Below are 118143 nucleotides of genomic sequence, written 5' to 3'. Positions count from 1 at the left end.
CTGCGTCTTCCTAGCCTCAATTTCCCCTCTGCACTGTGGGTCCCGCCCTCTGCTCTGCTCCCCTGGTGGCTCACTGTGCAGGGGATGACATAAAAGGGCTTGGTCAGCTATAATAAAGAGCCAGCAGCCTGGAGAAATGAGCACAGTGGTTCCCGATGGTTAAAGCTCTTCGAATAGGGCAGCTTCGTAGCCACAGGCTTCTCAGTGCCCCCAGACCCGCGGGAATCCGTGGGACGTCCGGCCCCAGGCCGCAAAGCCCAATGCAAGGGTAAACTGAGGAAGGACTGCCTGCAGCCCACCCACCCGGGGAGCCTGGGCCACAGCTCCACCCTGAGGGCTGTTCTCCTGGGGGAAGGTGTGGCAGAGAAGAGGGGTGACTCCCAGCTGCCGGCTGTAGGTCACAGGTCGAAGGCGCGCCTGAAGCCTCTGGTGTCTGCAGCGACACCCACTCCTCCACTGTCTTCATCCCGGGAAGAATTATCTTAATATTCTTTTTCCAGGAAAAGAAGCCCAGAACCCCCATCTCTCCGCAGACCAAGCCCGTCCGGGGTCCAACCCCTGCATTTGCTTCCCCTTCCCCCTTCTGTCCCCACCCGCTTGCCACCCTTTCGGAGCCCCCCTCCCGGACCCGCCCCGCGACACCGCCCTCTGGGCCCCAGCGGTCCGCTCCACTGCGGGCTCCCGGGACCACCTCCTCCCGCGCCCGGACCTCGCCCTCCGCGGGCCCCGGGGCGCGGGGAGGGGCGGCCGGCAGCGCCGCTCCCGCCCCGCGGCCGCTCCCTCCCCGGCTCCTTCCCTCCCGGCCGGCCCCGGCGCCCCGCCCGCCGCCCGGCCGGCCCCTCCCGGCTGCTCCAGCAGCGCTCGCTCTGTCTCCGCCGCCCAAACTTTTCTCCGGGCGTCTCGCGCGGCGGCCGCCCCGGGCGCATGGGCGCCGCGCCGCAGGCGGCCTGAGCCCCGCGCCGGGTCCGCCCGCCGCGCCATGGCGGCCCGCGCGCCCCCTGCCGCACCTGCGGCCGAGGAGCCAGGGGGCCCGGGAGGCCCCCCGCGCAAGAAGAAGTCCCGCTCCGGCGGGTCCGGCCTCCGCCGCGCCTTCAGCTGGTTGCGGGGCAAGCGGCGCAAGAAGAAGGCGACGGGGGCCGAGGGAGCCGAGTCGACCACCCCCCGGGCCAAGAAGGCGGACGACAAGGCCAAGAGGGCCAAGGGCAAAGGCCGAGGTAAGGCGGCCGGGCACCTACCTGGGCTGGGCGCCTGGCGGCGCCGAGGGTGCGGCCGCGGTGGCTCCGCGGGAGTCTGAGATGTGTTGGAGGGTGGGGGCGGCCCCTGGGTCTGGGGGCCGTGAAGAGCTCCGGGCTCACCAAGCACCCCCATCCTGCGCTGTCCCTCCGCCCTCCCAGCGCTTTCCACACCCAGTCCCGCCTCGCTCCGAGGGGAGGAGACCCCCTGGCCAGCCTGGGGCCGGGATCCCCTGGCTTAAGCAGGAAGTGCTGGCGGTGAGGCCGGTCTCCCTCCCCCAGGCTCCCCCAGGTTCTGCCCTCTGCTGAGTCAGGGGCTCAGAGACTTGACTCTGGCCTGAGGCCCATGGGGCGAGGCAGGTGGCCTTGGGTGTCCATGTCCGGGTGTGGGGGGGTGTCCCTCTGCATCTAAAAGCTCTGTCCCCAGCCCCGCAAAGGAGCCAGCTTGGGGCACCTTAGCTTCTTGACAGTGTTAGTTTTTGCCACCTTGCCTGTCCCCCTGGAGCAAACCACAAACCTGCAGCTCCTGGTGGTGAGCTGACCGTGGATGACCCCACGCCCCCTCCCCAGCACTCATCTCCGAGCCTGGGGTAGAAACATGCCAGTGTTGGAAGTGTGCTCACGGCTGGGGGAGGCGGAGACCCACCCTCGATGGTGAGGCAGTGTCTCAGCGACAGCTCATTCCGCCTTTGGGAGTTGGAGCCCCGGAGCCCTTCTTGAGGGGAGGGGAAGGTGGCCCATGCCAACCCAGCTGGGGCACTTTACTTTGGGGCCACTTGCTTGGTTCGTTGCTCATTTTCCTGCCTCTGTGGTGTTTGCCTGAGTCTCGCAGGAGGGTGGGGGTCCCTTGGGGCTTGGCATCCTGGTCCTGGGACATCTACCTGGCCTGTCCCTCCACGCCAGGGTGAAGGTGAGGAAATGACGGCGCGCGGCCGCCCAGCCCATCCGGCCTGTGTTTACCCTGCCCGTGTCCTTTAACCACCTCCTTGGGAGAATTAGAAGGAACACTTTCAGGGTCAGGAAGAGGGTGGAAAGCTTCTTGTTTGATTGCATCCGGCCTGATCTTCCCTTTGGATAAGGGCCCTGCTCTCCTGCGGCCCAGCCACAACTAGGAGTCGGGGTGCTGGGGCTGGACCGGCAGGGTGAGGGGTATTTCAGGGGGTTCTGCAGCCCTGACAGGACACAGAGCCTGGCCCGGGGCTGCTCCACAGGGATTCAGGCTGAAGTCATCCATGTCTCACTTAAGAAGGCATGGGGCAGAACTGCAGCAGGACGGATGGTGGTCAGACTGGCAGGACTGGCAGGGAGAAGACTGGTGGGCCCTCTGCAGACCCTGAGAGGCCAGCCTGGAGCCGCGTGCCGGGAAACTCCAGCCCTGCAGGTCCCTGCTCTGGCAGCCTGGGCTTGGGGTCCCCCTGTCTTGTGTTGGGTATCAGGTGGCTCCGGGCTTCCTGGGCAGCAGGTCGGCCGCTGTGAGCCCACGTGCATGGGCGATACCTCCCTGCCCCCGGCTGTTGTTTCCCGAGGCCCGCCTGGAGGAAGTCCTGTTCCTTCTGCTCCAGCCTCCTATTATTCCAATTGTTTCCTTGTCACCCGCCTGGCCCAACTTCTTTTCTGTTTATTAAGAGAAATAAATCCGATCTCTAATCTCCACTGGCACGGCTGGCCAGGAAGGGGCAACCCAAAGGAAGCTTAACTCTTTGAGGGAGAATGTTCAGAATGAAGATTTGGGAGCTGGGGGCAGACAGAAAGTTCCTCAGAGGTCGGGGGCCTTTGCAGGGGGAGGTCATTGTGGCCTCCATTCCGGTCCCTGAACCAAAGACCCAGGAGATGCAGGTTAGACTCCTTTCGAATCTTCCAGGATTTCCCCTGCCCTCGCAGCCCCGTGTGGACCTACGGGAGAGGAGATCTGATGTGTATGGACTGTGTCAGTAGCCTTCTAGCCCTAATCTTGTTGGATCCCCTTTGCACGTGACAAAACTCAGGCTCAGGGACAGTGCGTGCTCTATTTGACCACACTGAGATGTAAATGCCAATCACCTCCCTCCAACCCTGGCGCTGCATCGCTGGCTCTCCCAAGGACCCAGAGCAGGGGTCGGGGTGAGGTTCTCATCCAGCCCACCCTCCTGGGGTCTGGCACGTGGCAGCCTTCCAGGTACTTCTGGGGAGGGGGAGTATCAGAGTTGGGCAAGTAAGGGTTTAAAGATTTATGTATTTATTTGAAAGGTAGGGAGAAAGAGAGAGAGAGAGAGAGAGAGAGAGAGAGAATTATCTCTTCCATCCACTGGTTTACTCCCCAAATGGCCAGAACAGCTGAGGCTGGAGCCAGGAGCTCCATCCTGGTCTCCTGCATGGACTCAAGTACTTGGGCCATTATCTGCTGCTTCCCAGGCAGCAGGGAGCTGGGATTGAACTTGTGTTCCCACATGGGACGTAGGAGGTTCCTCTGCACCACAACAGCCACCCCAAGGGGTTAAATACTGGCCCGGTTATTAGCAAGACCCATGATAGCGGACCAGCACCTTCTGTGGGCTCACTGCTCCCAGGACTGCCTCATGGGGAAGGGGAGAGTCTCCGAGGGATGGCCTTTCCATCACTCTGAGGATCTCATGAGAGCAGTTACAAAAGTTCATCCCCTGAACATTAAGGACTGGATCAGGAAGGAACGGGCTCCTCCCCTCTGCAAGCCTCAGTTTTCTCATCTGTGAAGTAGGGACAATTCCTGGGAGGGTCACATTAGCTAACAGCCGTCTCAGCGCTCTGTGAGCTGTGGAGTGCGGGCCAGATGGTGGCAGGCGCGCTGTTGCAATGCGGGGGTCCTGGGCATTATCAGCTCAGTCACCCTGATCTGTGTTTGGGAAACAGCTCACCCGGTTACCCCTCAGATACCCCAGAGGATGAGACTCACAGAAGCTTGGAGTCCTACCTCTCACCCATGGGAGGAGTCAGACCTGAGAGAGTTTGAAAAGCAAAAACAAACAAGAATCCATATTTTCCAGAAATATCACCTGGACTGCCATCAAAGTGTGTGGGGAGGAAATGTATCTGGGACAGATGCCAGGACCGGAGCCTGGTAGATAATCGGGGAGGGCTCCTGGAGGAGGTGAGCAGAGTACGGGAGGAGGCAGGGTCCTGGCTAATTGGAAGAGGAAGAGAAGTACCTGGAGGGCTGCCGTGCGCCAGACCCCGGCTGGGCATTTTCTCCAAAGTCTTGTGCTGCCTGCACACAATCCGGGAGGTGGGCAGTGGTCTGTGGGCTGAAAGTAAGTGGCTCAAGGTCACTCACTCAGCTTCCTTCATCTGAAAAAGCCTCGTGCTTTACCGCGCAGCTGCAGGCATCGTTCAAGGTGTGGGGTCCTGGAAGGTAACACAGGCAAGGTCCCTGCCCCTGTGGGAGTGACGTCACAGGATACCAATGACAGAGCCCCTCCGTGTGCTTCCGAAGGCCACGCTCTGCAACCAAAATAATACGACACTGGATGTGTTTCTGACTCTGGAGGGGAGTAGCCATTGTAGAGTCCCAGATGGGATCAGCCTTCGGGAGATGGATGTGTGGCCCTACCCTGCCAGGCCCCGTGGACTTAACCCCATGAACTCACTGGGGCCTTTCCAAGTCCCCTCTGGCCGCTTGCTCTGGAAGTGCTGTCCTTGGCCTGGAGTTTGGAGAGAACCAGAGTGTGAGCTATGCTGTGCTGTATGATGGTGGGCAGAGCCTGCCCCACTCCAGGCCCTGCAGACCCTGTCTTGACAGAGCTGGGGTTCAAGGGCCTCGGAGACCCTGGCTGGTTCTAGGATTCTCAGAGCTTGAGAATAGGCTGGCAGGGGTGAGGGTGGCATGGGGGTGGGAGTGGATGGGAACCCAGGCAAGGAGGGCCAGGCTTTGGCCAGGCCCAGCAGACATTGCGTCCAGTGGCCTGGACGTCCCGGGAAGATGGGGAGAGGGAGTCCACCAGGGAAGTGACTTTGTGGCGTTCACAGCTGAGTGAGCACCCAGGGGCTTTCTGGGTAATGGGCATTTTCCTAAGGTCAGAATGGCTTCTGTTTGCCCTTCAGTGAACCCTCCAGGTGTTGTCCCCTCTTGTCATTGCCTGTGCTGTCCCTCCTTCTTTCTCAGGGCCTGGCTTAGTGTCATTCCCTCTGGGGTATTCCCAGGAGGAATGAGTCGTTCCCTCCCCCCCCAGCAGGCTGCTGAGAGAATGGGATGCTGTGCTGACCTCCTTCTTGCATCTTCAGCCTGGGTGGGGCCTGGACCCATGGAATGGGGGCCAGGGTCCCTTTCTATGGGATGCATCCTTTCCATAAAGGAGTCTGGGGTTCCTCAATACGAACGTGACAGGGTGGTTGCTTTGTTTACCTCTTCCAGGCCCCTATGAAATGACAGGCGTTGGGCTCCGATGGCTGAGGGAGCCTCTCTCATATATTTCACAATAAGTACCTGCCATGGCTGGGCACTGTCGTGGGGGTGAACGGGGTCCATCCAGGGTCCTGGGCCTCATGCACCTTATAATTTGTGTATGTGGGGGAGGGTGACAAACACTGAGCAAGTCATTAAGGGTCAGAGTGTGACCAGGGCCCGACGTTGTGCCCTCCGCGATGCCAGCATCCCACGTCAGAGTGTCTGTTCTAGTCCCAGTGGCTCCGCTTCAGATCCAGCTCCCTGCTACTGACCCGGGGAAGCAGTGGAAGATGGCCCAAGTACTTGGGTTTCTGCCACCCACGTGGGAGACCCAGATAGCGCTCTGGGCTCCTGATTTCAGTGTTGCCCAGTGCTGGCCATTGTGGCCATTTGGGAAATGAACCAGCAGATGGAAGACCTCTCTCTCTGTCTCACTGTTACTCTCTCCTTCAAATAAAAATAAATTTTTAAGTAAAAAGAAGTGTGACCAAAGAGGAAGTTGTGGGGCATCTCAGGGACAGCTCACAGCTTCCCCAGGGAGGTGGTCATGGACAAGGCACCTGTGGCCCTGAAATCAGCAAGGTCCCTGCTAGGGGCTGGGAACAGCTGGCTCTCTGGGGTTCCGTGTAGCTCACTGCTCTCAATCCTGAGGGTAGGGGCCAGGTTGACCAACTCTCCCCTCTCCCTGGCCAAGGCCTGGTGCCAAGGGGTTCCAGGCAGAGGGTAGGGGGCTCACTATGGACCCCTGGAGCCTGGGCATGTTGGGATCCCAGACGCAGAGGTGGTGGCCGGAGATGCACTGGGAGCCCTCCTGGCATGTCCAGCTGGGCAGCTGAGGCCCGGAGGAGGAAGTGACTTGCTCAGGGTCACATGCTTTCCAGTGGCAGAGGCGGAGCAGGAGCCCACACCTACCGGCACAACTTCAGCTGCGCCACTCCTTTGTTCAGACTTCAAACGGAAAAGAAAAACCTGGCCTGGCGCAGAGAGGTGCCTCTGCCAGGGGCGAAAGAGCTGGTTGGGGGGGGGGGGGGAGCCAGGCCCCACGGGCCTCCCGTCCCCTCTCCCACTCCCAGACCTCCCCTGGGAGTGTACCTCAGGCCTGGGAGGGGCTCCCAGTCACTGGCCCCCCCAAGGCCCCCAGGCAGGGCTGACAGCTGAACTGGGCAGCCAGAAAGGTCCACTCTGTTTTGTCAGCAGAAGGCCTGGCAGGAGCCTCCCCCTCCACCTGCCCCTCGGAAATCCCCTCTCCCCAAGCCCTCCAAGCCGGCCCAGGCTCGCGCTGTCACATGCCGAAGCAGGCTCGTGAGTGGAGCCATTGTAGATTGTTTCCGCCACAGCAAGCGTGGGGGGGCGCGGTACATACGCCTCCCACGTGCAGACCCCAAGGCCACCTCCAGCCCCCTGGCTGACTTGGGGAAGGATGGAGGTGATGGCAGCGTCCTTGGCTGGTATGTGTGTGTGTGTGTGTGTGTGTGTGAAATCTCTGTCCACCTCCTCCTCTTTTAACACTTCCGCTGCTTCACCGTCCTTGGGGGCAGCTCCGTGCTTCGCATGGTGTGTGTGTGGGAGCACTGGGGAGCAGCTCAGCCAGCCAAGGGATTAAATGCTGACTTTTGCGGCCACGTGCCTGGCTCCTAGGAGGCTCTCAGAGGGGAGCGGACACACTCCTCCAAGTGTGCCCATTACCCTCCAAGTGTGCCCATTACCCAGAAAGCCAGGTGAGGCCTTTACTGCTATTCTCCCAGTGCATCAGCCAGCCTCAAGCCACTCTCGTGGCTCCTGGAATTCTGGGCCATATCATATCTTTCCTTTCCTCCTCCTCCTCTTCTTCTTCTTCTTCTTCTTCTTTTTTTTTTTTTTTTTTTTGACAGGCAGAGTGGACAGTGAGAGAGAGAGAGACAGAGAGAAAAGTCTTCCTTTGCCGTTGGTTCATCCTCCAATGGCCACCGCGGCCGGTGTGCTGCAGCCGGCGCACCGCGCTGATCCGAAAGCAGGAGCTAGGTACTTATCCTCCACTGCACTCCCTGGCCACACCAGAGAGCTGGCCTGGAAGAGGGGCAACCGGGACAGAATCCGGCGCCCCGACCGGGACTAGAACCCGGTGTGCCAGCGCCGCAAGGCGGAGGATTAGCCTAGTGAGCCGCGGCGCCTGCTTCTTCTTCTTCTTTTTAAAAAATGATTCATTTATTCGAAAGAGGGGGGGGGGTGTCTTTCATTTGCTGGTTATTTCCCCGGATGCAACAGTCAGGGCGGGGCCAAGCCAACGCCAGGAGCCCAGAACTCCATCTGGTCTCCCACCTGGGTGGCAGGAACTCAAGTACCTGGGCCATCATCTGCTGCTTTCCCAAGAGCATTAGTAGGAAACCGGATCGGAAGTGGGGCCTCTCAGGGACAGCTCACAGCTTCCCCAGGGAGGTGGTCATGGACAAGGCACCTGTGGCCCTGAAATCAGCAAGGTCCCTGCCAGGGGCTGGGAACAGCTGGCTCTGGGGTTCCGTGTAGCTCACTGCTCTCAATCCTGAGGGTAGGGGCCAGGTTGACCAACTCTTCCCCTCTCCCTGGCCAAGGCCTGGTGCCAAGGGGTTCCAGGCAGAGGGTAGGGGGCTCACTATGGACCCCTGGAGCCTGGGCATGTTGGGATCCTAGACGCAGAGGTGGTGGCCGGAAATGCCACTGGGAGCTCCAACCAGCACGCTGATGGGGTGCCTAACCACTGTACCACAACACCCACCCCTCTGGACATACATTTTCATGCCAGCTAACTCTTCCCAGCAGTCCCAGCCCAGCCTCTGCCATGCTCCTGGCTGTGGTAGTTCTCCTCCTCCAGAATCCTGGAGCGCACAGTGCCTTCGCAGTGAGAGTACCGTGTGCCATCGCCACCACCTCTGGTCGTATGCAGACGCCACCACTGCCGCCACCACCAGTACCCGGGTGCCACTATTGCCACTGCATCTAGCATGGAAGCCCTGCCGTCTCCACTCCAGCGGCTGCTGGATGGCACACCCACTGTGTGTGGGACAGTCACTGCCCTGCAGGAAGCTTTTCTGGTTGGAAAGGCAGACAAGCAAACAAACAGATGTGTGAGGCAGGTATGGGGCTGGTGTGACATGGGGTGCCGGGGAGCCCTAGCGTGTGGTCAGATCTGGGTCCGAGGGTATCACTGACAGGGCCGTGGGTGCACGGAGAGCCGAGCCAGGGAGGAGCCGACTGTTGAGCAGAGCCTTGAGGGTGAAAAGGCGTCTTCTAGACAAAAGCAGGGGAGAGGAGACAACAGGTGTGAAAGCCTGGATGTGGGTACTAGAGTGTGGAGAGCTGTTTTGTGTGGCTGGAGCTCTGACAATGAGGAGGGTGTGGCCAGCGGTGGGGCTGAGGCCTAGGCACCTGCCAGTCCTCACCCAATTCATGCCAAGGGATTTGCATTTTACCCTTACGTATTCTCTCTGCTACCCCACACCCTGTCCCCTTTCTGGGCCTCAAGTTTCTCATCTATAAAATAAAGGCATTGGGCTAGCAAATCTTTGGGGTCTCTTCCAGCTTTATTTGTTTGAAATGCAGAACGAGAGAGAGTGAGCGAGAGAGAGAGGGAGAGAGAGAGAGAGATGCTGTCCATCCACTGGTTCACTCCCTAAATGGCCGCAACAGAGCAGGCACTCTGATATGGGATGCCAGCGTTGCAGGTGGCTGCATAACTCACTGTGCCACAAAGCTGGCTCCAGCCTCCAGCTTTGACACTGGAACCTTCTATGCCAAGTTGCTCACTATTTTCTATGGATCAATAGAATAGAAGCCACCCCTTCAGGGTCTGTACTGTTGTTAACCTCATGCTTTTTGCAAGAGGTGGGCTTCAGGGAGAGATGGGTTGAGCTTTAACTCCATTTCACAAGGAGGGAGGAGGTATCCGGGAGTTACTGGGCATAAGTGGTGGCCCGAGGGGCAGGCATTTGGTGCAGTGGTAAAGTTGCTGCTTGGGACACCGCCTCCCACATGGCAGTGCCTGGGTTTGAGTCCCAGCTCTGGTTCCAGCTCCAGCTTCCTGCTACTGCATACCCTGGGAGGCAGGTAGTGGCTCATGTGTGTGGAGGGAGACCCAGGTGAGTTCCATGCTCTGGGCTTCAACCCGGTCCAGCCCTGGCTGTTGTAGCCATTTGGGGAATAAAGCAGTGGATAGATCTTTTTCACTGCCTGTCTTCTCTCTCTCTCTCTCTCTCTCTCTCTCTCTCTCTCTTTCTCAAATAAAATGAAAATAAATTTTAAAAAGTTCTAGCTTAGTGTAGTGGTAGGGCTTGCCCAGGAGGTAGCAAAGATGAGTTAACAGGAACTACAATTCAGTGTCTGGACTTCCAGCCCAGTGCTCTCTGCGATACCATGCTGCCGCAAGGGGGAGAGGCAGGCAGAGTGATGGTAAAAGAATCAGTGCCCAGGCTGTGTGGCCCTGGGCAGGTCCTTGGGTCCAAGGGCACCTGTGAAGATGCGGGGATCCTCCAGCACCATAAGAGGTTTTTAGAAGAGGCAAGGCTTGGCCTGGCCTTTGAAAAGCAAAGACTTGGGGGCTGTGCTTTTGGACTGATGGTTAAGGAACCCTTATTGGAGTACCTGCTTCCTAGCAATGCTGACCCTGAGGGCTCAAGTGGTGAGTCCCTGCCGTTCATGTGGGAGATCTGGGTCGAGTCCCCAGCTTCCACTTTCAGCCTGGCCCACACCAGGCCACTGCAGGCATGAACCAGCAGGTGGGAGCTCATTACCTTTCAAATATATAAAAGGAAAAATAAAGGCTTGTATAAGGAGAAATGAGTGAGGGGCACACAGCTCCACAGATGCATACAGACATCAGCGGTTTACCCACATCCTCCAGTACTTACACAGAAACCCACTCACTGTAGATGCAGGCAAACACTCAACAAACACAAGTGTGTGGTCATACCAACGCACAAAAGCACAAACATATTTACGTGTACGTGCACACAGGCAGACGGTTACACATTCAAATAGACAAAGCTTAGGGATATTCAAGACACCTGAGACAGTCACAGTGAAATAAGGAAACACAAAGGATGCATCTGGACATAAAACCAAACTCAGCCACATGGCTGCAGCTACACGCAGGTGATTGTGCCGAGAGGAACTCACATGCTCAGGGACACAGGTACATTGGAGCACACAGATACACACACATGTCCAATTACGGGGACTTCAAGGTCATGCACAAAGACAAGCTGGAAGAGGGGCTGGCATGGAGCAGTGGGTATTGGAGTCTGTCTGTGTTTGAGCCCAGCCTCTGTAGCTTAATTTAGTCAGTCGACTTAAAGGAACCTCAATTTCCCCATCTGTAAAATGGATGATAAAAAATATCTACCTTGCAGGATTGTTTTGTGGATGAGATGAAGTGATTCATGAAAGTCGTCCACAGTGCCTGGCTCACAGTGGTGCTAAATAAAAGCGTGCTAATATCATTTTTGAATACCTTAACTACAGAAATACAGTCATTTCGATACATTTGTATACACAGGCATAGAGATAGGAGATACACGGACACGTGACACTCACGGGGTGGTGGCTGGTGGGCCTTAGCGACAGCAGGACGCTGAACCTCGCCTGTCTGATCTCCGCTTCTAGATCTTCTAGCTCCATTGCAGTCCTCAGAGAGGCAACCCCTAGGGTGGGAGAGCGGGCGCCTCGCTTGCCCTACCTGGACTTCCCGGAGTGCTCTGGGTGGGGCGGCTCAGCAGGTCTCCCAGGTCCCGGGAGGGGCGGAGCCGTCCGGACGCGCGAGGCCCCGCCCCTGCTCGGGCCCGCCCTCGGCCCGGCCATTGGCCACGGAGCTCGGGGGCGTGGCCGGGCTGGGGCTGGGGGCGCCCGCGGTGGCCGCCCGCGAGTCTCGCTGCCTCCCTCCCGGGGCTGCGGGCCCGGCGGCCGGGCTGGCTGGGCCAGGCTCCGTTTCCCTCGCCGGCTCCCGCGCCCGCCATGGGCAACTCACACCACAAGAGGAAGGCCCCCAGCGGCCCCCGGACCCGCAGCTTCTGGCGATTCGGGCGGTCGGCGAAGCGGTCGGCAGGTAGGGGGTGGGGGGGCGGGGGCGGAGCAGGAGGGGAGGAGGGTCTTTTGCTGCAGCCATCGTTACCGCTGCTGCCCCCTCCCGGGGCCTGGAGGGCGTGAGCGGGGGTCGGCCGAGGATCCCCTCGCAGACCCCACCCCTCGCGGGCGCACACGGACACACGTACCCACCGATGCCCGCGGGTGGGCACACACGTCCATGGTCGCAGTTTCCACGGTAGCACACACGACACCCACCCAGACGTACGGACTTGCAGACGCAAAACCACAAACACAGTCGCACCCACACTGCCGCGCCACCATGGTGGGACACAGGTACATGCACCTTGGCGTGCGGCTCGCAGAGCCAGTTCAGACGCACAGGCACACGCATCGGTCGTGTAGGTACAGCTGCCCAGCGTTTTAGACACACGGAGGTGCGGGTTCACAACTGCCCAGGCAGGCTCACAGGCAGACCGCAAGGCGCTCACACTTGTTCCCCAGGCCCTAGCCCCCGATCGGCTGAAAGTTTGCTGGAGGGAGGGGAGACAAAGGTGGAGGAGAAGCAGGAAACAGGGGCTGGAGGCTCGGGACCGCCTCCGTCTGGCGCGATCGGGAGTCAGACTGGTTCTCTCGGTTCCTTCCCTACCCCCACCCCCGCCACCGCGGCCTCTCCCCGGTCCCCCGCCCCTCCCCCTCAGTCCCCGAGGTCGCCGCCGCATCTCCCCCTTTTCAATGCAGCCACCGAGCTGGAACGCAGCCCTCGCCAGCGTGCTGCGGGATCCCTCCGCGGGTCACATTCCAGCCTCCGAGGGTGGGGATAGGGATGGGGAAGGCCCTAGCGCCGGGAGATGGGATTCCTGGTTTCCCCTAGCGAATGCGGCAGTTCAGGGTTTTCCCAGGAGTCCCAAGGGATGTGGAGGAGGGGCGGCTGGAGATGCCTGGTTTTCTCACCTGGTGAATTCAGAGATGGGGGAGGGGCAGGGTAATGGGTCTGACCCCGCTACTCCCCCCAGATGGGGGCATTTCAGCAGAGGCGGGTTGCCTGGGAGTACCCGCGGGTGGGGGGGGGGTGCGGGGAGGGAATCCTGCGTGGTGGGAGAATCCACCCGCGTGTCCCTTGGATGGCCCGCATTCCTCGAGGTTCAGCACAGGAGTTGATGATCTCATCCCTCCTCGCAGGGGGCTAAGGAAAGAGCCTGGGCTGGGAAGGAGGGAGCCGGTTCCTCTGTGGTTCTGGTACGGGAGCTGGTGACCTTGGGCGCATTTTTTTTTTTTCCACTTTGGACTTCCGGGCTCCTGTAGAGGAGAGGGCCTGTCTGTGAAATTAGGGGGTCCTGGCTTAGATGACTTCCTGAGATCCTTATGTTTCTGGCTAGCCATTTTCCAGATGAAGGGACTGAGGTCTAGGGAATGGGGGCTTTTCCAAGGTCATTGCCTGGGGCAGTTCAGGAGCACTGCCCATAACGGAACCAGCAGTAGCGAAGGGGCTAATTAAGTTCAAGTGCGGGCTCTGAGGATTCCTCAGAGGGCAGGTGTCGGTGAGAGACTCCAGGAGCTTCCGGTACCCTCCCTGCCACCTTGGCGGTCCGTCCTCAAATCGAGGCTGTGCCAACCCGGCTCTCCTAGAATCCGAACTGGGCGGGCAGGACTGGGGCTCCTCATCCGCCCTCCGATGACAGCTCTGATCTGATGGTTTCCTGAGAGCAGCTGTGGGCCCGGGCTTGTGGCTGCGATGGAGCGGAGCATGAGAAGGCTGTGCTCACAACCTCCTGCCAGCTGGCCTTGGAGGAAGGGGCCTGGGGCTTCCAGCCCCTGCTGCAACCCAGGGCCAAGCAGGCCGTCAGGTGTTCCTGCAAGACCACTGTTGAGCAACACAGAAGCAAGTGTAGGGGTGATTCCAGGCCGTATCTTTAGACAGTTGAGGAGATGGCCTCAATTTGGTTTTGGAAGTGACTGCTGGATTGGGATTAGAGAGGACATGGTTTGGGGTTCATTTCAGCTGTGGGGCATGCGTGTGAGCGAAGGCAGAAGTTGAGACCAAACAGGTAGGTTGGGGAGCAAAGCCGTTGGAGGCTCCTTTGTGCCCAGGAGGAGGAGTGGTTCCCCTGTGAGTGTAGGACTCCTTTGCTGGAGTCTGAAGCTTCCCTAGCCCCAGCCTGTGCTGGAGCCCGAGTAACTTACCCACTTGGTGAGTGTGTGAGGGGCAGGGTGGCGAGAGTGCAGGGTTGCCAGAGAGGCTGCAGTCTGCAGGCCATGGGAGCCAGGGAGGGGTGTGCGAGGAAGACAGTGGTGGCTTCAGGGCCGGGGCAGGTGCAGGCAGGACAGGTTGAGGGGTGGGGTGGTGAGAGTGGAAGCCTGGGAGCTTCCTTGTAGTAATTCAGGGGAGAGGTGACGAGGTGAGGCCCTGGAGGGCTGTGGGCTGTGGGAGTGGAGAGGAGTGGCAGCTGCGGACACCTCGGGGGAGGTGGCAGGACTGATAGGACGTGACATTCATCAGAGGCAAGCAGTGAGGGCCAGGGAGGTGTGAAGGCTGCTTGGCTGGGGCTGGTAGCCCCAGTAAGAACACAGAGCGAAGAGGAAGGCCCTGTGCTAACCCCTTTTTAGTGAATTGGTTTGTCTTCCAATAGGCTGACAAGTGAGAAGCTGTTCTCCCCATTTTACCCCTGGAGGAGCTCGAGGTCAGAGAAGTGCAGTCATTTGCCGAACAGCAGGGAGAGAGCTGCACCTCCGTTCCAGCTCTAGCCTGCAGATGACAGGGGCCGTGCTCCTAGTCACCTCCAGGATACATGGGTCTCATGGCCGAGGGGCCTGCAGGTCCTCTGGACAAAGAAGGCCTGAGCCCTGGGGTAGTGGAGCCCTGTAGGGAGCCCACTGCTTGAGAGGGGCGAGGACCACGCTCTGACTCCCCATAGAGATGGAGCGGGTGGAAAGTGGGAAGCGAAACCGAGATCTGAGCAAGGGTGACCCACTGAGTCAAATGCCCTTGGAGGGTGCACAGGGCTGCAGGCGGGTGAGGCCACCCTGTGCTGCAAAGACACTAGAATCCAGCACAGCTCTCCCCTCGTCAGCCTGGGCAGGCTGGGGGATGAGGGAGGGTATGAATGGCGAGGAGAAGAGCCCCACTCCATGCACCTCCTCCCGTGGGCGGTCATGTCAGGTGCACATACGTGGCTCTCCCTCCAGCTAGATTTGTTCGCGTGTTGTGGGTGGAGTGAGGTCAGACCATCTGGATTTCTTTTTTGCCTTCCTCAAAGGGCCGGTGCCTTTGCTGGGTTCCATAGCTGGGAGAATGCCCTGTCCCCTGGCTCTCCTGTGTCTCCTCCCCTTTCCTAGGGGTGGGGAGGGAGGCCTGTGACCAACTGCTGGTGTGACCCTGGCCTTCAAGATAAGGGGCTGGCTCAGCCTTCTCTGATCTGAGGGATCTGAGATAAGCTGAGCCCCCTTGCTGCCCTAGGCCCAGGCCCAGGCCCAGGCCCAGACGGAACCGACCACTGCCCTCCTAGGGGCAGTTACACAAGCTGAGGGCTCTGCAGAGATGTCTCTCCAAACCTCTTGCAGCAAAGGTGGAGACACTGAGGCACAACACAGGGCAGTGCCCAGCTCATGTCATTCGCAAACCTAGACCTGGAATTCCCAGCCCTTGGAACAGCAGGGGCTGAGGACTGTCACTGTAGAGAGATAGGGAGCTGCTGTTAAGTGTCCTTTATCAGACCTTATCTTAATGGCCCTTAACTCCACTTGTGATTTGAGGAGAGCTTCCGAAGTGGGTGGCTGGGAAGAACTGGGTTTTGCATCTAGGTAGAGCCCGGCTGCTCTCTGGACTCTGGCATTTCTAGCCCAGTGACCTTGGACAAGTCATTGACCCTTGGGAAGAGCCTGTGTCTGTCCCATGAGAGGGGTTTAGTGATACTGTGTGTGTCTCATCTGATAAGGGCTGGGCTGTTAGTGCCCTAAGTGGAAAGGCAGCCAGGCCTGGGGCTTGCTCTGCCCCCTCTCCCAGGAGAGGCAGACACTCCCTCTTGGTTGCATGGCTTGTGTTAACTTTCCAGGTGCTCTGTGAGGTGGGTGTTAGTCCCACTTTACAGATGAGGGGACTGAGGCCCAGAGAGGCAGATACTGATCCAAGGTGTGGAATGCAAACCTCCTGATTCCCAGGCCTCTCCTCTCCTGACTTTATGGTGGCTGCTTCTCCGGCATCCATAAAATGGGGCTAATCACGCCTTGAAGGACTAAAGGAAAGTGCCCTGGAAAGTCGGAGCTGGGCCTGGATCGAAAGGGATTAAGATGTCATTGTCAGGGGCAAACACTGGCCTGGAAACACATTATGACATTTATTAGTATTATCGTAGCTAATTCCTCCCTGTACCAGTGCCCATTCCCCCAGGGCACCCTGTGGGATGGGATCCTCCAGCTCTGCTCCCCAGTATTTACCTTAGAACCGGCCTGTCTGCCCTGCCTCCACTGGGGTAGGGCTGGACACTGAGAGTGGAAGGGAGGGGAGTCCCCTGCTGCAGAGGTGGGGTCCACAGCTCCCTTTTCTCTGGGAGGGACTGAGGCTGTGGCCCCCATTTACCTATTAACTCAGACTCTGCACCACTCGGGCATTTGCGGGAGAGACCCAGGTTCCAGTCTGGGATCTGCCTCTTGGTGGTTAGGTGACCTTGAGCTAGGCAGTTTCCCTTGAGCCTCCTTGAGGCGTGGCTGCTGTCAGGCTGTTTGTTAGGTGTTCTGGAGACCAGAGAGAAAGTGTTTTGTGGACTGTGCCGGGGCTCCACCTGTTAGTTTGTTCTGCCCGTTTCCCTTTGTCTTATCCCTGTGGGAATAAAATCCACCCACGCTGTAGGTTCTGCTCCTGCCTGTAGAATGTGTGACCTGGGGAAGGCTGCCCCTTGGAGCCTTCATTTGTCCAGCTGTACAGGGAAGGGTGGAGGCCTCTGAGCACCATGAATGCCGGCTCAGGGGCTGGCCGGGGGCAGTTAAAACAGGACGGAGAGTGGGGGCCAGGCCATCTGGAGGGTTCCAGCTCCTGAGCAAGGCCACCTGGACAGCAGTGCCCTGCCCCCCTCATTCCTGTCCCCTGAGTCAGGCCTGCCAGGCTCTGGGCGCTGCCGCCCCCACCCCTTGCTGTGGAATGGGGCAGGTTGAGGCCTCACCCCATGGAGGATGTTGCCAAGACCGCAGACCGACGCATGCGCACATGGATGTGCGTGGCCGTAGGGGGCGGGGCTCCTTTCCCATTCCTCCCTGTCCCCAGGCTCAGGAAAGCCCCTGAACTGGTGGATGTGTGCACCTGCCTTCCTGTACGCGCAGCCGCTTGGCAGGCCCAGTGTGAGACTGTGCAGTCACGATCCTGGGTGAGGTGGGCAGGGACCACGGTGGCCTACCTGTGCTTTGTGGGCGTGGTCCTGAGAGTGTCCAGGTGGCCTCACAGAGGCATTCTGGAGGTCTGGGCCCCAGTGGACTGTATCAGCTCAGGTGCTTGCCTGGGTGCTTCCTGGGGTACCCTGTGTGTGTGTGGGGGGGGTGGCTGGGACCTGGGGAGGGGGTCTTCACATCCCCAAAGCCTCGGTCACTCAGGCAGATGGGAGAGGTGGAGGCTTCCCTCAGGGGCCCAGGCTGCACTCTGGGCTGTGCCCAAGCAAAAAGCCCGGGACAGGCACGCTAAGTGTGGTGGTCCACAAGGTCCTTCCACTCTCTGGACTTCAGTGTCTTTGTGAGGTGCCTGCTGCCTCTCCTGAGACGCAGGTTGCTGAACCCCTCCCCAAGCAAGCCCACCCCCACCCCCACCCCCCCACTCCGTGTAGACCTGGTTCTGGAGTGGCTCAGAGAGGCCCCAGATTCTGGCTAGGCTGGGGAGGGGGAGGGGTGTTGCTGGGGCAACCAGATGTTATCAAGTGTGAGAGCCTTGGTTCCTCTGGGGAATCTGCAGCTGTGGCCTTGCCTGCCAGCTGTGGGGCCTGGGACCTCCATGAGCTAATGTTTCTCTGCCCCCTCCTCCCACCCTTCCCCTACCCCTCCTGCCCCCTCTTAGCGGGAGCTTAGCTCTTAGCGTCCCTGGTTAGCGGGAAGCTGAGGGTGACTGCTCGACTTGCTGATGCTTGCTTTTGGAGCAGAAGGGCCTGGGAAGTCACCCAGCTGTCTGGCCTTACAACTCTGTGGTCAGCTGTAGGAGAGGACCCTCCGGCCCCTCCCTCGAAGGCTGCTGTAAGATCTATGAGTGCTGTGGGTTAAGCCGCCACCTGCAGTGCCAGCATCCTATATGGCTGCTCCACTTCCAATCCAGTTCCCTGCTAGTGCACCTGGGAAAGCAGCGAACATGGCCCAAGTCCTTCGGCACCTGCACCCATGTGGAAGACCTGGAAGAAGCTCTGGGCCCCTGGCTTCCGCCTGGCCCAGCTCTGGCTGTTTAGGCTATTTGGGGAGTGAACCAGGCAGTAGAAGATCTCTCTCTCTGTGTCTCACCCTCTCTCTGTACCTCTTTCAAGTAAATAAATAAATCTTTAAAGGAAAAAAGATCCATGAGAGCAGAGTCTGGGCTCTGCCTTCCCCCAGCACCTGTGCCAGGCAGGAGTTAATCTCCCTGCCTGTGTCTGCTGCTCCTGTCTGTGTGGGGGGGGCTGATAAGAGGAGTAGGAGGGGAATGGTGCATGATTACAAGAAACCGCGGATTTGTAGGGCAGAGGGGGTTCCTTGACGGGTGTTCCTCGGAAATCTGAAGTTTGTTGCTGGGACAGCAAACTGAACGTGGCGTCTGGATTCTGGTTGTTCTGAGTCAGAAGGCTGCTCTGGTCTCTGAGACCAGAGAGGCAGCTGGGTAGAATGCTTGCTTTCTCTGGCCTCCATTTCCTCATCTGTAAAATGGGGTTCCAAGTGCCTACTCGTTAAAGACTGTTGTCCAGATTTTGATGATTTGTTGAGGTATACTTCCAAGCCCACAGTTTCCAGGATGAGGAATCAGCCATGTGCTTGAGAGGCCTCAGAAAGGTCAGGGTTGGGTGGGCAGCAAATGCGGACGGTGCTGCAGAGGGGTCTTGTAGGTTGGGAGCCACTGTGCATTCTTTTTTTATTTTTTCATCTGAGAGGAGGAGGCAGATGGGCAGAGATAGATAGAGTTCCCACTCACTGGTTCACTCCCCAACAGCCCAGAACCACCTGGGAGGTGGGGACTCAACCCAGGTCTGCCACCTTGGTGGTGGGCACCCAGTTACTACGCCATCACTGCTGCTTCCCATTAGCAGGAAGCTGGGGTCAGAAGCTTTGATCTCAGGCATTCTGATGTGAGACGCCAGTGTCTTGTTTTTTTTTTTGTTTTTTTTTTTTTTTTTTTAAGATTTATATTATTTATTTGAGAGGTAGAGTTACAGATAGAAGGAAAGACAGAAAAAAAAGTCTTCCATCCACTGGTTCACTCCCCAAATGTCTGCAACGGTCGGAGCTGGGCTGATCCAAAGCCAGGAGCTTCTTCCGGGTATCCTATGCGGGTACTGGTACCCAAGCACTTGAGCCATCTTCTACTGCTTTCCCAGGCAGAGAGCTGGATGGGAAGTGGAGTAGCCGGGTCTCTAACTGGCGCCCATATGGGGTGCTGGTGCTGTGGGTGGAGGCTTAGCCCACTACACCACGCTGCTGGCCTAGATTCTGGTGTCTTAACCAGCATCTTTTAATTGCTAGGCTAAATGCCTGCCCCACTGTGAACTCTTTTTTTTTAAGACTTAGTCACCCATTTGAAAGGCAGAGTTACTGAGTGGGAACTCTTCCATTTGCTAGTTACCTCCCCAAATAGCCACAGTGGCCAGGGTTGGACTAGGCTGGAGCCAGGAGCTCCATCTGGATCTCTTACATGGGCAAGGGGGGGTCCAAGCACTTGGGTCATTTTCCGCTGCCTTCCCAGGCACATTAGCAGGGAGCTGGATTGGAAGTGGAGCAGCTGGGACTTCAACCAGTGGCGCTCATGTGGAATGCTGGCATTACAGGTATAGCTTAACCTGCTGCACCATAATGCCAGCTCCCAAATTTTGGGTCCTTAGGGGTTCAGAGAGAAAGGTGTAGTGAGGGAGGGGTGTCCATAGGCAAGTTTGGGGTTCAGAGGTTACAGTTCATAGACCCTCTCTTTTATTAGAGTCTCAGCTACTCTTTTTAGGATTGTTAGCGGGGATTTTTTTATTTTTAACTTTATTTTTTTTCAAAAAGATTTATTTATTTATTTGAAAGGCAGAGTTACAGAGAGAGGTAGAGAGGTAGAGGTAGAGAGAGAGAGAGAGAGAGAGGTCTTCCATCCGCTAGTTCACTCTCCAAATGGCTGCAATGGCTGGAGCTGAGCTGATCCAAAGCCAGGATCCAGAAGATTCTTCTGGGCCTCTCACATGGGTACAGGGGCCCAACCACTTGGGCCATCCTCTGCTGCTTTCCCACGTACATTAGCAGGGAGCTGGATCGGAAGTGGAGCAGCCAGGACTCAAACTGGTACCCATATAGGATGCTGGCGCCCCGGGGCGGGGTGTGTGTGTGTGTCTTTCTTTTTTTTTTAAATGGAGCCAATTCCCAGCTGAAACCATCAGTGATGACCTCATGGGCTCCCTGATTATAAAGCAGACTGCCAAGGCTCACTCAGTCTCCTGTCTCTCTCTCTTTTTAAAAAAGATTTATTTATTTATTTAAAAGTCAGAGTTACACAGAGAGAGGAGAGGCAGAGAGAGAGAGAGAGAGAGAGAGAGAGAGAAAGAGAGGTCCTCCATCCAGTGGTTCACTCCCCAGTTGGCTGCAACGGCCAGAGCTGTGCCGATCTGAAGCCAGGAGCCAGGAGCTTCTTCCAGGTCTCCCATGCAGGTGCAGGGGCTCAAGGATTTGGGTCATCTTCCACTGCTTTCCCAGGCCATAGCAGAGAGCTGGATTAGAAGTGGAGCAGCTGGGTCTCAAATTGGCGCCCATATGGGATGCCAGTGCTTCAGGCCAGGGCGTTAACCCACTGTACCACAGCACTGGCACCCCTCTCTATTTTTAATTCAAGAGACAACAGGGACAAAGAAATTGAATGAACTCCCATCTGCTGGTTCACTCCCCAAATTGCTACAGCTGCTGGGGCTGGGCTGGGCTGAGCAAAGCTGGAAACCCAGTCTATGCCTCTTGCATGGGTGGCAGACCAACTGACCCACACTGGGTCCACACTGGCAGGAAGCTGGCACTGGCAGTTGGGAGCCAGGGGTTGAATCCAGGCACTGCAGTATGGCACACCCGTGTCTTAACTAGCCTCTTAGTCACTAGACTAAACATCCAACCTGCCCCGTCCATTTTTTTTTTAAGATGTATTTTATTTATTTGAAAGGCAGTTACAGAGAGAAAGGGAAAGGGAGAAAGAGATCTTTCATCTGCTGGTTCACTCCTCAAATTGCCACAGTGGCTGGGGCTGGACCAGCCCATAGCCAGGAGCCTGGCTCTCCATCCGAGTCTCCCACATGGGTGGCAGGGGCCCAGATACTTGCCCCATCTTCTGCTGCCTTCTGCATTATCAGGAAGCTGGGATTGGAAGCAGAGCAGCTGGGACTTGAACTGGTGCTCTGATATGGGATGCTGATGTCGCAGGTGGTGGCTTAGCCAGCCGTGCCACAATACTGGCCTTACCCCTCTTTTAAAATTAGACTTTTTTTTTTTTTTTAATTGACAGGCTGAGAGACAGTGACAGTAGAGTGACAGAGAACTGATTCACTCCCTGAATGTCTGCAGTGGCCATCTGGGGCTGGGATGGAGTTGGAAGTTAGGAACTCAAGCCACATCTCCGGTGTAGAACCCAATTACTGAGCTGTTACTGCTCCCTCCTGGGGTCTGGTTGGAAGTTGGAGTGAGGAGTCCCAGCTGGTTGTTGAACCCAGGTGCTCCAGTGTGGGCAGGCTGAACCCCTGCTCTCTCTCTCTCTGACTTTCTGGCTCATTCTGCTCCTTGCCTGGGGACCCAGCACAGATCCCGGAGTCACAGAGAGGGGTCAGAGGAAAGAAGCCTGGTGGAAGGTGTTGGAGGTCAGTGTGCTGTGTGACTTCCCCGGCCTCTGATGTCGCATTGTCAAAGTGGGAAGAAAGCCCTGTGGAAAGTGTGGGGCTGGACACACGCTAGAGAGGTTGTTGGCAGCAGCCACTGTGATTCTGCCCTGGGCCTGTCCCTGACTTCCCGGGTAGGTCCTGGGTCCTGGGCCAGCCCCCTGCCCCTCCAGGGGCCTCTCCACCCCCACAGGGCTGTCCTGGGCTTCTGCCTGACTGCCTCATTGGCTGAGCTCTGTCCCCAGGGCATTACCCTCACCAGCCAGGAGGGCTTAGGGGCGGGCACCTTGCCAAGTCTAGTCTGGCGGCCCGTCCGCCTCCCATCTGGCAGCCGGGACCCCTGCCCCAGCTCTGGCTCCGGAATATTTAGACCAGGACACAGTGGCAGGGTTAGGGGACCCCGCTGCAGCTGAGTGACCAGAGCGGGGAACGCACAGACTCCATGCCTCAGTTTCCCTCGTGCGCCCTGCATCCTTCTTGAGGGGCGGGGTCGGCCGGTGGGCGGGATCAGTGGCGAAGGTGGGAGGAGGACCTGGAGCGGCCCCTCCCCCTCCGGCTGGAGGCATTGCTGCTGCGGGGCGGGGACGCGAGCGCTCGGGCGTTTTCCTCCGTGCTGGGTCATGGTGAAGGCGCCGCGCGGCGCTCGGGAGAGGCCGGGAGAGGGGACGGTCAGGAGCGGCGCCCGCAGTCATGGTGGTGTTCCTGGGCCGCCACCTCCCCACGCTTCCTGGGCTCTTTAAGAAGAAGGGTGAGTGGGTGTGGCAGCGGGGTGAGAGCCGGGATCCTCTATAAGTCCCTTTGCCGGACCCTGTTGTAGAAAAAGGGGTCAAGGCCGGGAAGGAGTAATGGAGGTGGGGGCTGGTAGCGAGGCCAGAATCTCCCGTGCTGCTTTGTCCGGCCGCTTTGCTGCTGCCTTTGTCTGGGCCCTGCTTGTGCTTGGGAGGATGGAGCCAGGTGTCTCTGACCTTGAAGCCGGCTTGAGCTTTGAAGCGCTTCGCTGAGCATAGCCCGGGGCCGGTTCAGAGAGCTGGCAGCCCCCTCCCCAGTGAGAGGGGCTATGGGATGCGAGCAGAGGTGGGGAAAGTAGTTCCACAGGAAGTTGGGGGACTTAAAGGCCTGGGTAGGGGGAACCTGTGCCCACTCCTCCTCCAAAGACCTGGGCTTCCATGCCAGGATTAAGACGGGGCGGCCAGGGATTCCAGGTGTGTGTGACCCTGGAGCGCCCTGTGGCAGCCCAGAGTGTCCTCCTGGCTCTGACTCCCGTTTGCTGGGTGACCTTAGGCAGGGCCTTTCCCCCTTGAGCCTGTTTTCCCCAACTTGTCAAATCAGGAGGAGTAGATGAACAGTTCCCATCAGGTCCCCTGGGGGACCCCAGCTCTGCCCTGGTGGGACTCCCGTGGATGCCCGGGTGGAGAGGCAGGTGTCGGGGGCGCGGCCCTGTGATGGGTTTGTTTTGTTTCTGCTCCTGCACAAAGTGCCATCCAGGTCACATGACCCTCCTAGCGCTTTTGCTTATGTTGTGGGTTTCATTTAGAGGGGGGCCAAGGCTGCAAAGTGCTGACGCAGCCCCCCCACATCCAGGATTAGATGACCAACCCCTCCGTGGGCGGGGCTTGTAACTGGAGCCTTTGTAATGGATCCTGGCTCCTCTGCACCAAGGGCCAGGGCCTCCAGGAGGGAGGGGAGTGGGGGGGCAGCTGGGACTGTTCCCTGAGCAGAGCCCGGAGCTTCCTTGGCTGCGGGTGGAGGGTCCCAGTCCTCCTTCTCTCTGCCCTTACTTCTAAGGGCCAGCCACATGGGTGAGTAGGGGACCCACAAGGTTTTATATACCCCCATGGGTGCCTTCCCCAGGCTTTGCTGGGACTCTGGGTAGGTCCCCTGCCAGCTCCCACTCTTTCCTGGTCTCCCTTCTTTCTGGATGTAGGCTGAGAGGTTTCACTATAAGTATGCTTTCCTGTAAAGGGGACTTGGGGGCTGCAGATGGGGAATGTGTGTGCTGTGGACTGCACGTGTCCCCAGGCAGTCTTGTGTGCGGCTCTGAATTACAGACACAGTTTGTGTGTGTGCACAATGGGAGCTGTATATATTGGGTGCACATCCCAGAACGATGGGTTGTGTGTCCAGGTTGGGGGAAGTAGGTATCACCGTGTGCGCAGGGGCTGTGCACAGGCTGGAGACTGTGGGTACCCTTGTGGCTGTGCCTTGTGGCATGTCCGGGACCCCGATGTCTTCCAGCTTCAACTTCCCTCCCTCCTCCATCCCACTAGGCTCTGCCAAAGCTGAGAGTGACAAACATCAAAGCGTGGGGCCCGGCCAGGGGCCAGGGTCTGCAGTGGATGAACACCAGGACAATGTCTTCTTCCCCAGTGGGCGGCCACCCCACCTGGAGGAGCTGCACACGCAAGCGCAGGAGGGGCTCCGCTCACTGCAGCACCAAGGTAACACTCCCCTCCCGCCAGCGCACTCTCTTAGCTCCCAAGGTTGGAGGCCCAGCCCAACACACCCTCTGGTATCTTCCAGAAAAACAGAAACTGAACAAAAGTGGCTGGGACCATGGAGACACCCAGAGTATCCAGGTGAGCCCCCCGCCCAGTCCCGCTGGACTCCTACCTCCCTGCCCGACCTCTGCACGCACCTCTCTGGAACTGTTTCCTTCCTGTGTCCTGAGGGACCAGGCCAAGGTTGCTGCAGCTGCTGCTGGGTTATACTGGGGGTGGGGCCGATCCACGAGCCAGAGTTCCAGTGGGGAGAGTTGGAGGCAGCCCCGCCCAGGCCAGGGCCTGATCGCCTTCTTCCCCCGATAGTCCTCCCGTGCGGGGCCGGATGAAGACAGCATCTCCTTCTGCAGCCAGACCACGTCCTACACGGCTGAGAGCTCCACGGCAGAGGACGCTCTTTCTATCCGCTCTGAGATGATCCAGCGCAAAGGTGTCTGCGCAGCAGCTGGGATTTGTGGGCAGGGGAGGGGACGGTGGGCACCGTCAGCTTGCCCGTTTCCTCCTAACCCAGGGGCTCGCTAGGCTCTGTGACTCAGTGAATTCAGGAAACACAGTCTCCTGTGTCCTCCTGGAGATTCACAGCACGTGGGCTGTACAGCAGGACAGTTCATTCAGAGTGGGGAAGCCTGGGTGTGAGGCCTGGCATTGCCATGTACTAGCTGTGTGACCTTGGGCAGACCCTTAACCTCTCTGAGCCTCTGTTTAATGTTCTATAAAAAGGAGAGTAATAAGAGTACTTACCTTGTTGGAATGAATGCCAAGTGTTTCACCTGCTGGCTGACACATAGTCCTGTGTTTACTGAGTGGAAATTATCATTGTTGACTTAGCAGCATCCTAGAAGTCTTACAGAAAAGCAGCTTCCCATTTGGTTTAACCCGGCTTCGCCCACACACCTATTTGTGCAAATTGTTTTTTTTCCCAGAACTCTTCTTATTCCACAAAAGTGGTGCTCTGCAGAGTGTGCTGAGTCCTGCTGCTCTAACGGTTTTTTTTTTTTTCTCCACCCCTGCTCATCTCCCCCGGACTGGCCCCCAGGCTCCACCTTCCGACCTCATGACTCATTTCCAAAGTCATCCGGGAAGTCAGGGCGGCGGCGGCGGCCACGGCGGAGCACGGTGCTAGGTCTACCGCAACACGTGCAGAAGGAACTCGGTGAGCCCTGGACTGGGAGGGCGGCGGCGGTGGCCTCGGGGAGCGCTGGCCAGCCCCTCTCTGCTGACCCCCCACCTCTCCCGTTCCTCCCAGGCCTGCGAAATGAGCGGGAGGCACCAGGCACTCCTCGGCCCCCTGGTCCGCGGGACGCTGTACGCATCCCCACTGTGGATGGCCGCCCAGCGGGGCTGGCCTTGGGGACAGGGGCCCGGGTGTCCCTGCAGGCGCTGGAGGCAGAGGCGGAGGCGGGCGCCGAGACAGAGGCCGCGCTGCAGCGCCACATCGACCGTGTCTACCGGGACGATACCCTGGTTGGCCGGTCCACAGGGGCCCGGCCCCCGCCGTTGAACCGGCCCATGTCCTTAGCAGTGCCTGGAATGACCGGAGGAGCAGGGCCTCCGGAGCCCCTCAGCCCAGCCATGTCCATCTCGCCCCAGGCCACTTACTTGTCAAAGCTGATCCCACACGCTGTGTTGCCACCCACCGTGGACGTGGTGGCCTTGGGCCGCCGCAGCCTGCGCACGCTGAGCCGCTGCAGCCTGCTCTCGGCCAGCCCGGCCTCCGTCCGCTCGCTGGGCCGCTTCTCCTCAGCCTCGAGCCCACGGCCCCTCAGCCGCCACCCCTCCTCCTCCAGCGACACCTGGAGCCACTCTCAATCCTCCGAGACCATCGTATCCGACGGGTCCACCCTCTCTTCGAAGGGTGGCTCCGAGGGCCGGCCAGAAGGCTCAGTGGCCAGCAGCAGCGTGGCACCCCCTCCCCAGGGCGGCAGTGGCCGGGGCTCCCCCAGCGGGGGCAGCACTGCAGAGGCCTCGGACACGGTCAGCATCCGGAGTAGCGGGCAGCTGTCGGGCCGCAGTGTGTCCCTCCGGAAGCTGAAGCGGCCCCCACCCCCTCCCCGCCGGACCTACTCCCTGCACCAGCGGGGCTCCGCAGCACCTGACGGCCCCTCCGGCTTGCCTCCCAAGCCTGAGCGCAAGCAGCCGCAGCAGCCGCCGCCGCAGCCCCGGCCGCCCACCACCGGGGGATCAGAAGGGCTGGGGGCGGCACCCTGTCCCCGCACCTCAGCAGGCGGCTGGGCGCCTGGCTTGTCTCCGAGTGGCTCCCGGCGCCCCCCGCGCTCCCCAGAACGGACGCTTTCACCCTCTAGTGGGTACTCGAGCCAGAGTGGGACCCCCACCCTCCCTCCCAAGGGTTTGGCAGGTGCCCCTGCTTCCCCAGGCAAGGCTCAGCCCCCTAAACCCGAGCGTGTCACTTCCCTTCAATCTCCTGGGGCCTCTGTCTCCTCCTCCCTCACTTCTCTGTGCTCCTCCTCCTCTGACCCTGCCCCCTCGGACCGCTCTGGTCCGCAGATGTCAACCCCCCTGGGTGACAGGTTTGTGATACCTCCTCACCCCAAGGTGCCTGCGCCCTTCTCCCCACCTCCCTCCAAGCCCAAGAGCCCTAACCAGGCTGCCCCTGCTCTGGCCACCCCTGTTCTGGCTTCTGGGCCTGTCTCTCCCCCTGAGGCCAGTCCTGCACCCCCTGCCACCCCCCAGACATCCCTGACCCCTCTCCTGGAGGCTCCCATCATCTCCAAAGACCCTTCACCCCCGCCATCCCCACCCCCATCTTATCATCCCCCGCCACCCCCCACTAAGAAGCTGGAGGTGGTTGAGGAGGCTCCGGCTGCCCCAGAGACTACTGAGCAGCCCCTCCAAGATCCCAGCTGGCCCCCGCCCCCGCCGCCTGCAGCCGAGGAGCAGGACCTGTCCATGGCTGACTTCCCCCCACCCGAGGAGGCCTTTTTCTCTGTGGCTGGCCCAGAGCCTGCAGACCCCTCTGGTGCCCCGGAGCCTGGCAGTTCGCCAGCTGCTGTCTCTTTGCAGAGCCAGCTCCAAGGTACTCCAGAGCCCCCTCCAGCCCCGCCAGCCCCTCCGGCCCCGCCAGCCCCGCCATCTCCAGCTAGTTCTGCCCCAGGGCTTGTGACCAAGCTCCCTCGGAAGGAACCAGTGGGCTGCAGCAGCAAGAGCAGCGGGCCGCCCAGGGAGGACGCCGGTGCGCCTCTGGTCACGCCTTCGCTGCTGCAGATGGTACGGCTGCGCTCCGTGGGCGCGCCCACTGGGGCTCCCACCCCAGCGTCAGGGCCATTGGCCCCCCAGAAGCCCCTGCGAAGGGCCCTGTCTGGACGGGCCAGCCCTGTGCCAGCCCCGTGCTCAGGGCTGCACGCTGCTGTGCGACTCAAGGCATCCAGCCTGGCTGCCGCCGACGGCCCGCTGAGTGCCCAGCCCAGCGGAGCGCCCGAGGCAGAGCCGCGGCCTCCCCAGTCTCCCGCCTCCACCGCCAGCTTCATCTTCTCCAAGGGCACCAAGAAGCTGCAGCTCGAGCGGCCCGCGTCTCCTGAGGCCCAGGCTGACCTCCAGCGGAAAATGGTGGCTGAACTTCGGAGCATCTCGGAGCAACGAGATGCCCAGGCCCCAAAGAAGCCGCCGAAGGCTCCCCCACCTGTGGCCCGCAAGCCGTCTGTGGGAGTCCCGCCGCCTGCCTCCCCCAGCTTCCCTCGGGCTGAGTCCCTCACTGCTCCTCCCACCAATGGCCTCAGTCATGCCGAGGACAGGACTAAGGGGGAGCTGGCCGCGAACGGAGGTGTGGTGCAGCTGGCGTGCCCAGAGGAGAAGATGGGCTCCCCAGGCTCAGGTATGGTGGGCAGTGGTGGGAAGTGGTCATGCCGAGTACCCTCGGAAGGGTTCGCGCTTCGTCTTGGGATGCCTGGGAAGCTACTGGGAAGGAGCTACTGGGGTGAGGCTGGGGGGCCTTGGCATCACGCCAGCTGAGTTTGAATCCCAGCTTCGCCATTTTTCCTGCCCGTCCTAGGCCCCTGTGACGCTACAGTGGCAGGGGTCACGTTTGTCGTGGCCAGCCGGTGCTGCTGGCGTGGGCTGGAAGGGGTGGGAAAAGGCAGGGTGAGGATGTGCCTTGGGCTCTCAGTGCCAGAACCAGGCTGGGGAGCCCTCCACCAAGTGTCCTTTCTTTTCCTCACAGACCCAAAGAAGGAGCTGGTCTGACCACCAGGCACCTCAGTGGCACTGCTGACCCATCCCAGGTACACAATCTCTCAGGGACCTGAGCAGCTCCAAGGACAAGAGGAACCGGCAGACACAACCTGAGAGGATGCCCGCAGCCTTAACCTCCACGGCCTTCGATATTTATGCAAGTCTGGCGTTGCCCGCCCTCCCGTGTGTGCCCGACTGGATCACCTCTGGCAGCTGCCAGCTGCCAGCTGCGGCGTCCGTCTTGGCCTTAGCCTCATCTCCTAGGAGGTAGCTGGAGGGAGTGGGTAGCTGCGCCCCCTGCTGGCCCCGAGGCCACATAGGTGGGTGCAGAGCGCCTCACGAGTTTATTTCGTTCCATTTTTTTGTGTCCAAATCATGCATATATACTGTAGTCCAGAATCAAAGCACTTTTGAAAAAGTGGCTGCACGTCCATTCTGCGGGGCCCGTGAAACCACACTCCAGGGCCTGTTTACACGGCAGCAGCGTGGGTCTCTGGTAGCCAGCCCAGAGCTCCACCCACCTGCCCCTCCTCCCTCCATCCAGTTTGCTCCTTTTCTTAGTTCGTGGAGGTGGGCGAGTTGTTGCATCCGCATAGGCTTCCGCTGGCGGGCCGGGCACAGGAGCGGGGCTGTGGCACTCCAAAGCACAAAAGGTGCAGTGGGGCTGGCCTTCCTGTGCCTCCACTTAGCACCAACCACCCTCCTGCCTTCCAGTTCTGCCAGGTGCTCCATGCAGGGGACAGGGAGGAGACTGCCAGGGCCCAGATGGGTGGGCGGAGGAAGACAAAGCGGAGGTCCACGGGCTGGCTCTGTCCCCGGTGGCAGGACAGAGGAGTGACATCTCGGTGGGCACCTGGCATGCCGGGCGTCTGCTCCTTACTCTCCTCCAGTGGGTCTCTGCAGCTCTTCAGAGGCTGTGTCCCTAAACCTGTCCCCTTGGCAGGAACTACTGAGGCGGCGGATGGGGAGGAGGTCTGGTGGGGGCTGGCTTATTTGGCAGTGGCCCAGACCTGGCCCCACAGCCTTCCTTCCGACCGTTCCCTCTGCTGTTTCGCGGGTGCATCCTCCTGGCTGCAGCTTCCAGCACAGGTGGCGGAGGCGATGCGAATGGCAGGGCTGGGAAACCAAAGACAGCTTTTACTGGAGACTCCTCCCCAGTAAACAAGGGGCTACCCAGGGCTCCGCAGCAGCCGGCTGGGTAGGTGTCCCCTGGATGTCAGCCTCTGCTGTTCATCTCTCCTCTGGGGATTTTAATGGACCTTCCCTTCCTGTTTGCAGCCTGTGCCACCTACGTAGGTAATGGCTGTCCCTGCAGGAGTGTGGCTGCCACCCGTGGCTGCCCCTTCTTGGTCTTCTTTCCTCAACAGTGAGTTGGGCTTGAGCCTGGCAAGGAATCTCCTTTTTAGTTTCTCTACCACCAAGGAATGAGATTAGCCCTCCCTCCCCAGACCAGAGCTAGGAATGCAGGGAGTGTGGTGTGAGAGACCAGGCTCTTGTGGCCCTCGCTAGGGCATCTTCAGTCTGTCCCTACTGTCTTCTTCCTGTGGCTCCAAGCCCAGGCTGTCCCCTGGCTCTCCCTGTGGGTAACGGAGCTGCTGCTGGGTCTGTGTGGCCCCTGCCCGGCGAGTTGGGGGAGGAGGACAGTCAGTAAGCACTGCTCTTCTCAGAGCTCCCGACCCTCTCCACCCCCAGGACACAGGCAGGGCTGGGTCCAAGCTCCTTGGAAACTGGGCCCTGGTGCAGCCCTGGGAGAGCCTGACTTCCACCTTCCCCTTCCCTCACCTGCAATGTTACGGGAGCTCTCTATCCTCAGATAGGATCTTCTGAGCTTGCTTCCCCTGGGTGGGACAGAGTGCAAAGCAGGGGGATGATCTAGAAGAGGCGACCCTTCTTTGTCCTCTAGGGTAAGTGAGCTTGACCTAGTGCAAATGGAGAGACCAAAAGCCTCTGATTTTTAATTTCCATAAAAATGTCAGAGAGAAGTATATATATATATTTCTTTAAATTTTTGAGTCTTTGATATATCTATACAGACAATTCATTCCCTCTGCCCCGAAGCCTGCGTGAGACACATGGAAAAGCTGTGTTTCATTTGAAGGTGTTAATTAAATGATTGAAACTTGGCTGTGACTGCTGCTGCTTTGTCCCCTCCATGACAGACGGGTGCCAGCTCCAGTTGGGGTCTGAGGGAGGCCCAGTCATGCCCGCGGCCCCTTGAAGGGAGGGGCGGGTGGGGGTCTGGGGCTGTATTCGAAGGGGGTGTGTTCTGCCTGCTGCCAGCACTGGACCTAGGACTGGGCCTCTTCTGCCCCGCCCCCCGTCACAGGCCCGCCCAGCTGGGTGAGGGGTGCAGCAGCTGTTCCACACCCATGCTCTCTGCTGCGATGGCCCAGCCCACACACAGGCACCACTCAGGCTCCATTGTTCAGACACTTTATTTGAATTTCTGATACTGATGGTGATTTGATTGAGATGTCTTATGGAGAAGTACCCGACCCTCTGTGAAGGAACCCACACTGCTCCATCCCATTCCACTCCTGATGCTAACACAGCTGGATGAAGGGACCCTGCGGGAGCCCTGTGGCCATCCCTGTGCCCCAGGGCCAAGCCTCAGGAGGCAGGCACTGGGAAAGCGGCCAGCTACTCGGTAGACCACTAGCTTCTCTGTTTTCTCTTCTCTTTCCTTTTCAAATCCCACAATTTCCTGTTGGGGAGAAGCTGTAATTAGCCCAGTCCAGGCACTAGATCCCGACTAGAGGCACAGCTGCTGGGATAATTCCAAGAAAACCTGGAAACCAGTATTTTTCCAATTACGAGGACTGTGGCATGAGAGTGACATTGGAACCAGATTTCTCAGGTTGGCTGCCAAGGGAAGAGGGCAGAGCTGACTTCCTGCCGCCCTGCTCTCAGCACTCCCCGCCAGGGTCAGTCTCACTGTAGCCAGACAGCAGGAGCCCAGACTCTGCGCCGGGGAGCCGCAGGCCCACGGATCTGCTGCTTCAGTGTCCTGAGGTGGGCTATGGATGACGGACGAGCAAACTGAGGAGGCAGCGGAGGGCGCAGGATGATGGGGGAAGGGAGGAGCCGCCAGGCCGCTAGCTGATGTTCCCGCCTTTCAGTGATTTGCAGGAGACGCAGCCCAGCTTGGTCATGAAGTTGGTGTGCTTCCACTGTGCGACGCACTCCTCGGAAATTTTAAAGTCGGCCTGCACAAGACAGCAAGAGGTGGAGACAGTGGTGGGAGTGAGTGCAGGCCCTCTTTTTTTTTTTTTTGACAGGCAGAATTTAGACAGTGAGAGAGAGAGAGACAGAGAGAAAGGTCTTCCTTCCGTTGGTTCACCCCCCAAATGGCTATTACAGCCAGCACGCAGCGCCGACCTGAAGCCAGGAGCCAGGTGTTTCCTCCTGGTCCCCCATGCAGGTGTAGGACCCAAGCACTTGGGCCATCTTCCACTGCCTTCCTGGGCCACAGCAGAGAGCTGGACTGGAAGAGGAGCAACTGGGACTAGAACCCGGGGTGCCGGTGCCGCAGGCGGAGGATTAGCTTAGTGAGCCACGGCTATTTGTGGAATGAATGATCCTCTGGGATCTCTGGGGAAGGCCATGTGTGGGTTGGCGTGCAGACAGGAGAGAATGAGAGCTCCAAGGTCAGAGTGGGCAGGGGGCACCCTGACAGGGTTTTGATCCTGGCTCCATCACTTCTGGCAACCCCATGTGGCCGCTGGAAACTATTCTGTCGGTAAGATGGGGATGATCCTCCAGGGCCTGAGGATCGAGTGAGGAAATGTCTGAGTCCCTCCCACAGTGCCTCAGTACCTGCAAGGCCTGGACCACCATGCTGCTCAGAAAGGTCTGGAATGAAGATGGGGCTCAGAAGTCCCCACTGGGGGAGGATAGCGTGCTGTGGTACAGCAGGTGAAGGCGCAGCCTGCGACTCCGCATATTCTTTGAGCACAGGTTTGAGCAGTGAGAGCAGTGGCTGCTCCAATTCCAATCCGGTTCCCTGCTAATGTGCCTGGGAAAGCACTGCAGGATGGCCCAAGTCCTTGGGCTCCTGCCACCCACGTGGGAGACTTCTATGAAGCTCCTGGCTGTGGCCTGGCAAAGCCAAGGCCTCTGTGGCCATTTTGGGGAGTGAAGCAACAAATGGAAGATCTGTTGGTCTCTTCCCCTCCTCTGTCTCTGTAACTCTGCCTTTCAAATAAATAAATAAATCTTTAGGAGGCCAGTGTCATGGTGCTGACATCGGGCACTGGTTTGAGTCCCAGCTGCATCACTTCCAACTCAACTCTTTGCTAATGCCCCTGGGAAGATGGCCCAGGTCCTTGGGCCCCTGCACCCATGTGGGAGACCAGGATGGAGTTCCTGGCTTTGGCCTGGCCCAGCCCTGGCTGTTGTGGCCATATGGGGAGTGAACCACCAGATGGGAGATCTCTCTTTGTTTCTCCCTCTCCATCACTCTTTCAAATAAATAAATCTTAAACAGCCCAAGAAGTCCCAACTGGGAAGGAGTCGGCTGTGGATTCAGTAACAGAGCAAGCAGTTTGGGCACACAGTCCAGGCGCCCAGCCCAACGGGAACACCTGCAGCTCCTTACCTGCAGCTTCTCAAAGACTTTCTTCTTGGGCTTGAGCTCCTCGTCTGGCTGGCCCTTCTCGTAGCCCTTCACAAACACTCGCTCACCAGGGGCAGAGCCTGCAGGAGGGTCCAGAGGTTCAACCTGGCGGTTTACCCCTTCTCTGGGAAGACACACGGGACAAGGGAAGGGTGAGGCGATGGATGCCTTCCAGAAGCCGGGGTGGCCAAAGCAACTAGGCCCTTCCGTAGGGACCCACATGGGATTTAGGGTCTCCTCGATGCCAGAGCCCAGGAGGTCCTCGCTTAGCTGGCCTGGTTATCACCAGCGTTAGGTTACAAGGAAATCTGATGCCACAGTCTGGGTCTCAGGGGAAGCAGTATGAAACAACCCAGCAAGGACTTTCCAGCCCCTCAGAACTGGATCTGAATCCTGGCTCCACCTCTCAGAAACTCCTTTGAAAACTCAATTTCTGTTTTAACAAAAATCAACTGAGCAAAGTGCTTCAGTCGTGTACTTGTGCAACAAATTCTAGTGTTATCTTCTGGCATCAGTGTGGAGGAGACACGTGTTCTCAGGGCTTCCGCAGGCCTAGGGAAGGGCAGCACGTGGGCCAGCTCCCTTGTCCTCCTGCCCTCCCCCGCAGCGCCTCACTCACGTGGACGCGCACAGAAGCATGCCCTGGGACTCGACTCCCCTCATCTTCTGGGGTTTCAGGTTGCACAGCACCACCACCAGCCGGTCCTGCAGTTCCTCCTTGGGCACGAACTGTACCAGGCCGCTCACCACAGTCCGGGGCTCAGCTTCCCCGACCTCGATCTTCTCCACGTACAGGCTGTCTGCATCTGGGTGCTGCCAGCAAGACATGTCAGGTAGCAGAAGAGCAGAGTGGGGAGGGCCGAGGGCTCGGGGAACTCTGACTCCAGGAAGGGGCATCTGCTCCTGGTAGAGGCCCCTGGAGGGACCTCTGGAGCTCACCCTTTCCAGCCCCAGATGGCAGGCAGGAGAAATGGGCATTCCAGGTATGGTCTGCTCTGGGCCAAGAGGCCAGCTTTGAGGGAAATGAACCCATATGCTTGTGTAAGAGGTCAAGGAACCGCTGGCAGAGACCGATGGCCTGGACTGTCTGGGTAGCCACCACTATGGTCCGTGTGCCGTGCTAGATGGGTCCCAGGTGACTGGGAGATGGGGGACAGCTGGACAACTGTTGGCCTCAGCATCTGAAGCACCAGTGGCTGTCAAGGGGGTTCTGGTGACTAGGTCTTTACAGGGAAAGGTCACTCCATGCTAGGTGTGAAAAGCCCAGAGCAACAGTCCTGACACTGGCCACACGACCGGTCTCGGGAAAAGGAAGTCCTCCTCTCTCCACCACTGTCTGAAAGGGGAGACAAAGTGGCTGAGCCGAGATAGGGCCGGCAGCTTGTCCATGCAAGTGAAGAGAAAGCAGGTGAGTCCGTCAGACCGGATTTCACAGATAAACAAGTTCCCTCTGACTAACACCCGCCCCCCAACTCTGAGTGCCTGGACGTGTTTGGTTGCATAAGGTCCGGAGGCCACGCAAAGCCCGACACCTGGAATCAGACGCCTGCACTCTGCCTGCAGTGTGACCCCGGGGATGTTGCTTCCCGTCTCCAGGCCAGGGGCCTGACCCCATCTGCTTCTCTGGGATGTGGTAAGAACGAGTACCTTCTCCACACTGATGATTTTCCCCACACGGATGTCCAGCCGGGAGGGGATGACTTCCTCTGGTTCTGAATTCTTGGCAGGGCCTTTGGCAACTGGCTCTGGGAATGAAAAAACCTCATGGGATCAAGACTCTCCTCCTTCCCCATGGCAAGTAAGCTGCTGATCCCACCAAAATGAGGACTTGGAGCTCAGGCAAGATTTGGTGTAGAGCTCCCAGAATCAACCAACCTTTTAAAGAAGGGTTAACCTTCTTTAAAGAAGGGAAGACAGGGGCCGGTGCCAGGGCGTAGCAGGTAAAACCACTGCCTTTGATGCTGGCATCCCATATGGGCACCGCTTCACGTCCTGGCTGCTCCACTTCCAATCTAGCTCCCAGCTAATGGCTTGGGAAAAGCACTGGAAGATGGCCCAAGTACTTGGGCCCCTGCCACCCATGTAGAAGACCCGGAAGAACCTCCTGGCTTTGACCTGGCCCAGCCCCTGCCATTGCAGCCATTTGGGGAGTGAACCAGCAGATGGAAGATCTCTGTCTCTCTGACTTTTAAATAAATACATGATCTTAAAAAAATAAATAAAGCAAGGTTGAAAACCTTTCAGAAGTGACGGGCTAGATTTTCATCTACTCTGTCCCTCTGTTGTCAGGGTGGAGGGGAAGGAGGGGACATTGGTAGCTTTGCCACCTTTAGGCGTTCCCATTCATGATTTCACATACTGAGTCCTTCCTGGGAGGGTCACATGAAGCTACCAATGCCAGTGGCTCGGCATCATGGACAAGGTGTGGATGGCCGACTGAGAGCCAGGTGGAAGCACTGGGAGGGCAGCCGCGTCACAGACAACCACCCCACGGCCAGCTGCCCACAGGTGGTCTAACCCAGTCCCTCTCCTAGTGAAGAGGCGGGCTTAGTGACCCAGCAGTGTTGGCCCACCAGGATGTAATGACCCCACGGCACTGACCACAGTGACTCTAGATCTCTCAGCACTCAGCGGGATATGTGAATCCTGCCCTTCAGACCCCCAGGTTCTTGGGCCCACTGACCAGGGGCTCTACAGACCCCATCACCTCCTCCCTGGCCTCCCCCCTCCCCAGCTGGCTTACTCTGCTTTGAGGGATCTGGATAGGCAGCACTGGCCAGCTTTTTCAGGGCAGGGGAATTAAACTTCTCCCTGATGGGATCCAGCAGCTTGTTCAGGGCGACTTCAACAGAATTCTTGAGGTCTCCAGGGTGTACAACCTGCAGAAGCCAATGCGACCAGGTGAGAAGAAGCCTAACAGGGCGCAGGACACTCAATCGACTGAGAACGTACACAGATGCAGGGACTTGGTTCCCCACATGCAGTCTTATTTGATCCTCGTGACCTTCTTGTGAGGAAGATAAAGAAAAGGGGGAACACATTTCAGAAAGGCTAACTCATCTAAAACACAGAATTTTCTTAAAAAAAATTTATAGATTTATTTATTGGGGCCAGCATTGTGGTACAGGGGGTTAAGCCTCCATCTGCGATGCTGGAATTCCATATGGGTGCCAGTTTGATCCTGGCTGCTCCACTTCTGATCCAGTTCCCTGCTAATGTGCCTGGGAAAGCTGTGGAACACAGCCCAAATGCTGGGGCACTTGCCACCCATGTGGGAGATATGGATGGAGTTCCAGGCCTCTGGCTTTGGCCTGGCCCAGCTCTGGCCATTATGACCACTTAGGGAGTGAATCAGCAGATGGAAGATCTCTGTAACTCTTTCAAGTAAAAATAAATATTTTTAAAGGCAGAGCAACAGAGATAGGTAAATAGACTACTGATTTACTCCCCAAACAAGAGCTGGGTCTGGGCCAGGCTGAAGCCAGGAGCCAGGAGCTCTATCTTGCTCTTCCAAGTGGGCAGGGGCCCAAGTACTTGGGCTCCCTCCGCTGCCTTAACAGACACATTACCAGGAAACTACATCACAAGTAGAATAGCCGGGACTCAAATTGGTACTCTGATATAGGATGCCAGTGTCAAGTGGCGGCTTAACCTGCTGCACCACAGAGACAGCCTCCAGCTGTGAATTCCACATGTACTTGAGAGTGTTTGAGGCTGGATGTATTTATTGGTCTAATTCTTCCAGTCCCTCCATTTATGCTTAGAGTGGTGGCATAAACGGAGTGTTGTACAGAGAAACACACAGGTAACCAAGGGTGACAGACAACCTGCAGGAGTGCGCTGAGTTAGAGAAGAAAGAACAAGGGCTATGTATGGAGTCAGACAGACCTGGGTTTGATTCCCAGCTATTTGTGTAACCCCAAACTCAACCCCTCTAGGTTTTGGCTCCTTTTCTTATAACATGAAGATAACAACAGCTGTGTTCCAGAGTCAGAAGGAGGACCACATCACATCATGGAAGTGGGAAAAGAGTGCTGGTCCAAGGGTTCAGGTTGAGCATCCCTAATCCAAAAAGCTCCAAATTTGGAAATTTTTGAGCACTAAAAATTCCACATCTGATCTCACGTCACAGTTGAAATGTGGGCACACTAAAAATACTGTGTAAGATTACCTTCTGGCTATGTGCATCATGAAATCCATGTTTGGATCTGGGTCCCACTCCCATGTCATGATGTACATGCAGATATTCCAAAATTTGACAAAATCTGAACTCTGAAACGCTTCAGATTCCAAGCATTCTGGATAAGGGATATTCAGCCTGTAGTTTAATAATTTATTTTTTCAGTGGCTGGCACCCCATATGGGCGTGCAGGTTGAAGTCTCAGTTGCTCCACTTCCCATCCAGTTCCCTGCTAATGTGCCTGGAAAGGCAGTGGGAGATGGCCCAGACTTGGGCTCCTATTTACATGTGGGAGACACAGAAGAAGCTCCTGGTTCTTGGTTTCAGCCTGGCACAGCCCTGGACATTGCAGCCATTTGGGAGTGAACCAGCGGATGGAAGACCTCTCTCTCTCTCTCTCTCTCTCTCTCTCTCTCTTTTCCTTTCTCTAACTTGGCCTTTCAAATAAATAAAATAAATCCTAAAAAAAAAAAAATTCATTTGTTTGTATGTCCTGTGACTATTCTTCTATATCCAAATCTGGCCTGAAAGCGTCTTCGAGATATTCTGAGAGGACATTCTTTAAGCCTGCGTATCTATAATACTATAATGCCTGCATTTTTGTTTCTGGTGCTACTTCTTCATTTCCCTGTGAGTATTTAATTTTTAAAAATACAAAACCTTTAGGCTTGCTGCTGACCTATCCGGTAGCCACTAACCTTGTGCGGGTATTAAAGGTATTAACATTCAATTTCTCAGGTGCACCAGCCCCACGCAGCTTCTGCAGGCAGCACCCAGGAAAAGTGCTCTCGGATGGGGCGGCTGCAGACCTGTGTCAGAGGCCCATCGTCAGTTCCCTCTCATTACTCCCTCCAAACACTGTTTACGGGTTTGAGGGGCAGAGTGCAGCTTCTGTGGCCTTCCTCGGTCGGCGGAGAGAAGGGCTACAGAGCCATGGCTGTGAAATATCCATTAAAGGGCCTTGCAGGCCTTCAGACTTCAGAGGTCACCGAGCCTTTCCCTGCATCTGATGCTCAAAGCTGCATACAACACTGCCTCTGAGTGGTTCTCCAGCCTCTGCCTGAGCACCTCCAGTGAGGGGAACTCGAGGTCACGGTGAGGCAGCTCTGTCCAGCATCAAACCGCTGAGGTCAGAGAAAGTTCTTCCCGAGGCTGAAGACAAACGGGCCGCCCTGGGGCCCTGGAGCCCTCTTCTATAGTCTTGCTTTGATCCCCTCCACCCCGAGTCCAGCTGGAATCTGAGGGTGACTGAACACATACCTGCTTTCCAGATGCACACCCCCAAGTTCTCTGAACTGTGCGTTTTGTGACATGGTTGATTCTGATCCATCACACCATTGCTCCTTCCCTACCCAACACGTCTGAGTTGTTAAATAAACCACTCAGGGGCCAGAGCTTAGGAGGTAAAGCCGCCACTTGCATTGTAGACATCCCATATGGGCGCTGGTTCGAGTCCCAGCTGCTCTACTTCTGATCCAACTCGCTGCTATGGCCTGGGGAAGCAGAAGATGGGCCAAGTGCTTGGGCCCCTGCACCCATGTGAGAGACCTGGATGGAAGAAGCTCCAAGCTCCTGGCTTTGGACCAGCCCAGCTCTGGCCCTTGTGGCCATCTGAGGAGTGAACCAGCGGATAAAAGACCTCTCTCTTTGTCTCTCTGTAATTCTGCCTTTCAAATAAATAAATAAATATCTACAAAATTATAAATAAGTAAACTGCTCAGAGTCCATGTCCAGGACTGACTGCACAACCCCCGTGCATGCAGAGCCACAGAGCACTTAGTGGACTAGCACTTCTCAGGTTTTGAACTCTACATTCCTGATGACTTAGTCCAGGATTTCTGTTTTGTTTATTTATTTATTTTTTATTTTGACAGGTTGAGTTATAGACAGAGAGAAAGACAGAGAGAAAGGTCTTCCTTCCATTGGTTCACTCCCCAAATGGCCGCTACGGCCGGCACTGTGCCAGCCTGAAGCCAGGAGCCAGGTGCATCCTCCTGGTCTCCCATGTGGGTGCAGGGCCCAAGCACTTGAGCCATCCTCCACTGCCCTCCCGGGCCACAACAGAGAGCTGGACTGGAAGGGGGCAGCCGGGACTAGAACCCGGTACCCATATGGGATGCTGGTGCCGCAGGCAGAGGATTAGCCAAGTGAGCCACGGCGCCGGCACCAGGATTTCTGTTTTTTTAAAAAATTATTTTATTGGTATTCTCCCTTTACAAATTTTTATTTATTTGAAAGAGAGAGGTGAGGAGGAAGGGAGAGGAGGGTTCCTGCTGGTTTACCCCCCACATTCAACAGCCCTGAGGCTGGGTTGAAGCCAGGAGCCCAGAACTCAATCCAGGTTTTCCACGTGGCTAATAGGGACCCCACTGCTCAAGCCATCACCCACTGCCCTCCACGTGTATATAGGGAGGAAGCTGGATTGGAAGTGGAGCTCGCACTTGAACCCAGGCACCCTGAGAGGGGAGGCTGGCGTGTCCCAAGCATCAGTGTCAGGCACCCTGAGAGGGGAGGCTGGCGTGTCCCAAGCATCAGTGTCAGGCACCCTGAGAGGGGAGGCTGGCGTGTCCCAAGCATCAGTGTCAGGCACCCTGAGAGGGGAGGCTGGCGTGTCCCAAGCATCAGTGTAACTGTCATGCCAGACACCTGCTCCTTCATTAACATTTCAAGCAGTTCAATCAAACTGTTGATTCAGCTTGAATTCCGAGTCAATCAAGACCCTCTATTTCATTCCTTATATACACTACTCATATCTTCTCTCAGTGTACTGTAAAATAGAAAATAACATTTGTTTACATATCTGCCTCCCCTGCTGGACTGAGATCCATGAGGATTTAACCCTCGGTAGTTATCAATCCCTAGCAACAGTGCCTAGCACAAGGTCCTTACTAATTCTTTTGTTAACTGAATGAATAGTAGCCTCTGTTCTGTCCTCTTGTAGTATCTCTCTTGTTTGAATCTTGATTTTGCACCTGTCCCTAAAATACTCCATCTTGTTGGGCTTCATCTTGTATTGACATCTGTCAAGTTCTTTGGAGAGTGATTAAGACTCCTTTTGTCTTAATTTTGTGCCATTTGCCTGTATACCCTGTGGAACGCCCGAATCCTCATCTAAACCATTATACAAAATATACTTGCACAGCCCTGGAAAGCATCAAGACGGAACCCTGTGGCACACAACTACAACCTGCCTAGGCCGAAAGGGAGAGGTTCGTTTTCCTGTAGTATTACCTCATCAGCGAAATCCTTTTCCAGGTCCGAGTAAGCTGTGTAGGTTTTGTTTCCACCCCATTTCTCGTCTCGAAGGATCACGAACTCTGTAAGAAAAAGCATCTATGCCCATAAACTCATTGATAACAGCAGAGCCAGCTTTCCCAGGCCACACGCACGAGAGTGGGGTTTGCCACATGGACTGTGAGCTTTGTGACCATTTCTGCCATTTTACTGCTCTTAAATTGGAAGAGTGGGACACCGTATACCCAGCTGGAGCCTGGCTCCTGAGGGATCACGGCTCCCATTTCTTTCGGGTAACTCCAGCTCAACATGCCTGACCCCACCCTCACTAAACATCCTTGCCTACTCTGACACCCCCGCAGAACACAGCCTGGTGACGAATGCTTGGGCAACTTGACGGTATGCCAACGTCATCCACACGTTAATGAATGAGCAATCAGAGCAGAGAAGCTGGGGGAAGAGTGTGCCAAACCCCAGGTGTGACCGCAGCACTAGCCTCTGAGAAGAGAGCAGGGGTGCCCTACCGGCCTTGAGGGGGAAGAGCACGTGCTTGATGAAGGACAGGACCCCATTGTTCTCCACGTTTCCTGGCTCACAGAACGCCTTCTTCAGTTTTTTCTTCACATCTTCCTTGCGATCAAGGAGATCGATCTTGGACTCCTAGATGCCATGGGGGGAAGGGGACCTCTTGTGGTTGAAAATGGGAACATGCTCAAGTAATCTGTGGATTCTTTTTAAAACAGATCTCAACATTAAACCACCATAACAAAAGCAGAGTTTGAGGGAAGAACCACTCACAACCCTGCCACCCCTAAGGGCAGCAATAAGTAAATTTTTCTGTACTCTTCCTAAGCCTCATTGTTGTAAATTTGTAGAAAAATGGGGCCAGCGTTGTAGCCTAAAGGGTACACATGACTGTATAAGAATCAGCTGGGTTCTTCTAAAAAACATCCTTAGCGAATGTGCGTCAGCCTGAGGGGTATAGTGCTTTGTTGGGGGGGATGACTGACACGTGGGGCATCTTAAGGTGAGAGAAAAAGGAATGAATGCATTTCTTTAAAAATAAAGACAAAAGTGATAGCAATATATCATATATTGTATTTACCACTATCTGATCACACACATTTTGAGAAGTCAGGCTGAAAGAATTAAACAAGTGCCCCAGTGTGACTTAAACCAGAATCCATGAATCATCCTAGAACCATTTTATCAGAATGTCTAAGGACAGGGCTCAGTCAACAGTAAAGTGTCGTCATCTTGACTGCTGTACCATATGCCTGCCCCATTTGTTTTAATTCCCTAGTTGATTCTAAATGTCAGCCACATGAGGAACCCAAAACTCAATTTTTCACATCTTTGGCTTCCACTAATTCCTCTATGCTGTGTCCCTAATGATCAGAACAGGGACATACTTTTCCCTAACAGGATAATTAAACATTAAAAGATATCATGTTTGTCATTTTAGTTATATTGAACAGTACCCCAAGAACCAAAATGCTAACTGATGAAATGCAACTATGGCCCTCTTACTAGTAAAGGTGAATTTTAGCACACCGCTACATTATTTTCCTTATTTTTTTTTAATCCATAAAAAATAGCAATAAAAACGATTCCAATTACAACTGGATCCCCTCGGGACTGGTTCTGGCTCCTGTAACACTCAACAACCACTAAATTAATTGGACGACATAAGGTCACTCATAGCTCAAATATTTGGGAGCTCTATAGTTCGCCAGGTTTTTGCACTTTTGAGTTCTCAATCTCTCCAGCTCTTGCTGTAGATTTCTAAACAAGTCATGGCTGGCAACTTACCTCTTCAGAAGAGCTCATTTTGCTGCCAGTTAATCCTGGGACCATCGGATTCATGAGATGGACCCGTTTAGAGTAGCCAAGAGCAGGGAGGTACTGTGAGATGGGAAGCACACAAAGGCAGATATCAGCATAAATTCCTCCGCAGTGCCCTGTTCTTCCTTGACCAGCAACTTAACAGCTGATACATTCCTTCCAATACTCCTTCCACTGAATATATAGTTTCTAGTAATGACTATAATGACAACAAAGGAATTTTTTCCTACTGCTTTTCTTTCTCTTTTTTTTTTTGACAGGCAGAGTGGACAGTGAGAGAGAGAGACAGAAAGGTCTTCCTTTGCCGTTGGTTCACCCTCCAATGGCCGCTGCAGCCGGCGCACTGCGCTGATCCGATGGCAGGAGCCAGGTGCTTCTCCTGGTCTCCCATGGGGTGCAGGGCCCAAGTACTTGGGCCATACTCCACTGCACTCCCTGGCCACAGCAGAGAGCTGGCCTGGAAGAGGGGCAACCGGGACAGAATCCGGTGCCCCGACCGGGTTAGAACCCGGTGTGCCGGCGCCGCTAGGTGGAGGATTAGTCTATTGAGCTGCGGTGCCGGCCTCCTTCTCTTTTTAAAGATTTATTTACAATTTTAAGATGGAAGCCAGTGTAGGCTACATTTTTTTTTTTTTTTAGATTTTATTTATTTGAGAGGCAGAGTTACAGACAGTGAGAGGGAGAGACAGAAAGGTCTTCTATCTGCTGGTTCACTCTCCACCTTTTTTTTTTTTTTTTTTTTTTGACAGGCAGAGTGGACAGTGAGAGAGAGAGACACAGAGAAAGGTCTTCCTTTGCCCTTGGTTCACCCTCCAATGGCCGCCGCGGCCAGCGCGCTGCGGCCGGCGCACCACGCTGATCCGATGGCAGGAGCCAGGAGCCAGGTGCTTTTCCTGGTCTCCCATGGGGTGCAGGGCCCAAGCACCTGGGCCATCCTCCACTGCACTCCCGGGCCACAGCAGAGAGCTGGCCTGGAAGAGGGGCAACCGGGACAGAATCCGGCGCCCCGACCGGGACTAGAACCCGGTGTGCCGGCGCCGCAAGGCGGAGGATTAGCCTAGTGAGCCGCGGCGCCGGCCGGTTCACTCTCCAAATGGCCACAATGGCCAGAGTTGTGCCGATCTGAAACCAGGAGCGGGACTAGAACCAGCGTCCATGTGGGATGCTGGTGCTACAGGTAGAGGATTAACCTACTGCCACAGCACCTGCCCCTGGCTACAAGTCTTCAAAGAGGGAAAGCTCCCACTGGCTTTCTACCTGAGGGCATTTTTTCCAAACCCAGCAGCAGGAATGAGGGACCCAGCAGAGGGCAGCAGTCGGACCACACAGAAAGGGGCTGTGGGGCTACAGGGGCTAGGATTTGGGATGTGATTTAGAAAGACGGTGCCCCTCCCCCCTAAATTATGTCAAAATTCCCCATGATTTCTTGGCTGACTCATGGCTGTGAATGCCCATGGTGAGATTCCAGGAAGCCCCCCAGAGAACTGGGTCTGGGAAGCTGAAGACCTGCACAGATCTCAGGGGCTGCACAGTGCCGGGGAAACAGGGGTTGGAGTTTAGGTTCAAAGTAAAGAGGACTTTGTAAACACTCTCAGATTGTGGTTTGAGGCCTCAGAAGGACCACGCCCTAGGAGGAGGGACCACACCGTGAGAGGAAGGGCAAAACTAAGGTGAACGCACTCTAACAAAGACTAAAACCAACCCCAGACTGGACCAAGGTGACAAATTTAGCAGCTGACAGAAAACATGGCACTCTATAAACAGAATCTACAACACACCTATAAACATTTGATACAATTAAAAAAGTACCAGAAATGGGAAGAAATTAAGGGAACTGGCAGGCTGAGAAAACAATCAATAGAAACAGATCTAGAAAAAATTCAGTTATTGGAGCAAGCAAGCAAAGCAGCATGCCAAAATAACTGTGATCAGGATGGTAAAGAAAAAATGGACAAAACAAATAAAGAATTAGAAAAGGGAACTGGAAACTATAAAAAAGAATTACATGGAAGTTCTAACATGGCACAGTACAATAGTAGATCTAATAGACGACAGGATTAATGAACTTGAAAGGTTAATAGAAAATAGCCAAACAGAGGTGGGTGCTGTAGTGTAGCAGGCTAAGCTGCTGCTTTCAATGCCTGAACCCTGGATTGGAGTATCAGCTGAATCCTGGCTACTCTACTTCCAATCCAGCTTCTTGCTAATGCCTTTTTGCAGGCATCACACAATGGCTCAAGTGTTTGGGGCCCTACCACCACGTGGGAGACCTGGGTAGAGTTCTGAGTTCCTGCCGTTGGCCTGGCCCAGCCCCAGCTGTTGTGGGTATATGGGGAGTGAACCAGCAGATAGAAGATCTTTCTGTCCCACTGCATTCCAAATAAGCAAAATAATAAAGCATTGCTTTTCCCAGGCCATTAGCAGGGAGTTGGATTGGAAGTGGAGCAGCAGGGACATGAACAGGTGCCCATATGGGATGCCAGTGTCACAGGCAGCAACTTAACCTGTAGCACCACAACACCGGCCCTGTGACAAGTATTCTGAGACATAAATCCTACTGCACTCAATTCTTACTATTTCCCTGGGACAAATTTCTGAAATAGAACTATTAGGTCAGAGAAACACTTTAGGGTTGTCCAAGACTTTACATTTCCACTAGCAGCGTTTTCTCTACATCCTTGCCAATGGGAGGCTTTGAGAAGGTTTCAACAATACCAGTAACTTCTCAATAGCCCTTTTCAGCTTTCTCAGGTTCTTTCCCAGAAAAGAACTGTTATGCGTTTGTGCTGATTTCCTGCTAAACCCTGTTAAACCTCATCTCAGGGCTGAGCAGTGTACATGGGAGACAGGGCGGTGGAGACCAAGCGCTGTGGAAAGGACAGTAGCCCTAGAAAATGGGCTTCCAGGAAAGAGCGCTGTCAGCAGGTCCCGGGGCAGCTTCCCAGTGGCAGCTAGACCACTAGAGGCGGCAGAGTTGCTCAGGGAGAAACTGTGTGACATCGGCTAACTGTCTGATTTTTCTAGCCTCAGTTCTCTCATCTGCAGAACCAAGAGAATACCTACCATTCCATGTGATTATGACTGGTGGGACAGACACAGAGCAGTTCTATCAACGTTACTTGCATACCTCCGCGGCTCAGAGCAAGAGGGACAGGAAAGAGGACACGAACCTTCTCTGCAAAGGTGAAAATCTTCCTCTGATCAACGCCTCCAAATTGGGCATCTACTTTTAAATACTCTTCATCCAAAGCCTGTGGAAATAAACACATGTGCATAAATACCAATTGCATTTCTTCTTTACGGGTCTGCGAAATCAGAAACTTTTGAAAATCACTGGATTTTTCAGAAAGTAGAGCTAGAACCGTTGCTGAGAGCCTACAGCGAGCATTACTGCATATGATGTCACTGCGTAAAAACAAACAAGAGGGCAGCCTAGGCAGGCCTTGGGGTGCTGCAGGTTAAGCTGCTGCTTGGGACGCCTGTATCCACAGAGTGCCTAGGACCTAGTCCTGCCTCAGATCCAGTTTCCTGCTAATAAGCACACTGGGAGACAGCAGGTAATGGCTCAAGTATTTGGGTCCCTGCTAACTATGTGGGAGACCTGGATGGAATTCCTAACTCTTTTGGCCTGGCCAGCCCAAGCTGCTGAGGGATTGAACCAACAGATAGAAGACTTCTCTCTCTATTGTCCTCTCTTTCAAATAAAAACAAACAAGTATAAAAATAAGAAGTGTATTCTCCACCCTCAGGAATCTCATAATCCAGTGGGGAGGCAGCGCAGAGGGAGGGAGAAGTCATGTCACACAGAGCAGCCTGGGACAAGCACGTGGCATAAAAAGCAAGTCCTGGGCCAATGCTGTGGCACAGCTGGTTAAGTCACCTGCAGCGCCAGCATCCAAGTATTTGGGCCCATGTTACTCATGCAGGGGACCCAGACAGAGTTTTAGGCTCCTGGCTTATCCTGTCTCATCCCTGGCTGTTGCTGCCATTTGGGAAGAAGATCCTTTTTTTTCTGTGTAACTCTGCCTTTCAAATAAATAAATAAATCTTAAAAAAAGTAAAAAAGTTAATGGAGCTCCCATATTATGAAAAACCTAAACATAAGCTGAATAATTTTTAAAATATATGTATTTCTAAAGATATATTTATTTGAAAGACAGAGTGACAGAAAGAAGAGAGGCAGAGAGAAAGAGATCTTCCATCTATTGGTTCACTTCCCAAATGGCTGCAACAGTTGGGGCCATGTCAGGCTGAAGCTAGGAGCCCAGAACTCCACCCAGGTCTCTCACATGGGTGCAGCGGTCCAAGGACTTGTGGCCAGCCTCGCTGCTTTCCCAGGTGCAATAGCAGGGAGCTGGATCAGAAGTGGAGCAGCCGGGACTTGAACCAGCTCCTATATGGGATGCTGGCATTGCATGCAGCAGCTTACCCTGCTGTGCCACAAGGCTAGCCCCAATTACATATTTTTTTTCCATCAAAATAAGCCTATCTTTTATTTCCATTTTCCTACAAACGTTGTGAAGTGCCCTCATATGTGAAATATGCTGTGTGCTTTATTTATTGAAAAATAGGATCATGCTTACTGTGTATTTTCACATATCACTCTGAATGTTATTTTCTTGAAGACGAACATAAAGGTGTGTAAGTTGAGCAATGTCCTCAAAGGACAGACAGCAGAGGAGGACAACTGAAGAGGTAAAAGAGCAGACACTGGGGTTGGGGATGGGGGGAGCAGGAGGAAGACAGAGAGGAAGCCTAGAGGCTGAAGAAACAGCCAGTGTGCGTCAGTTCAGCTGGGAGCACTCCATCCCCGCGGTACCTGCAGTCCAGGGTACAGCAGACCACTCAGCAGAGGGTGCTCCACCTGCTTTACCACCTCAGCTCCAGCTTTCTTGGCATCGTGCTGTGTGACCACCGAGGACAGTCTGTACACATCCAGTGTGTACTCTCTGAAGAGGGCAGAAAGGGGACGGCTGTAAGACGGAGCCAGGCCTCCACCGCCCGGGGCAGTCCTAACGCACATTAATTCACTGCTCCAGTCTAATTCAAGATTCCCAGACACCAGTGCCTGGAGCTTCCAAACCCTGAGAGCACAGAACCCAGAGGTTTCATTCCAAATAGCACTTTCTGTTGTGTTTTTCCGTATTTCTCTATCTTCCATGCCTTTTTTCAAAGTTAAATACAAAGCACAGCGTACCCGTCACAGAGTTCAAGAAAAGGCCTAACAGTTACTCCCGGAGCTCCGGAGGCCCCGCCACAGTCCTGTCCTACTTCCTCCTCCTTCAGACTAGCCCCCGGCCTGAACTTCTGCGCTGCTTTCCACCTCTACATTACCCCTGCGTCTCTCAGCAACCAGGGCAAATATTCCTGTATGAGTGTCCTGGAACACAGGTGCAAGTTTCTCTATACGTACCTCGTAATAGAACTTTTAGATCACAGGGAATTTGCATCTTGAATTTTAAAGGATAATACCAATCTATTTTTAAAGCAGCGCGTACCAATCTTATTATTTAATTTTATCATTATTTAAAATTTTTGCCAATTTAGTGAGCATGGAAGGATTTCTCACTGTGGTTTTAATTTACATTTCTTTGAATAATAACCCAAGAAGTTAAACATCTTCCCATATCCTTATTGGTCATTTCTTCTGTGAAACACACACAGTCTTTCTTTTCTGGACTTGCTTTCTCAACAACTGATTCTGTAGTTGTTGAAATATATTAGATATGAATCCTTTGTCAGCTATATGTATTATAAATATATCTTATTCCAGTTTGTAGCTCCCCTTTTTGGTTAACTTTTGATAGACTGAAGTTTTTAATTTTAATGTGACCGAATTCAACAATCTTTTCCTGTGATTTCTGCTTTGTTTAATTTTTCCCACCATGAGACCATGAGATAGTCCTAAATACTACCTATATACTACTTTTTAGATGTTTTATAGTTTGGTTCTTACAATGAAATCTTTAATTCACTTGACATGGAAGAATTACTTTTTCCCCCACAGAGAAAATCAATTTTCTCTGAACCTATTTTTCTTTGTTTTTCTCTCTCTCTCTCTCTTTTTAAGATTTGCTTACTTGAAAGCTAGAGTGCTGGTTCACTCACCAAATAGTTGCAATGGCCAGGGCTTGTCCAGGCCAAAGCCAGGAGCCTGGAACTCCATCCAGGTCTCCCATGTGGGTGACAAAGGCCCAGGAACTTGGGCCATCCTCTGCTGGCTTCCCAGGAGTGTTAGCAGGGAGTGAAAGACCCAGGTCGCCGACTATCACTCCAACATGGGATGCCAGTCTTGCAAGTAGCAGCTTAACCTGCTGTTGCACACTGCTGGCTCCTCCATTTTTTCTTTCGAAGTTTATTTTTCTCTGCTGATCCTAACACCAGCTTTGTCATTGGTCAAGTTTTCAGATATGTGAGGATCAAGTCCTGAACTCTCCATTCTGTGTAAGTGGTTATTCATCCATTGCCATGCTAATTCTTATATGAATGACAAGCATTTTGGTACCCAGAATTCATAAGGATCTCCTAAAAAAGAGTGGACAACAGGCAAAAAACACTTGCAGACACTTCATAGAAGAGGAAACCCAAATCACCAACAAAAACATGAAATTGAGTTTTTTTCAGAGACAGGTATTTTATCTCTATATTTGAATGGTAATTTGGCTAGGTACAGAATTTTAGGCTGGAAATTTTTTTCATTTGCGATTTTAAGGTACTACTTCACTGCCTTCGGCTTTCAATGTTCCTTTTAAGAAATATGCAATTTTGATTCCTGACATTTTGTATGGAACTTTGTCCCTTTGGAAGTTCCTAGAATATTTTTGTTCCTGGAGATTTTTTTTTTTTTAATTTTTATTTTTTGACAGGCAGAGTGGACAGTGAGAAAGAGACAGAGTGAAAGGTCTTCCTTCCAATGGTTCACCCCCAAATGGCCACTAAGGCCGGAGCACCACGTCAATCTGAAGCCTCCTCCCGGTCTCCCGTGGGGGTGCAGGGCCCAAGCACTTGGGCCATCCTCCACTGCACTCCCGGGCCACAGCAGAGAGCTGGACTGGAAGAGGGGCAACTGGGACAGAATCCGGCGCCCCAACCGGGACTAGAACCCGGGGTGCCAGTGCTGCAGGCGGACGATTAGCCTAGTGAGCTGTGGCGCCAGCCGAGATCTTTTTTTGTGAGATTTATTTTAGGGACTGATACCGTTGCCGCAGTGGGTTGCAGTGCCAGCATCCCATTTGGGCACTGGTTCAAGTCCTAGCTGTTCCACTTCCAATCCAACTTCCTGCTAATACACCTGGGAAAGCAGCAGAAGATGGTCCAAGGCTTTGGGCCCCTGCATCTACCTGGGAGACCTGGAAGAAGCTCTTGGCTTTGGCCTGGCCCAGCCCTGGCTATTGTGGTCATCTTTTTTTTTTGAATATTTATTGTATTTATTTGAAAGGCTGAGTTATAGAGAGAGGGAGGGAGAGAAAGAAAAAGAGATTTCTTCCATCCACTGGTTCACTCCCCAAATGGCTGCAATGGCCAGAGCAGGGATGATTTGAAGCCAGGAGTTGGAAGATTCTTTTGGGTCTCCCATGAGGGCAGAGGGGCCCAGGCACTTGGGTCATCTTCCATTGCCTTCCCAGGTGTATTAGCAGGGAGCTAGATTGGAAGTGGAATAGTGGGGACTTGAATTGGTGAACACAGGGGATGCTGGCGCCATAGGCAGCGGCTTAACTGCTCTGCCACAATGCTGAGCCCATCCCTGGAGTTTTAAAATCAGAAGAAAATGCACTTTAAAGTAGGTTTATATTCATGCATTGTTCTAGGCACTTCATAGGCCCTCTCCATCTGAAAACTCTTTTAACTGTCCTCAGACATCCTTAACTTATTTCATTCTTAATGTATATCATTGTTTATTTCCTCTCTGATTCTCTGTTCTTTTTTCTGGAACATTTATAATTCAAATATTGGACCTCCTAGCTAGTCCTCTAATTTTTTAAATCTTTTTTCCCATTTTGCCCTGAGAGGCCATGAAAAACCAAGTTCAAATTTAAGTTCATACAATTCAATGAGCTCCTTGAAGACGCAAGTAATCTTCAGTGTCCCACAAGTGAAGTCTACATTTTATGGACTTTTAAGATGCATTTTAGGGTGCCAGCGCACAGTGGGTTAAAGCCCTGGCCTGAAGTGCCAGCATTCCATATGGGCACCAATTCTAGTCCCGGCTGCTCCTCTTCCAATTCAGCTCTCTGCTGTGGCCTGGGAAAGCAGTAGAAAATGGCCCAAGTTCTTGGGCCTCTGCACCCATGTGGGAGACCTGGAAGAAGCTCCTGGCTTCGAATTGGGGCAGCTCCAGCTGTTGCAGCCAATTGGGGAGGGAACCAGCAGATGGAAGATCTCTCTCTCTCTGAATTTCCGTCTCTCTGTAATTCCATCTTTCAAATAAATAAAAAAAAAAAAAAAAAAAAAAAGATGCATTTTAGGGGGCTGGTACTATGGTGTAGTAGGCTAAGCCTCCGCCTGTAGCACCAACATCTCATATAGGCACCAGTTCATGTCCTGGCTGCTCCTCTTCTGGTCCAGCTCTCTGCTATGGCCTGGGAGAGCAGTAGAAGATGGACCAAGTGCTTGGGCCCCTGCACCTGCGTAGGAAACCCAGCAGAAGCTCCTGGCTCCTGGCTTCACAGTGGCCTACCTCTGGCTGTTGTGGCCATTTGGGGAGTGAACCAGTGGGTGGAAGACCTTTTTCTTTGTCTCTCCCTCTCTCAATCTGTAAGTCTACTTTACAAATAAATAAATAAAAGCTTTAAAAAACAAAAACAAAAATTTAACATCTCTGAGATCTAGGTGAGTCTTAGAAACAATGGCGCGTTATTGACTAATTAGTACTTTCAAAGATATTTTAGATTAACTGAAATATAGTCCTACTTTCTCTTTGTCTCTGACCACTTTTTTTTTTTTTTTTTAAAGATTTACTCATTTATTTGAAAGGGGGAGACACACACACACACAGAGATAAATGCTGTTTCATGCCCCAAATGGCCACAAGAGCTAGGGCTGGGCCTAGCTTTCTCAGGTGCCTTAGCAGGGAGCTGGATTGCTAGTGGAGCAGCTGGGCCTGTAATCAGCACCCTCATGGGATGCCAGTGTCACAGGTAGCTGCTTAAACCTACTGTACCACAATGCCAGCCCCAACTACTGGGTATTCTTGAGGAAACTTGTGAATACATTGGTATGTTTTGCTTTAAAATTTTTAAAATCTACCATTTTTAGTGGTTTTCAGTAAGAAAGTAGGTCGAAGTTCTTGGTTGGCCAGATTACTTTAAACAAAAGTCTTTATCTGTACCTTAACAACTCTTACTTTTTTTTGGTCCATCTCTCTGTCTTAGTACTCAAATCTCTGCTCTGCTCTGCTCTGCTTGCTTGCTTGCTTGCTTGCTTTCCTCCCTTCCTCCCTCCCTCCCTTCTTTTCTCTCTCTCTCTCTTTCTTTCTCCCTCCCTCCCTCCTTCCTTCTCTCTCTCTCTCTCTCTCTCTCTCTCTCTCTCTCTCTCTCTTTCAACAGGCAGAGTTAGACAGGGAGGGAGAGAGAGAGAGAGAGAGAGAGAGAGAAAGGTCTTCCTTTTTCCATTGATTCACCCTCCAAGTGGCTGCCATGGCCGGCATGTTGCAGGCGAAGCCAGGAGCCACGTGCTTCCTCTTGGTCTCCCATGTGGGTGCAGGGCCCAAGGACCTGGGCCATCCTCCACTGCACTCCCGGGCCACAGCAGAGAGCTGGACTGGAAGAGGAGCAACCGGGACAGAATCCCGTGCCCCAACTGGGACTAGTGAGCCGCGGCACCAGCCAAATCTCTGCTTTTCAACTGTGTTCGCTTTACAGTTGATCCCATCTATTCAAGGTGTTTTTTTTTTCTTTAATGACTTATATTTACCTTCCCAAGATGTCTAAATGGTTCTTTTTATTTCTAACTATTCATGTTTCATTTGTGCCTCTTTCTATGTCACGATTTACTCTTTTTAGTGGATGTTATTGCTTGGCATTTTAGCACTTATGTCTTAGTGACATCAGTGACATAGTAAGTGATGATTAAATTCTTGGTTTGCACATACTCCTGCTCCTAGGAGCCTGGTGCTTGATGGAAGTCCCTGAAGATCTGGGGGCTTGCCAGGGAGTGGGCACTGGAAAAGCCCCCACTTTAGTCTGTGGCTTTAAGCAGTCGGCCTGCTTTGTCCCCACTGCTCACAGAATCCACAGACTTAGAACTCCAGCCCGAGTCATCACTTTACATTTCAGTGCGTTTCTCTTACTACAGAGGGGTCCAGTTTGTTTTTGAATCTAGCTGGGCCCTTTGGTATTTTTATTGTTGTATTTTTACCTATCATTGCTGAGTTTGGAACAGAAAGAGTACATCAAAATGAGCAATACAAACCCATCTTCCGTTAAAGTCACTTTTTTATCTAGAAAAATATCAAGTGATTTTGAAGGAAAATGGCTTTAATTTTTTCCATCTTCTCATTCCCCAATTTCTATTAAGTTCTAGGAGAATAAAAACTCTGCCAGTGTTATTCAGTTATAACACCAGTACCTAGAAGAGTGTCTGGTACATGGTAAGAACTCAATACAGTGCTCCTTCAGTATCCATGAGAAACTGCACCTCCCAGCCACAGATGCAGGAGTCTTCGATATGAAATGGCCTGGTATTGGCATATAGCCTATGCACATCCTCCCATACACTTTCAATCACCTCTGGATTACTTTAGTATTTGATGTAATACACACACAATGTAATAATTGTTATGCTGCATTGTTTAGGGAATAACAACAAGGAGAAAAGTGTGTACATGTTAGTCCAGATTCAATCCCCCCCCCCAATTTTTTTGATCCACAGTTAGTTGGGCCCAAAGCTGACCGCACAATATTTGCACGATCCACTTCCTTGCCTTTTTCCAGTTTCTGCCTAATGTTATCTTATCAGAGAAGTCTTCTGTAAGCACCCTATTTAAAAAGAAACCTCCACTCACTGAGAACTTTCTCTCCCCAGCCTGCCTGCCTTGTGGCACCTATTACCATCTGACACACACAATATATTATTGCTCACGGTCTGACATCTGACACATCTGACATCTGACACACACAATACATTATTGCTCATGGTCTGCACTCCCTGTTGGAGAGGAAACCCTGTTGGGATAGGGACTTTTGTCTTAGTTTACTTCTACAAACCAGGGCCTAGACTAGTGCTTGCCACATAACAGGGGCTCCCTAAGTGTATGTAGATTAAATGCAAGCATGAATGAAATCTCAGGTACTCTACAGGAGCTGCAGATTTAAAGTTCTGAATACATGAAGATTAGCTGAAGTAAAAATGTGCATGTATTTCTCATAAGCAAAAGAAATGGAGGCACATCCTGATTTGTCTACGTACTAGATAAATAGATTTGGTAAAGTTATATCTGAATCTATTTCCTTATCTATGAGATAAGGAAACAATGCTTAAGTTTGTTGTGAAGGTTTAAATGTAAAAGTGAAAAGTACAGTGGTATTTAGTTAAAGTGACAAGTAGAGTGACATATGACATAGAGTAATAAAGTCTTATTTGAGAGACTTCAAAAAATCTTAAATGTAGAAATTATGAGGCAGCATGGGGGAATTCAGAAACAATAAGCTAAAAACAGAATACAAAATTATATCTATGTTAACATTATAAATACAAATAAAATTTACAAAGATAAGTAGCACTAAAAATTGTTGGGGAGGGTGACTGGCATTGAGGCATAGTGGGTTAAGCTGCCACCTGTGATGCCTGCGTCCCATATGGGCACTGGTTCAAGTCCCAGCTGCTCCATTTCCCGTCCAGCTCCCTGCTAATGCACCTGGGAAAGCAGCAGAAGATGGCCCAAGAGCTTGGACCCCTGCACCCTTATGGGAGATCTAGATGAAGCTTCTGACTCCTGTCTTAGGCCTGGCCCAGCCCTGGCCATTGACAGCAATTTAGGGAGTGAACCAGTGGATGGAAGACCTCTCTCTTTCTTAAACTCTGACTTTCAAATAAATACAATAAATCTTAAAGGGGAAGCTGGCATTCACCATCTCTTCCCACCATGTTCTGTGGACTCTGCAGGGCCAAAGCCTTTGCTCTGATTAGAGTTACATCTCCAGCCAACAGGGCAGCACCTAGGTATTCACCAGTCAGTACATTGTTGGTGGATGAATTAAAGAGACAAACGGTATACCTCTTAAAAATGGTTCTTAACATACTGTCAACAGCTTCTAATCCAAACTTAATGAGTTTCTGGACTCTGTAGGCCTATAATTAGCTGGAGGCACCAGAACCACAAGGAGGGTGGAAGATCAAGCACTTACTTGCTGAGCTGGTAATCAGTGCCTTTGACGAACTTGAGCTTCTCCAAGGGCACACCAATGCTCTCCAGCATTGCCTTGATCACATTCTCATAGTAACTAGTTCGGAGTTCTAGAAGTTCCCATGGGGCTTTCATGTTATCCAAGTATGCATGAAGATCCGCAAACAGAATTGTAACCTGGCCATAGGAGATAAGGGACCACCAAAACATGAACTTGTTCCAGTACCTCCAACCTACTTCCACCTCCCCACCCCCACCTCACCCTTGGGAAGCCTTCTTTTGGTCATTCCCCAAGGGCAGTCACTTGGTTTACAGCATTTGTTCTTACCTCACATCCCGCTTTCAAAAAGTCGGCAATCTTCGACATGGGCACGAAGTAAGCCACATGTGGCTTGCCTGTGGTTGCCGTGCCCCAGTAAACCTTAAGTTCTCGCTCCTTCAGTATCTCCTTCAGCTTCTCTTCGCCCAGAACCTCCTGTGGCAGAAGCAGAAGAGCTGGTTGAATGCAGGTGCCCCACCTTGCTCATCCACTACCCTGTCACCTGGCTCAGAGCCAAGCAGGGAGAGCCAGCCACGTTCTCAGTGCTGAAAGCCAAGGTAGGATTGGTACTGCTGCTAGTGCTCCCAGGACTCCCAGGACATGCTCCAGGACATGGAGGTTAGGGGTGTGCGGGCACGGCCCTGTCCACAGCTGCCCCTCTAACCACTCCCTTGCCTTTCGCAGCCAACTTTTGAAAATAGTTGTTCTTTGTTCAGGTCTCATCTCCTATTCCACTCTGAGTTCTGTACCATATCGCACTGCTGAAGTCTGTGATCACACGCACTCTTACAAGATCACAGATGCCCTCTGCATTGCCAAGTTCCGGGAATACTCTTTAGTCCTCACTCCCTCCCTGAAGCACTCTCCTCCTTTATCATTATTATTTTTTGTCCTCTTTTCTCTTCTGGCTGCTTAGATTTTTTTTCACAGCTGCTCTCGTTTTTCCTAATCATTAAATATTAGCAGTCCTCGGGGCTTTAGTCTTTTTTTTTACTCTACGTGAGCTTTCTGAGGGTCCCTTGTCCAGAACTATGTACTTGTTATCAACCCAGTGTTTCAAACTCAACGTGTTCAAATTAAACTCATGCTCTTGCCTTCCTCACCCACTCCTAACTACCTTCTCCACTCACAGTCTCACCCCTGGTTCACTAAGTGGTACTAATAGTATTCACCAAGTGCTTAAGTTACTCTGAATCAGCTTAAATCCTCCTACTTCTCTCTGCCTCTTCATTACCTCTTCACCATCATCCAGGCCTCTCTCAGACTGTTAGGCAGGAAGTTGGAAATCAGCCTGTGTGTGTGTGTGTGTGTGTGTGTGTGTGTGAGGGGTCTAAGGAAACAGCACCCACGGAAAGGAATGAGCAGACTCAGACGCACACCTTGGAAGCAGCCCAGTAGTTTACACTACAAAGTCCCACACCCCCATAACCATAGGTGGTCCCAACCTTGCCCCCAAGGAAGGTACCCCAGGAGAATCCTCTCTGTTCAGTGCCAAGGGGGCTACCCAGCCTGATACCACTGAGCAGTAAGACCCTGGGAGTCAGTTTGCCTGTTTCACACCTGGCAAACCCTGGAGGAGGTGGGGGGGGGACCGGAAGCCCCGGACTGAATACAGACTGTGCTCAGTCTCCCCTGGGACACTCGCCTCATCTTTCAGGTGCATTTCTCTCAGTTCTTTGCTGACGTCGGCCTGGCCTCTCAGATGTCTTCTTTCCATTAAACTATGTGATCTTGCCTACCCCAGTCTGAATGGCTGGGCACTCAGATTCTGTCTGGAGAGCTCCCATCTGTTCTCATGGAGGCCCCTGCCCCATTAAACCTTGCTGCCTTGCTTCCCACTCCTGTCTCACACCTGAATTCTTTCCTGTGTGAAGACAAGAACCTCTGTTCCACCCATCTCTGCTAACAAGATCACACCAGGGTTAATGTAACACCTCCCAACAGGTCTCTTGCATCTATTCTTGCTTCTTCCAATCCACGTTCTAAGGGGTAGCCACAGAGATCTTTAAATTTCAATATTTGGGGACCAGTGTCGTGGAACAGTAGGTTAAGCCGTGGTCTGCAATGCCAGTATCCCATAAAAGTGCCTGTCCAAGTCCCAGCTGCTCCACTTCCCATCCAGCTCCCTGCTGTACCCTGGGAAAGCAGCAGAGAATGGCCCAAATGCTTGGGCCCCTGCACCCACATGGGAGACCTGGGAAGACACTCCTGGCTTCAGCCTGGCCCAGCCCTGGCTGTTGTAGCTATTTGGGGAGTGAACCCGAGGATGGAAGAGCTCTCTCTCTCTCTCACTCTGCTGTCCTCATCACTTCCAAATGAAATAAATCTTAAAAGAAGTATAAATTTTATAGTACGTGAACTCTATCTCAAAAACACAAAATAAGCAGTGGTCCAAGTGATGCTCTTTGAGTAAAACTCAACGTTAAAGTGCTTTAAGATTTTATTTATTTATTTGAGAGATAGAGTTACAGAGAAAGGTCTTCCACCCGCTGGTTCACTCCCCAAATGGCCACAATGACCAGAGCCAGGCTGATTCAAAGCCAGGAGCCAGGAGCTTCTTCCGGGTCTCCCATGCAGGCGCAGGGGCCCAAGCACTTGGTCCATCTTCTACTGCTTTCCCAGGCCACAGCAGAGAGCTGGATCAGAAGTGGAACAGCCAGGACAGGAACCGGTGCAATAAGGGATGCCAGTGTCACGGTGCAGAGGCTTAGCCTACTGTGCCACAGTGCCAGCCTCGATGTTAAAGGTTTTTGTCCTTCTGAATTTATTTGAAGACAGAGGGAAAGAGAGAGAGAGAGAGAGAGAGATCTCCCATGCACTGGATCACTCTCCAAATGCCCACAACCACCAGCTCTGGGCCTGATCAAAGCTAGGAGTCTGGAATCCAATCTGGCAGGGACCTCCTGCTGGAGCCACCACCTGCTGCTCCCCAGGGTGTGCACTGTCGGGAAGCCGGTACCGGACCTGAACCCGGGACTTGAACCGAGGCATTCTATTGAGAGGAGCACGAGTCCCGAATGGTAGTTTAACTGCTGTGCCAAACGCCTGCCCCCAAGGCTCAATTTTAAACTGGCCTTGTAGAATAAAGCTTACAGGGCCCTTATGACTTGGTCCTTACGATCCTTCCTGAACACACAAGTAAAATGTAAAAAGTGTATCAGTGTGTGTGTGAGAAGAGTTAGGGAGGAACAACAGAAAAAGGCGGAGCAGGGGCGGGAGAGCGACTATTTAAGAAAAGCGCTTGGGAGGGGTCTGCCTGATAATCCGAGGAGGCGAGGGAACTGAGCCCCGTGCTCACCCTCCCCTCCGGAGCTCGGCGCTACTGTTCCCTCTCTCTGAAATGCCCTTCCCCGCATCCTTCCGCTCCGCCTCCGGTTAAACCCTGCTCCCGCAGCAGCTGGCGACAGGAGGTGCAGCCTTCGGGGCTCAGTGGAGAGGTCGCTTCCTCGGGGGAGCCGTACCTCATTCCTTTCCAAAGCTCCCCGCACGGTCACCTCTAGTGCCTGCTTCCCCTGCAATGGTCTGGATTACGGGCCATTTTAAACGTCCGGTTCCCTCCCGACAAGCTCTGTGGGAGAGCAGGGCCCTGACGTCTCCCCAGCGCCTAGCACCGCACTTGGCACACAATAGGGTGGGTGGGGTGGCAGTCCTGGAGTCAAAGCCGGGCTCCAACGACGCGGCTGCTCATGAGAGCCCACCGTGATCTCTGTGGCACTCCGGGAATGGCTGAGTGATCAGCAGAGAGGACTCTCAGAGCTCCCCGGCGCGGAGTCCCTGTCCCCATGCACTTAGGATCCCAGTCTACGACGGCGCATTTCCAACCCCGAGGCCCAACCTGCAGGTTCCGGGTGATAAGGTGCAGCTTCTCTTCAGGACTTGGAGCATCCCCCATGGCTCAGCCACCCCTGCGTCTCGCGTTCAGCCTGGTACCCGCGCCTCCTCCTCGGTGGCCGCCGCGTGCCGGGAACTGTCACGCGAGTCCTGCCGGGTTGCGTCAGCTGAGCTCGTCGCTCGTCTTCCTAGGCCTGCACCTCTCTCTGCCCAGTAGCAACGAGGAAAGAGTCCGGAGCAGCGGAGAGTCGAGAGGGTCGATGAGGCGGGAAGGGGTGGAGCCAGGAAGCGGGGTGGGCGGTACGGAGGGCGTGGCCGCGTCGTCTGCGCAGGCGCAACTTTCTTAAAGGCGGGGCGGTTTCCTGCCAATCACCGTTTGCTCGCCCTCCCTCTGGAGTTGGCTGGGGGTGGGGGAGGTTGAGGAGGGGGCGATAAAATGGCGCAGGGGGCGGAGTGAGGCGCCGTCGTTTGCCCAGGCTGTGGCCCGTCTTCCGGAGGTGAAGCGCGGGAGGGACGAGGGGGTCGACGTTCCCAGGCTGGGCGGGGGATGGGGCGCCTGTTGCTTCTCCGAGGGGCTGCGCGCGCCGTCCGCCCCGTTTGAGGGAGAGAAGAGCTCGTTCTCGCTCCAGAGGTGATGGCGGGGAAATGTCCCTGCCCCCCGCCTCCACGTCTGCGTGCGAGCGAGCGGTGCCGCTCACCCTGCTGAGAGGAGAGGCTGTGTGGTTGTCCGAGAGGCGGGGAGCGGAGTCCGCTGTTTGCCCCGTGGGGCCCGGGGCCGGGGCTGCCCCAGCCCGCTCGGCGGGAGGGTGTTGCTAGGGAGGACCGAGCGCTGGCGCTGGGAGCGGACGACGCCCCCGGGCGGGCGGGGGGCGGGGGGCGGCCGAGGTGGGCGTTCTCGGCTTGGCGCCGCGCGGGCTCGCCCGGGTCCGACTTCGCCCCTGCCGGGGGAGGGGCGCGGAGAAGCCCGCGCGGCGCCCACCTTCGGCTCCGGCTCCGGCTCGGGCCGGGAATTCCGCTCTCCTCGGAGGGAGGAGGGACGTGCCGAGACCCTGCCCGGCGGCCGGTGCGGCCCCGCAGCCGGGGCCTTTCTGAGGCGGCTGGGCGGTACCCCTGGAAGGGGGCACCTGGGCCACCCGTTCCCCGAGGTCCTGCAGGCCTGCGGGCGCGGTGACCAGCTCGTTCCTGGGGAGGAGGTTGGCCCCGGAGAGGGCTGAGAAGTAATGAAATGGCCCACCGGCCGCCCTGACCTGATGTCCAGTTTGTTTCGGAGTTGTTAGGGGGCTCCACTTCAAAAGACTTTTTTTTTTTTTTTTTTTCCCGTGACAAACCTGTTGCGGCCGCTTAGTAATATCTGGTCCCCGTGCCCGTGCGGGAGGAGAGCCCTGGCAGCCCGATCCAATGAAACGTTACTTAGAGTTCCCGCCCGGCCCTGAGGTGTTTCCAGTTACTTCGGGGAGTGGTAGAGTCCTTACAGATGATCGCAGTTCACTCTGATTTTTCAAAACAAAATTGGTGCCCTTTGGATGGAGCGATCACTAAGCCAACTGAGTGCTTTTCGTGCTCCTGTGCTTCACGTGTGTTGCGTTTGGGAGATGCTGGAAATGGAAGGCCAGTGGGGCGGGAAAGAACCCTTGCCCGTGGCCATAGCTGTCCCATCCAGCTTGTTAATGGCCTTGATCTTGAAGCCTTAAGGATGTGGGCTTGAGCCTGAGGTAGCTGTTTGAGCGGCCTGAATAAGGCTTTTTGTGCTCTTAGGCAATGGGTTTTTTAAGGTATGATAAAAATAGACAGGAAACCAGTTTCTGAGGTTGCAACCAGGAGGTTAGAGAACAGAGGGGGTGGTAAACTGAAGTGCGAGGAAGGGGGTGGACAGGTGAGAGATGGGAAGGACAGAATAGGGTCACGGCAGGGGAGGGGAGCGACAGAATTAAGAGATGGGAAATGGGAAAAAATAATTTTCCTTTCAAAGTACAGGGGTCCCCGTAGTTTCTCCGAGCAAGTGCCAAGAAGGGTAGAATGGCAGAGCAGGAACTGAAGCTGCATTGTGGAACCTCACTAAAGGCCTCCAGTTTTATCAGAAGGTTTTTCCTCCCTTGCAACGTATCAACTTTCTTTGATAACAGCATTTTTAGATTTAGAGTGCTTTCCTAAATGACCCGCAGTTGAGCGTTATGAGAATCTCTGTATCTCCTTTTCTTTTTTAAGTATTTATTTATTTATTTGAAAGGCAGACTTACAGAGAGGCAGAGAGAGAGAGAAAGAGATCTTCCCTCTGCTGGTTCTCTCCCCAAATGGCCACAATGGCCAGAGATGGGCCAATCCGGAGCCAGGAGCCAGAATCTTCCTCCGGGTCTCCCACATGGTTGCAGGGGCCCAAGCACTTGGATCATCCTCCACTGCTTTCCCAGGCCACAGCAGAGAGTTGGATCGGAAGTGGAACAGCCGGGACATGAAACAGCGTCCATATGGGATGCTGGCACTGCAGGCAGCAGCTTTACCCACTATGCCACAATGCCAGCCCCATCTGGTGTTCAGTTTAGTGACAATTTGGTTTAAAACTGAATTAAACTAGAAAAGAATAACATACTGGTTAATTTCTAAATAAGCAGGGTCTAGAGGAAGTTCTCTACCAGTTTACTGCTTCTTTTGTGAAAGAGTTATTTATTTGAATGGCAGAGTTACAGACAAGTGGGAGAGAGATCTTCCATCTGGTTCACTCCTCAAATGACCACAACTGTCTAGGCCAGGACCATGAACTCCATTTGGGTCTCCCACATGGGTGACAGGGGCCCAAGCACTTGGGCCATCTTCTGCTGCTTTTGCAGGTACATTAGCAGGGAGCTGGATCTGAAGTGGAACAGCCAGGACTTCAACTGGCACTCTTATGGGATGCAGCAGTCACAGGTGGGCAGCTCAACCTGCTGTGCCACAGTGCCACCCCCCACCATCCCTTTTTATCTTAGGTTGTCATATTTGTGTGCCAAGTATGTGCCATAATTGTCTTTCTATTGTTTATTAAGAAGTGAGACTTTACAGATAGAGGTGAAGCTACTCATGGCCACTTGCCATCCGCCACCACAGGTAACCACTGTCCTGAATTTGGCATTTCTCATTCCCATGCGTCGTCTTATAATTTTATGATATACATATATGAAATTGTTTACTTTAACAAATTGTGGGGTAGGGGAAAATAGGGAATCCATAGATTAAAATACAAGACATTGGCCAGTTATGTGGTATGGATCTTATTCAAATACTGACTTCTTTAAAGTTTGAAACAAATATGATATACATAGAAATTGGAACTGGGTATTTTATAAGGAATTCTTGTTTTTTACAGATGAAATGATGTGATGCCTGGAATTTGCTTCAAATTAACCCAGTATAGAGGGGAAGTGTTTGGGGCAAGATTAGCTATGGATTGATAGTTGTTGGGGTTGAGTGATGGGTATATAGCAGTTCATTATGTTACCTTATGTACATGTTTAAAATCTCTACAATTAAAATGTATTTTTGAAAATGAGGAAATACAAATGAGAATTATTTGTGCATGTTAAAAATCATGTCTATATTTGCATATATAAAAGGTCTTCAGAAAGTGCATGTAAAATGCACATTATGAGAAAACCATGGGAGCAAGCATTTAGTTTAGCATTTAAGATGTCTGTTCTTCACTGGAGTGCCTGGGTTCATTTCCCAGCTCTGGACCCTGGACCCTGGCTCCAGCTTCTTGCTAGTGCAGACCCTGGGGGCCAGTGGTGAAGGCTTAAGTAATCATGCTTCTGCCACCCATGTGGAAAATCTGGATTGTGTTCCTGGATTCTTGCTCTGGCTCCTACCCAGCCTGGCATTTGGTGAAGCAGCAGATGGGAGTATGCACTCACACCCTCACTCGATTGCTTACTCTCTCTCTGGCCTCTCAAATTTTTAAACAAAGTTTTTAGAATAGAATTTAAAGATTAGCTTGTTTTTTTTAAAAAAAGGGCGGGGGGAATGCATGGATTTCAAAATATTTTTTGCACCTAGATAAGCATGTCTTTTAATGCCACTGTTTCCCTGAACTTTTTGAAGTACCCTCACTTATGGTATTGTTTAGCATGCTTTTGCTATTGGGAGAGTCTATGAGAAAAACTCAGCGGAGCCAGCTCTGCCTCTGGATGTCGTAAGACTTAGGACTAGCAGTTGGTAAAGGATATTAGTCCTATGTGTGCAAGTAAAGTTTTATTTTCAGTGATGTTTGGTCACATTCAGGGATGTTTCTCAGTCCTTCCATTGCATCTGTGAGGCCAAGGGCAGTTTTATATGCATAATAAGGCAGCATTTTTCTAAGTTTTTTAGTATGTATATTGAACTTAGAAGACCTGAGTTTGGATACCAACTCAGCCATTTGCGAATTGACTTTGGGCAAGCCTATCACAACAGTGGTAAGCTCTTTTTATTTGATCGGCAGAGTGGACAGAGAGAGAGAGAGAGAGAGAGAGAGAGAGAGAGGTCTTCCTTTTTGCCGTTGGTTCACCCTCCAATGGCCGCCCCAGCCGGCGCGCTGAGGCCGGCGATCACGCTGATCCAAAGCCAGGAGCCAGGTGTTTTTCCTGGTCTCCCATGTGGGTGCAGGGCCCAAGGACTTGGGCCATCCTCCACTGCACTCCCTGGCCACAGCAGAGAGCTGGCCTGGAAGAGGGGCAACTGGGACAGAATCCGGCGCCCTGACTGGGACTAGAACCCAGTGTGCCAGTGCTGCAAGGCGGAGGATTAGCCTATTGAGCCATGGCACCGGCCATTGGTAAGCTCTTGTCCTGACTGTTGATGTACAATGTAATACTTTATCCATTTTAGTATTTTTTTTTTGTTCTAGTACTATTGGTTGAACTCTGTAATTAACACACAATTATTCTTAGGTGTTTAAATTTTAACTGAAAAGTGATCCCTGTTAGAAATTTGGAAAACATTATGCTGAGTGAAATAAGCCAATCCCAAAGGGACAAATATCATATGTTCTCCCTGATCTGTGACAACTAACCTAGCACCAAAAAGGAAACCTGTTAGTGAAATGAACACTATGAGAAATGGTGTCTTGATCAGCCCTTGCCCTGACTGTTGATGAACAACTTAATACGTTATCCCTCTTAGTATTTTTTTTGTTTGTTCTACTTAATACTTTTGGTTGAATACTGTAATCAATACACAGTTATTCTTTTTTTTTAAAGTTTTTTTTTTTTATTTTTTATTTTTGACAGGCAGAGTGGACAGTGAGAGAGAGAGACAAAGAGAAAGGTCTTCCTTTGCCGTTGATTCACCCTCCAATGGCCGCCATGGCTGGCGCGCTGCGGCTGGCACACCGCGCTGATCCGAAGGCAGGAGCCAGGTACTTCTCCTGGTCTCCCATGGGGTGCAGGGCCCAAGCACTGGACCATCCTCCACTGCACTCCCTGGCCACAGCAGAGAGCTGGCCTGGAAGAGGGGCAAGCGGAACAGAATCTGGCACCCCTACTGGGACTAGAACCCGGTGTGCCAGCGCCACTAGGTGGAGGATTAGCCTACTGAGCCGTGGCGCCGGCCAATACACAGTTATTCTTAACTGTTGAAACTTAACTGAAAAGTGATCGCTGTCAAAAATAAGAGTGGGAATAAGAGAGGGAAGAGATGTGCAATTTGGGACATGCTCAAGCTGACTTGCCCCAAACGGTAAAGTTAGAAACATACCAGGGGATTCCAGTTCAATCCCATCAAGGTGGCATGTACCAATGCCATCTCACTAGTCCAAGTGATCAATTTCTGTTCCCAATTGATCATAATGATAGGACTAAGAGCCAAAGGGATCACATAAACAAGACTAGTGTCTGCAAATACTAACTGATAGAATAAAAAAGGGAGAGAATGATCCAACATGGGAAGCGGGATACACAGCAGGCTCATAGAATGGCAGATGTCCTAAACAGCACTCTGGCCTCAGAATCAGCCCTTAAGGCATGTGGATCCAGCTGAAAAGCCCATGAGTATTTCAGGCATGGAAAGCCAAGACACTCTGGCAAAAAAAAAAAAAACCTAAATGAAAGATCTCCGCGAGTGAGATCCAAGTGGAAAGAAAAGGTCATCAAAGAAAGAGGTACCTTTCTCTGAAAGGAGGAGAGAACTTCCACTCTGACTACGACCTTGTCTAAATATGATCAGAGTCGGTGAACTCAAAAGGCTTCCATAGCCTTGGCAACTCATGACAAGAGCCTAGGTTGATTACTGATGCCATAAACAAGAGTGTCAATTTGTTAAGTCAACAGCAAGAGTCACTCTGCACTTACTCCTCATGTAGGATCTCTGTCCTTAATGTGCTGTACATTGTGATTTAATGCTATAACTAGTACTCAAACAGTATTTTTCACTTTGTGTTTCTATGTGGGTGCAAACTGTTGAAATCTTTATTTAATATATGCTAAACTGATCTATATATAAAGAGAATTGAAAATGAATCTTGAGGTGAATGGAAGGGGAGAGGGAGCGGGGAAGGGGATGGTTGCGGGTGGGAGGGAAGTTATGGGGGGAGGAAGCCATTGTAATCCATAGCTGTACTTTTGAAATTTATATTCATTAAATAAAAGTTAAAACAACAACAACAAAAAAACTGCCTTTGGAATTAGATTTGGATCCTTGTGCTAGAATTTTTAGCTACATGTAGTTGGTTAAGTTGCTTAATGCCTGTGAACTTCAGTTTTCCAAGAGTGAAAATCTATTTAGCTCTTTGTTGGACCAAGTATGTGCTTCATGCTTTTTGGAAGGAGTTGGGATGAGGTGGAGCAGTGGTTCAGAGAGTGCTTCTGAGGAATGTAGCTGCTTTCACCCTTTAGCGTGTGATATTTGTGCTTGACAACAGCAAAACTTTTAAGTAAAAGAAAAATTTTCCTGAAATAAACTTGTTTCTTACTGCTCCCTAAAAAAACAAAACAACATTTCACTCTATAAAATAACTTAGCCACTAGGGAGTGAAATTACTTTTCTTCTTGTGGAGAGACTTGCTTGTATTCCTGGAACTCGTTCACAAAAGTTGCTGGAATATTGGTGAAATCAGAAGTATTAAATGCTCTGTTTAGATATAATAGAAAACTTGATTTCCTTGATAAAGATAAATTTTACAGAGTTGTGTTGAGGGGTTAAATTAGAGTTATAAAATGTGTCTTATATTGCCTGTTTTATAATAGATAGTCATTATTTCTAATTCTAAAATTTTATAATCCCTCTTCTAACTCTAGTACTTTATTGTCCGTACTATTTTATATGGTCTTATGTTGGTGCTTAATTTTCAGTATTTTCTTCCTAGCAAGATTATACATTCTTTGAGGGTGGGAACCATGTTTTTATTTCTTAGGAAACAGACATATGTAGCTCAGTGCTTTGTGCTAATTGTTCAGAAAATGTTTTCTGAAAGTGTATGAACTGAAACTGAAACTCAAGGTGTGGTATAGATGGTATCGGAATAGGGAAAAATTTACAGTTAAAAGACTGTATAAGGAATTTTCCAAATTGTTAAGTTCAGTGCTTAAGTATTATCTCAGATGTGATAGGTGAAATACTAGATTTTTATCACCTTTCCCATCTGGCAAATGATGATAGATTAGATCTGTCATTAGCAATTAAAAAAACTGTATTTTAATTATAAAAATAAATACTCAAGTAGAAAAGTAAAATGATACTAACAATAGTCTTCCTTTGCCCTCTCCCCACAGGTCGTAATAGTCATTGATTTTTTTTTTTTTAAGATTTATTTATTTATTTGAAAGGCAGAGTTACAGAGAGTGAGGGAGAGAGAGAGTGAGCGAGAGAGGTAACTTCCATCCGCTGGTTCACTCCAAGATGGCCACAACTGCCAGAGCTGGGCCAATCCGAAGCCAGGAGCTTCCTTCAGGTCTTCCTGGATGGAAGGGAGGATGCAGGGCCCCAAGGAGTTGGGCCATCTTCTACTGCTATCCTAGGCCATAGCAGAGAGCTGGATCAGAAGAGGAGCAGCTGGGACTCGAACCGGCACCCATGTGGGACTTTGGCACTGCAGGCAGAGGCTTTACCCAGTAGCCACAGCACTGGCCCCTAGTCATTGCTTTTTGTGTTTGTTATCTTTACAGATTTTTTTTTTTTTTGCATTTATAGTGGTATGGAAAATGAGATTTGTGTGTCTGTGGTCATGATTAATTTTTTAAGTTTTGTGGAATCTTAGACTTTGCCTAGTCCCCTTTCTCCATTGCTTTCCCATTTTATAAATGAGGAAACAAGTCCAAATGGTTAGGTGGCTTGCCTAAGTTATTAAGAGTCTGGTTAGTGACAGAACCAGGCCTGCCAACCCAGTGTTAATCCTACTAAAGCGAATGATGCACTTAAGAAAGTACAGATTGTTAGGAAGAATAAAACTAGTTCTTCTGTTGCATAATTTTTTTCTCTAAAGGTTTTTCTGTGGAGTACTTGACTCAAAAAATCCAAAAAGTCAAGCTCAAAATTAATAGATGGAGCACCTTAAGCATAATACAGTTGACTTTGTAATTAGCAGAGTTGAAAGTGATGAGAAGATCCTTTAATTTTCTTTGTGTCTGCAGGAAGGTGGGAGTCAATCATTTTGACAAGTCTCCTGAAAAGAACAGCTAGCAAAAGCGCAAACCTTTTCCATTTGGTCTCGTGGCAAAGGCAAAGATCTCTCCAGCAGCTCCACACAGTATGGAAAGCAATTGTTTATCTTACTGATTTTTTTTAACTTCAAAATAATACACATGTTTTTACATGATCTATATTTGTTTTGTTTGTGTGTTGTAGATATCGTTCCATGATGGTACATGTTTATTGTGTTTATTTTTAAAATATTTATTTGAGACAGAGAGATAGAGGGGCTCAGAAAGACAGTCTCCCATCCACTGGCTCACTTCTCAAATTCTCACAACAGCGAGGACTGGGCCAGGCCAAAGTGTGGAGCCTGGAACTCAGTCGAGGGCTTCCATGTGTCAGGGACCCAAGTACGTCAGTTACCACCTGCTGGCTCGTAAGATGTACATCAGCAGGAAGCTAGAATCAGATTTAGAGCCAGTACTTGAACCCAGTCACTGTGATATGGGATATGGGTGTCTTAACTGCTAGGCCAATGCCCATCCAATTCTATTTTATTTATTTATTTTTAAGATTTATTTTTATTTATTTGAGTTTCAGAGAGAGGTAGAGACAGAGAGGTCTTCCATCTGCTGGTTGACTCCCCAGATGGCTGCAGTGCCCCAAGCTGTGCTGATCCAAAGCCAGGAGCAAGGGCTGGCGCCATGGCTCACTAGGCTAATCCTCTGCCTTGCGGCGCCGGCACACCGGGTTCTAGTCCCGGTCGGGGCGCCGGATTCTGTCCCGGTTGCCCCTCTTCCATGCCAGCTCTCTGCTGTGGCCAGGGAGTGCAGTGGAGGATGGCCCAAGTCCTTGGGCCCTGCACCCACATGGGAGACCAGGATAAGCACCTGGCTCCTGCCTTCGGATCAGTGCACCTGCTGTGGCGGCCATTGGAGGGTGAACCAACAGCAAAAGGAAGACCTTTCTCTCTGTCTCTCTCTCTCACTGTCCACTCTGCCTGTCAAAAAAATAAATAAATAAATAAAATAAAAAAATAAAAGCCAGGAGCAAGGAGATTCTTCCAGGCCTCCCATGTGGCTGCAGGGGCAAAAGGACTTGGGCCATCTTCTGCTTTTCCAGGCCATAGCAGAGAGCTAGATCAGAAGTGGAGCAGTGGCGATTCGAACCAGCGCCCATATTGGATGCTGGCACTACAGGTGGTGACTTTACCTGCAGTACCACAGCACCAGCACTTCACTTCTCTTGATGATGGACTTAGGCTGATATAATTATTTGGTTTCTTTTGAATGACACTGCTTTAAATATCCTTGTATATATTTTTTTTTCTTTCTTTTTTTGACAGGCAGAGTGGACAGTGAGAGAGACACAGAGAGAAAGGTCTTCCTTTTGCCGTTGGTTCACCCTCCAATGGCCGCCACGGCTGGTGCGTTGTGGCTGGCGCACCGCGCTGATCCGAAGTTAGGAGCCAGGTGCTTCTGGTCTCCCATGGGTTGCAGGGCCCAAGTACTTGGGCCATCCTCCACTGCACTCCCTGGCCACAGCAGAGAGCTGGCCTGGAAGAGGGGCAACCGGGACTAGAACCCGGTGTGCCGGCGCCGCTAGGCGGAAGATTAGCCTACTGAGCCGCGACGCCAGCCATCCTTGTATATTTTTCTCAGTGCTTTTGTAATAGGTACTTCTATAGGGTAAATTTCCAGAAGTGAAATTCCTAGGGGACGGCACTGTGGTGCAGCAGGTTAACACCCTGGCCTGAAGAGTCGGCATTCCATTTGGGTACCAGTTCAAGACCTGGCTGCTCCACTTACAATTCAGCTCTCTGCTGTGGCTTGGGAAAGCAGTAGAAGATGGCCCAAGTCCTTGAGCCCCTGCACGCACGTGGGAGACCTGGAAGAAGCTCCTGGCTCCTGGCTTTGGATCAGCGCAACTCTGGCTGTTGCGGCTAATTAGGGAGTGAACCAGCAGATGGAAGTCCTCTATCTGCCTCTCCTCTCTCTGAGTAACTCTGACTTTCAAATAAATTAATAAATCTTAAGAAAAAAAGAAATTCCTGGATCAAATGATATGGCTAAATTCCTTTTCACAAAATTGTGCTGATTTGCAGTCTTGTTGACTGTGTGTATGAGTGCTTGTTTCTCCGCATCCTTACCAACCTGTCTTACCATGTAATAATTTTTACTGTTTTAACAGAAAAAGTATTTCATTGTTTTACCATGTAATTCCATAATCTGATAAGATTAACTATTTTTGAATTATTTCTCTTATTATAAGTCATAATGCAAAGTTTTGAGCATAGGGTACCACCTTGAAGTGATATGAGATTATCTTGAAAAATTTGTGGAAATGAAGCTGGTGTTGTGTTGTGGTGCAGCAAATCAAGCCACTGTTTTCCACACTAGCATCCTACATCAGAGTGCTTCTGGGTCTCCCACATGGGTGCAGGGGCCCAAGGACTTGGGCCATCTTTTGCTTTCTCAGGCCATAGCAGAGAGCTGGATTGGAAGAGGAGCAGCCAGGACTAGAACTGGCGCCCATATGCGATGCCAGTGCTTCAGGACAGGACCTTAACCTGCTGCACCACAGTGCCGGCCCTGGATGCAGTTCTTGGCTCCTGGCCCAGCCTTGGCAGTTACGGCCATTTGAGGAGTGAAGATCTCTCTCGGTCTTTCCTTCTCATCACTGCCTTTCAAATCAATGACTCAGTCAGTGAGTCTTTAAAAAAAAAGTTTGTGGAAATGAAGTTGAAAATTTATTTTGGTGCAAAATATATTTGAAATCCATGCATATTTTTTCATAGTACACATTTTCCACAAGATTTTAAAATACTGTCATATAAAATGGTTTGAAGTTGGTATAAAGTTTTCGTTTTCTTTCAGTGAAAGTTCCTCTTGTTTTTCCAGATATGGCATGCTCACTAATGCCCTCTGAACAGTCTTCTGGGACCTCTTTCTTGCATAAAGATAATGCCTCATTTTCTTGGAGTTCCTTGGATGAAGAAGAATTAGATGATTCCTTGCTGGAGCTATCGGATGGAGAAGAAGATGATGGCCATTTCAGCTACACAGAGGAGGAGATCCAGGAGCTTTTGAAAGATGATGACCCATCAGATGTGTGTGGAGAAGGGTTGTATAAAGATGATGGTGGACATGTTGAGAACGGAGGGAAAGGGAATCAGATTCTACCTGATACTCCACAAGAGAAAAATTCAAATTCATTGTGCAGCTTGGGACCAGTAACTGAGACCCCTGGCCTCTTTAAACTACCTCAACTAAATACATCAGTTGGTCATGGGCCAACTCCTGCTAAACCTTTAAACAGACGTTTTGCACTAGAAAAGAATCTCATAAAAGTAACTATTGTTGCACCATTTAATCCAGCTGCGTGTGATACTGTGCGTGAAAAGAAAAAAGTTAATTCATCCAAAGAGACCGAAAAGCCCTCCCCCACTGGGGAAGAAATGAGAAATGGTCTTACCCCAAATGAGGGTGAAGCTTGCACTGAATCTGAAGGGATCAGCCCCAGTAATTCTTCCTGGGAACAGCCTCAGCTGTCTTCCAACAGTAACGTTCAACTAACTGTCTCTGGTAAAAATCTGCCTGATTGTAAGAAACCCACACCTGTATTTTCTCAGCTCTCAGACCACCCAGAGACTCCTAACGCGGAGTCACCCTGGAGAAATGGCGGATCACATAGATCAAGTTGTGAAGTGAAGTTTTCAGTTTCCAGTTCACCAAACAAAGTAAGTGCATTTTTTTCAAGTTGAAAAGAAAACGGAAATTATTTTCATTCAGAAGCTGTATAAATAAGTTCCCATACACCCCCTACCTTTATACATACACAGCCTCTCCTGTGATATAGACATCCTGTACCACCAGTCTAGCAGAGCTTTGTGTCCAGACAAATTTCAGTTTGGGTCCTGAGAGACACTGGATCAGTTATTTAGCCTCTATGCCCTCTTCAGATTTCTTACCTGTAAATCAGAGTATAATATATTTTTACAATATAATAAGAATGAAATAATGTATTTGTAGTACTTGGTATATCTTACTCAGTTATGATTTATTGAATAAGGTGATGATTTTATTATTTCTGCTTTCTTTGAGTTTCAGACTAAGTCTTCATCCTTGGTTGGCATGCTTATTAGATATAACTCTATATCTGAGTGAACCACTGAAGAGCTAAGAATCTTGAGCAATTTTCCTAACCTTTTTGGCCCTGATTGCCTATCTGCCGAATAAGTGCCATATACCACTTAGAATTTCTTTTTCTTTTTTTTTTTTTTTTTTTGTTTTTCCCCAAAGATTGTAGTTGCTATCATTTAAAGCACTATTAATAGTGCATGGGGGCCGGCGCCGCGGCTCACTAGGCTAATCCTCCGCCTAGCGGCGCCGGCACACCGGGTTCTAGTCCCGGTCGGGGCACCGGATTCTGTCCCGGTTGCCCCTCTGCTGTGGCCAGGGAGTGCAGTGGAGGATGGCCCAGGTGCTTGGGCCCTGCACCCCATGGGAGACCAGGAAAAGCACCTGGCTCCTGGCTCCTGCCATCGGATCAGCGCGGTGCGCCGGCCGCGGCGGCCATTGGAGGGTGAACCAACGGCAAAAAGAAGACCTTTCTCTCTGTCTTTCTTTCTCATTGTCCACTCTGCCTGTCAAAAAAAAAAAAAAAAAAAAAGTGCATGGGACACAGTGGAGTTCAAGGATATGTGTTCAAGGGCATGCCTTTATAGTCTTTGGTTTAAAAATATTTTCATAAATAGTGTTTTCTTGTAGCTAAGAATTATCTTTTGCATTCCTTCTATTTTGGCAAAAAATAGGATGTTTTTGACAAGGATTCTGGGAAGGTGAAAGTCCATGAGAAAAGACTAGGCAAAGTCATTCCTGTTCTACAAACCAAAACCAGGTAACATAACTGTAATTTAATATTCTGATTTCTGTTGATTGTCTTCAAATTCTTTTTTCCCCTCCCCAATTTCCCCTTAATGCAGGAAAAAAAATCCTGAAATTTTGGCACTACCAACCGTATGATCTTAGCAAATCGAATGATCTCTCTGTTCAGTTTCTACACCAGTAAAATATGGCTAATTATCCCTTCTCTGCTGCCTCCTTAGGTTATTTTAAAAGTAAAAAAGACAGGGCCAGTGTTGGCATAGCCAGTAAAAACACTGCCTGCAATGACAGCATCCCATATGTGCACAGGTTTGAGTCTTGGCTGCTCCACTTCAATACAGATCGCTGCTAATGGCCTAGGAAAAGCAGCTAAAGATGACCCAAGTGCTTGGGCCCCTGCCACACATATGGGAGACCTGGATACAGCTCTTGGTTCTTGGCTTTGGCCTGGCTTAGTCTTGGCCATTGTGAGCATCTGGGGAGTGAAATAGTGGATGGAAGATATTCATTCTCTGTCTCTCTCTCTCCTGCTGTCTGTAACTCTGACTTCCAAATAATTTTTTTAAAAAGTTAAAGATGTACTAGGAATCCTCAAAAAAAATTATGCACAGATTTCAAAAAATTTTTTGTACCAAACAAAACTTTACCTATTTTGATTCTGTTTTCTCAACTTTTTTTTTTTAAAACAATTTTTAAATTAAGATATACTTATTTGGGGCCAACGCTGTGGTGTAGCAGGTAAAGCCACCACCTGCAGTGCTGGCATTCCATATGGGCACCAGTTTGAGTCCTGTCTGCCTCACTTCTGATCCAGCTCACTGCTATTGCCTGGGAGGGCAATGGAGGATGGCCTGGGTCCTTGAGCCCTTACACCCACATGGGAGACCCAGAGGAAGCTCCAGCTGTTGTGGCCAATTGGGAAGTGAACCAGTGATAGAGGACCTCTCTCTCTCTGCCTCTCTTCTCTGTATAACTCTGACTTTCAAGTGAATAAATAAATCTTTAAAAAAAAAAAAAAAAAGGTTGGCGCCGCTTCTAGTCCTGGTCGGGGTGCCGGATTCTGTCCCGGTTGCTCCTCTTCTTTTCTAGCTCTCTGCTATGGCCCGGGAATGCAGTGGAGGATGGCCCAAATGCTTGGGCCCTGCCACCCGCATGGGAGACCAGGAGAAACACCTGGCTCCTGGCTACGGATCAGTGCAGTGCGCCAGCTGCAGCGGCCATTGTGGGGTGAACCAACGGAAAAAGGAAGATCTTTCTCTCTGTCTCTCTTTCTCTCGCTGTCCACTCTGCCTGTCAAAAATAAAAAATAAAAAATAAAAAAAGATACACTTCTTATCTTTTGAAAGGCAAAGTGATAGAGACAGAGAGAACTTCCCTACTCTGGTTCATTCTCCAAATGCCAGCAGCCAGGGGTGGGCCAGGCTGAAGCAAGGATCCAGGAATTCCAACCAGGTCTCCCACATGGGTGGCAGGGACCCAGGCAGTTGGACTATCATCTACTGCCTTCCCAGGCAAATTAGCAGGGAGCTGGATCTGAATCAGAGTAGCCAAGACTTGAACTGGGTCTCAAATAAGGAATGCCAGAGTCCCAAGTGGTGATTCAACCTGCAGCACCACAACACTGACCCCTTCTCAATAACTTTTTGAAGTACTTTGTTAATATCTCTCCCCTGTGTATAGGAATCTGGTCATGTATATGATGGAAAGTTAGAATAGTTTTTAACAAAAAGGTTTAAGCATAATTATGTAGAAAATCAACTAATCTCTCTGAACTTGCACACGGTTGTCCTTGGGGGAAAATTCTTATAAGGGTGGCAGATTTGGGTCACCTTTCAGTTTATTCTCTTCTTTCCAGGAGATGGCAGTCTGTACATGGGCTTTTTCAATTGAATGCTCTAGACAAACTTTTAGATTGAGTCAGATTAGCATCCTTACAATAGAATTTAAAATTTTTTTGATTGTTCAATTTTATGCATTATTTTAAATTATTCTGCTTTAAAAGTTTTAAATATTACAAATAAGGCTAAAGTCTGCTTTTTATATCACCCATAATCACATTTTTTTTGAAGATTTATTTATTTGAAAGGCAGAGTTACAGAGAGGAAGAGAGAGAGCGAGGTCGTCCATCTGCTGGTTCACTCCCCAAATGGCCGCAATGGCCAGAACTGGGCCGCTCAAAAGCCAGGAGCCTGGAGCCTGGAGCTTCTTCAGGTCTGCCAAGTGGGTGCAGGTGCCTAAGGACTTGGGCCATCCTCCACTGCTTTCCTAGACCATAGCAGAAATCTGAATTGGAAGTGGAGCAGCTAGGACTCAAACTGGTGCTCATATGGGATGCTGGCATTAAAGGTGGTGGCTTTATCACTTTGCCATAGTGCTGGCCCCATCCAATTTTTTAAAATTCTTGTTTTCCTGACATAAATAGGAAAACATTGTGAAATGCTTACAATGGGAATTATACCAAAGAACACAAGTCTCTACTTGGAACAGTAATAAACGTATGATCTCAATATTCTCATCTGCCGACTCTTAAGTACAATGCAGTCAGTGAAAGCAAGAGCCAAAAATTGCTCTTGCCAAGGTCCCCGTAGCCCTAATAGCCAGGTTTAGCTGTATCTTTTCCATCTTTATCTCATATACCTTTTCTGTGGCTCTGTGAAGCTATTTCTTAACTAACCTTGAATTACTCAATGAAAGCTTTCTTTATCTAGCAACTAGATAATCTTTGCCTTCCTTGTTAGCAGGAAATTTATACCTATTTCTTCTTTTCTGCTTTGTTTCCATTCTAATCTTGATTTTAACTTCATATTTATATGATAACATTGTCTTTTGTCACTGATCTTAAATTTTTCCAAATAACTTATTTGGAATACACAGAGAGGCAGAAAGAGTGAGAGATCTTCATCTGCTGGGTCCTTCCCAGATGCCCACAACAGCCAGGGCTGGGCCAGGCAAAAACCTGGAACTCAAAACTCCATCTGAGGCCGGCGCCGCGGCTCACTAGGCTAATCCTCCGCCTAGCGGCGCCGGCACACCGGGTTCTAGTCCCGGTTGGGGCGCCGGATTCTGTCCCGGTTGCCCCTCTTCCAGGCCAGCCCTCTGCTGTGGCCAGGGAATGCAGTGGAGGATGGCCCAGGTGCTTGGGCCCTGCACCCCATGGGAGACCAGGAAAAGCACCTGGCTCCTGGCTCCTGCCATCGGATCAGCGCGGTGCGCCGGCCGCAGCGCGCCGACCGCAGCGGCCATTGGAGGGTGAACCAACGGCAAAAGGAAGACCTTTCTCTCTGTCTCTCTCTCTCACTGTCCACTCTGCCTGTCAAAAAAAAAAAAAAAAAAAACTCCATCTGGGTTTCCTATGTGGATGACAGGGATCCAGCAACTTGAGCCATTGCCTGTTGCCTCCCAAGATACTCATTAGTAATAAACTAGAATCAGAAGTGGAGCTGGGACTCCAATCCAGGCACCTCAGTGTGTGATGTAAGCATCCCAAGCAGGATCTTAACCACTTCACCAAATTGTTCCTTCCAGTCACTGGGACTTAAAGAGAATTTTGCCCCTGAAAGTTAGTTGTTCTAACCAATCAACAGTATATGTCTTTTTTCTAAAAAACACTATACTCATGGTTCTAACGGACTGTTTTCCTCCTCCTGGTTTGCTTTGTTCAAGGACTAATGTTTCGACGTTTTCACAATCAGATCTAGAACAGCAGAAGCAGATTTATCTCAGGAGGGTCATTGCTCATATACAAGATCCAGTGGACTCTAACCAAGGTAACGTGCTAACCAAATACCCACAAATAAAACATGGGGTGGGGCTCTTTCTTTCCAACAGAATGCATTTTAAACTGGGACATTGTTTTGAATTTTCTTAAATTGATGAGAAAGAAAATTTTCTTACCCAAAGACTCAAAGGATTGCCTAACCAGATAATCCCCAAAGAGGTTTGGTTAACCAGTATTAGAGAAGGATCTAAGCAAGCTCATTAGTACTGTACATGAAGAATGTTTCTTCATGGGAAGAAAGTGGGACTTTTGTGAGGAACCTCACAAAGGTTCATGGAAAATGCATAGTATGGAAAAACTATTCATGGAGTTCAAAAAAATTTTACATCAAAATAAACTTATTTTTAATCCCTTTTTCGGTGAACTTTTTTTTTTTAAGGTACCCTCATACTTTTTTTGTTAGGGATTTTCTTCTTTGAAAAATACAAGTGGCTGACCAAGTGCAGCTTACTAATTATTGAGTCTTTTTTAGAAATTATTTTCCCATTGCCTTCAACATTTTTTTAAAAGATTTATTATTTGCTTATTTGAAAGGCAGATTTAGAGAGGAGAGACAGAGAGAGAGAAAGAGAGACAGAGATCTTCCATCCTTTGCTTCACTCCCAAAATGGCCACAACAGCTAAGACAGAAGCCATGAGGTGGAAGCTTCATCTGGGTCTCCTACGTGGGTGGCAGGGGCCCAAATACCTGGGCCATCTTCCAGTGCTTTCCCAGGTGCATTAGCAGGGAGCTGAATCTGGTGCACATATGGGATGCTGGCTTTGTAGGCTGTGGCTTCATCTGCTGCCCCGTGATGTGCATCCCTTCTTCAGCATAAAATGTAAAAAATTGCTTTTCAAATACCATCCTGCATTTTGTCCTCTGGATAAAAACTCTTGGAAGATTAGACTAACTTCTAGATCCTTTAAGCTGAGTTCTCTCTACTTCATTAGAAGCTATTGCAAACCAAAGTAGATAGACTTCTTTTTCCAGCACTCAAGACACTGCAGTTCATATTATCATTCAGTTTGAACTGTTGATGGCTAATAGGAAAATTCCTAAAGGGACATTTGTGAGCAGAATTAAAAATGCAGAGGTTAGAGAGGTTTCATACTACTGAAGGAATTCCTTCTCAAAAACACCCCAAATTTGTCATCTTTAGTTTCTTTCCCTGTTTGTTCTGCACATTTTTGAGTACTTTCAGTAGAGCTGGGTTTAAAGATTAGCAACTGGAAACAAAGAGCAGAAAGTGCAGCAGGAACAAGGAAGGAACTCTTCTGTTGATGCTTAGAGAGTAGAGATGGGGAAGGGGGGTTGCCTTAGGTAGACTCCACAGGGAAGATAGTTTAGTTACTCTAAGATATTTTGAAAATCACTAGAAAGGATTTTAAGGAAATTTTCCATCCTGCAAAAAAGATTGCCCTCTTGACAAGTCTTGAATTATTTAGTAGGATTTTTTTTTTTACTTGTTTTATAAAGCTGTGAGTGAAAGGTTAAAAACTCTGAGACATCTGTCAGAAGAATTTTTGTTCTGGGTTCTATTAATTTTTACTTAAGAGTTCCTTTTTTTTTTTTGGACAGGCATAGTTAGTGAGAGAGGAGAGAACGGTCTTCCTTCTGTTGGTTCACCCCCAAATGGCTGCTACGGCCGGTGCGCTGTGCTGATCCGAAGCCAGGAGCCAGGTGCTTCCTCCTGGTCTCCCATGCGGGTGCAGGGCCCAAGCACTTGGGCCATCCTCCACTGCCTTCCTGGGCCACAGCAGAGAGCTGGACTGGAAGAGGAGCAACTGGGACTAGAACCTGGTGCCCATATGGGATGCCGGTGCCAAAGGCGGAGGATTAGCCAAGTGAGCCACGGCGCCAGCCCCAATTTCCTTAAGCAATCAAATATTATTCATACTGATTTCTCACCTCTCTGCTTGTGCAATGTTTTTCTTGAATTATTTTAGGTCGAGTGGAAGTAGAGATGCTGCCCTGTAGCGTGTCATGGGGCTGGGGACAGAGGGTGGATTTAAAAGCAGTTTGTCTGTATTCAGGGTCTGTGCAAGAGGCCTGCTCATTGTTTCCCCCTCTGTGAGGTGACTGTCTTATATCCTAGGCGCTTGACATTGATGATTTCCAATTATGTTTTCTTTTTTCATTCGAGGCATTTAAAGCAAGTTTCACAAGAAAAGCAATGAGTAGCTGCTCATTTTATAACATATTTTCCATGTTTTTCATTATTCAGCAATCTGTACCCAATGTTATAAAAATCTCTGTCCCAATATTCAGGGAACAGCTGGAATAGCTTAATATAGTAAAAAGATAGCATACTTCAGCGGTGAGGATGATAAGTACAAATTTAAGTACCATGCATGGAACCATATGTCACTCTAGAAACTAACATTTATTAAATACTTACCATTAGTAGCAAGGAAATACTAACTTTCACACTGAAATATTTTTAAGATTTATTTATTTACTTGAAAGGCAGTTACAGAGAGGCAGAGAGAGAGAGAATCTATCTGGTTCACTCCCCAAATGGCAGAGATGGCTGGAGCTGGGCTGAACTGAAGCCAGGAGCTTCTGCCCTGTCTTCCCACATGGATGCAGGGCCCAAGGACTTGGGCCATCGTCTGCTGCTTTCCCAGGCCATAGCAGAGAAGTGGGATCAGAAGTGGAGCAGGTGGGACTTGAACCGGTGCCCATATGGGATGCCAGTGCTGCAGGGCGGCAGCTTTTACCCACTTTGTCACAGCGCTGGTCCCTATTTTTAACTTTTAAAATTTATTTGAGGGGCTGGCGCTGTAGCACAGCAGGTTAACGCCCTGGCCTGCAGTGCCGCATCCCATATGGGTGCTGGTTGGCGTCCTGGCTGCTCTGTTTCCAATCCAGCTTTCTGCTATGGCCTGGGTAAGCAGCAAAAGATGGCCCTAGTGCTTGGGCCCCTGCACCTGCATGGGAGACCTGGAAGAAGCTTCTGGCTCCTGGCTTCAGATTGGCTCAGCTCTGGCCATTGCGGTCATTTGGGGAGTGAACCAGCAGATGGAAGACCTCTCTCGCTCTACCTCTCTCTGTAACTCTTTCAAATAAATAAAATTAAAAAAAAAATTACTTGAAAGGTGGAAAACAGAAGTCTTCATACTGCTGGTTCACTCCCCAAATGCCCACAATGGCTAGGGCTGGGGCAGGCAAAGCCAGGAGCCTGGAATTTAATTCAGGTCTCCTCTGTGGGTGGCAGGAACCCAAGTACATGAGCTGTCATCTGCTGCCTCCCTGGGTAAGCATTAGCAGGAAGCAGGGTTAGGAATCAAACCTAGGCACTCCAGTACTGGATGGAGGCATCTCAATCACTGTGCCAAATGCCCACCCCTGCCAAAAGGGTTTTTAATAACATTTACAAAGAAATACCAATCATTTCCTTCCGGGCAGTCCCCACTGATAGAAAATATTATATGGAATTAAAAGATTTTTTTAGAGATTTGTTTATTTGAAAGGTAGAGACAGAGGCAGAGAGTTCTTCCATCTTCGGTTCACTCCCCAAATGGCTGCAATGGCTAGAACTGGGCTGATCAGGAACCAAGAGCTTCCTCCTGGTCCACCATATGGGTGCTAGGGGCTCAAGGACTTGGACCGTCTTCCGCTGCTTTCCCTGGCACAATAGCAAGGAGTTGGGTTGGAAGTGGAGCAGCCAGGATTTGAACTGGTGCCCATATGGGATGCTGGCACGGCAGGCAGCAGCTTTACCTACTATGCCACAGCGCTGGCCCCTGGAATTATAAATTCTTAGAGCAGAAAAGGACCATTACTGTCTTCTCTTTAATCTCCTAACACATGAATTTGTTTGATATATTTTTGCCAAATGGCCATTTGGGCTTTGCTTATAGTTCTGTTAATGGAATATTAATTACCATGAGGCAGGCCATTCATTCATTGCTTAGAAAACTAATTGTTGGAAAATTATTCCTTACATTGAGTCAGTTTTGGCTTCCCTGTAATTTCTGGTGGTAGTTTAGTCCTGCCCACTAGGATCACAACAAAATTTGTTCTTTCAGATATTAGAAAAAATGATTTTTCCTTAATAAAAAGAAAATAAATTAAAATCACCTATATTCCAGCTACTTTTTTTTTTTTTTTTTTTTTTTTTTGACAGGCAGAGTGGACAGTGAGAGAGAGAGACAGAGAGAAAGGTCTTCCTTTGCTGTTGGTTCACCCTCCAATGGCCGCCGCGGCCGGCGCACTGCGGCCGGCGCACCGCGCTGATCCGATGGCAGGAGCCAGGAGCCAGGTGCTTTTCCTGGTCTCCCATGGGGTGCAGGGCCCAAGCACCTGGGCCATCCTCCACTGCACTCCCTGGCCACAGCAGAGGGCTGGCCTGGAAGAGGGGCAACCGGGACAGAATCCGGCGCCCCAACCGGGACTAGAACCCGGTGTGCCGGTGCCGCTAGGCGGAGGATTAGCCTAGTGAGCCGCGGCGCCAGCCCTCCAGCTACTTTGAAATAATAAAATTAACATTTTTATTATCTTTTTTATACAGTAGAATATACACAGGGAAATCACATGTTTATAATGTGTTTTCTTTTTAATATATTTTAAGAACATTTCCATGTTAAGTATTTCACTTATGATTTCTTTCTTTTTTTTCTTTTTTTTTTTTTTTTTTTGACAGGCAGAGTGGATAGTGTGAGAGAGAGACACAGAGAAAGGTCTTCCTTTTGCCGTTGGTTCACCCTCCAATGGCTGCTGCTGCTGGCGCGCTGTGGCCGGCACATCGCGCTGATCAGGAGCCAGGTGCTTCTCCTGGTCTCCCATGAGGGTGCAGGGCCCAACACTTGGGCCATCCTCCACTGCACTCCCGGGCCATAGCAGAGAGCTGGCCTGGAAGAGGGGCAATCGGGACAGAATCTGGCGCCCCGACTGGGACTAGAACCCGGTGTGCTGGCGCCGCAAGGCAGAGGATTAGCCTATTGAGCCACGGCGCCGGCCTCACTTATGATTTCAGTGGTTGCAAAGTTCTCTTAATTTATTCCATCTGGATAATTAGGTTGTGTCCATTTTCATTACTAATGCTGCAGTGAACATTCTGGTTAATAAATGTTTATGTACAACTCTTATTTCTATAGGATGATTGCCTCGAAGTAGAATCGCTGGGTAAAGTATGTAAATATTTTAAATCACCTGCTCCAGGTCTTTCTATTTTTTTAGTTTCATTATGACTCCCTAAAGTTTTGAAAGTATATTATATTGGGGCTGGCGCTGTGGCGAAACGGGTAAAGCTGCCACCTGCAGTGCCAAATCCATATGGGCGCCGGTTCTAGTCCCAGCTGCTTCACTTCACTTCGGATCTGGCTCTCTGCTATGGCCTGGGAAAGCAGAAGATGGCCCAAGTCCTTGGGCCCCTGCACCTGGTGGGACATCTGGAAGAAGCCCCTGGCTTTGGATTGGCACATCCAGAAGAAGCTCCTGGCTCCTGGCTTTAGATCAGCATAGCTCCAGTCATTGGCGGCCAACTAGGGAGTGAGCCAGGGGATGGAAGACTCTCTCTCTCTCTCTGCCTCTCTCTAACTCTGCCTTTTAAATAAATAAATCTTTAAAGAAAATGTATATTATAGTTGGGGCCGGCGTTGTGGCATAGTGGGCTAAGCCTCCACCTGCAATGCCAGCATCCCATATGGGTACCGGTTCATGTCCTGGCTGCTCCTCTTTTGATCCCGCTTTCTGTTATGGCCTGGAAAAGCAGTAGAAAATGGCCCAAGTGCTTGGATCCCTGTACCCTGGTGGAAGACCCAGAAGAAGCCCTTGGCTTTGGATTGGCTCAACTCTGGCTGTTGTTGCCATTTGGGGAATGAACCAGCAGATAGAAGACTTTTCTCTCTAACTCTCTCAAAATAAATAAATTTTTTTAAGAAGTATATTGTAGTCAACTGTAGTTGCTGTTATTTGGGGTGCTCGGTTTAACTCAGATTTGACTGGGTATTAGTTTCTTCAAGCTGGTTCTCATTCCTTTTGAAATTACTTCATTAATCTTAATTATAGTAAAACTATAAAATTTACCATTTTTAAATGTATAGTTTAGAGGGCATTGTGGCACAGCTAGTTAAACCATTGCTTGCAATGCTGGCATCCTACATCAGAGTGCTGGTTTGAGCCCTGGCTCTTTGACTTGCTTGCTTTTTTTTTTTTTTTTTTTAAAGGATTTATTTAAAAGAATTATAGGGAGACAGAGATCTTCCATCCACTGGCTCATTCCCTAAGTGGCTGCAGTGGCTAGGGCTGGACCAGACCAGAGCCAAGAACTTCATCCAGGTCTCCCACATGGGTGCAGGGGTCCAAGCCCTTGGGACATCCTGTGCTGCTTCCCTAGGTGCAGTAGAGAGCAGGATTGGAAGTGGAGATTCCCCAGGTGCATTAGCAGGGAGCTGTGTCAGAAGTGGAGCAGGGGCCGGCACTGTGGCACAGTGGGTTTATGCCCTGGCCTGAAGCACTGGCATCCCATATGGGCGCCAGTTCCAGTCCCGGCTGTTCCACTTCCAATCCAGCTCTCTGCTGTGGCCTGGGATAGCAGTAGAAGATGGCCCAAGTCCTTGGGCCCCTGGACCCACGTGGGAGACCCGGAAGAAGCTCCTGGCTTCAGATTGGCACAGTTCCAGCTGTTGCGGCCAGTTGGGGAATGAATCATCGGATGGAAGACCTCTCTGCCTCTCCTCTCTCTGTGTAACTCTGACTCTCAAGTAAAATAAGTAAATCTTAAAAAAAAAAAAAAATGGAGCAGCCTACTCAACTGGTGTCCATATGGGATGCTGGAGTCACAGGCGGCAGCTTAATCCTCCATGCTATAAGGCTTGCACATCTATTCTGCTTTCAGTGCACCTAGGAAGACAGCAGAGATTGGCCTAAGTACTTGGGCTCTTGCAACCCCTGAGGGAAACCCAAATGGAGTTCTGGGCTTGGCTTTAGTCTGGACCATCCTTAGCTATTGAAAGAGAGTGAACTGGGGGCCAGCAATATGGCACAGTGGGTAAAAACCCCTGGCCTGCAGCACTGGCATCCCATGTGGGTGCTGGTTTGAGTCCCAGCTGCTCCTCTTCTGATGCAGCTCTCTGCTATGGCCTGGAAAAGCATCAGAAGATGGCTCCCTACACCCAGAAAAGGCTCATATATTTTTTTTAAAGATTCATTTATTTGAATGCAGTGTTATAGAGAGGCAGAGAGAGGTCTTCCATCTGCTAGCTTGCTTCCCAGATGGTTGAAATGGCCGGAGCTGTGCTGATCTGAAGCCAGGAGCCAGGAGCTTCTTCCAGGTCTCTCACGCAGGTACAGGGGCCCAAGAACTTGAGCCATCTTCCACTGCTTTCCCAGGCCATAGCAGAGAGCTGGATTGGAAGTGGAGCAGCCGGGACTTGAACTGGCGCCCACATGGGATGTCAGCACTGCAGGTGGTGGCTTTACCTGGCATGTCACAGCACCAGCCCCAATAAATCTTTTTTTAAAAAAATAAAATAAGTGAACTAACAAGTGGAAGATCTCTGTCTCTTCCTCTTTCTGTATCAGTCTGCTAGTCAAATAAGTAAATCTTAAAAAGTATAGTTCAAGGGGCCAGCGCTGAGATGTAGCAGGTGAAACCGTTTTTCCGGTCCCAAACCAGGAACCAGGAACTTCACTCAGGGCTTCTACATGGGTGGCAGGGGCCCAAATACTTGGGCCATCTTCTGCCTTTCCAGGTGCATCAACAGGGAGCTGGATGGAAAGCAAAGCAGCTGGGACATGAACTGTAGCCCGTGTGGGATGCTGGCATCGCAGGCAACCAGCTTAACCTGTGAAGCCAGAACACTGGCCCCTCTGCAGAAATTTCTCATCATATAGTTCTGAAACTATATGCATTGGGGCCGATACTGTGGCGCAGCAGGTTAATGCCCTGACCTGAAGTGCCGGCATCCCATATGGGTGCCTGTTCGAGACCCGGCTGCTCCACTTCCTATCCAGCTCTCTGCTGTGGCCTGGGAAAGCAGTAGAAGATGACCCAAGTCCTTGGGCCCCTGCACCCTTGTGGGAGACCTGGAGGAAGCTCCTGGTTTCTAGCTTTGGATCAGCACAACTCCGTTGCGGCCATCTGGGGAGTGAACCAGCGGAGGGAAGACCTCTCATTCTCTCTGCCTCTCCTCTATGTAATTCTGACTTTCAAATAAATCTTAAAAAAAAAAACTACATGCATTAAACATTTCCCATTCTTCCCTTCCCCTAGTTCCTGTAAACTACCATTCCACTTCTGTTTGTTTTGGATTTATTTAGTTATTTTAAATGCAGAGAGAAAGAGAGAGATTGACTGGTTCTCTCCCCAAATGACTGCAAAGGGTGGAGCTTGTCTTTCCTGAAGCCAGGAGCTGGGAACCTACATTCCTGTCTCCCATGTGGGTGTAGGGGCCCAAGGACTTGGGCCATCCTCCGCTGCCTTTCCAGGCACATTAGCAGGGAGCTGGATCAGAGGTGGAACAGTGGGGACTCGAACTGACCCCCTATTTAATCTTAGAACTTAATCTTCCTCTACCCTCACAAATGCTGAAACACACTCTGTATTCTGTCATGTCTTATTTTCTGGAGACCCTCTTGCTTGACCCTCTGTTCTGCTGTAGTCTGCAGGGCTTGTACTCTAGCCTTGCTTAGAGAGTCCTAGCATTTATTTCCCTTTGCTGTCCTCCTGCCCTGAATTCTGTTTTCTGGAGCCCCTATTTTTCCTCTCTTGTTCTTTGGTTTCAGTAGAATATATCCTCTAAGAATTTCTAAGGAAGAAAGCATAGGAGATTCATTTTTGGGGTCTCTACATATTTAAAAACCTTTTTATTCTATCTTCCTATCTGGTTGATATTTGGTATAGAGTTATAAATTGAAAACCATTTTTTTTTTCATAATTCTTAAGGCATACATTCATTGTTGCTGTTAAAAAGGCTATTATCAGAGTGGGCATTGTTGGACAGTGGATTAAGTTGCTGCTTGTGACGTCCTATATCCCATGTCCTAGTGCCATTTGAGTCCTGACCACCCTGCTTCCCATCCAGCTTCCTGCTGTTGCATCCTGGGAAGCAGTGATGGTGGCTCAAGGTCTTGGGCCCCTTCCACCTTTATGGGAGACCCAGATGGAATTCTTGCCTCTTGGCTTTGTCCTGTTCCAGCCTGGTTATTGCAGATATTTAGGGAGGTGAACTAGCCGATGGAATATCTCTTTCTCATTCTATCCACTTTGCCTTTCAAGTAGTAAATCTTTAAGAAAAATAAGAAACATTTTTTAAAAGCTAATCAGTTTAATTCCTTTGTGTGTGACTTAACCTTTTCCTCTCTGAAAATATCTGTGTTCTTTTTATCTACTGTATTCTAAAATTTTGTAGTGATTATTGAGATGTGTTGACATGGTCTTTTTTCCCCCTATTGCATTCCTTATTTTAGAAATTCAGTGGGCCTTTTAACCTGCAAAACGTAGTCTTTAGTTGGGAAGTTGTTTTTTTTGTTGTTGTTGTTGTTTTTTATAGTTTTTCTTCCTCTTTCCATTATCTGTTCTCTTTCAGGAACTCCTAATAGATACTGAACCTTCAAGGATTGATGTTCTGAGTCTCTTTCCATCTTTGTTCTGCCTATTCACTCTGGGATGTTTTCTCAACTATATCTTTTTATCCTTTTATTGACTTCTTTATTTCCCTATTTATGTTTATACTTTCCAAAAGTTCTTTGTTGTTTTATTCCGTTTTCATAGCATTTTATGGATGAATTTATCATTTTCTGACGATATCTCTTCTTTTTGAATTATAATTGAAGTACAGCGTACATTTTCATGTGCTTGTTTGTCATCTCTATATATGTTTTTAAAGTTTTATTTATCTGAAAGAGTAACAGAGGGAGAGGTTTTGCATTCGTTGGTTGACTCCTCAAATGCCTACAAAAACCACAACTGGTCCAGGCCAAAGCCAAGCCTGGAACTCTATCTAGCTCTCCCATGTGGGTGGCAGGAACCCAAGTACTTGGGCCATCATTTTCTGTATCCCAGGATCATTTGTAGGAAGCTGGATTGAAAGTGGAGATGAGACTTGATCTGATACGGGATGAAGGCATACCAAGTGGTGACTTAACCCACTGTGTCACAACACCTGAGCTCTTTTGTTGTTATTAGCACCAGCTTTAGCTTGTCAATTCAAGTATACCTGCTGGGTATTTAATTGGAATTGTTGCCGGCGCCGCGGCTCACTAGGCTAATCCTCTGCCTTGCGGCACCGGCACACCGGGTTCTAGTCCCGGTCGGGGCGCCGGATTCTGTCCCGGTTGCCCCTCTTCCAGGCCAGCTCTCTGCTGTGGCCAGGGAGTGCAGTGGAGGATGGCCCAGGTGCTTGGGCCCTGCACCCCATGGGAGACCAGGAAAAGCACCTGGCTCCTGGCTCCTGCCATCGGATCAGCGCGGTGCGCCGGCCACAGCGCGCCGGCCACGGCGGCCATTGGAGGGTGAACCAACGGCAAAGGAAGACCTTTCTCTCTGTCTCTCTCTCTCTCACTGTCCACTCTGCCTGTCAAAAAAAAAAAAAAAAAAAAATGGAATTGTTATAGCTTATATTTTAAAGATCTTATACATGTTCTCTTAAATTCATTAATTAAGTACAAGGGTACCTTAACATAAAGTTCATGGAAAATGGAATTTAAAGATACATTTGGATGCTGGTGTTGTGGTACAATGTGTAAAGCTGCTGCTTGCAATACCAGCATCCCATGTTGGAATCCCAGCTACTCTGTGTCTAATCCAACTCCTTGCTGATGTCCTGGGAAGGTAGCCGATGATGGCCCAAGTACTAGAGCCCCTGTCATTCTTGTGGGATATATCAGGATAGAGTTCCTGGCTCCTGGCTTTGTCCTGGCCCACTCCTGGCTATTACGGACATTTGTAGAGTGAACTAGGGGATGAAAGATCTGTCTCTTGCTTTTTCTTTCAAATAAATACATCGTCAGGTCTGGTGTTGTGCCCACAGTGCCGGCATCACATGTGGGTGCTGGTTCAAGTCCTAGCTGCTCCACTTCTGATCCAGCTCTCTGCTGGTGCACCTCTGAGGGCAGTGGAGGACAGCCTGGGTGCTTGGGCCCCTGCACCCATGTGAGAGACTGAAGAAACGCCTGGCCTCAGCCTGGCCCAGCCCCAGATGGTTGCAGCCAGCTAGGGAGTGAGCCAGTGGATGGAATACCTCTCTCCATCCCTCCTTTTCTCTCTTTCTCTAGCTCTAACTTTCAAATAAATAAGTCTTATTTTAAAATTAAATACTTCATCAAACTTTTTTTAAATAATAAATTTGTTTAGGTTCAAAAATTTTGAAATCCCCGCATAATTTTTTCATAATACACATTTTATTATGAGCTTTTTAAATACCCCTCATATGTATGGATTTCAAAGTTTTTTGTGCTAAGATAAACTGAATTCCATTTTTACACAAACATTTGGAAATAACCCTCATTTTATGTTATTGTAAATGGTAGACTTTTATGTTTTAATTTCCAGTCGGCATATAGAAAACAAGTGATTTTATATTTTGATATTGTATCGTACAAACCATGCTAAATTTTGCTAACATTTTAATGGATTCCTTAGAACTTGTTGTGTTACATGGTAATATTATCTGCAAATAAAGACAACATTTCTTTCCAACTTATGAGCATTTCCTTTCTTCCCATGTTGCACTGACTGGAACTTTTAGTATGTTAGTAGCTGTATATTTATCATAGATGTCCTTTATCAGTTTGAGAAAGTTCTCATATTCAAAGTTTTGGTGAGAGTTTTTCTCATGAATGAGTGGTGAATCTTACCAAATGGTTTTTCTGCATTTATTTAGAATATCATATAGTGTTTTTCCTTTGTACTTGGTTGCATTCTATTTTTAAATTTTTACTTGTTAGTCCAACTTCTATTTCTAGGATAAATTCATTTGGTCTTGGTGAATTATTCCTTAATAATTTGTAATACTTTTTTTTTAGGATTTTTATTTATTTGAAAGAGTTCCAGAGAGGCAGAGAGAGAGAGAGAGGGAGGGAGGGAGAGGGAGAGGGAGAGAGGGAGAGAGAGGTCGTCCATCTGCTGGTTCACTCCCAAAATGGCTGCAATGGCCGGAACTAAACCCATCCAAAGCCAGGAGCCAGGAGCCTCTTTCAGGTTTCCCACGAGGGTGGAGGAACCCAAAGACTTGGGCCATCTTCTGCTGCTTTCCCAGGCACATTAGTAGGGAGCTGGATTGGAAGTAGAGCAACCAGGACTCGAACTGATGCCCATATGGGATGCCAGCACTGCAACCCACTGTGCCATAGCACTGGCCCTTACTCTTTAATTTTTAATGTTGGTCATTGTGCCTTTGTTTTCTTGAACATTATATCTAAAAATTTATCAATTTTAGTGACCCCCTCACTCCCCGCAAGTAAGTTTTTAGTCATATTTTTATATTAGTTGTGGCCATCATGTTTTCTGTTTCATTGATATTTTTCACTTTGTTTTTTCTTTTCTTTCACTTTTTTTTGAGTTTAATTTGCTTTTGTTTTCTAGATTTTTTTAAAAAAAGGATGTATTATTTATTTATTTGAAAATCAGAGCAAAACAGAGATCTTCATTTACTGGTTCACTTCCCAGATGTCTGCAATGGCTAGGTCTGGGCCAGGCCAAACCCAGGAGCCAGGAACCCCTTCCTGGTCTCCATATGTGGTGGAGGCACAAGTACTTGGGCCATCTTCCATTGCCTTCCCAGACACATTAGCAGGGAACTGGGTTAGAAGCAGAGCAGCTGGGACTCTAACTAGTGGCCATATGTGATGCTGGTGGTGCAAGCTTTGGCTTAATCCACTATACCACAGTGCTGGGCCCTAGCTTTCTTTTGTTTTGACTTATGTTTGCATTTTTTTCTTTCTTTGACTTTTCTTTCTTTTTTAAAGATTTTTATTTATGTTTGAAGGGCAGAGAGAGGGAGAGGCAGAGAGAGAGAGGTCTTCCATCCGCTGGTTCATTCCCCAAATGGCTGCCAGTGGCTGTAGCTGAGCCGATCTGAAGTCAGGAGCCAGGAGATTCTTTTGGGTCTCCCACGTGGGTGCAGGGGCCCAAGGACTTGCACCATCTTCTGCTTTCCCAGGCCATAGCAGAGAGCTGGATCGGAAATGGAGCAGCCGGGACTCGAACCTGAGCCCATATGGGATTCCAGCACTGCAGGCGGAGTCTTAGACCACTGTGCCTCAGTCCCGCATCTCTTCTTTTGACTTTTATTTTTAAAAGATTTAATTATTTATTTGAAAGTCAGAGTTACACAGAGAGAGAAGGGGAGGCAGAGAGGTCTTCCATTCACTGGTTCACTCCCCAATTGGCCACAATGACCAGAGCTGTGCTGATCCAAAGCCAGGAGCAAGGAGCTTCCTCCGGGTCTCCCACATGGGTGCAGGGACCCAAGCATTTGGGCCATCTTCTGCTGCTTACCCAGGCCATAGCAAAGAGCTGGATTGGAAGTGGAACAGCCGGGATTCGAACCGGCACCTATGTGGGATGCCAGCACTGCAGGTAGTGGCTTTACTTGGTAAGCCACAGCGCCGGCTCCTTCCTTTGACTTTTGACTTACCTTTGTCTATGTGCTTGACGCAATGTCTGTAGACAGCTTATAGTTGAATCTTGCTTTTGTCCCCCCAGCCTCACAATCAGTTTCACATTTGGTTGTATTAAATCTACCATCTTGATGCTTATTTCAATTTGTATAACAAGCTCATTGCCTATTAACATAAGTAACATATTATAAGTAACTCTGCTTTTATATTAGTATATTTATTACACATAGCTATCTACCTAAACAAAGCACATTTATGAAAAGGTGACACTCTTTAATATATGGCTTTATTGGAGACTACTGGATTCTCTTTTTGTGATTGTGAATTTGATAATCTGTCACCTAGCCTCTAGAAAGCTCTACCATGCACCTGTGAGAGAATATAAATGAAAAAGCCAAATAACGGGGCCGGTGCATGGCGTAGCAGGTAAAGCTGCCTCCTGCAGTGCTGGCATCCCATATGGGCACTGGTTCGAGTCTCGGCTGCTCTGCTTCTGATCCAGCTCTCTATGCTGTGGCCTGGGAAAGCAGTGGAAGATGGCCCAAGTCCTTGGACCCCTGCCTCCGCGTGGGAGACCCAAAATAAGCTCCTGGCTCCTGGCTTCAGATTGGTGCAGCTTCAGCTGTTGTGGCCAATTGGAGAGTGAACCAGAGGATGGAAGACTTTCTCTCTCTGCCTCTCCTCTCTCTGTGTAACTCTGATTTTCAAATAAAGAAATCTTTAAAAAAGCCAAATAACATGTTAGTGTTATGAAAATAATTTTGACCTAGTAAAGCCTCAAAAGGGTCTTGAAAATCCCAGGGATCCTTGAACACACTTTGAGAGCTATTGCTCTGTAGTTTACAAGTAATGTATCATTTATATTTATCCTGGCAGCACACATTTCCAGGGGCCTATGTTGTGGTGTGGTGGGTTAAGTCGCCACTTGGGATGCCAGCGTCTCCTATTGGAATGCAGGTTTGGGTCCCAACTACTCTGCTTCTAAACCTGGGAAGGCAGCAAGGCAGCAGAAGGTGGACCAAGAACTTGGGCCTCTGCCACCCATGTGGGAGGTGAGGAAGGGATTCCTGGCTCCTGGATTTGGCCTGGCCTACACCTGGTTGTTATAACCATTCGAGGAGTGAAGATCTTTGTTTCGCTGTCTTTGTCACTCTACCTTTCAAATAAATAAAAATTTAAAAAATTAGACACTTCCAAGTCTCCCTCCTTCTGTGTGTGCTTTTGTTTTATATATAAACCATGTTATACATTATTATTTTTGCCTTAGTCAATTATCTCTTTAAAGAGATTCTAAAAATGAGAATAATAAGTCTTTTATATTTGCTCATGTAGTTAACATTTCTAGTGCTCTTTATTTTTTTGAAAGACAAGGAGACACAGAGATCTACCATATGTTGATTTACTTCCCACATGCCAGAGACAGCCTGAGGCCAAGCCAGGCTGATGCCAGGAGCCCGGAACTCAATGTGGGTCTCCAACATGGCTGACAGGAACCAACTCACTTGAGCCATCAGCTGTTGCCTCCAGTTGTATGCCTTAGCAGGAAGCTGGAATCGAGAGTAGAGCCAAGATCTGAACTCGGGCCTGTGATACGTGACACAGGCATCCCCAGCAGTGTCTTAACTGCTGTACCAAGTACCTTCCCTAGTGCTGCTGCTTCCTTTCTATAGATAAAGGTTTCCATCTGGTATTATTTTTCTTTTTCCTGATGAACATCTTTTAATATTTCTCATAGTACAGATCTGCTGGTGGTGAAGCCTCTGGTTATTTAGGAAGTGTTTGTTTTGCCTTCATTTTAGGAAAAAAAAGTTTTATCTGTTTGAAAAACAGAGACCAACAGACAGATCTCACACTACTAGTTCACTTCCCAAAAGCCCACAGCTGCCAGGGCTGGGCTAGGCTAAAATGAGGAACCAGGAACTCAATCCAGGTCTCCCGTGTGGGTGGCAGGAGCCCAACTACATGAGCCATCACTGCTGCCTCCCAAGGTCCACACCAGCAGAAAGCTGTAATCAGAGCAGAGCCAGGACTCAAATCCAGGGACTCCAAAATAAGATGTGGATGTCCCAGGTGGTGTCCTAACTTCTAGGCCAGACTCCTGCCCCTGCCTTTTTAAAAAGCAGTCCGATGTGGCATAGTGGGTTAAGCCTTTACCTGGAAAGCTGGCATCCCATATAGGCACCAGTTGAAACCTTGCTGCTCCGCTTTTGATCCAGCTCCCTGCTAAAGGCTTGGGAAAAGCAGCGGAAGGTGGCCCAAGTGTGTGGGCCCCTGCAGGCCATGTGAGACCCAGAAGAAGCTCCTGGCTCCTAGCTTTGGCCTAGCCCAGCCCTGGCCATTGTGGCCACCTGAGAAGTAATCAGATGGAAGAGCTCGCTCGTTCTCTCTGTTTCTCCATCTCTCTCTCTGACTTTCAAATAAATAAATCTTTTAAAAATAATAGAAAAGATATTTTAAAAAGCTTTTTTTGGACAATTAGATTCATAACAAGTTTCCAGCCTCAGCTTAGTTGATCCCTTCTGGAGCCGCAGTTCTGATCAGTCTCAAGGCAGTTTTATAGATTTTTTCATATATTTTTGCCCAGCTTCTAGTTGCTCACAGTAGGAGGCAAAGTCCCCCATCCATCTTGAAGATTTTATTTATTTGACAGAGTTACAGACAGAAAGAGAGAGAAAGGTCTTGCTTCCATTCTTTCCCCAAATGGCCACAACAGCTGGAGCTGTGCCAATCCGAAGCCAGGAGCCAGGTGCTTCCTCCTGGTCTCCCATGTGGGTGCAGGGGCCCAAGCACTTGGGCCATCCTCCACTGCCTTCCCGGGCCACAGCAGAGAGCTGGCCTGGAAGAAGAGCAACTGGGACTAGAACTGGCGCCCATAAATTCTACAAATTTTAATTCTGCCTTTACCAAGACTGTTGGTATTTGTGTGTCAATCAGAAACCCATGTAAAATCACTTCAAAGATGAGTTATATAATAATTGCTTCTTTTAAAAGCTTTTTGCCTTGTCTATGAGGAAATTCAATTAAGATTTGTACTAGATTATTGCAGTTTTGTTGACTTAGAAGTGACACATGCATTCCTGTTTCTTACATTTTTTTTGTTCTTATTTTGGTAATCTGTTTAATAAAAGCAGTAGTCCATGGCTCCTGCATCACATTTTTCCTTTCCTCTTCCCTTTATTCAGTCTTCTTAGACTGAATGAAACAAAGTATGATTGCTTTAAAATTTTTTTTTAATTTATTTTTATTTTCTTTGGAAGGCAGAGAGACAGAGGTCTTCTATCCTCTGATTCACTCCCCAAATACCCACAACAGCCAGTGCTGGACCAGACTGAAGACAGGAGCCAGAAATTCATTCTAGGTCTCCCATGTATGTAGCAGGGACCCAAGCATTTGAACCATCATCTGCTGCCTTCCCAGGATGCACTTTAGCAGGAAGTTGGGTTGGAAGTAGAAGAGCTGGGCCTCAAACTAGGCACTCTGATATAGGATGTGGGCATCCCGAATGAGGACTCCAGTGCTGTGCTGAGCACCTGCCCCCCTAAGATTGCTTTCAAGTAACTCAGTTTCAGGATTTACAGAAGAGGTTGAATATTAGACCCTCAACAACATCACAAGGCCTCATTGTGAAAAGAATCAGCCATAGAGCCAAGTACCATACTTCTCGGGAGAGGGTGCCTTTGTTCATATTCAGATTTTCTCTGACCAGTATTTCTTCTACCTATTGCTGGTGACTGTTCTCTCTCAGAACTTTGCCTGTGCTGTTCTCTCTGATTCCCATTATTACAGCTCATATTCACATTTTAAAGGAGAGTATCTGATTAATTTAATGACCCATTTGTGACAGAACACTTTGTAGACCTCAGCCAGCCAAGAGATTCTCTGTGGTACAAAATATGGTAACCTAGAAAGCCTGTCAGAATTGGCATAGCAGGCACTCGGGATTCTCCATTCTCTCCTCTACTGTGACACAACAATTGATTCACTTCTGATTCTTTAAGGATAGTTGTTCCCCTCGATGTTCCCCAAAACCAGCCAGCTCATATTTATAGATTATTATTTAGATGGATTACAGATCCCATTCCTGAAGTTAATTTTTTTTTCTCCTGATTTTGTTCTTAGATAAAAAACAAAGGACAGTCTTCACCACCTTTTAGCCACAACTTAAAATAAACCCATGATACTGATTGTGGGTCCAAGAAAGCCCATCTGTTAGAGACTGTGAAGAGAAGAAAAAATTGAAATGTTTCCATTCTTGTTAGCATCTCTAAATTTGGAGGAAGAGGTTGAAGTTATGAGCTAAAATAAGATTTTTGGGTTAGTAGCTCCACCTGAGTTTGAGTCCTGGCACATTAGCTCCCATAATCTTTAGACTACTAAATCTTAAAATTTTATTAGTAATAAGGTAACCCTACTCTGACACAGTAAGTCCTCCCTCCTTCCCTCCCTCCCTCCCTCCCTTCCTCCCTTCCTCCCTTCCTTCCTTCTACAGACAGCACAGGAGGACATTAGCCCATGCACACAACAGCCCAGGGTCACAGCAGTTCTGTGCTTGTAGGCAGTTCTGGCAGGCAAAGGCTGTTACTACAGAGCTTTCCTAGGGGGCTGGGCACCTTTGGGAGGAGCCTGAGCTGGAACTGGTGCTCTGCATGCAGCCTGGGACTTGTTTGAGCCTTGGCCTTGGCCTTCATTTGAGGCTCAGTCTTGGCCTTTGTCTTGGTCTTTATCCAGGATAGCCTAAGACCTTGGTAACGTGGGCATTCACACGCTTCCCAAGCTTGGGGTGGGTGATGTAGGCAAGTTAGTCGAGCTTGCAGCTGACACCCTTTGGGATCCTAGGGCCTTGATAGCTTCAGCACATGCATTCATAGCCGTGGCGTTGTTGGCATGTATCATCTTCAGGCTTTCTTTTGCTGCTTGGCAAAACACATCTTCCTCAGGAACTTGGGGTCCACCCCTTTAAGAAATTCATATCTTTGTGATTGGGGTTTCTCGATTACATTTCTGTGCCGTTTTCGGGACTGGTTGTTGTTGGTGTGGTTCTTGGACTTAGCCATATCTGTATTGTAACCTGCGGCTGCCTAAGCACCTGGGACTAGAACAGTAAGTTCTTAATGGTAATGAAAACTTAACATTTCTTGTTGCATGATCTGAGACAGTTACTGAGTCCTGTTCTAAGTACCAAGAGGGTGTACAGGAGACACATTTCAGTATTTTTCTTGCTTTCTGATCTCAACTATGAAATGTTAGTCCTAGAAATTTTTTAAAGGAAATTCAAGCCTACGGTGGTATTGTATTGTTGGGGTTTTGGTTCTGTCACTAGTGGTATGACCTGGGCAAATTACTTAACTTTCTTTGTCTCAGTTTCTTGAAAATTTTTTTAATAGTTTTCTTAGTCTGTAAAATGGGGAAAGTACCTTATAGTTTTATTGTAAAAAAAAAAAAAATAAATAAATGAAGGGCAGGCATTGTAGTGCCAGTGGGTTAAGCCACCTCTTGAAATGCTTGCATCCCATTGCAGAGTACATGAATTCTAGTAATGGCTATTCCATGCCTCCCATCCAGTTTGCTAGTGTACCTGAGAAGGCAGCAGATGATGGCCCACGTACTTGGGTTCCTGCCACCCACTTAGGAGACCTGAATGGAGTTCCTGGCTCCTGGGTTTGGCCTGGCCTACCAGTGGCTGTTGGCAGGCATTTGGGGAGTGAACTGATAGATGCAGGATAATCTCTATCTCTCCCCCTCTGTCATTCTGCCTTTTAAATAAATAAGTATCTATTTTTTAAAAAGAATAAGTGAGTTAATATATGTAAAAGCACATAGGAACATGCCAGATACATGGTAAGTGTTATGTAAATTATAGCTGCTGAACTTTCATTCCTAGTATTTGTATATTAGGCTCCTCGGGCCCAACTGGCTGTTCTTTCTTTTCTCTGTTTAATGTAAATGGATTTCCTTGTAGCAAGTCTATAGTATGTCTAGTTTCCTTTAACAAGGCATTTCGGTAGGATCTAAATGTTAGGCGATGACGGAGGTGAAGGACATGGTCTACAAATAATCTTGTGGTTCCATTTTGATAAACACAAAATTTCCATCTAGTGCCTGTCTGATAATGCTTTCATACGAAAAAACAGATCTTGAAAGTTTTACAAAGCCAGTTATCTCCCAGTTCCACTGAAATGTTCTTTTTGGGAGCCTACAGGGGGTGAGGTGCTAGTGATGTGAAAGGATAGAGGGAAGGCAGTTGGAATTGAGACCTTTGGTTCTAGTTTAACAACTCTAGCAAGTAAGGAATGTTCTAATTTAGAGCTACTTCCCCTAAAGGGAAAACTCACTTTGGATTTATGTTCTCCCTCAAGGAATGAGAGTAATATTTTCTTTTTGTATTAGTGAGATTGAACATTCTTTTCTTTCTTTTTTAAGATTTGTTTATTTGGGCCAGCGCCGCGGCTCAATAGGCTAATCCTCCACCTTGCGGGCCAGCACACCAGGTTCTAGTCCCGGTCGGGGCGCCGGATTCTGTCCCGGTTGCCCCTCTTCCAGGCCAGCTCTCTGCTGTGGCCAGGGAGTGCAGTGGAGGATGGCCCAAGTGCTTGGGCCCTGCACCCCATGGGAGATCAGGAGAAGCACCTGGCTCCTGCCATCAGATCAGCGTGGTGCGCCGGCCGCAGCGTGCCAGCCATGGCGACCATTGGAGGGTGAACCAAGGGCAAAGGAAGACCTTTCTCTCTGTCTCTCTCTCTCACTGTCCACTCTGTCAAAAAATAAAAATTAAAAAAAGATTTGTTTATTTGAAAGGCAGAGTTAGAAAGGAGAGACAGATCTTCCATCTGCTGGTTCACCCCCCAAATGGCTGCAATGGTTGGGGCTGGGATAGGCAGACATGGGTGCAGAGATCCAGGGACTTGGGCCATCTTCTGCTGCTTTCCCAGGTTCATTAGCAGGGAGTTGGATCAGAAGTGGAGCAGCCAGGACTCAAACTGGCACTATATGGGATGCTGGCGCTGTAGATTGCTGTTCAAGCTGCTGTGCCACAACGCCAGCCCCTCATTTTGTTTTAAAAAAAAAAAAAATATTTGAGAGGCAGAGTGACAGAGAGAGATCTTACACCCACTGGTTCACTCCCTAAATGGCTACAAGAACAGGGTTGGGCCAGGCTGAATCCAAGAGCCAGGAACTCCATCTGGGTCTCTACATGGGTGATAGGGACTTGATTACTTAAGCCATCATCTGCTGCTTCCCAGAGAGCTGGACTGGAAGCAGAGCAAGCAGGACTCAATTGGTGCTCTGAGATGGGATGCGAGTATCCCTTGTGGTGACCTTACCCACTGTGCCACAATGCCTACTGCTTCATTAGGATTTTTGATCATTTGTATTACTTCTGTTAGTTGCCTATTCATGTTCTTGATTTTTTTTTTTAATTAAGAGACTCGTCTTTGTTAAAAAGCACATTAAACTAAGACCAGAGGCAGGGTCTGGTGCAGAGGGTTAAGCTGTGACACTGGCATCCCATAGGGTTCGAGTCTGGGCTGCCCCATTTCTGATCCAGCTCTTTGTTAGCACACCTGGAAAAGCAGTGGAAATGCTTGGGCCCCTACCACCCACATAGGAGACTAGGATGGAGTTCCAGGCTCCTGACTTGCAGCCATTTGGGGAGTGAACCAGCAGATGAAAGATCTTTGTCTTTCCCGTTCTCTCTGTAACCTTGCCTTTCAAATAATTAAATAAATATTTTTTAAAAAAGATTCATTTATTTATTTGAAAGAGTTACACAGAGGAGAGGCAGAGAGAGAGAGAGAGGTCTTCCATCCGCTGGTTCACTTCCCAATTGGCTGCAATGGCTGGAGCTGCGCCGATCCGAAGCCAGGAGCTTCCTCTGGGTCTCCCACGTGGGTGCAGGGGCCCAAGGACTTGGGCCATCTTCTCCTGCTTTTCCAGGCCATAGCAGAGGGCCAGATCAGAAGTGGAGCAGCCAGGACTCGAACTGGCGCCCATATGGGATGCTGGCACTTCAGGCCAGGTGCATTAACCCGCTGTGCCACAGCGCCAGCCCCAAATCTTAAAAAATAGAAACTTTGGCCAAATATGTTTCAAGTACTTTTTTCGTTTTGTCAATTATATGTCACCCTTGGTGGTCATTTTTAACTACATAGAAACTTCCATTTTAGTTAATGTAATGAATCTGCATCTTTTCCTGAAATCATTATCTCATTGTGGTTAGAAAAAAATTTCTGTGTTATAAAATGTCATAGTTTTTGTGTGTATGGATCCATTTGTTTTTTTTTTGTTTTTTTTTGTTTTTTTTTTTTTGACAGGCAGAGTGGACAATGAGAGAGAGAGACAGAGAGAAAGGTCTTCTTTTTGCCGTTGGTTCACCCTCCAATGGCCGCCGCGGCCGGCGCACCGCGCTGATCCGATGGCAGGAGCCAGGAGCCAGGTGCTTTTCCTGGTCTCCCATGGGGTGCAGGGCCCAAGCACCTGGGCCATCCTCCACTGCACTCCCTGGCCACAGCAGAGAGCTGGCCTGGAAGAGGGGCAACCGGGACAGAATCCGGCGCCCGGACCGGGACTAGAACCCGGTGTGCCGGCGCCGCTAGGCGGAGGATTAGCCTAGTGAGCCGCGGCGCCGGCCTGGATCCATTTGTTTTAATCATAAGTAGATAGATACTGTGACTAGTGCCTATTTCCTCTTACCCTGAAAGCATGTGCTTTGACCTGGACCATCGTCATAGTAGTTCACTCAGCTGCTTCCTAACCACGGACCCTCTGTGTCACAGGTGCCTTGGGAGAGCTATATGCCTTGATGGATCAAGTTCATCATATGCAGAACCCGAAGCGGCAGCATCCTTCAGATCTCACTATGCGGTGAGTAGGTGACTAGAAGGAGGAAAAGGATAGAATTTGACAGTAGAGAGAATGTGGTAGGTGTTGCAGTTGTAATTGTTAATTCCAGAGGTGGGAAAAAAACATTTAGGGAATAAAAATTGGACTGAAATTTAGGAAGCCTGGGTTCTAATACTGGCTTTGAGATATTTAACTAGCTTATGTGGCTTTGATCAAGTCACTGCACTTCTGTGCTCCTCACATTGGTAAAGTGAAGATGTTAGGCTATTGATGTCAAAGGACTTTCCAGGTTCTGAAATCTGGATTCTTGGTAATTATGACTTTAGAGAATTGTTCAGTTACTTTTGATTCAGTTACTCAGAGACCCTGGAGTTGTCTTTGGCTCCTCTCTCTCTCTCTCTCCAAATCCAGTGGATCAGCAGATCCTGTATGCTCTGCACATACATCCCAAACCTGACCATTTCTCTTCATTCACCTGGATTTTTGCAATTTTCTAAATGTGCTTCCCGGCTTCTGCCCTTGGCTGTCTACTATTCTCAGGCCACACTGAGTTTATTTTAAAGCCTAAATCAGATTCTTTTCCTTGTTCAGTGTTTTCCAGTGGCTTTCCATCTCACATCTTCCCACCCTTAAAACCCATGGTAGGCCGGCGCCGCGGCTCACTAGGCTAATCCTCTGCCTTGCGGCACCGGCACACCGGGTTCTAGTCCTGGTCGGGGCACCAGATTCCGTCCTGGTTGCCCCTCTTCCAGACCAGCTCTCTGCTGTGGCCAGGGAGTGCAGTGGAGGATGGCCCAAGTGCTTGGGCCCTGCACCCCATGGGAGACCAGGAGAAGCACCTGGCTCCTGCCTTCGGATCAGCACGGTGCGCCTGCCGCAGCGCGCCAGCCGTGGCGGCCATTGGAGGGTGAACCAATGGCAAAGGAAGACCTTTTTCTCTGTCTCTAACTGTCCACCCTGCCTGTCAACAAACAAACAAACAAACAACCCATGGTAGAGGCTAGCGTTGTGGCACAATGCTTCCTGTAATGGCATTCCATGTCAGTGCCGATTCAAGTCCTGGCTGCCCATTTTTGATCCAGCCCCCTACTAATGTACCTGGGAAAGCAGCACCAGAAGGCCCAAGTCCTTGCGCCCCTGCCATACATGTGGGAGACCCGGATGGAATTCCAAGCTCCTGGCTTTGGCCTGGACCAGCCCCAGCCATTGTGGCCTTTTGAGAAGTAAACTAGTGAATGGAGGATTTGTCTGTATGTCCCTCTCTCTGTAAACCTGCTTTTCAAATAAATAAGTCATTTTAAAAATAAATTAAAAATGAACCCGCTGTAAAGGCCTGTATGCTTTGGCCTCAGCTCATCAGCCTCGTCTACTACTACTCTCCCTATTACTTACTTTGCTTTAGTCACACTGGATTCCTTGCTGTTTTTTGTTTTGTTCTTACCATATCAGGCATGTTCCCCCTTTTATTTCACTATAGTTGCCAAGATCACAGTAGTTCTCAGAAAGGCAGTGTAGTATAATTGTTATTAAATAAATTCTGCGATCAGATGTGAATTCAAATTCAGGCTTTTCTTATTCTACTCTATGCCCTTGGCCAGGTGATTTAACCTGAGACTCCATTTCCTTACCTGCACAAGAAGTTAATCAGAGTATTTTCCTAGTAGGGTTATCACTAGCATTAAGTGAGATGAGTGGTTTAAAGAATACAGCAGGTACTTGCATATAGTGATAGGGAAATGTCAAGTCCTGTTAAATTTACTTTCAAGCCTTGCTATGTCATAACCACCTGTGGGACCCTGACTCCAGGAATTCTAAGTCATTAAGTCTTGGGCCAGGGAGAAACTAAGAATCCCTGTCTTTAAAGAACTCCCCAGGTGCTTATAAGGAAGAGTTTTGGAGTTGATAATGGGATCAGATTATCTCAGAGGGTCTTGCTCAGAACCCCAGCCCAGCATATGACTGTTACTAAATTTAACTGCTCTGCCCTGAGCAACCTTGAACCGTGTGACAGTGAGATCCCATTGGAAGTCCAGATCTGAGGCAAGCAATGAAACAGCCAGGTTTAAATGCCTGTGGAGCGGAAGCTCCTTCCTTCCTTCCTTCCTCCCTCCCTCCCTTCCACAGGCACAGTGGATAGTGAGAGAGACAGAGAGGAAGGTCTTCCTTTTGCCATTGGTTCACCCTCCAATGGCGGCAACGGCTGGTGTGCTGCGGCCGGCACACCGCGCTGATCCGAAGGCAGGAGCCAGGTGCTTCTCCTGGTCTCCCATGGGGTGCCGGACCCAATCACTTGGGCCATCCTCCACTGCCTTCCCGGGCCACAGCAGAGAGCTGGCCTGGAAGAGGGGCAACCGGGACTAGAACCCGGTGTGCCGGCACTGCGCCGCCAGGTGGAGGATTAGCCTATTGAGCCGCGGTGCCGGCCTTTTTTTTCCCTACTTAGATATTCTTGTACATTAGTTTTCCCTGGAACATATTATCATAATACCCATGTGGGAATTAGGTGAGTTTGAAAGTTAGAAGGAAATAGTTATTTCTGATGTGGCTTTCATATATATAAAATAAAATGTCTAAAATTGTGAAACTAGAAATAGAAAATTAGTATCTAATTTTCAGAAGGAAAGTTGTTCTGAAAATGGGTCTGCTTGCCTTTTTGTATACAAATAGCCATTCCAGCCATCCTGTTTATGTTCTCTCCCTCTCTCCATAGAAACTATGCCCGATACCGACAGAATCCTCCACAAAGATACAGTCTGACTCAGTGGGTTGACTGGAATAAGCGAAGCTACCATCGGTTCCAGCATCTCCCGGACTTCTCGTACAGCCCGTTTGTCTCATCCCATCAGCAGTGAAGGTCCCTAGCCAGGGCCCTGTCCAGAGGAGCATCTCATTTTCTTCTGCTGTTTTGTGCTTTGTAGATTCTGAGTTTTTTCACTAGATTTTTATTTAAAGAACTTGTCACCTTTTGGAAATGCCTGTTGCTGACTTGAAATTTTTTGTATGAGGTCCCTCCTAATTTTGTTTCTATCTGTGTATGTTTAAGCAGTGTTAAGTTGATATCTTTTATTTTTATTTTTTAAGTTGAAAGTGGCTGCCTCCTGAAAGCCAGCATTAAGCCAGAATGCCCAGGCTCAAGCAGACAGAAGTGACGTCTCCTTCTAGTGCCCAGAGGTCATCTTTTAACCTGCCGTGAGGAAGAGCTTCGACCAGGCTGGGAGCAACTGCTGCGTCACTTTGAACAACCCCTGTTATTTTTTGTTTGAAGTTCTGAATACTTGTCAGTATTTTAAAGTTGGCAGTCCAGGACATCTGAAGTAGGAGAAAATTCTTTTGAAAGGATGAATTAAAAGTGTAAGTCCTCTCCTTTCTGTACCTAGCTGCCTTTATTGTTATCTGGCTTTTCTCAGTCATTGTTGAACTTTACAACAGCGTTTACAAATCGTACCTGTCCTGGCTCTGCCAGGAGACGGCTGACCTCTGCCGAACACCCTGTGCTCTTGTGACAGACTGTCTCCTCCACCCTTCAAGAATCTTCCTTTTCTTAACCCCCAGTGACCACTCTGCTTCCTAGGGTTCTACCATCAGTATTCCTGTATCCAGTGTTAGATGTGGCTCCCTGCTCTCTCTGTAGAAGAGCTGCCTACCCAGAGTCTTGGCTCTGTGACAGACCAGTGCTGTTGAGGTCTCAGTTGCTCTTCTGTTTCATCTGCTGAACCCCAACTGTATGTGTGAGGTGATGCTTGAAGTAAGAAGTGTGCAGTTTGGCCAGGGAGCCTCCATCCTGTGGGCGAGGCCCCCTTCGTTGCCACGATTAGTTACCGAGAGGTGCCTTCAGACCTGGATGTTACCATCCTCCCACCTGCTGGAGCCCCTGATGCATGGTTTCACAGAACTGCTCGAGAGGGCCTAATCTAATTGTGATTAAGCCGTTGTACGTAAGCATTACTTGATCTCACTGTTTGGTGTCCTAACCAGAGTTGACAGACTTTGTGTATCTGTTTTAATAGATGTCTTGGGAGTGTGTTGTTCTGTTTTTGCAGACAGCTCTAGATGTCATTTTGGAAGGTTTTACAGTCTGGTGTTCATGCTGCTATTGTTCACTGCCAGTGAAAGTTGCTGATAGTTTCTGTAGTCTGTCTGGTTTTGTTGATACATCAGTCCTGTCTTTGTATGTGAGTAACCCACCTTAAACACCTTACCCTATTTTAGAAACTGACTTGGGAAGAGCTTGATCATTCAGGTTACCTATAAATTTAGATAGCTGTCCCTAGGTGTTTACTGTTTTTATCCAGTCTCTTTTCCTTGGATATTTGGTTTAGATTCTGGGGCCAAATGGACAGGCAAAGTTCTACTCAAATGTGACAGTCACAGCCAGATGGTTCTAACATCGTGAGCCTTTTCTTTGTTGGTCACTTCTTCAAGCTGCTCTAAATTACCCTGATGGAGCGAGACTTGCCAAACACCTCACCTTTGGGACCATAGCAATTAAAATGAAGTGTAGCTGGAGTAGCCAGCATTGCAGCTGTCTGGTTCTCCACAGAAAACCCAAGGCGTGTAAAGGGACAGTATTTTGCTCATGTGGAAATCAAGGCCTCATGTTCCTGCCCCCTGGTACAGAGTTTGAGACTGAATGTGTAATGGGAGCTGGGAGCATTGCCTTTGCCAAATGAAGTGAGTGACAGGTTAACTAGAAAATGTGACAATCACAATCCCTCTTAGTTCAGATAATTCTGTTTTTCCAAAGCTTTCACAGTGTGATTAAATTCGTTGGGCTGAGGGGTGGGGTGGGGGGAGAGCTGTTCTCTAGTGGCTAACACGCCATTCTCTCGAAGAAGAAAAGAAACCAAAGAAAACTCATTACCTGGCATGTTTGCCTTAAAAACGGTAGTGAACAGAATCTGGAGTCTGAATCTCTTCACAGCTAGGGATCTCGTACTTGTTGCCCTCTCAGTCCAGCATTTCAGGTGGAATTCTTGCTGTGTGTTCAAATTCGAGGAGAGTCCGTGCATGTAGCTGCCTCCCTAGCTTTGTTCATCCGAGGTGTTCTCACCACAGGGGTCTTGACACAGCAGAGTACAGATGTGCTGTTCAGTTGACCTGGAAGTCAGGCGCCTGAAATAACCTGTGTTGTTGCATCAACTGCAGGTCCTGATGCACTCACACTGTTGTCAGGATCAGTTATGAAACAAGTTCGGTGCCTCCTCTTCATCATGTTTCTTCTCTTGTAGCAGTTGTGTTTAATGTCATTAAAACGAAATAAAAGTTCTTGTCGGCGGTGTACGTGCTGTGGCCGCGTCTGTTGCGGGCGTGGAGGAAGCTGTCTGCCTGCCTCCTCTGCATGGGTAGGTTAGTGGGTAAGGGAGGGGCAGCAGCTAATGGAATGCAGAACCGGGAAGGCGAGGGTACTTGCTCCCTGTTCTTTTGAGGGTAAATTACAGTGTTGAGAAAGGCGTTCCAGCAGATAGAAGTTGATTGGGATTTGCAGCTACAAAAGGTGCATGTCAGGAACCTGACATGGGAGAGCCTGAAATATTTTGCAGAGGGGGAGGTGGCTGAGCCCTCACCAGGCAGGCGTTGCCACACATTCCTCCCCGTGGCTGCGTCCTGCCTCGGTCTCTGCTTGTCCAGTGCTAGCACTGTATGAAGGAAGAAGCCACACTGTCCCCCGGCATCCCTCCTTTGAAGGGCTGTGAGAAACCAGATTTGACCCAGCTTCTCCAGAAACCGCTGCTGCTGGAGCATGGGGGAGGGCTGGACGGGCGTGGGTGGCTGTGGGAGAGAGAGCGCTCCTGAGAGTCCTTTTGTGAACCTGAGCTTACTTGGACTTACCCCAGGAGCAGAGAGAAAAGGGCAAGCACCAGTAACTTGTCACCTGTGTTAGCTAGTGCTTTGCTCAGAAAATAAGCAGCAACGTGTCCAGACGGCTCATTGGCCTGCTGTTCTCTAAGTTGTGTCTAGGATGAGCATTCTAGATGAAAGTCTGTTCTGACTCCAGGCAGAGGGCTAGACTTAAATGTGAAGTGCTCAGCTATTTGGCTTTTTTAAAAATTAATTTATTTGAAAGGCAGACGTAGAGGCGGAGAGAGAGAGGTTTTCCATCCACTGGTTCATTCCCTAGATGGCCGCAAAAGCCGGAACTGGGCCGATTTGAAGGCAGGAGCTTCCTCCAGATCTCCCACGTGGGTGCAGGGGCCCAAGGACTTGGACCATCCTCTACTGCTTTCTCAGGCTATAGCAGAGAGCTGGATCGGAAGTGGGGCAGCTGGGACTCGAACCAGTGCCCATATGGGATGCTGGCACTGCAGGCAGCGGCTTTACCTGCTACACCACAGTGCCGGCCCCTACTTGACATTCTTGTCCTGATCTGAAGTACTCTTGCCTGCGCTCAACCCATTTTACTCTCGCCAGCTGTGGAAGTTCCCTGTCCAGTTACTGCTTGCTTCCTTTTCAGCAGTGTTACTGCTGTGGCCAGCAAGTTTCAGAGACCAGCCTAGATTCTCTGAAACGGTGGTGGTGCCCCTTACCCTCCGCTCCTCCTATGTTATAAGAAAGTGGGGTGGAAAATGAGAAATGGACCTTGTCTAAGAGGAACAGGCTCATTCGTTCAAAGCACATTTTGAGCGTCTACAGGAAGAAAGAACCCAACTGCCTAAAACTAGAAAGCGGAGTTCCCTGCTTTTCTTGATGTCCTGCTTTCCTAAGAGAAAACAGATTTATTCTAAGCTGTTTCCAGGCTGTGTTTGCTTTGTATGCCAGAGCACCTGTTAGGAAAAAAATTTCCACTTGTCACAGAGAATGTCAGCTGGTCAGCAGTGGAATTCCTTCATGAACAAGCTCCTGCCTTGTCATTCCTCCCCTTAGGACAACTGGAACATGGCCGAGAAAAACTGGCCTTCCTAGCACCCGTTGGGAAGGGGGTGGGATGGAATCTTGGATACCCTTTAAAGCTGTTCAAAATGTAGAACTAAGGAACTGTTTGTAAAGGAAGATCTCCTTGAACATTAGCTTCAGGCCACATTTGAGAATGCAGGAGTAGTTTGTGACTGATGGAACTTGGGGGCGGAGCACAGTGTCCCATTATAAAAGCGATTTGTTCTTGGAGGCTACTTAAAAGCAAAATGTGGAATAGGTTGAGAGAGAGACAGCAGGGGTCTGAAACCATGAAGCGTCACCGCGTGGACTGGTGAGAACTTACGTGCTTGTGTAAAGGTCTAGAAAAGGAATTCTAAAGGAGACCCATTCTGAAAAGCTGGCGGCCAGGGACTCCTGCCTTGCAGAAACACCAGTCTGTCTGCGCCCCCACCCCAGGCCCTGGGGTTTCCCTAGGAGGATGTCCTTGGCTCCTATGCTGGGAGGCAGGTGGGCTCCAGAAATCCCCTAGGAAACCAAGGGCTGCCCTCAGTGAAGTCTCGCCTGAGGAGTTGCTGACGACCAGGCAGGCTCTCCTACCTGGTTCCAGCATGCCTCGCGCAGGCCTGTTGTGGTCTGCCCGTGCGGTCTCTTGGGCTCAAAGGCCTGCCTATGCCCTTCCCATGCTGTGAGGAACCTGCAGATCCACCTGAGGTGGCAAAAGGACCACATTCCAAGACACAGAGGTAGGGTTCCGTTTTGGAACTAGACGTGAGAAGCACAGTTGTAGAGTTTGGGAGCCTTGTCTGAGCCCTGAGTGTTTGCTGCGCTCTCCTGGTCCCCTTTGGGGCACCGAAAGCACAGAGGAGGCTGCAGATGAGACTCCAGCAAGCTCCGCGCCCACTGACAACTGTCCAGGCCCATGGGGCTTCTCCATCATTTGGCACTAGGTGGGCACAGAGGGCCCAGGAGGTACCCCTGTGAGGTTTGGCTTAGAACTGTGTGTGCTGATTGGTTTCCTGCCTTCCCACCTGGCCTCTGAGACCTGCTTTCGCTCTTTCGGAACCTTCCAGAAGAGCCTACTCTAAGCCCTGCTTATCTGAGGTTTTTCTCTCCAAGCTCTTCCTGGAATGTTTCCAGTTGCCCCGGTTGCTGGTCTGCTCACTGGCTAACAGCATTACTGCCTTTCCAGCCTGCAGCTGGGATCAAACCGATGCCCCTTTAACAGCCCCAGACAGCAGGCTGTGAAGCAGCGTTTGCAGCTCCTCTTCACTTCCTTCCTTCCCGCGGGGAAACCAGGGCTGCGTTCCTTTGGCCTGGGAAAGCAGCAGCCCCTCCAGAGGGAAAAACCCTTTGTTTAAAAACTGGAGCAGCAGCCCGCATACCTCTGCGGTGAGGCAGCCCCGGCTTGGTTTGGGGGAGCCTCAGCAGGAGGCTGATGCGGCAGCTATTTTCTTCTCCTACACGTGCACCCCCATCTGTTCGAGATTTCCCTTCCAACTCCAGCTTGGCTGGCAGGCATGTCCCTGAGATGCTGCAGGCCAAAATGGAGAGAGAGAGAACGGGGTGCCTCCTCCACACATCCTGACTCGCTGCCAACCGCCAGAAAAAGAGGGCAACATTTGGGCATTTACCAGCAGACAAGGATGTGCCTTTTCATTTGTCTTTTTATTTTACATTTAAAAAGTGGTTATTGCTCTAACTGGATCAGAGGTAAGGACCTCTCCCCTAAGGGGCCTTGGCCTTCGCAGCCCCATCTTGCAGGGATGGAAGTCACAAGACAATGAGTAGCGCCTCATGCCCGCCCCTGAGGAAGCCCTTTGCCTTGCTGACATCTGCCCTTGGTCCCTCTCGGTCCCCTGTGCCGCCGCCCTCGGGCGGAGCGGAGCCAAGGCTGACCAGCCACGAGAGCTCTTGTGGACCGGAAGGAAAGGGGGCGGTCACTGGATGATGGCTTTCAGCTCTCCGGCCTGGGGGCCACCGCTCTTTTCATCCAATTCAACAAATGTCTACTGAGCGCCTACTGTGTGCCAGACTTGTGCTGGGCGCCATCCTCCCACGCTGCATCCTTGGCCAGCGGTGGAAGATGCAGAGTCCACCTCCTCCCATGCAGGCATCAGTCCTGGGGAAGAGGCTGCCTTCCCGCATCGAGCACCTTTTAACCAGAAGGGGGCAGTGGAGACAGAGAGACCTGTCACTCACACCACTCGGGCTCTAGGGAAGGACATGAGGACCGTGGGGAACTCACAAGAATCCCGGATGACATGGCAAGACATGAAGACCCTCCCCGCACCAGAGGGCAGTGGTGACAGCCAGGGCTGCGCTGCCTGTCCGTGTGAATGGCTCAGACCTGCCTTCCAGCAGCTTCCGCTGTGGACTGGGTGGTTTAGCAGCCCCCGGACGGACGCAGGATGTGGACACGCCATTTGGGTCATCCACGCGAGCACTGCTGAAACTCCCAAGAGACACTTCCCAAGGAAACGAGGCCAATACCTTCCGGGTCTTCTTAAGGCCCCAGACTGACGAGCTTAGAATCAAAGTAAGGTTCGGAGGAGCCAGACGCAGGCAACCAGCTCAGGCCTAGGGGGAAATCCCTCTGCCCTCTGGAGTGCAGCCCTCAACTTCTGTTTTCCAAAAGACACAAAACGTGATGTCTCACACACTCGCAAAGGTGTGCTTCACACCACGGACAAGTCCCTGGGTCCGGAAAAGGTGTGCAGGCAGCCACACCCCCACGCAGCGGGCAGCCCGGGCTTCCCTGATGTCCCCGGGTCTGCAAGACAGCTGGAGTCCGTCTTAGCGCTTGTCAGGTCCCAGAGCTGTGTGCAGGAGAGGAGGAGGCAGGCAGCTGTGTCTCATGCAGCTTTGCCTTTTCCAGAATGGGGCCAGGCTTTGAGTTGTGTGGCTTTTTTTTTTTTTTTTTTTTCAGAATTTGGGTTTGTAGTTCAGCCTCCTTCATCAGACTAGGACAGGGCAGGGGACTGTGCAGCCAGCTGTGCCTCCTCCCCCTGCTGCAGTCGCACCTCTCCCTGGGGCCCAGTACAGAAGAAAAAGGAAATCCTTCCCCTGCAGACAGTCAGGCTTCGATGATCACTGAGGGCTTACTGGGAAACTGGGAGAGAGAATGAGAGAAGCGGCCAGGGCTAATTGAACAGACTTCTTGCAAGGTTGGAACCAGAGAGGACAGGAGGAGGAAGGGAGCAGCAGCCTAAGGGCCAGGCTCTCGTCCCTTGTGGGAAGGAAGGAGGAGCAGCCCTGCCTGGATGTCTCGTCCCTCTGCCTTCTTAAACCCGGCCTTCGGCCTCACTCAGCTGAACGGCCAAGACCAGGTCCTGGGCCCATGGACCCTGGGACCCAGCGCACGCCCAGCAGAGTCCTCCCCCGGGCTGCTCCTCACATCCTGCAGATCTGCCTCTGAGTGCAGCCTCAGCTCCTGACACTGTGGAGGTGCTTCTGGAAGGTGGGAGTTAATAAGAGGCTTCGGGCACAGGCGCCAGAAAGAGAGAAGCCAGGAGAGAGGACAGGAAGCCAGAGGGTGCAAGGAGGTGGGGGGAGGAGGAGATGCAGAGGGCAGATGTCGGCTGGACAGCCATCGCCAGGACTGTGAGATCCTTTCCCATCTCTACTGCCTTTCTTCTGAGCTGCTCAGAGCAAGCACTGAGAAGGTTTTCATATCTGTTTCACAGAGGAGGAAATGAAGGCACAGAGGTGACGCACCTGCTCAAGGCCACATGGCACGGCAGGAGCAGAAGTGAGCCCAGACCACCACCCCACCCCCACCGCCGTCCCACACCGGCCAGGAATTCTGCCCGCCCCACTCACTGCAGTTTTTTTTTTAAACCACCACTGGCCCCTGGCATCCTGCAAAGGGAGAGGATCCAGAATGAATTGTCAGTGTCCCTTGTGTTACACAGGCAGCTGCCAAGCCTGGCTCTGCCCAGCTGCAGCCATGCCAAGCCCTGAGCTGACCTCTCCTGCACTCCAGGGACTCCCAGTGCACAGGGCACAGGGCCACCCCCCAGCCCCAGGTCTTGCCCTCACCTTGCTGCGGAGAAGCCCCCCACCCTGGTGCTCTGGGGTGCTGGTTTCTGACGCGCTCTTGGCTTTCTCCTTGTTGCTGTTGGGCTCGTTGTCCTTGATGATGTCATACTGGCGGCAGAAGAGAGCAATGACACCTGGGATGGACAAGCAGCAGCAGTCAGAGGCCAGGCCTTGCCCCTTGCGCTCCGCCGGCGCGTGCTCCTGCTCCTTCCAGGTGGTCTCACCGGCACCGCTGCAGCAGCCTCCCTCTGCCTCTGGCTCCTCTGTCCACCTGTCCCTCGCCTTCCCCTGCGGCTGGGCTGCGCTGCCTACAACCAACCTGCACCTGAGGTCTCCCCGCTCCCTTCCTGTACGCCTCTGGCAGCTCCCCGTTCCCTTAAGGGGAAGACAGAAGCAATGCTAGCGTGTGTTGAGCAGGTGCCAGGCCCTGCGCTGTGCACGGGCATGTCCCGTCTCACTTAATCCCCGTAACCCTAGGAGGGTGCCTGCTCTGATCGGTCCCAGCTTCCAGGAGAGCTTACCCTGATGCAGAGGAATGGAACTAAGCGGCTTCAAGGTCACCCAGCAGCACTGCCGGGACAGGAGCCCCAGGGCCTAGGGTCCCTAGCGTGTTAATTTCATGCACGTGGCGTCTTTTTAAATGTCACACGGTATTAAGGCAGCCGACTCCGCTTCAGGGTGTTTTCCCCATTTTACTTCTGCGTGTATAGAGTGATTTCTTGATCCATCCTAGGTGTCTGTTGACTTTCCACCATGATGGGTAACACCTAGCAACCAGCTCCCCCCGCTCCTCTCCCGAGCGTCATTGTGAGAGAATCACATCACGATCTGGGGTTAATTCACGTGTTTACTGGTAGGGTTATGTAAAACTGTCTGTGCCAAGTCTCAGAGCGCCACAAGCAAACCTCCCTCCTCTGCTGTGCAAGCCATGGTGTCTCCTGCTTTTTCCCAAGTTCCTTTTTCTTCTCGTTCAAGGAATTCGCTGACTGCGTCTCTACCAGGGGCTGCCCTCTCGGCCACCAGGCTCCCGAAGCCTTTGCGCGGCGGTCAGATCTGTGAGCAGACCCCCGCCACGGCCTCACCGTCCCTCACCCCTCCGTCAGGGCCCAGCTACACTGAGTCAGGCTGAGCTCACTTGGCTTCTTGAACACAGCGGGCCCAGCGCTCCTTCCTCTTGTGGCTGCCTAGTGAACTCCTGTTCATCCTTCAAAGCCCAATCCCCATGTTACCTCCTCTCTGGTTTCTAGCGCTACTCTACCCCTGTGCATGGGACTGTCACAGCATGCGCCACATTGAGCTGGAGGCGAGCTGGGGGCTGGCTTCCTGCACACTGAGTTCTCGCGAGCACAGTGCCCTTCTTAGCCGTGACGGCAGCACCGTGGTGCTGGACGGCGTGGGTGTTCTGGGCGTGAAGGTGAGTGAGACTTTGTCTTTCTCCTCAGGCAGCTCACGGGCCGAGGGGAAAGAGCAGGGAGTCCGGCCACCTGAGGCAAAGAGGAGCCAGAGAGGGCACACAGCAGGGGGCCGGGGTGCGGGTGGGGGCACTTTTCACACAGGCTAGAGAAGGGGTCACACGTGGCCCCCAGAGCTGCCCCGGTGGGACGCACGGACGTTCTGCATCTTCCCTCGGATGTCTCCAAGTCCCTTTGTTTCTGTGAGAGAAGAGGGTCTGGCCAGGGGGTCAAAGCAGGGGGGATCGGAGGCCACACTCACCCGCCCACATGAACAGGACCACCACGATGATCAGCACCTCCCCCGTCCGCAGCTGATGGTTCCTCCCCATCTCCTTCATGGTCACCTCGTCTGTGGCGAGAGACAGACAGCATAGGTCCAGGGTTCCTTCCACCCTGCCCAGCGCCCCTTCTGGGGCCAGCCCAGGACAGCAGGGGCTTAGAGCTGCAGGTGCCCACGCATCCCACCTGAAGGAACCACACCAATGGCCGTGCAGGCTGGCAGCGGGAGAACCCAGTCTCAGGGCGGAAGCGGACACACCCAGCGTCTCGGGGAAACCCTCTTCCAGGGAGGATTCTGGGCAGGAGGGGCTTTTCCCGAAGCCGCCAGCCCCAGCCCTGGCCCTGCCCGCCCCTGCCCCTCCAGCGGTGACCCGGCCTGCCTTTATTCTTGGAGGCCAACTTCTCCGCCTCGCGCGGGGTCTTGAAGAGCACCGGCTCGCTGGCCGGGCTCTGGCCCTGGATGGAGATGGCCTGCACGTGCACGATGTACTCGGTGTCCTCCTCCAGGTCCCAGAGGGCGCACGAGCGCGTGGTGGTGTTCACCTCCTGGATGAAGCGCAGCATACGCACGTCCTTCTTCTGCAAAGGCGGGTGCCCGCGGGGGCCGTCAGAGCCTGGCCACACCTCCCAGCACTGACGCTCTTAACCAGCCCCCACCGCTGGTACCCAGCTCCCCATTTTTAAAAATGGATTTATTTTATGTATTTGAAAGGCAGAGTCACAGAGCGAGAAGGAGAGAGAGAGAGAATCTTCATCCTCTGGTTCACTCCCCAGATGGCCGCCAGAGCTGGGGCTGAGCCAGGCCAAAGCCAGGAGCCTGCAACGCCATCCAGGGCTCCCAGGTGGGTGGTAGGAGTCCAGGTACTTGGACCATCTTCCACTGCCTTCCCTCAGGCATCAGCAAGGAGGTGGATGGGGAGCGGGACAGCCAGGCCTAGAACTGGTGCTCTGATACAGGGTGCTGGTGTTGCCAGTGGCAGCTTAACCTGGTGCACCACAACAATGGCCCCCATTGTCTCCATTTCACAGATGAGGATCAGAGAGTTTAGGAAAGTTGTCCAAGGCCACACACTGAGAACTGGAGCCAGCCAGGTCCTAAACACACGGTTATCTGAGAGCAGCCTCGGGCTCTTCTTAACTCCCATAAGCCCCTGAGCCTTGCTCCTGGGGCCCAATTCCAGATGTGCAACCTGCTGCCCATCTGTCTCCCTGAGCCCCTTTCTCCTTTGCCATCTCTGCACCCCACTGCCGTCCCCGGGCCCACAGGGTTACCTGTTGAGAGATGGCGAATCCGATGACAACCTCCTCCTCCAGGACGTCCCAGCTCACCACCGCCGAGTTGGCCTTGAGGTGCCTGACCGTGACGTTCACTGGGGCTGAGGGGCTGTCTGGGGGTGGGGCGGGGAGGCACCTGAGCCTGAGCACCCTCCACTGTGCAGCCCAGACCCCGGGTCTCAGAGGTGAGAAAGGGAAACCTGGGCCAGGCCAGGCACAGGGGAAGGCAGGAAGCAAAGTCTCAGATGGGGTCGTTGACATGGGGTGGGGACGGGGGCTTGAGAGGCCCAAGGCTGCCCCTGTGTCTAGCACACCAGGCCCTACTGGCCCCCAGGGGTCCCAGGCTACAGCTGATGGGCCTGAGCCAGGGTCAGACCCAATGGGTGGGTGGCTGCAGTCAGGGAGTCACGGGGGAGGGCACGTAGGTGACGGGGGGAGGGCACGTAGGTGACGGGTGGGGGTGAGTCTGATGAAAGGCAGCCGAAAGGACTCCAGGTCCAGTGCTCACTCTACACGGCTGCCCTGTCAAGTGCGTGACCTTGAGGGAAGGAGAAAGACCCAGAGAAGCCCAGCGGAAGCAGCCCTGGGGTGGGAGTGAGGGCAACTGAGGACCCTGCCCCCCATAGTGACCCGGGCAAAGCGCAGCTTGGGGACACCTCTGTGCCGGCCTCTTCCCCGCTCTCCCTCAGCCCCAAGAGGCTGGGGGGTGGTGGTGGCAGGGGCAGCTGGGACCTTCTGGACAGGAGAGCTGAGGAGTGGCCACCCCAGGAGGAGGAGAGTAGGAGGGACGGGGCAGGAATGGGGGGCCAGGAAGGAAAACTCCCAGGAGAGGGCAGTACGCTCCCTCCAGCTCTGATCTCCAGGGCCAGGGGCTGCCCCTCGAGGCGCCCCAGACCCCGCGGACAAGTAGACACAAGGCCCAGAAGGGACGGGCCAGCTGCAGGGATGCCAGAGAAGGGCCCAGAGTGTTGCAGGCTGAGCAGGAGACTGGCGCTCGGGGCCACCCAGGGAGGGACAGCCAGGCAGTGCAGCCAGAGGACAGGGCGGTAGGAGAGGCCGGGAGGAGGCTGTGGCACCCGACTCAGGGGCCCGCCTACCCACCCTGCACCCTGGCGGGCTAGGGCCTGCAGAGGCGGCCGGCAGGGCCCTGGCAGGTCTGTGGCCAGGGAGCAAGGCCCACGGTGTCCTCGGCTGCTCCCTGGGCCAGAGAAGGAGCTCGGGAGTCTGAGGCGCAGGCTGGGGCCAGGGACTGGGATTCGGGGGTCGGGGGTAGAGGGATGACAAAACCCTGAAACCCCAGGGGTGAATGACGGCACAAGGTTTGAAGGCTCAAGGACGGGTGCCGGGGTCAAGACGGCTTGGAAGCAGCTGGGGGCTGGGCTGGGGGGCACTTGAACTGCAGAGACAGGGGCTCCCTAGGGCGCGGGGGAGGGACCCAAGGAGTCCCGGGTGCGTGGGGCGGGAGAGGAGCCTGCCCCGGCCCGGCCCGGCCCGCCCCCCGCCGGCCCCGCTCGGGGCCCCCTTACCCGCCTGCACCAGCGCGAAGCAGACGCAGCCCAGCCACAGGCGGAGCGCGGCGCGGGGCGGCGCGGGGCGCATGGCGGCCCCTCCGGCCGGCCGGCCCGGGGCGGCGCAGGGGAACACGGCTCCGGCGCCCGGCGACCGCTGGCGCTCACGCTCCGGCCCGCGGCCCGCCCGGCCCGGCTGCCCCGCGCCGCCCCGCGCCGCCTGCATGTCGGCTCCGCGGACAGCGACTCCCGCGCGGCGGCGGCGGCGGCAGCGGCGGTGGCGGCGGCGGCCGCGGCCGCGTCCACGTCGGGCGCCCGGGGGGCGGGGCGCCCCCGCTGCGGGGAGAGCGGGGGCGGGGTGAGGGGCGGAGGGCGCCCCGGCTGGCTCCGGGCGCCGGCCGGGTACCCAACTCGGGCGCTCGGCGGACCGTGCGCCCCCTACCCCCGCGGGTGGCCAGCCGCCGCCAGCCCCCACCCTGTCGCCCCGCACCCCCGACCCAGACCCCGAGCGGGCCCCAACTCTGCCCTCTCCCAGGAAGCAGGAGGGACGCTCATCCGCCCCACCCCAGAATGGCCTGGGTGTCCCCACCCTCACCCCCAGATCCGAGGCCTTGCTGGCTGGGGCAGGAGTGAACTGCGAAGAGGAACCCCGCAAGGGTGGGAACACGGCAGGTACAAACAGACAGTCGGTGTTCCGTGCTTACTGAGGGCTCTCGGAGTCACGGGAGGGTCTCGCCCTGGGACCCCAGCCCAGTCCTTTCCCTTCCTAGGGTCTCCGTTTTCGTCCCCACCGTGAGAGCGCCGGTGAGTGTGTGTGCTAGGTGCAGCCCGCTGAGGCCTGCCCGCCTTCGGTGTTTTCAGACCGGCTACTTGGCTAGTCCCAGGACCCACAGCAGCAGGATTTGAACCCAGGCTGTTCTGACTCCCCACCTGGTGACTTCACATCCCCTGGGTCCCTGAGTTTCTAGAATGTGCCGTGGCAGCTCCTCTCCGACCACAGCACAGTCTAGAACAATCTCTAAGAGCAGTGGGAGGGGGGCACGGCTGCGGGGCCGCCGCCCCCACCCTGGCCTGTGAGTGCGGATGGCGCTAATGGCTGTAAAGTGCAGGGGGCGGGGCCGGCAGCAGCCACAGCTCTTAAAGGGCTGCATGACCCTCCCTCCCCCCAGTACCCTGGAGACAGCCGTATGCCTAGCACTTTCCTGGCTACGATCCACGACTGTGATTGGCAGAGAGGTGCGCTCGCCTACACCCTCCATCCTACCCAGGGACCATCAGGCAGCTGGACCACGGACACCAAATGAGGGTGTCCCAGTGCCAAGTTCCAGGGAAACAGAGTTGAGGAGAAAGGCGTGAACCAGGGTCCTGGATGCCCTGCCACCGAGCGAGCCCCCATCTGTCTTGGGGGCCCCTCCCCCACTGAATACCTCCCGCCCCCCTACACACACTAGCAGGGCATTCTTTGCTTTCTGGTCCCCCAGCGGCCCTAGAGGGCTGGTCCCCCGTGGGAAGGGGACATCTTGAAGGGAAAGGAAGGGGGTGGGGGTTAGATTAAGGAACTGAGACTGGGAGCCGGGAAGATCTTTGGGCAGATTCTCACACAGTCTAGGACAGCAGCAGGAAAACCCTCGCCTCGCAGAGCGCACCCAGGGCTCCCTCCACTGGCCCCAAGGTCCTGCCTGGTCCCCTAGGAGGGGTGAGAGGGGAGGGGACCAGTTGTTGAACAGCAGAATCTTACAGCTCAGCCCCTCTGTACCCGTCCTTGGCAGGCTGCCCCTGCTTCCAGCCCCATCTGTTTCCTCCACCACATACCTTGTCCTTGGTGAAACTCGGCTGGGACCTGGACCCGTCTCGGTTGGAGCCAAGAGTCAGAGCACCTCTCTCCTTCTCTCCTTTCTCTCTGTCTCTCCTTACTCTCTCTTTCTCTCTTCTGGCAGCTGCTGCCTGCCCCGCCCCAACTGCCCCGCCCCACCAGCTGCAGCTTGGCCCCTAGAGACCCCCACCCCCACCGCTAGGCAGAAAAGGCAATCAGGGGGCCCCTAGGAGCAGCTGGAGCCTCCTCGGGCCTCCATCACAGAGCCAGCAGGAAGAAGAGGGGTCAGTTAGAGGTCAGCAGGATCCACTCTTGTCCCCGCCGGGGAGTCGGGGGGTGGGGTGAGGTGGTGGTGGGGTAATGGGAGGGAGAGGGTCCTGTAGGGGTCTGGTATGGAGTCCAGTTCTGGGGAAAGGGGCGCCTTAGCGCCACCTGCTGGCCTTTCCGGGTAAAAGCCCAGGTAGCTCTAGGGCACTGGGAAGCCGGGTGAGGGAAGGCGGCTGGAGTGGGGGACCAGGGGGACTGCGAGGACCCGGAGGCCTCATCATGCGGAGGTGCTTGGGCACTGCGTCAGTTATGGTGGGAGTCGTGTGCTTAGAGCCTGGCAGCCAGTGGGATTGGGGCCGGGGGTGGGAAGAGCTGGTGTGAGCCTGGGAACCCACAGCTTGATGTGCACTGCCCCTTGGCACAGAGTCCCAGATCCAGTAGGTGCTTAATAAGTGTTAACTGCAGGGAATACATTTGTTCTTCAACGCATTGCTGAGCAGCTAGTGTAGACTGGGCTCTGGGCAACATCCTGGGAACACAGCAGTGGGAGAACAAATCCATGAACAGGATCTGTGTGGGGGCTGCGAGTGTGCCTCTGTCCTCCCAAGCCACCCTCACTGCTCTCTGGGGGACTCCACAGACTCCACATTGGTACCTGGTGGAGTCACCCGCTCCAGGACCCTCATGGGAGTCCAGAGCCGCCCAGGGCCTCAGCACCTCGGACTGCAGAGGTCCAAGCCAGATCCCAGTAGCCATTTAGAATAGGAAGGCTCCTCTGCTAGCCCAGGGGCCCCACGCTGGCATCCCCAAGCTATGGGGAGAATTGGAGAAGCCCAGGAGATTGCCCCGAGCACCTGCCAGAGTGTGGCTCTTCATCTGCGTTATTTTTTTGATTCTTAGGATGGAGTGGGTTATCAGCTCCCGTACCAAGTGAGGAAGCCGAGGATCAGAGAGACGAGGGCCACGCCCTGGCTCTTACCGCCAGCAAGCTCTGGAGCCAGATCTCACATTCAGGGACGTGGCTCCAGTGCAGGGCTGATCCAGCCTGGCCGTCACTCCCCCTCACCTCGAAGGACCTCAGAGGACAAGGGCTCACCAGGGGACATCAGTCTCCTTCGCTGGGGGTGGGCATTTGGCACATTGCCCCTCCCGCACCCCACGTCAGAGTGCCTGGGTTCAAATCCTGGCTCAGCTTCCAATTCCAGTTTCCTGCTAATGCGCACCCTGGGAGGCAGCAGGTGCTGGCTCAAGTGGGTGGGTCCCCGCCACCCATGTGGGAGATGCAGATTAAGCTCCAGGCTCTGGGTTTCATCCTGGCCCAGCCCTTCCTGTTGCAGGGACTTTGGGGGGTGAACCAGTAGATGGATGATCTCTCTCATTCTGTCATTGTTGTTCTGCCTTTCAAGTAGAAGAAAATCAGTAGACATTCAGAAAGAATTTAAAATAAAATAAAAATGAAAACCCTCTTCTTTGGAAGGCTTGAGGGGGCTTGCTGCTCAAGGAAGCTGCTGAACTGAGGGCCGGGACCACAGAGGGAAGGGGGCAACCCTGCACCTGTTACTCTCCTTCTGCCTGCATGTTGCACACGTAAGAAAAGTCTCTCTGAATCCTTGTCAGTTAGGACTGTTATACCCATTTTACAGATAAGGAAACTGAGGCCCAAAGAGAATGAGTGTCTTGCCTTGGGCTGTACAGCTGGGATATACCAGTTTGCCTTGTCTAATCCCCCAAATCTCCATCCCAGCAGTGATGAGGCCAGCCTGGGCCAATGTCTCCTGAGTGCCTGTGCCAGACCAGCCTGGGGCTGGGGGCTCGGGACACTGTGATGAATCAGCCCCTCAAGGGGCTCCCATGCTCAGGGCCTTACCTGCTGGAACACTGGGCACTCAGCATGCACAGGGGCAGAAGAATCAACTGAGCAGGGAGGGCTGCTGGGAGGAGGTGATGTCTGAGCTACGTAAGGACTGACAGTCAGGGGGGCCTCAGCCTGGGGGAAGGGCAGAAGGAAAACGGAATTGCGGGGCCTGAACCTGGGAGGGTACAGTGTCTATGCAGGGGGGAAACGGGGAAGGCCGGGCTCGCTGCAGGCTCCGGGTGGGACACTCGGCTGGGTTTGAAAGGCTGTTCTGAGCGCGCTGCGGAAGTTGGGGCAAGAGACGGCTTTATTCACTCAACAATACTTCTTGAGCACCTACTAAGTGCCGGGGCCCTACATTAAACAAGACAAGCTCCCCATGGACCTCACCTCCTGGGCAAGAGACGAGCCATAAATCAGCGAGGTGATGAAGGAGTGACACAGCTTCAGGTGCTGTGAAGAGATGGAGTAGCAGGAACAGCATAGCTGAATGGGTGTGTGTGTGCGCGCGCGTGTGTGTGTGCGCGCGCGTGCGCTCAGGAGGGCGTCATCCAAGCTGAGACTTGAAGCAGGAAAAGGAGGCAGGTTTAGCACACCCCAGGAAGGCTGCTGCAGCCACAGGCACAGCAAATGCAAAGGCCCTGGGGGGTATCGGAGACGTGGGCAAGGAAATGAGGGCAGCTGGGATTGGCTGGCCAGGGCCTTGGGGGCGTG

The 118143-nt window shown here is 51.5% G+C and overlaps 4 protein-coding genes and 1 long non-coding RNA gene across 44 annotated transcripts; 3 read left to right on the top strand and 2 right to left on the bottom strand.

Annotated features, from left to right (window-relative positions):
* Positions 1–674: 674 nt before the first annotated feature.
* Positions 675–30495, top strand: NHSL3 (NHS like 3). 3 transcript variants are annotated; one of them, XM_070078802.2, is made up of 7 exons: positions 675–1214; positions 23957–24127; positions 24210–24265; positions 24494–24617; positions 25224–25340; positions 25434–28016; positions 28362–30495. In XM_070078802.2, exons 1-7 carry the CDS (start codon positions 980–982, stop codon positions 28382–28384), a joined length of 3309 nt encoding a protein of 1102 aa, XP_069934903.2. In that variant the 5' UTR covers positions 675–979; the 3' UTR covers positions 28385–30495. The 3 variants fall into 3 exon arrangements, with proteins under 3 accessions (XP_069934903.2, XP_069934904.2, XP_008271972.4); XM_070078803.2 differs by lacking the exon at positions 675–1214 and adding an exon at positions 11463–11680; XM_008273750.5 differs by lacking the exon at positions 675–1214 and adding an exon at positions 22248–22437.
* Positions 30496–30789: 294 nt separating this feature from the next.
* YARS1 (tyrosyl-tRNA synthetase 1) lies at positions 30790–58650 on the bottom strand. 2 transcript variants are annotated; one of them, XR_001795551.4, is made up of 13 exons: positions 58465–58650; positions 54918–55064; positions 54591–54766; positions 47066–47195; positions 45417–45497; positions 42214–42306; positions 40926–41061; positions 40399–40484; positions 35731–35866; positions 34635–34732; positions 33607–33800; positions 32970–33067; positions 30790–31578 (listed from the first exon to the last, which is right to left on the bottom strand). XR_001795551.4 is itself a non-coding variant. In XM_002720707.6 (13 exons), exons 1-13 carry the CDS (start codon positions 58519–58521, stop codon positions 31468–31470), a joined length of 1587 nt encoding a protein of 528 aa, XP_002720753.1. In that variant the 5' UTR covers positions 58522–58650; the 3' UTR covers positions 30790–31467. The 2 variants fall into 2 exon arrangements, 1 of the variants encoding a protein (XP_002720753.1); XM_002720707.6 differs by having other exon boundaries at positions 32970–33111.
* A 138-nt stretch (positions 58651–58788) lies between these two features.
* Positions 58789–101451, top strand: S100PBP (S100P binding protein). Of its 36 annotated transcripts, none has more exons than XR_016211139.1 (10): positions 58825–58957; positions 61286–61364; positions 61481–61541; positions 67034–67149; positions 69935–70773; positions 71848–71933; positions 75584–75687; positions 77260–77525; positions 98022–98109; positions 100799–101451. XR_016211139.1 is itself a non-coding variant. In XM_070078824.2 (9 exons), exons 5-9 carry the CDS (start codon positions 69937–69939, stop codon positions 100938–100940), a joined length of 1257 nt encoding a protein of 418 aa, XP_069934925.2. In that variant the 5' UTR covers positions 58813–58957; positions 61286–61364; positions 61481–61541; positions 67034–67149; positions 69935–69936; the 3' UTR covers positions 100941–101451. The 36 variants fall into 36 exon arrangements, 22 of the variants coding, with proteins under 22 accessions (XP_069934921.2, XP_089157190.1, XP_069934929.2 ...); XR_016211142.1 differs by lacking the exon at positions 58825–58957 and adding an exon at positions 59023–59091; XR_016211136.1 differs by lacking the exons at positions 61286–61364; positions 61481–61541 and having other exon boundaries at positions 58812–58957; positions 100799–100942; positions 101170–101451.
* Positions 101452–106586: 5135 nt separating this feature from the next.
* FNDC5 (fibronectin type III domain containing 5) lies at positions 106587–113901 on the bottom strand. 2 transcript variants are annotated; one of them, XM_017350214.4, is made up of 6 exons: positions 113513–113901; positions 111984–112099; positions 111092–111290; positions 110692–110781; positions 108979–109112; positions 106587–108612 (listed from the first exon to the last, which is right to left on the bottom strand). In XM_017350214.4, the coding sequence occupies exons 1-6, from the start codon at positions 113718–113720 to the stop codon at positions 108607–108609; spliced, it is 753 nt and encodes a 250-aa protein (XP_017205703.1). In that variant the 5' UTR covers positions 113721–113901; the 3' UTR covers positions 106587–108606. The 2 variants fall into 2 exon arrangements, with proteins under 2 accessions (XP_017205703.1, XP_002720716.2); XM_002720670.6 differs by having other exon boundaries at positions 106587–108049; positions 113513–113798.
* Positions 113884–117043, top strand: LOC149125761 (uncharacterized). Its single transcript, XR_016211157.1, has 2 exons — positions 113884–114166; positions 116475–117043. It is a non-coding gene; the product is annotated as an uncharacterized LOC149125761 (long non-coding RNA).
* Positions 117044–118143: the final 1100 nt, after the last annotated feature.

The sequence above is a fragment of the Oryctolagus cuniculus genome, chromosome 7 (assembly GCF_051225735.1).
Source record: "Oryctolagus cuniculus isolate XC-2025 breed Fujian yellow rabbit chromosome 7, ASM5122573v1, whole genome shotgun sequence".
Lineage (NCBI taxonomy): Eukaryota > Metazoa > Chordata > Mammalia > Lagomorpha > Leporidae > Oryctolagus > Oryctolagus cuniculus.
The sequence above is the reverse complement of the archived record's forward strand: the minus strand, read 5'-3'. Positions and strand labels throughout refer to the sequence as shown.

What these genes read in the sequence shown, in the direction of transcription:
- YARS1 (XM_002720707.6), bottom strand. Translation starts at nt 58,521, where the DNA reads ATGGGGGATGCTCCAAGTCCTGAAGAGAAGCTGCACCTTATCACCCGG. An exon ending in TTTTCACCTTTGCAGAGAAG is followed by an intron (nt 42,307 to 45,416) that starts GTTCGTGTCCTC and finishes CCCATCTCACAG; the next exon opens with TACCTCCCTGCTCTTGGCTA. An exon ending in GCTCTTCCCCCTCAAGGCCG is followed by an intron (nt 40,485 to 40,925) that starts GTAGGGCACCCC and finishes TTTTTCTTACAG; the next exon opens with AGTTCGTGATCCTTCGAGAC.
- FNDC5 (XM_002720670.6), bottom strand. Translation starts at nt 113,720, where the DNA reads ATGCAGGCGGCGCGGGGCGGCGCGGGGCAGCCGGGCCGGGCGGGCCGC. An exon ending in CTTCGCGCTGGTGCAGGCGG is followed by an intron (nt 112,100 to 113,512) that starts GTAAGGGGGCCC and finishes CCCCACCCCCAG; the next exon opens with ACAGCCCCTCAGCCCCAGTG. An exon ending in GGTCCTGTTCATGTGGGCGG is followed by an intron (nt 109,113 to 110,691) that starts GTGAGTGTGGCC and finishes TGTCCATCCCAG; the next exon opens with GTGTCATTGCTCTCTTCTGC.
- S100PBP (XM_070078820.2), top strand. Translation starts at nt 69,937, where the DNA reads ATGGCATGCTCACTAATGCCCTCTGAACAGTCTTCTGGGACCTCTTTC. An exon ending in GTTCTACAAACCAAAACCAG is followed by an intron (nt 71,934 to 75,583) that starts GTAACATAACTG and finishes GCTTTGTTCAAG; the next exon opens with GACTAATGTTTCGACGTTTT. An exon ending in CCTTCAGATCTCACTATGCG is followed by an intron (nt 98,110 to 100,798) that starts GTGAGTAGGTGA and finishes CTCTCTCCATAG; the next exon opens with AAACTATGCCCGATACCGAC.
- NHSL3 (XM_070078802.2), top strand. Translation starts at nt 980, where the DNA reads ATGGCGGCCCGCGCGCCCCCTGCCGCACCTGCGGCCGAGGAGCCAGGG. An exon ending in ACACGTGCAGAAGGAACTCG is followed by an intron (nt 25,341 to 25,433) that starts GTGAGCCCTGGA and finishes CGTTCCTCCCAG; the next exon opens with GCCTGCGAAATGAGCGGGAG. An exon ending in GATGGGCTCCCCAGGCTCAG is followed by an intron (nt 28,017 to 28,361) that starts GTATGGTGGGCA and finishes TTTTCCTCACAG; the next exon opens with ACCCAAAGAAGGAGCTGGTC.